Source organism: Arvicola amphibius, chromosome 2 (assembly GCF_903992535.2).
Source record: "Arvicola amphibius chromosome 2, mArvAmp1.2, whole genome shotgun sequence".
Taxonomy (NCBI): domain Eukaryota; kingdom Metazoa; phylum Chordata; class Mammalia; order Rodentia; family Cricetidae; genus Arvicola; species Arvicola amphibius.
This window is the reverse complement of record NC_052048.2, coordinates 90508468-90641379: the sequence shown is the minus strand read 5'-3', so window position 1 is coordinate 90641379 and position 132912 is coordinate 90508468. Positions and strand designations below refer to the sequence as shown.

At 40.2% G+C, this 132912-nt stretch overlaps 1 protein-coding gene across 15 annotated transcripts; it reads right to left on the bottom strand.

Moving 5' to 3' along the window:
* Nucleotides 1–23603: 23603 nt before the first annotated feature.
* On the bottom strand, nucleotides 23604–105520 carry Pum2 (pumilio RNA binding family member 2). Of its 15 annotated transcripts, none has more exons than XM_038317986.1 (21): nucleotides 105393–105520; nucleotides 87978–88046; nucleotides 79356–79464; nucleotides 76143–76333; nucleotides 75207–75373; nucleotides 72187–72457; nucleotides 71882–71975; nucleotides 68278–68403; nucleotides 65196–65338; nucleotides 63369–63507; nucleotides 59051–59194; nucleotides 58645–58935; nucleotides 54042–54278; nucleotides 35297–35564; nucleotides 34819–34948; nucleotides 33597–33731; nucleotides 30747–30884; nucleotides 29707–29832; nucleotides 29436–29557; nucleotides 28826–29018; nucleotides 23604–26533 (listed from the first exon to the last, which is right to left on the bottom strand). In XM_038317986.1, the coding sequence occupies exons 2-21, from the start codon at nucleotides 88026–88028 to the stop codon at nucleotides 26402–26404; spliced, it is 3207 nt and encodes a 1068-aa protein (XP_038173914.1). In that variant the 5' UTR covers nucleotides 88029–88046; nucleotides 105393–105520; the 3' UTR covers nucleotides 23604–26401. The 15 variants fall into 15 exon arrangements, with proteins under 15 accessions (XP_038173914.1, XP_038173918.1, XP_038173916.1 ...); XM_038317990.1 differs by having other exon boundaries at nucleotides 33603–33731; XM_038317988.1 differs by having other exon boundaries at nucleotides 58645–58932.
* Nucleotides 105521–132912: the final 27392 nt, after the last annotated feature.

Below are 132912 nucleotides of genomic sequence, written 5' to 3'. Positions count from 1 at the left end.
ATGAGGCTATATATAAACCGAAGGACAGATGTGTTGTTCCCACCTCCCCACCGGCTGAGGATGGGCCCCTGGTATCTTGGAGCCTTTACCCGCAAAGTGCTGAAAACTCTGGGTCTTTTAAAGCTCTGAGTACTGTCTGGAAGAGCTGGATTTTTTGTTTTGTTTTGTTTACGTTTTTGTTGTCTTTCTATAAGAGACAAAGCGCTCTCTCTTCGTAGCCGAAAACCAAAGGAAAAAAATAAATGGTCTCTTTGTTTCCAGGTGACCTCAGGCATCTGAGGAGCTCCAGTTGAGTTCCTGCTCCTTAACCATTCTCTATAGGGCCTGGACCCCACGGTTTCCAACACCCTTCAAGCACGTCAGTCAAAAAATAAAAATTAAAAAAAAAATAGAACAGAGAGAGCCTGCGGGCGTGGCAAACTGAAGTGAGAGCAAAGGGGAAGAACGGGCCCTGTCTTGCCTTCAATCTGTACATAGTGCCAAAGGACCTTCGTACCTGAAAGGCAGAGGCCAAAGACGGCATCTTCATCCTTGTTCCTTGGACAGGGCTGAAGGCACCTTAAGCTCTTAGAAGTCTCCAGTGTGTAGAGACTACACTATGGAGCCTGCCTTCTGGAAGTTCAGTAACCACCTTTACCCCAACACACACACACACACACACACAGAGAGAGAGAGAGAGAGAGAGAGAGAGAGAGAGAGAGAGAGAGAGAGAGAGAGAGAGGCAGTGGCCCATAGCCCAGCACTCAACAGTGTATGACATCGGAAAACTCTTCCTTAGCAAGCGGGTCTCAGATTGCCCAGGTCTATCTATGGGCTGTAGATCCCTCCGAATTCTTGCTTGGATCCTCGGGGTCTTGGTAAGAAGCACCCTAATAGCAAGGCTCAGGGAAGCCTAAAACCCAAAAAGCAGGTCCCTCCTGGAGGGTGGCTCCAGGGTCTGAAGTCAACTCTTCAATCCTCCCAACCCAATATGGAGAAAAAAATAGGACAACCTGAACCTTCTGGTCCTCTCAAAATAAGGGGGAAAATGGGAACAGGAAGGGATTGGCAGGGGTGTCTTATGTTCTAAACATGACCAGTTTGATATTTCTTTCAAACTGAATAAATTTACCTCCGATCTATGAGTCTGTTTAGGGGCAGACAAGGAAAAGACTCCGATTAAGAGGCTGTAAAAAAGGCATATACACAGAAAAAGGAGGTGATCGCCCAGACACCTCCCCACCCTCCATACACAAGAGCACCTCTGCCTCTACCACCTCTTACATCTAAGGGATCATTCCTGCTGGTACCTCTAACAGCCAATACACACTGCAGTGGTTGATCACCTCTGCCTGTACAGAGAGGGAGCTGGTGACTGAGAACCCCTAAGAGTAGGTCACTCGTTGGGCAGTGGCAGTGCACACCTTTAATCCCAGTATTCAGGAGGCAGCGGCAGGCAGATCTCTGAATTTGAGGCCAGCCTGATCTACAGAACAAGACTACACAGAGAAAGCCTGTTTCGAAAAAAAAAATAAATAAGTAAAACAAAAAGAGTTGGATACTAGGAAATTAATGCCTGGCTTAGAAGAAAACCTCTAGCCTTCCTGAGGCTAGAAGGCCTCAGACTAGGCCATCTTGCTTTGTGTTCTAACCATGGGTTATTAAATATTTTCCTTTTCATCTCTGGTGAATCCCTAAGTCTGCTACTTTCTTTCTTTCCTTCCTTCCTTCCTTCTTTCTTTCTTTCTTTCTTTCCTTCCTTCCTTCCTTCCTTCCTTCTTTCTTTCTTTCTTTCTTTCTTTCTTCCCAAAGTTTCTCCAAGGACAAGCCAATTGTCTATGGGTCACTTTCTTATTCTTCCTACAAACACATATGGCTTCCCACTGGGAGACATGCCCACTCTTGGTTGAGGTAGCAACTGGTGGTGAGTGGGTGGGAAGTTTAGCACCTGACTATAGTGCTGCATGCGAGGGGCACCTGCATGGGAACCGAACGTCTCTCCAGAGGGAGGTTGACAGCATCTGTCAAGCTGAAAATGCACCAGCCCTCACCAAGGAAGACTTACTTCTCTGGGCCCTTCCTCTTCCCACTGTCTCAGAAGGCATCCCTAATGTCCATCACTGAAGAGAAAGTGAAAGTGTGGTCCCACATTTGAATTCTGTGTATTATTTTCTAAAATGAAGATGGTTAACTCCTGGCTTGGAAAGCTTTCCAAAACTTATTTTGAGGCGAAATGTGTGTTTTAGGTAAAAATGTCTAATATATAGAACATCGCTACACATAGTGATATGTGTACATACATCTATTAGTGTCCATAATGTTTTTATGAAAATGTATATAACCAGGCGGTTGTGGTGCACGCCTTTAATCCCAGCACTTGGGAGGCAGAGGCAGGTGGATCTCTGTGAGTTCGAGCCCAGCCTGATCTACAAGAGCTAGTTCCAGGACAGGTTCCAAAGCTACAGAAAACCCTGTCTCGAAAACCCCCAAAAAACAAACAGAAAAAAACATGTATACAATGTATATAGCCTGGTATAATGGTACATGCCTCTAATCCCAGCACTCGGGAGGCAAAGGCAGGTGGATCTCTATGACTTTGAGGCCAGCCTGGTCTACACAGTGAATTCCTAGACAGTCAAAGCTGTGTAGTAAGACCTTGTCTTGAAAAACCAAAACACAAAACAAATAAACAAAAAATTAGATAATAAGAAAGGTCTGGGGGTAAGAACCACAGAAGAGAGCCTCTGTGTTTAGTCGGTTGTTTTGGTTTTTGTTTGTTTGGTTGGTTGGTTGGTTTGGTTTGGTTTGGTTTTCTTTTGTGGGTAGAGTTTCTCTGTGCAATTCTGGCTGTCCTGAAACTTGCTCTGTAGACCAGGCTGGCCTCGAACTTGCCTGTCTCCCAAGTGATGGGATTAAAGGCGTGTACCACCACTGCCCTGCCATACATGACAATCTTATTGTCCACTCTCCCTGTAACTTTAAGCAAGTTCCTTAAGTATTCTGACATAACACATGTAAAACACTAAGCATTGTATCTACACAAAGCAGGGCCCTAGAAATGACGAAGAAGTGTAGGCTGGGCTGGACTCTAAAAAGACTCCTGGGCTCACCAGGAGGTGCATAAATCCCAGGGCTTGGTCGGTACAGCACAGGACAGCACGTACAGGAGTGCCAAGCTCTTCTGTATTCTTAAAGCATTTAAAACAAAAATATGTTTATATTACTGGTTTCATTTTTGTTGCTTCCAGGTAGGGTTTTCCTTTGTTGGCCAGACTGTCTCAAACTCACAGCAGTCCCCCTGACCAGCCTCCCAGGGCTGGGATTAAAGATGTGCTTGATTTTTTTTTTCTTTTTTGAGACCCATGTATCCCAGGCTAGCCTATACCTACTTTGTAGCTGAAGACCTTGAGCCTCTGTCTGTCTTCCTCTGCTTCCCAGTCCTGGATGTTACACAGATGTACACGCAGCGTTAAAGACCACACTTGGGGCTTCACGCTAGGCAAGCCTTTGAGTTACTTTTAACCTCAACAATAAACCTCCCTCAAGCCTGAATAACAGGACCATTTTGTCAGGACTCACCTTACTCACTAGGCCATCTTGCTCACCACCACACCCCCCCAAAATTTTTGGTTTGAAATTTCATGTGTCAACTCCACCGGGTTAAATGGGCCCAGGTTAGGCACGTGTATTGTGAGTGTGCTTCCTGAAGAGATGATGTTTGAATTAGCAGACAGAGTAAAGAATATTTACTTCCATCAGTACAGGTGAACATCACTCAATCTGGTGAGAGACTGAGTATTGGGGGATAACAAGAGGCAATCTGTGTGTGTCTTGTCTCTCTGTCTCTGTCTGCCTCTGTCTGTCTCTCAGTTTCTCTCTCTGTATCTCTGAATGTCTCTGTTTCACTCTCTATCTATGTCTCCCTATCTGTCTCTTTTTCAGTCTCTCAGTCTCTCTCTGTCTCTATCTCTGTCTCTCTGTCTGTCTCTCTACTTCTCTGTATCTCTCTGCCTCTATCTTGGTCTCTCTTTCTCTCTGTGTGTGTCCATCTCCCTCCCTCCCTCCCTCCCTCCCTCCCTCCCTCCTTCCCCCTCCCTCTCTCTCTCTCCTTGAACTAGACTTGCATTCTGCCCCAATGCCTGGCCCTTAAATTCAGACAATGATAACAACACCTTAACCTTGGATCTGTAGCCCACAGGCCAGAGACTGTGTGGTTTGTGCCTAGATAATCTCAAGGGCCAATTCCCATAGTAAACTTATTGCTGATATTTATATCCTGTTAGTTCTGCTTCTCTGGAGGCCCCTGAGTAATACACAGACACATAAATTGCTTTCCCAATTTATGTTCCGTTTTAAGAGTTAACTCATGTTGACACTTGTAGCCCTGATTCATGTATTTTAATTGCTATATTATAATCCTCCTCATTGTTGCATTATAAAAATGCCACAATGTATCTGTGGACACTTTGTTGTTTCTGGTTGTTGCTGTGCTGTTGGTTTTAAGAAGTTATATGCAAGGCTACTGGCAGCCCTTTGCTTTTGTTATTTGTTTTGTTTTTTTCTTGGTACTGAGGACAGAACAGGCTAGGCAAGGATTCTACCACTGTGTCCTTCTGTGAATCCTTATGTCTGTCCCCTTAAGTGTGTACGTGAAACTTACTCTAGAAATGCAATTCCTGGATTACAAAACAAATATCTTCAAATTTCTTATAAATTATTTTAAGCAGTTCCTCTAAACAATTTGGTCTCCAAGAGACCCATAACCATGTTTATTCCCAATGGCAGTTAGGAAAATCAGCATTCTTTCTTTTTAAAAAAAATATTGATTTATTTTATGTGTGTCTGGAGAATAGGAGACACATGTGTTACTGTGCATATGTGGAGATGGAGGACAGCTCTTCACAAGTTGTTTCTTTCCTTCAACCATGTGGGGCCTCGGGATCAAACCCAAGTCCTCAGGCTTGGTGGCAAGCGACTGAGCTGTCCCACTGAGCTCTAGTCCACCTAGCCATTCTTTGACGGTCCTTTCTAGGCCTTGGTATTGGATGGACCTTTTCTGTTTTGTCCGTTGGGTTCAGGTCACCTTACAGTACCTCAGTGTTGTTCGATTTCCCAACGTCCTTCTCATCATAAAGCATCTTGCTGACATCTTTCATTGCTGCCAGGTTGGGAAGACCTTATTACCTGCTTCCCAGTCTGCTCTCCACCCCTTTCTCAACACAAGTTCCCCCAAATTGGGCCAGTGAGGTGGCTTAGCCAGTAAAGTGCTCAGTGAGCAAGCCTGATAACCACAGCTCAATCTCTGGAACCCACCTGAAGGAAGAAGGGGAGTATTGACCCAACAGACTTGTCCTTTGACCACATATCCTGCACATACAATAACAATAAATACTTCTGTTAATCCCCTAGATTTCAGCCATGCTCATAGCCATTGCAATGAAAGAGCACCTCTACCATCATACTTTACAGCTGTGTGCAGCCATGGGATTTGGAGTTTGCCAGTGGTAAATGATCAGAGACTATATATGTATCTGTGTGTGTGTGTGTGTGTGAGAGAGAGATATTCACATATATACCATATATTGGTATATATTCACATATATATCAATATAAGTATATATTCACATATATTGGTATTTATTCATATGTATTTATATATTCATACACACACACACACCTTCAGGAACGCTCCGAAAGAAGGTGACACACCATCTTCCTCCCTTTTACCTTTCCTCCTGGCTAGAATACAGACATGACTGCAGCTGGACTAACCCTCTTGGGCCATGAACTCAAAGCAGAGATCATGCATGGCCCAAGAACAAGAGGGAAGCGGCACGGGCTCCTGGCCCCCACGGAGGAGAGAGCAAACCCTGGGCTGCCCAGCCAGGCAGGCATACTTCTTTTTCAGTTTGAAATGCTAGATCAGGATTTTCTATTTCCTGCCAGCATATCTAACCCTAATACACAGATTAAATTGGCCTTCTATGAATGACTAAGTAGATAATCCCAAAAGTGTGGGGAGAACATCTGGGAGAGGGAGAGAGATGCCCCGGGAGGAGACAGGGAGAAGTGACTTTGAAGGTGTGGCTGAAAGTTTGCTTCTTGGAGGTCAACCAGCCACTTTCCCAGGGTGGATTACGTGCTCAGCTTCGCATCTGATTTAAGTCACCTAACAACTCCTGCACCCAAAGAGGAGTAGACACGAGGGAGCTTTGCTTAGGACACTGGTTCTCAACCTGTGGTGGTTCTCAACCTGTGGGATGTGAACCCCATAAGGTCGCATATCAGATATCCTGTATATCAAATATTTACATTACAATTCATAACAGTAGCAGAATTACAGTTATGAAGTAGCAACGAAAATAATTTTATGGTTGGGCGTCACCACAACATGAGGAGCTGTATGAAAGGGTTGTTGCAGCCTTAAGGAGTTTGAGAATCACTGGCTTAGAAAAAGCCTGTCTGAAGGCTGTGCTCCCCTTCCTCCTCTAAGGCTCTGTGACATTGCTCCAAGAAACGCAAGAACTTGGTCTGACTCCCATGGTGGGACACAGCAGGGAGAGCTGCTTTTCACCACTCCTCTTCATGTTGCTGGGCCCATTAGCTCACAAGAAGCCTCCTAATGGGGGAATGGTGTATTTTGGGTCACAGTTAGAAAGGATGGGAGCTGGCAAGATGGTTTGGTGGTTAAGGCTCTGGCTGCTCTTCCAGAGGACCTGTGTTCCAATTCCAGCACCCATGTGACAGTTCACACAGAGACTATGTGGCGGGGAAGATGCAGAGGCAGGAGCATCCTAGGTGGCTGACACACTGAGTCAGCAGACAGGAGGCAGAGAGCAGATAGGTATAAAGCTGGGCTACAAAACCCTGGGCCGGTTGGTTGTGGATAAAGGCACTGGCCATGCCGTGCCTAACAATCCAAGTTCAATCCCCAGGACCCACATGTGAAAGGGAACTGACTCCCTGTCCTCTCACTTCCACGAGCACCAACAAATGCGATTAATAAGCACACCCTTAAGGCTTGCTGCCAGTGGCCTGCTTCCTCTAGCTGATTCCGCCTCTTACTGGTTACGCAAACTTCCAGAACAGCACCACTGACTGGAGATCACGTGTTCAAACATGCAAGGCTGTGGGGAATGGTGCCCTTTCAGACCACACCAGTCCAAGCCCCAGCTGTTATAGTGCTGGGCCCACGGTGAGACACAAATACTTAACGACTTTGGAAAAGCATTTGTTTCTACCGAGGAGCCCGCTCTGCTTGCATAGATACTGAAAGCTGTGTCTAGTGCGTCTGTTTTTGCTTTTGTGCCCAGGCAGCTCAGAAGCAACAAGCGATTCAGTGGGTAGCAGGTGACCTGTATTTAGATCTTGTGTGTCACCATACTCAGTCATGCATCGTCCCCAATCTCATGTCTATTTCCATCACGGAGTCCCCCTCACCTCCTATGTCATTGCTAATATTTGGTAGACCATAAACAAGGTGGAACGGGAGAAAGAAATGAATACAGTTCTCATAAATATCATTAGGACTATGCCGGCCTATCCATGTCCCCAGTGTGGTCCCCTGAGACCACCGCGCTCCACCACAAGCTGTTCCCAAGAATCCAGAGGCTCCAGAGCCTCCTCATAGGGAAGGTGGCTTGTAGTTCATTCATTTGGTAAGCTTGCCCACAGCAGCTGCGCCAGCCAACCCAGGAAGCATGGTTTAGAGCCACTTCCACAAAAATGGCTTCATGGTCCTCTGGGCTAAGGATTCAGAGGTGTGTGCCTCCCGCTTGACAGTTGCCCCTAGAGTTGAACTACCCAGTCTTACTTCGGACGCAGAGAGTCTATGGATGTAGGGACCGACCGGGACTGTATCCCGGAGATCCACAAGTGAAAACATACGGTTTTCATTTTCTAAGAGTTCACACGGTCCTGGAGGAGAAGGAGATATAAACAATCTTTATAAAACAAAGAAGTGTGTGTAATACTGGCCTGTTTACCAGAAGCTGGAAGGAACAATGGCTTCCAAATGCGGGAACAACTCTCCAAAAGGTCCCACAAATGAGCGAGAGTGGAGGCGAGGGAGCCTTAAAACCGTCTGAGCCTGACCATGGATGGAGAAAGTTTGGGACTGTATATGAGTTTCCTGTAAATGCTGTGACAAATTTCTGCAACTTTGGGGGACTTAAAAATAACAGTCTCTTCCAACTCTGGGAGCCAACGGCACAGGGCTGCTATCGGGAGTCAGCAGGCCTGCACTGCCCCCTGAGGCGGGAGTGAGAATTGGTCCCTCCAGCTGGCCCTGAAGAGGGCGTTTCTCACCACCCGCGGTTCTCCGTCCTTCACAGCTGTAGTCTTCAGTTCCCTCTGTTCCAGCTTCTCCTCTGCGTGGAAAAGTCTTCATTTGGGCTCCCTTTTATAATAATATAAATAATATGAAGGACTGGAGAGATGGTTCAGCAGTTAGGGACCGCTCTTCCAGAAGACCTGAGTTCCATTCCCAGCGTCCATGTGTATGTGGAGGAAGGGGCATAATCACCTGTTAACTCCAGTTCCAGACATCTGACACCATTCTGACCTCCAAGCACACCTGAATCTACATGCATACACCTTCACTCAGACACACAATGAGAAATAAAATAATCAATCCCTTTAACAACAATAAAGGTTATCAAGTTGGACAGGATGGCTCATGCCTGTAATCCCAGCACTTGGAAGGCTGAATCAGGAGGATTGCTGTGAGTTCAAGGCTGTAGTTGTGCTTTCTTGTTGGGACTTCCAGACTCCAGATATCAGCACAGAGACTTACTATTAATTATGAAAGCTCTGCCTATAGCTTAGGCTTGTTCCTGTATAAGAGCTAAACTCTTTTTTTTTTCATTTTGTTCCCCTTTTTCATGATATTTATTGAGCTCTACATTTTTCTCTGCTCCCCTCCCTGACTCTTCCCTCCCCCCTTTTATCCTCCCCCAAGGTCCCCAAAGAACTAAGCTCTTATAACGTAAATTAATTTCTACTAATTTACTACTTTTTTAAACTAATTTTACATTTCTACTAATCTATTAATTTTTATTGGGGGAGACATTATGGGGCTAGCAAGAAACCTGGCACTTGAGAAGTTCCCAGGAATCCACAAGGATGGCCCCCAACTAAGACCCTAAGCAATAGTGGAGAGGGAGCCCAAACTGGCCTTGCCCTATAATAAGATTGATGGATATCTTAAATGTCACCATAGAACCTTCATCCAGCAACTGATGGAAACAGAGGTAGAGACCTGCAGTGGAGCATTGGGCTGAGTTCTCAAAGTCTAGTTGAAGAGTGGGAGGAATGAGAATATGAGCAAAGAGGTCAAAACCATGATGGGGTCACCCACTGAAACAGTTTACCTGAGGTAATTAATGGGAGCTTACCAACTCCAGTCGGACAGGGAAGGAACCAGCATAGGACCAAACTAGGCCCTCTGAATTTGGGTGACAGTTGCACGGCTGGGGCAGACTGCAGGGTCACTGGCAGTGGCACCAGGATTTAGCTCTACTGCGTGTACTGACTTTTTGGAACCCATTCCCTGCATTGATACCTTGCTCAGCGTAGGTATAGTAGGGAGGGCCTTAGTCCTTCCTCAAAGCAATGCGCCTTACCCTCTCTCCAGAGTGGATGGTGGGGGGAGGTGGAGAGAATGGGAGGAGGGAAAGGAGTGGGAACTGGGATTGATATGTAAAATGAAAAAAGATAGTTTGTTTCCTTTAAAAAAAAAAGGAAAAGAAACAAATATCCCACAACATAAGACCACCAGCCTGGGCTACAAAAAGGGGGGGGGAGGGCACTGGAGAGATGGCTCAGAGGTTAAGAGCACAGGCTGCTCTTTCAGCGGTCCTGAGTACAATTCCCAGCAACCACATGGTGGCTCACAACCATCTGTAAAAGGATCTGGTGCCCCCTACTGGAGGCAGGCTTAAGTGCAGACAGAGCACTTGTACCTATATAATTTTTAAAAAGAGAAGAGACAAAGATTTTTTTAAAGTAGAAAGGAAATAAAGCAGGAAAGAGGAGAAAGAAAAGAGAGAAGGAAGGGAAAGAATGAATATATATGACCAAATTGAGGTGAGACTCGGTAGAACAGTTGCCTTGCTTGTACAAAGCCCTGGGTTCAATCCCACCCCTTCAAACTAAAGAAATAAAGTCTATATGATTACCCCTAAGCTTCACCCAAATAATCCAGAATAATTATCCCCTATCTCAAAATGTTCCACCTAATCACAACTATAGGCATTCAGCTGCTCCCCTACCCAGCTCCATCGTTTTGTCCCCTAAGGAAACACACACGGGTTCCAGGGGTTTGAATATAGTTTAATTTTTGTGCTTCAAGATGGCTTTGTCCAGGCAGAAGGAACTCCTGACCCTTCAGAGCGACAGAGACAGGATCAGCAACTCTCTGGCCACTTCATGGAGGACAAGGTGCAGAGGAAGAGACTGCATCCTGCAACACGGGGAAGATTGGAGGAACGCAGCCATCCTGAGGGCAACAGGATGGGGATGAGGGGAGATGCGGAGGTAAGAGGAGATGGGTGGGGTGGGCACACGTGCGAGGCTGAAAATCCGGGCTCTGGTACAGTTCCGGGCAGTGTGGGAAGCGGTTCCTGGGTACTGAGGTTAGGTGATGGACCCCACCCGAGCTGGTGACTCAGTTTAGGCTGTCTCAAGAAGCCGCCTTTGTTAGAGGCTTGGACAGGAAGCCCGCGTGAAGGTAGGTGTGCCAGCACCAGAAACACCCTCCCAGGTGTGCCGAGAAGAGTCACCCTGAGCCACTTCCTGGGATGGGACAGCTCACTCCTGGCCCCCAACAGCTATCCCACATGACAATCATCAGTGACCCAGTGTCTGAGCAGCCCAGGCAGCCCCTGACTCTGCTCCAGCTCCTGTGGAAAGAGAACCAAAGTAAATGATCCTAGCAAGGGGACTAGAACGTGGGTCTCTACAGGGATTCACAAAAGCCCTGCAGATAAGCCATGCCCTTCCACACACTCTTAGAGCCACACACCCTTTACCTGGGTGACTTTGGTCAAGCATAATAACATTTTAATTTGCCCCACTGAATTAAGGAATCCAAGTGTCCACTCAAGGACTGGAGAGGAGGGAGGAGGTAAGCCCGGGTGAGCATGTGCCTGGCACACACATGCATGTGGCACTCCCTACCTTGAGGCAGACTAGAGACGTCCCAGTCAGAGGGGTCAGAAAGAGGTGGCCATACATGACAATCTTATTGTCCACTCTCCCTGTAACTTTAAGCAAGTTCCTTAAGTATTCTGACATAACACATGTGAAACACTAAGCATTGTATCTACACAAAGCAGGGTCCTAGAAATGACGAAGAAGTGTAGGCTGGGCTGGACTCTAAAGAGACTCCTGGGCTCACCAGGAGGTGCATATAAATCCCAGGGCTTGGTCGGTACAGCACAGGACAGCACGTACAGGAGTGCCTCACTTTGAGCTCTGAGAGCCCTATGCAAATTTACATAACACAGCCCCAGCTGAGTTCCTTCACCCTAAAGGGACGGCAGATTCCTTTAATGGGACTGTGCGGGGCAGAGGTTGCAAAGTGATTGCTTTGATAGAATGTTCAAAGCTATTTGACCTGGAGAGAGAGAGAAAGAGGGAGGGAGGGAGAGAGGGAGAGAGAGAGAGAGAGAGAAAGAGAGAGAGAGAGAGAGAGAGAGAGAGAGGGAGGAGAGGAGTGAGAAGAGATGAGAGAGGAGGAGAGAGAGAGAGAGAGAGAGAGGAGCGAGTTGACTATAAGAAACCCAATTTCTGCTGGGAGGTGGTGGCACACACCCTTAATCCCAGCACTTGGGAAGCGGAGACAGGCAGATCTCCGTGAGTTCAAGGCCAGCCTGGTTTACTGAGCAGGCTCGAAAGCTACACAGAGCCTGTCTCAAAAAAAAAAAAAAAAAAAACAAAACAAAACCAAAAACCGAAACAAAACAAACAAACAAACAAAACCCCAATGTCTGGCTCTCCAATCGAGCTGGCAGTGCTACACTGAGCCGTGAGTGATGCCAGGGAGCCGCCAGCTCCTGAGTCCTCAGGGATCTGAGTTCTCCAGCCCAAGCCCAGCAGTGAAGGAAGTGTGAGAACTCTGGCAGCAGACCGGATTCAAACCCCGATTCTGCCATGTTGGACAAGCCACAGAACCTCTCTCTCAGCTCCAGCTACTGCCTTCGTATGATAACACTAACTAGGCTCCTCGTGGAGTTGGGGTGAGGGATATGTTAGTCTGTCTGGTGCTACTAAAACAGAATGCCACAGGTCTGTCTTATGCTGCTACCACAGAAAGCCACAGGCTAGGAAACTTATACTAAATAGAACTGTATTTGCATCACTGTTCTGGAGGCTGGGAAGTCCAAACTTAATGGGTCAGTACTTGGTTAGGGTCTTATTGCTCCTCCACCCTCCCTCGATGGAAGGCAAAAGGAGAGAAACTGTGGGGGTGGGGTGGGGGATGGGTAATGAGCAGGAGCAGAGGAGAGGCTAATTTGTTTTTTTTATAAGGGAATCTTCCTGAGATAACGACAATCACCTATTCAGAGTCCCCATGACCTAATTATGCATCCAGTGTCCCGCCTCCACCATCTCCACCTTGTCCACGGGGCTATCAGAACAACAACTTGTAAGCACAGGCAGGATGAAACGAGGTAGTATAGACAAAACAGTGCCTGGCTCTTAGGAAGTGATCGCGACTGTGCAGTGATTTCCTTTATGATCGTTTATAACATTGGCCTGTGATTTTAGAGCCCGCATCTGTGGAGATCTGAAGAGATTGTCCGTGCTTGGCAAAATTTGCTTTTCTTGGGTCTCATTCCTGCCAGTTGGTGACCCCTGGAGACCACACAGGGCCCGGAAGGCTCTCCTGGGACTCGAGGTCTCTGCTTTTCCTGTCTGCAACGGGGGTGTGTAGGGTGTGTGCGGTGTGTGAGCCCGTGCAGAGGCACGCAGCCTCATACACGGCACAGCCTATGGTACACAGGCCTCCATGAGCCTCTTCAGCAGTATTTACCTTCACATCCTCCTTTGGAAGTTCTGCAGGGTGCGTGTTAAGACAAAAAGAAACGCCTCCCACTGTGGGGTGCTGGACAAGAAGATGGTCATTGCTCTCAGGGCCTCACCTCCCAGAGACAGGACTCACTGAACTGACATTCTGACAAGACGCTGAGCCCAATAGGAGTGGGCAGGTCCGTTGTCCCAGGGTACAGAGTGAAAGAAGGGCCTGCCAGGCAGAGTACAAGAGCGAGCTACCGGGAAGGCTGTCAACAGGCCTGTTCCAAAGAACCCCACCCACTGGGCCTCTGGTGGGAAGGTGGGGTGAGCTGGGAGTCACAGAAGGGCTGTGCACACACTGGTTGGCAGTTGTACCCACAGGTGGTAGAAATACTGAGGTTTTTCCTGATTTAGCCCTGACCAGGAGAGTCTGGAAACGGAGACGAGCCTAGTCCCACCCACTGCTCTCTCCATTGGACACTTCAAGCAGTCACTCAAGCTTTCCTTAGAAAACGCTGCTTCTCTTTTCCCCTACCCCCATCCCTCCGGAGACTGAGATAGAAAGGTCCGCAGTTTAAGGCAGCCTGGGCTGCATATTGAGACCCCGTTTCAAAGGGGAAAAAATGAACAAAACCTAGGTTTTGTGATTATTTTCATGAAATTAACATTTGCTGGTTATAGCAAAGTGAAGTCCTACCAAAGCTCTGCCAACGGCTTATTGTGAAGTTTTCCTGGTGACTTCCTTAGTGGGTTAATACTTATACGACAGCAGTGATGTATGACAGGTGTAGATTCACCTCATTAAAAAGGTGTGGCCCTGGAGAGATGCTCAGTAAGAGCATTTGCTGCTCTTGCAAAGGACCAGAATTTGATTCCCAGTATCCACATGGTGTCACCCCCATCCATGACTGCAGTTCCAGGACTTCCAGCGCCCTCTTCTGGCCTCTTTGGGTACTGGAAATGCACACCACGCAGGCAGATGAAATACAGGCATAAACATAAATAAGAATTTTCAAAACTGTGTGTGTGTGTCTAGTTTCTAGGCCAGAGGTTTAGAAATATGGGCTGTCTTCCTCTACTGCTGTCTATTTTTTATTACTTTTTTTGTTTGCATTGGTATTTTGCCTGCATGTATGTCCGTGTGAGGGTGTCAGATCTTGTCATTAGAGACAGTTGTTAGATGCCAAGTGCGTGCTGGGAGTTGAACCTAGGCTGGTCCTCTGGAAGAACATCAGAGCGCTTATCCACTGAGCCATCTCTCCAGCCCCCATCTTTATTTTTCAGACAAGGTCTCTCACTGAACTTAAAGCTCACCGACTAAGAAAGATTGCCTTTTCAACAAACTCCAGGGATCCTGTTTCTGCCTTCCCCAGAACTGGCATTATAGGCAAATGCTGTGTTTTATTTGTGGGCTCCAAATTTAGGCTTTTATGACTGCATGTATGTATGTATGTATGTATTATGTGTATATTATTTATGTACATGTATGTTTATTTATTTAGGGATGAGACTCATCGTGTTGTCTATTCTGTTGGAAGCTTGGCCTCAAGCTCAGGTTTCAATGATGAGCCAATGCCTCAGTCTCCCTAACTGCTGGGATTTCAAGTTCACTAGTGCACCAGACTTATGGGCCATTTTTTAAAACTACTGCCTGGGAGTGCTGATGTATGCCTGTAAATCTTAGTATTTGGGAGATGGAAGAAGGAGGATCAGGAGGTCAAGACCAGCCTGGGATACATGAGAAAAATCTAAACACAAGACATAAAAATAACACAGACATATTCATTCATAAAGAATTTAACAGAGGGGTGGCCATGGAAGTCGGAATCACCTAAGGAGTGTGTAACAACTCACCTGACAAATCAGGGCAGTGGTGGTGCACGCCTTTAATCCCAGCACTCGGGAGGCAGAAGTAGGTGGATCTCTGAGTTTGAGGCCAGCTTGGTGTACAGAGTGAGTTCCAGGACAGCCAGGACTACGCAAAGCAAAACAACAAAATCAAACAATAGAGGCATAGAGGGACAAAATAAAACCCCCTTCTACCTCTTCCTTGTGCACCCCTCTCCCCAGTTTAGCCGGAATTTATCCGATCTTTGCCCACAAATTTGCATACACAAGCGGTGTATGCACACGCGTGATTGTGTACATGTGCTTTTTAACACCTTCTGTGACTTACCTTTAGGACTTAGCAACGTTTTAGAAAGTCCAGACACAGTTTCGCTGCTAGCAGCTTACAAGGTAGCTCTCCCTTGATTTATTTAACCTTCAAGGGTTTTGCGAGGTGGTTTGTTATTGTTGTTGTTGTTTCTGTGTTTGATTTAAATAAATACTTTGCTGTTAGAATTAGCGCTGCTGGAATTTTCAGGTGAACCGTCGCTAAGGCAAAGACCCTCTCTCGGGACCAAGGTGGGTAAACTGAGATTGGGAGAGATTCTGAGCTGTACAGAATCCCTGGATAACGGTTCTGCTTGTGCGAGCCTTGCCACAGTTTTTAAAATTGCCTGGGGCTCTATTCTGAGCCCAGACTTGGAAGTGCGCAGTGACTCAGGTAGGTAGAGATCTGCTGAGAGAAATAATCAGGTCTTGGCTGGTGGGCGAGTACACCAGGCCCAGTGACGGGTGAGTCAGGCACTTGGGACCCTGCACTGCTTGGGTGGGGAGGTCAGGGAAGAGTTTCCTGTGGAAAATGGTTGCTTAGGTGCAACCTGCAAGCGGAGGCGCAGGTAGAGAAAAAAAAAAAAAAAAAGGCCATCACGAGGCGGACTCGGACAGCTGAAGCTCTTGGAAGGCTTTCCCAAATGCTTAGGGCAGGTGAGGGAACGGGACCAGGTGGGGTTGATGGCGCCTTTGGCATCGGCTGGTGAAGGGCTTTAGCCATCAAGCTAGAGGAATATTGCCTCCGGTGGGCTTCAAAGACCCTGGTGATTCCTTTTACCTGAAGACATCCCAGCCAGACATCTTGGGGAGGGGTCATGTGGGGTGAGGCTAAGAAGGAGCCTACCAGGAACCTGACCCTACCTGAGGAGGTGTCCCTCCCTCCTCCTCCCTTCCTTTTCTCTCGTTCTTCTCTTTCTTCCTCCCCTCTCTCACTCTCCTTTCTTCATCCCTTTCCTTTTCTTGGTATTCCCTGCACCGCCCCACCCTCTTTACCTAGGCTTGCCTTGAACTCCTGAACTCAGCTGACCCCCCCCCCCCCACACACACACACACAGCCTCCTGTGTAACCAGGACTGCAAGCTTAAGATACCCTCCAACTAGTTTCTCCTGTTTGACTGTTGATGTGGTACATCCGCTTTAGCCGCGAAGAAATACCGTTGTATTCTTTGTCACAATCCTTGATTTACTCTATGATCATTCTTGGGGCTATACTTGTTAGCTTTTTTTTTTTTTTTTTTTTTTTTTTTGGTCAACTTGACTCAAGCTAGGCTCATCTGAGAAGAGGGACCCTCAATTGAGATAATGATTTCAATCAGATTGCCAGTAGTTAAGTCTGTGGGGCAAGTTTTGTTGATTAATGATTGATGTGGGAAGACCCAGCCCACTGCGGGTAGGGGCAGCCCCTGGGCAGGTGATCCTGGGATGTTCTGGGTGGTGCTCGCCTTTAATCCCAGCTCGTGGGAGGCAGAGTCAGGTGGATCTCTGTGAGCTGGAGGCCAGCCTGGTCTACAAAGTGAGTTCCAAACAAAAAAGCAAGCTAAACAAACCATGAAGAGCAAGCCAGTAAGCCGTGTTCCTCCGCTGTTCCTGCTGCCATCCTGACTTCCATCTCTGATGAACCATGCTCAGGATGTGACAGTCAGGCAAACCCTTTCCTCCCCAGGTTGCTTTTGGTCATGGTTTATCACAGCATAGAGAGCAAACAAGGGTAATTGCTAAACAGTATTCCACTCGTTGGTTGCTTCTGTTAATTCATTTGTTAGGATACGTTGGTTGCTTTGAATTTTGTGGCACTTGTGAATACAGCTTTCCCTTCCCGTCAACACGTCACTGACAAACAGCTCCTGCGGATGCCAGGGTGACTTGAGTTCAGGTGGGAGTTGGCAGCCATGATCAGCCCGTTGCTTTCAAGTAGTAGATATGCATCCTGTCATGGTGACACTGGGTAACAAAACTGATTGTCTTGTGGTCAGGACACAAAAAGAGGGGAAGGAACTAAGACCCCACAATCCCCTTGGAGGGAGGGCACACTTTTGACAAAGTGAACTCCTGTGGCTCCCTCTCTTCCTCTTCCTTTCACTGCCCAGGGGACCCCGCTGGTGACATGTGGGTCTTCGGAGAACAATGAGGATGCAGTCTGTTACACAGCAACTAGAGGCATCGCATGCAGCCTTTTGAAGTGAACTTAACCTTTTATATTTTGGGAGGAGAGATACTGTGGAGGCCCAGAGGCCAAAGGTCAGAGTTTGGGACTTGTTTTTAGTTCATTCGAGATTATTGTGCTTCTAACTCAAACAAAGGTCCCACCTAGTTGTAAATCAGAGTTCTCTCTCAAGGCTAATTGTCAACAGGTGTGGCTAGTTGCCAGGCCTCTTGCTCCTGAAATGGGGAGGTAGTTGGTTCCTACCTAAAACAAAAAAGTCTATGGATCCAACTAAGTTCCAGTTCCCTCTATGGAAATAACTTGGGATTCTACCCAGGGAGTGGTTTGCCTACAGAGTGTTTGGTCTAGGGCAGGAGTCAAGGGCATGAGCGATGAATGTACCCATGATGTTCAATTTGTATGTTAATGCAGTCCTTTTGTTCTGCTCCTACCTTTTGAAATCAGGGGTATATTGATCTGTTGGAAATTAAACACAGATGAATTTTCAGTACTCATTAAAATTCCTTTTCGATACTATCCTATGTGTTTCTGCATTTTACTATTTTTGTTCGCATCTTTGTATTCTTTATTATATTTCTAAATCCCCGCCTCCACTCTGGAAGAAAGGTAATTGTGTCGAGGCTGGCCCCTGACAAGATACCAAGGAGCAGGGTTGCTGGGCCCTATGGTAAGAGTCTTTGAATTCATCATACATAGCTGCATGTACATTGGCCCTGTCCCCAATTTCATGCTTGCCATACTGACCACCGGTGTGAGACAGGTAAGAAGAAAGTACAAGGAATGAGGTGTCATCAATCTCTAAAAGTAGCTTTGCGTTCTGGAAGTGGCCTCTTTCCTGGAAAACACTGCTACTGGTGAGATGTGGGCTGCGGGTGGGGATGGCTGGGTGGGTTTAAGAGTAGGTGGCTACTTATGATTAGGAGGGAAATGTGATGGCAAAGTCACGAGCTGGGCTAGTGGCCAGAGCAGCCTCCAAGTTCTGGGCGTTGATGGCTGATGGCAAGAAACGAACCTCTCATCTGGAACAGAACCCAAAAGTAGGTGCATTATTGGGAAGAGCAGAGTAGGAGGTAGAGAGGCCTCAGGCTCAGGACTGACTGCAAGCTGGAGATGCTTCTGGGTGGTCCAAAAGAAACTTCTAGAAGATTGCTGCTGATTCCCTCTGGACTCCAGGAGTTGAGTACTGGGAGGAAGGGACAGGCTTGAGGTGAACTTGACATGATAGCAGCTCATGATGTATAGGACACAGGCTGCATACCTGAGGTGTGATAGGGACATGTGGAAGGGTGAAGGGTAGAGAATACAGGGGAGCCAGCTCTGCCTTGGGGAAGAAGGGATATGATACTCCCATGACAGCATCCCTGGAACTGGAAACAGTCACTAACAGCATGTCCTTCAACTAATATTGATAGGCTCTCACAACCACCCTGAGAAGACCCAGGTAAAGGTAATATGGGAACCAGGCTACTGTGCTAACTTCTGTCACATTGTTCAGTGGGCAGAGATGGGGAGGAGACAAGGGTGAGAAGCCACCTTGTTTTTGTTAGAACCAGTTAGGAGCCTGGGCTTAAAACAATGGCAAATTGACTAATGGTCTGGTCCTCCAACCGAAGCCAAAGATGCTGAACCCCCTGGAGACCCTAAGGCAGTGGCTCTCAACCTTCCTAATGCTGTGACCCTTTAATACAGTTCCTCACATTGTGCTGACCTCCAACAAAAATAAATTATTTTTGTTGCTAGTTCATAACTGTAATTTTGCTACTGTTGTGAATTCCAATATCTGTATTTCTCAATAGTCTTAGATGGCCTCTGAGAAAGGATCATTTAGGTTGAGAACCACTGCCCTAAGGGATTTTGATCAGTCTGGAAGATAAACATGTCTGAATCCTATTCTGTAAGCCTGTTAGCCACAGGCCTGGGCCTGGGCCTGGGTTTCTCACAGTAGGTGGGATACGGATGGGTGGGTGGATGGATGGATTGAGAGAGGGAAAGGGAAGGAAGGAGGGAGGGATGGATGAGTAGATGGAGGCATGGATGAAGGGAGGGAGGGATACATGAATTAAGAGAATGAACAGATTGAAAACTGCTGATAACTTACTAGATAGATCATATTTCAATCTGTCATTTAATCAATAACTGGAGGTTAAGAACTTTTTTTTCAAATGTTTTTTTCTCACCTGGACTTTACATTCATTCAACAGATATTTACAACAGACCGGGGAAATTCTGACTTTTTGGAATTTACATTCTTATTGGTGAGACACAGTAACTCCTTAAATTTACTCAGCATTTCAGCCTATCAGAGTGTGAAAAGAAGAGGTGACAAAAGGGGAGTGCCACCAGTCTAAGACTTAAAAAAAGCTGGGGGTGGGACCATCAGGAGGCTGGGGAAGAGGGACCAGCAGAGCAGAGGGGCAGGATGATAAGTGAAGAGCCGAGAAAGGGGAGGTGGGAGAGACAGGACCAGAACACATCCTGTAGGGCAGTGGTTCTCAACCTTCCTGATGCTGTGACCGTTTAATACAGTTCTTCATATTGTGGTGACCCCCAACCATAAGGTTATTTTCGTTGCTACTTCATAACTGTACCTTGCTGTTGTTATGAATCGTAAAGCAAATATTCTTGGAACTAGAGGTTTGTCAAAGGGGTTGTGACCCATGGGTTGAGAATCACTGCTGTGGGGCCTCGTCAGTTCTGGAAGAATTTTGGTTGAGGAAAGGAGCCATTTCTAAGGTTGTGCAGTGCAGTTCTTGTGGCTAGGTGATGGCTGCAGCACTGGGGGACAGCCAGGTCTTTTAGCTCCTGCAGCTTCGGGTTGGTTGTGTTTATTTGGGGTTTACATTTTTGTGTTTTTGTTTAGAGTCTTGCTGTAGAATATTATTGTAATATTTTAATATTCTATGTTGTGGAACATTTGTTTAATGACGTAAAAATGTGTTGCTTTTGTTTATGTTGCATTTGTTTAACTCTGTGAAGGTGTGATTCTTTGCCTGTCTAAAACACCTGATGGTCTAGTAAGGCCTGAATGGCCAACAGCGAGGCAGCAACAAGGCTAGGTGGGACTGCCAGGCAGAGTATACATTTGTAAGAAAGAATAAGACTCCGTTTGTGATTTTTTTGGGGGAGCTGGGTGGCAGGCCCCATCAAAGAAGTCAAAAGAGTAAAACAAACAACAGGGTCTCAACTGTGCAGCTTGGTTTGTTTTTCTCCTTTTTTTCCCCTTTCCTTTTTGTTTTGTTTTTAAAGCTCATGTTCCCCAAACTGGCCTCAAATTCAGGATGCAGCCACCGATGTTAACCTGAACTTCTGATCCATCTGCCTCCACAAAGGCATGAAACATCACACCCAGTTTTATGTGGGCCTGGGGAACAAACCTAGCTAGGGCTTTGGCTTCCTGTATGCTAGACAAACATTCTACTAACAGAGCTACATTCCAGGCTGGTTCCATTGATTTTGACAAGTATTAAAGATATGTTCTATCATCAGAGGGACCATAAAGTCCGTATTTCCACATGAGTAGCCCTTACTTGTACCAGTCTCTATAGCCACAGACTGGATTGTGGAAGCAACATAACTTGATTTTGCAGTTCCAAGGGCTAAAAGTCTGAAAGCACAGTGCAACTAACTTCCTTCCCAAGTCTCTGACGAAGATTCTCTTGTGCTCCTGCTTCTGGAGAGGCAAGGCATCTGAGTTCACATACTAAGCCTTATCTCTGCTTCCATCATGAGGCTATGTTGTTCCCCCACTCCCCACCTCCGCTTTTTTCTCTTTTTTGGAGACAGGGTTTTTCTTTGTAGCCTTAGCTGTCCTGGAACTCACTCTGCAGACCAGGCTGGCCTTGAAATTGGAGATCCACCTGTCTCTGCTTCCCTAGTACTAGTGCTGAGATTAAAGGTGTGCCCAGCTATCCCTCTTGTAAGAACTTTAGCCTACTGGATTTATGACATACTCAGAATGGCCTCTTTATCAAGACTCGTTGCATTTATAGGTTCCAGGCCATAAATTGGTGGGACTCAATATTCAGTCCAGTACACCACTGTTGACCATGACATAGACTTTATTGAAACTGAGACTGTGGAAACTTTGAAAGTTGGACAAATGCATTTTTTGCTTTATATGGCCATGGGACTTTGTGGGTCAGGGAGTAGAATGTGGTGATTTGAATGATATATGTCCCCTGGCTTATAACCTTTGAATGCCTGGGTCCTCAGTTCCTGGCTGTTTAGGCAGGCTTAAGTTTTATTTATGGCCTGCTGTAGGAAGCATGTCACTGGGAGCAGATTTTGAGAACTTAAGACTTGTGGCATATTTGCTGTTTCCTACTTATGGTTCTGAGATGTGAACTCAACTGTTCCTGCCACCATGCCTGGTGCTTGCTGCCATGTTTCCCCACTATGATAGTGACGATCTCATCCCCCTGAGAACTTTAAATCCAAATAAATCCCCAAGTTGCCTTGGTCAGTGTTTTATAACAGCAATAGCAATATAACTACTACAGGATTGTTTACGGTAGGATGTCTACTCCCCATTAGATCAACTACAGGAAGCCACAGCAACACTTCCACAACTCCGGATTCCTAGGGTTGTAGTTGGACTTCTGGAGTATAATAGCCCAGTACTCCAAGGACCCAGTGTAGCCACAATGTGTGCTGAGGAAAACAACCTTGACTTGCCAGGGAAGTCAAAGAATTCCTGGGGAATGTGTTTCAGGGAGCCAAGCAAGACCCTGCTGGCTTTTTTTTTTTTTTTTTCTAAAACAGGCTGATTGGCTGTGATCTCTCTACCTTCCAATCTCAGCCTTTGGGGTGCTGGGATCACACACACTTTGGCCAGCTGTTTGTGGAAGTCCCATCTTTTATTATACAGAAATTCTAGGAGAGTGGTTTATGCCAATAGGCAGACTTTCCTACTTCCATGCTTTGCTTGCTATATGCCAAATAAGTAAGTTTTCTAAGTGTTCCTGTGGTTTCCTTTAGGTAAACTCAAAACGGACGCACTGGGTGGGTGGGTACAGGCTCAGACTTTCCAACTGGCTGAGGTTAGTTCAACCCAGACATCTATGTATGTGTACCTGAGTGTACTTGTGTGCACCATGTGGATGTGGGTGCTCATGGAAGGCAGAGGGGGAATTGAAACTCAAGTTTCAGGAGTTTGTAAGCCACCCAGTATGGATTCTGGAAACAACTCAGGACCTCTGCAAGAGCATCAAACACTCTTATCAATCACTTGGCAAAACTGCCCGGTTCCTACTTTATCAGTCATAATAAAGCCGTCCTCGATGTGTTTCAGTAGTGTTGGGGGATGACTCAAGGCCTGACGTAGTTGGGCAGAGTGGTACCACTAAACTTTCATTCCTAACTTGCCAGGGCCTTTGTAAGCATCTAAGATCCTGGAGAAAGTGCCTGAAGGCCTTGCTTTGCAGTTGGGCTTTTATCTTAAAAGACCAGACAAAGGATAGGCTTCTGCACCACACACCCTCCACACTGCAGTCCATCACCATCCCGACTACAGAGACATTAAACTCAGGCAAGTTGTGGAGGAAGGACACTCCTCCAACCTAAACCTTCCAGAAGTGCACCCTGAGGACACACACACAGTAATCAACCAAACTCGGAGCTAAGCAATTGAGTGTAATGGTGTTCCTGCTTTCTATTAGCATTATAGAAACCTCCACTTTAGATTCCAACAGGTACTGCACCCTACCCCGCAGCTATAGAAGCAAAGCTAAAATCAAACAGCCCATCTCCATTAAGAATTAAGCCCTGGCCGGGCGGTGGTGGCACATGCCTTTAATCCCAGCACTCGGGAGGCAGAGGCAGAGGCAGACGGATCTCTGTGAGTTCGAGAACAGCCTGGTCTAAAAGAGCTAGTTCCCGGACAGGCTCCAAAGCCACAGAGAAACTCTGTCTCGAACCCCCCCCCCCCAAAAAAAAATATCAAGCCCTGGAGCTGGAGAGATGGCTCAATGGTTAAGGTTCTGAATATAATTCCCAGCAACACAACCATCTATAAGGATCTGAGGACCTCGTTTGGTGTTGGAGATCTACACGAAGACACAGCACTTATTTACACAAAATACATAAATCTTTAAACAAAACCCTAAGAACTGGGAATCTTTTAATATATTTCAATTCCTACAACCAATGAGCTAAGAAATTAGCACTAGCCCACCAGGACACCCAGGTTGCTGGCATAGGCAACTTTACAAAATAGCAAGGCTATGTGGAAAGTATCCACATGTTTTAGTGATGTTAAGTGGCTTAATGAGGCAATCTAGACTGTAACTGAGATACAGAGGGATGTTTTATCTAGAGAAAAACACAAGACCAAGTTTATTTCATACAATGTTATTCACACGTTTCATTTCTAATTTATACATAATTTACAAAGAAGTGAAGATAACATTTCATATGAACCAATAAGAGCCAGGACTTAGACAAACTGGTCCAGAAACAATCTATATCAAAAGGAGACACTCAAGAGTAAGCCTAAGCAGTTTCTGCCCAATCAGATTTATTCTGAAAAGTCATTTTTTCTAAAGTTCCATGCCAACATACTAGAAGGTGGAATCAGGGTGGGCACCAAAACTGGCAGATCATAAAATTTCTACACAAACAGGTATTTTTCTAGAATATGCCTAAAAGTATCAGAACTGGGTTGTCAGCACTGGGAAGTATGAATCAGGACTGCTAGAGGAGGATTCAGCTCCAAGTCACTTTTTCTCTAGGATTTGCCACTTTCTGAACTGAGTGACAGCTGCCTAAGCATACAAAAGCAAGGGTGAACGGGAACCAGGAAGGGCTGCTAATCTCGAATACTGGCAGCTTTGACCCTAAAACCACTGGCTGATGTAGGCAAGTTATGTTCAACCCAGAGCCAAGACACTCAGGCTGGCAAAACAAAGTGGAAAAGGAGGGAGAATGCCACTCTACATGGAGAAAATACTGCTGCTGTGACAGGGACATGCTGATGAACCAGTGTGACTGAGAATGGTGACAAGGAATGTTGGGTTAGGAAGCTACAATAACTCAACATCAACATCAAAGACTCCTGGCACCCCAAACTTCATGCCAAATTTTAAGGTTCATGATATGAGTAACAAAAGGATAGAACTTTATACTCAATATTGTGCTCTGATTGCTTTTGTTCTGCAGACCTCTAGAAAAAGAAAATCCCTTCTACAATTTATCTGACAGAAACAGCATGTTCATTTCAGTTTTCAGCACTGAACATAAGAGGGTCAACATAAATGTTTATACAAAATACTGACTTCAACAAAATACAAAGCACTTTCTTTATCTTTCAGAAACTGAATATACAAAGCAATTTTTTCCAAAATATTTTCATAGGCAAAGGATTAAAAACGATTTTAATTATACACATATGGTCACAATTTTGCCTTAAAAAGATTGTTGGGAAATGTACATAAGGCCGCTTGTAAATGTACATCATGTCACTGTTATAATGTCTTATGTCCAGAGGAAAAAATGTTATCATACAGATTTGCTCTTACTTGGGAGTAGGCTATTCAAAAATACAGTACTCTTCTGTACAAAGAAAAAAGTCACATCACATTTAAAGATGGAAAAAGCATTGGCCTCTGTGGTAATCAAATCTCAGTCCAATACTTTCTATTTACTATGCACAATACCCTGACTTCAGTTGAAAGTGATCCAGATCCTAGCATGTCCATTATCAACAGAGTCAACAACTATGTTATAAAACAAAATGTTTTCCACAATAATAAAAAGAAAGTTGATTCATACTTCTGAAACCATATAAAGATAAAAAATTTTTTAAAAATCACTCTCAATTTGGAGAAATAAATTTACATTATACAACACTATATTGCCAGGTTAAAGAGGGCAGGGATGTGAATGTACACTAAAATGCAAATGTTTCCCAAAGAGATAAAACAGATTCCATATACAGCATGAAGGTTTACAAATGTACACCTGTACAACCAAGGAAAGTTACTACGAAATTAGCAAGGCTTTCATAACAAACACTGAAACAAGATCTGCTTTCAAATTGTAAACTTACATCTACCCCTACACACACACAATGTGTTTATTTATAGGAAGAAAAAAAAGCTCTCTGAATATGCAATCATGCTAAATGCTGAGCTATCAGTTCACTTCTCAGTGGCCTCTCTCACCTCTATCAGGTTCCTATTTATGTATCTACTATGAAAACGCAGAATAAACCAACACTTCCTCAACAGTCTTTAATTCTATAATTAGAACAAAATACAAACCTCCATCCATTCTTGTTGCAAACCAAACTGAAAAGTTAGTGTGAAATTTAACTTTTCATTCAGTGCAAACTCAACTGAATGGAAGTGCCACCATGATTTTTTTTCTAACTCATTACAATAAGTATATACAATTCTTCTGTACATTGCCAAGGACATTATAGGGCATTAATTTTATTAAAACCACATCCACTGTAAATAATGTTATCTCAAATCATTTTATTCTTGTCTGTTTTTCTGAGTTTTTCTTTGCATGATAGTTTGTGAATTACCAAAATACAACTTAACTTTCTTTTTAAAATATTAATAATATTTATGCAGTTGATTGTTAATCTGTTATAAAAGGCTTCACATAAAGGAAAAAAATAAGAACTATAATTCTATGTACATCTATATAAACCTGTTGTGCTATGGGGTTGTAGACCTACCAGACTGCAAGCCAGTTTATTAAAATACTGTACTTTTCCCATTAAAAACTATTTTTTGTGACTTTACAAGGTATAAATTTACAAAATATGTGACAACTTTTTTCCTTTTTTTGCTTCTTTTTTTTTGGGGGGGAGGGGGATACAGTTACATCATATACAGGCATTCTGTGCTTCACCAGAAATTCAATCTGATAGGTCTCCACTCAGGGTTGAAGATAATTTATAATTCACCACCCCACCCCCTAAATATACACAAGAACCTTAAAAATTTACAAATGGATGAAGAAAGTCAATAAATAGTTTTGCTTAAAAAAAAAATCAAAGATTCATAGTTGAATTGTGTTTTGATAATTCACAAAGAAAACCCATTCTTTAAACATGGTTGAATCGTCTCCTTTCTCTTAAAGCATTCCATTTGGTGGTCCTCCGATAGGCCCTAGATCTGGGCTGTTTTTCAAATAGTATTTTTCCAACTTGGCCAGTATATGCTTCCCATATGTGTATTTGCGAAGAGTAGTAATATGAGGTCGAATCTGAAAAACAAACAATCTTGTGAAAAAAACAAAAACAAAACCCAAGTTACTGTAGTTTGTTTTTAATTTGTATGTGTGTGGTGTGGACAGGCAAGTTCAGTATACGGAGGTCAGAGGACAACTTAAAAGTGTTCTCTACTTCTACTATGTGTGCCCTGGGGATTGACTTCAATCAGGTCTTCAGGCTTGGTGGCAAGTACCTTTACTTACTGAGTCATCTTGCCTCGTTTATGATTTAAAATAGCCCCTCAAGTCTGGATCATCATGCTGCTAAAAATTACAAAGCTACTTAGGTACAAAACCAATTCTGAAACATAATTTTCTCAAAAATGCTTAAAGAGGCAACATTTTTTTTTTGTTGTTCAATAAATAAACAAGCCACTGCTGTGTCACATGCCGACAAGGAAGCCCCAAATACAAACATATAATTCCCCCTTTCCAGCTAGATGTGCTGTGAATACAGTAACTGTCACAGAACAGACTAGTAAAAGACAACTCACACACAACTTGTAAGATTCCTGAATATAACCGGGCAATATCTAGGAAGTCATTCTACAAAATAATTATGCAAGGACCTTTATAGAACGCATTATTTAAATGGTTAAAAATACTATGTATACTATGGGCTCAGTAAGTACTATAAATTAAAAATAAGGTTAAAACCTTTAGGAGAGTCAAAAGGCAAAACAAAAAACAAAACAAAAAAAAAAAAAAAACACCACTGACACAACAATTTGAAGGATGAATTTTTAAAAACTCAGTGCTGTAAGTATGAGCTGCTAGAGGGCGGTGATGGCGCCTGCCTTTAATCCCAGCACTGGGAGGCAGAGACAGCGGATCTCTGAGTTGCAGGCCAGCCTGCTCTATAGAGCAAGTTCTAGGATAGGCCCCAAAGCTACAGAGAAACCCTGTCTCAATCCCCCTCACCCCCCCAAAAAAACCCCAAAAAACAACAAACAAAAAACCCTTAAGAGTTGGTGTTTGTTAACTGCCACGGACCAGCAATGACTCTGATACAATGCATGGCAAAAGGGGATCTTGAGAATATTTTCTCTTGATAAAGGGAAAAGGTTCAAAAGGGGACAGATGTCCCATGTTTTCTAAAGCAATCAAGCCAGAAAGAGCATTAGCACCTTTCCCTCCCGCAGTTTTGTTTGTTGATGTACTGAAACAAAATCTTGGCAAGTTATGTAGAAAAGCATCAAACTTTCAATCCTCCCACACTGGCCTCCTAACTAGGAAACATAGGCTTGTATCTCTTGAGGCTAGCTTTAGATCTTTTTAATATTCCATGTTTATGGAAATCAATGATTTTTTAAAAAATATTACATTTATGGGCTGGAGAAGTCTTACTGGTTAAGAGCACTTGTTCTTGTAATGAAGTGGGTTTGAATCCCAGCACGTACATGGCAACTCATAAACACCTATAATTCCAGTTCCAAGGGGTCCGATGTCCGCCATGGGCACCAGGTACACATGTAGTGTATGTATATATGTGTATATACACATATACGCACACACACATGTATACACAAACACACACACACACACACACATATACAACACATGTATGCAGGCAACACACATTAAAATAAATGAATCTAAAACACAACAACAAAACTCCAAACAAAAATTACTCCCTGTGTGCAAGCACATGTGCATCATGACATTCAGGCAACACAATCTGCATGTGTCAATTTTCTCCTTCCTTTACGTTTGGAGCCCAGAGATGCAATGCAGCTCAAAAGATGTGGCAGCAAACAACTCTACTGTACAAGCCATTTGCCAGCAGAATTGGTGATTTTAAAGAATCATTAGATTCAAGAGGGGAAATAGCTTGAAGTGTAATAACTAATATAGAGATTTGTTTTAAAAGAATTAATTTAACTGTGCGTATGTATGTATGCATACAGGTATCCACTGAGGGCAGAGGAGGGTACCAGAGACCCTAGAATTAGGTGCTTGTGAGCCACCATGAGGGTGTTGGGAATTGCAAAGATTATCTAAAAGAGCAGCCCCCTTATTGGGAAAATCTAATACCATTAAAGAAAACAACTCAGCATTCAACCAATGAACTACTTACTGCAAATCGAATAAAACTGAACAAGACAGGGGAGGAAGATTAACATTAAACCTAACAGCTGAGAAATGAATGTGATTTTACAGTGTGTTAACTAAGCTGCCCATGTGCTTTAACTGTTGTTTATTGTGGAGAAATAAACCCTACAAAAGTGTGTAAGCAGTCACAAGTCATACAGAGGGTGTGACCTCATGGAGCTGTGCACCAGTTACCTTGTGCATGATTATCTTCCTCTGAGCAGGCTCGGCCATATCAATCATCTTCTGAACCACGTAATTGGCATATTGATCCTTCATCATGGTGTATAAGGCACTGTGAGGACCATCATTCTGACAGCAAACCTCATCAATCAGTAAAGCTCTCTCAGCACGGGAGGCATGAGTAACACACTTTTCTACTACATTGCTAAAAATTAAAAGCACACACACAGAAACTTTGTTATGTCATTTCTTTATAGTCAAATAGTCTTGACTTTTCAATTTCTTCCAATGTACTAGAAAAGAGAAGACAAGATAAAATTTCTTGGTTTGTAATTACTTTTAAAGCAGAAATGGTTGCTGGCGGTGGTGGCGCACGCCTTTAATCCCAGCACTCGGGAGGCAGAGGCAGGTGGATCTCTTTGAGTTCGAGGCCAGCCTGGAGACTACAAGAGCTACTTTACTTTTCCAGGACAGGCTCCAAAGCCACAAAGAAACCCTGTCTCAAAACACCAAAAGAAATGGTATCACAGAATAGCCCACAAATATGACAACCACAAAAATTAACTATAGGCCCACTAAAAAATTGTATAGAAAGAGCTGGAAAAACTGACTATTGTAATACCTGGCAAATTTGTGTTGACTCAGGGCTAACACCTTTCCTCTGATTTCAGAAACAATTTTGCTCTTGTCTTCAGGTCGACCATGTTCCAGTACATGCTGAATAACATAATTGCCATACTGATCCTATAACACATTTAAAAATTACTTTCCATCATTAAGAATTGAGAGAATACAATAAGCTTTGCCTCCTCATTTTTATACTTTAACTACAAATTACATTTCTCAAAAAATATTCAAAATACACAAACATTTCAAATTCTTAGGTGACATACCTGTACCAACTGCTCTGTGTGTTGGTGAAGCTCTTCTAAGACGGGTAAGGTCTGCTCTGCAGTGCAGTGCTCTAGGATACGCTGAATGACTCTGCAGCCATAAGGATGGGTTGAAAGCACAAACACCTTGAAATAAATAAAGGAAGGAAATGCACATATCCTGTTATTTCTGATCTCTGTATCAGACTGACAAGACAGATGCTAGCACCTAGCCAAGCGGTGGGTCCACAGCTGACACAATCACCGCATCAGCATTCTCCAGCATGTATGGAGCTCAGAGGCCAAATTGGAGGAATCTGTTTTCATTCACCATGTGGAATCAGGTGAACCAAACACAGGTCATCAGGCGTGACAGCATTTCCCCTTGATTTGCTGAGCTACCTAGACAGCCTGAAGATAATTTTGATTAAAAAAAAAAAAAATCTAATGGGTAAGACCTGGTACTAGTTGCTAGTTATTTTGCTTGTGTCAATATAGTTTCAAGACTTTTCCCTGCTCTTCCATTTCTCGTCGCGATCATGGAAAATATTTGTTTAACTACTTCTATCTAATGATTTTACTAAGGAGGCAGACATTTTAAAGTACATTCATTTTTCCTGGGAACAGGTCTCACATCCTAGGCTGGATCTCAGACATGAGTTGATACTGAACTTTCAAATGCCCTTGCTTCCACCTCCCAAATGCTGGGATTGATTGCAGGTGTATACAACTGCACCCAACTCACATTCACTACTTACAAATAAACAAAATGTATTTATTTATTCAACGTACAATGGTGTCTTGCCTACAAGTATGTCTGTATGAGGGTGCCATATACCCCTTAACTAGAATTACAGGCAGTTTTGAGCTGCCATGTGGGTGCTATGAACTGAATCCAGGTCCTCTGGAAGAGCAGAGTGCTCTTAACTGCCGAGCCCCTACATTTACTATGTTTAATGAAAGTACCCAGTATAATCTTGTACTTAAAAGAATGCTAAATTCAAATCATAAAATGCTCTGCTAAGGAAACGAATGCAAAAAAAAAAAAAAATCAATCTTACTTGTCCTTTGAACGCATCAATGACGAACTGCAGTGACTGCGGCTGAACACATTCAATACATTTTTGTACAACATGGTTTCCATTCTGATCTTTCACACATTTGAGCACATGACCATCTAGCTCCTTTACCATTTCACTCTGCAAAAGTCATTTAAATAATTATTTTATCCAGAAAACCCAATGGAGCTAAAAATATTCACATGTTAAAAATAACAAAGAACAAAGCACGCTAAATTTTTTTATAATACAAAAATTTAGAAACCACCCAAATAAAAATTATTAAAGCGAATCACAGATAGTAATATTAATGATATATGCTGACATAACTCAGTGACAATGAACCTGCTGTATTTAAATTACAATTTTCACTGTGTACATGTGATGGAGGAGGGTCATCTGTCTATGTGTTACTTTCATTGGTTAATAAAGAAACTGCCTTGGCCCTTTAATAAGACAGAAAATTAGGTAGGCGGAGTAGACAGAACAGATTTGTGGGAGAAAGAAAGCAGAGTCAGGCAGACGCCTCAGGCAGTCGCCATGCCTCTCCTCTCTGAGTCGGATGCAGGTTAAGATCTCTCCTGGTAAGCCACCACCTCGTGGTGCTACACAGATTATTAAATATGGGTTAGTCAAGATGTGAGAGTTAGCCAATAAGAGGCTGAAACTAATGGGCCAGGCAGTGTTGAAATGAATACAATTTGTGTGTTGTTATTTCGGGTGTAAAGCTAGCCATGCAGAATGCGGCCCGCCGCTCCTTCTACATGCATGTTTCTGCATTATCTTATAGAACAGGGTTTCTCTGTATAGCCTTAGCTGTTCCTGAAGCTTACTCTATAGATAAGGCTAGCCTGTAACTCAAGAGATTCACCTGCTTCTGCCTCCAAGTGCTGGAATTAAAGGTGCGTGTCATCAGCACCCAGCCTAATATACATTTTTAAAGCTTTTATTTCTATGACCTACGTAGCATCTGCATCTGTTGGTACTAGGAGTTATTACTGATGTTCACTTGAGTTTATAAAAGTGCATAAAACATAAATCCCTAACATGGGATGCTAAGTTATCTATCTGTATTTCACCTAATATCAATAATTGTCACTAATGATAGACATTTTCTTCTTGTCTAATGCTTATAAAACTAATAAAATTTTACTATGATTTGTATGTATGTCTGATTAGAATAAAAATATTACTGCTCAGAAATGGCCATATATAATCTAAAGGTATTTAAAGATCTCAACTATATTCCAACACAATTATGAAGGAATCCGGTTAAGCCAACCTACAATATGAATTTATGTCTAAACTAAAACAGACTGAATTACAAAATACAATTAACCTAAAAATTCCAAAATTAAAAAATATTCTATTCTTTATTAACTAGTCCTCATTAAAACAGTCCGGGGCTGGAGAAATAGCTCAGTGGTTAAGAACACTGGCTGTTCTTGAGGACCTGAGTTCAATTCCCAGCACCCACACGACAGTTCACTGTGACTCCAGTTCTAGGAGATCTGCCATCATCACACAGACATGCATGGAGGCAAAACAACACATATAGAATAAAGATAAATAGTTTTTTAAAAAAACAGTATTAGTCCTTTTTATTTCCAAATACCCAAGGCACAGCTACTGAAAGACTATGCTACTATCGACACCTATGGCAGAGAAGTTCTTTGAATAATTAAATCTGTTGATTTTCTCTACTGTGCCATATTTTAATGAATTTAAAACTACAAAATTTCTTCCACAGGAATAATGGAATTTTCCAGATTTAAATCCTGTAACTAAAGTACATATATACACATACCCCACACACTTACCCATTTACCCTCCTCCTCCTTACTGGCTAGTTTTATATCAACCTGACACAAATTAGAATCATTTTGGAAGAGGGAACCTCAATTGAGAAAATGCCTCCACCAAACTGACCTGTAGAAAAGTCTGCGGGTCATTTTCTGAATTAGTTAACAATGTGGAAGGGCCCAGATCCCTGTGTTGGTGTCAACCCTGGGCTGGTGGCCCTGGGTTGGTTACTATAAGAAAACAGGCTGAGTAAGCCATGAAGAGCAAGTCAGTAAGAAGCACCCTCTACGGCCTCTCCATCAGCTCCAGCCCTCACTTTCCTTGTGTGAGGTGAAATAAACACTTTTATCCCTGCGTTGATTTTGGTCATACTGTTTTATCACAGACATAGAAACCCTAAGTCATCCTCTTCCTTCTGTTTTCAAACCTATAGAATTTTTTATTGTATAAGTCAAAAATAGCTTTCTAAATTATTAAGATGAAGTTAAGGAAAAAAGCTATTTTGTTCACTGATATTGTCATGTTATATAAACATAAAATTTCACATTGAAAGTCAAATAAATTTTTTTTAAAATTTCTATGTGTATCTGTGTGAGATTATGCCATTTGTGCTTGGTTCTGAACTGAACTTTGGTCCTTTAATAGAGCAGCATGTGTTCTTTCCAGCCTCAAAGAAGTCAATCTTGTTTAAAGGAACATTAAGTTTCTTCACTGAATAGACTTAGGGAAAAAAAGTATATACATGTATGTATATACTAATTAGAATATGAGAATGTTGTTTGTTTAGAATTCTTAAAATAGAAATATTAGGTAGACCCACATAAAAATTGGGAGCAGCGAAATGCTTGCTGAAACTGCAGATAATAACAAGGTAAGTGACCGCAAAGACACATCACTGGGTACTCTATCTGGCAAACTCCATGGAATGGGTAAGATTTTAGGAAAAGATCTTAAGTCTCCTGGTAGAAATCTTTAGGACATTTTTTCCTCAAGATTATAAGATAAAAAGAAATTTAAATTAAGTATTACAAAACGTATATCTCAACTTACAATTACCTGTTGATCAGAAGAAATAGACTCTAATGCTTTCTGTATAACACGGCAGCCATACATCTGCAAGGCTAATGGTAGAACATGACCACGAATACGAGTGGCCAGGGCTAATTTCTGATCCAAACTTCCAAACTGAAAGACAGTAAGAAATGAGCATGAGACTACTTTGGTAAACTTGACCAACATATTATTATCTGCTGCACTGTGTACCTATAGTAAAATCTAAGACTCCAGAAACGCTTGTAGTAAGTACCTTTTGGGGAGTGTTGAGTCATATTAAAATTTCCTTGTTATTATTTTGACACCATCACCCCTACCAGACAAGGCCACACTATGTAGCCCTGTCTGGCCTGAAACATTCACCTGTCTCTGCCTCCTGAGTGCTGGAGGTGTGTGTGCAACCTAAAGTTATATGCAATAATGCCTGGCTTATCTGTACTCTTTTTAAAATTCAAATTATTTTTTAAAATGAGTATGTGTGTGCCCACAAAAGGTGTCAGAGTCCCTGGAACCAAAGTTATAAGTGGTTGTGTGAGCTAGGCGGTGGTGGCACACGCCTTTAATCCCAGCACTTCGGAGGCAGAGGCAGGTGAATCTCTGTGAGTTTGAGGCCAGTCTGGTCTACAAGAACTAGTCCAGGACAGGCTCCAAAGCTAGAAAAACCCTTTCTCAAAAGAGAAATAACAAAACAAACAAACAAAAAACAAAAAGTGGTTTTGAGCTAGGGGAACAACAAGCACTCTCAACTGTTGAGCCATCTGTCTAGTCTCACTATGGCCTTTTGAGACAGTCTGTGTCATTAAATCTGGACACTGGTGATTTAGGCAAACAGCCTCACCAAAAAGCCAAAGATCCTGTCTCTGGTTCCCCAGTGCTGGGATTACAGATTCTTACCGTCATGACTAGCTACTTATATGGGGCATTTGGGGCCCAAATTCAGGTCTTTTTTGTTTGTTTGTGGGAGGAGGGGTTCAAGACAGGGTTTCTTTGTGTACCTTTGACTGTCCTGGAACTCACAGAGATCCACCCGCCTCTGCTTCTGGAGTGGTGGATTAAAGGCATTTGCCACCATGCCCAGCTTCCAAATTCAGGTCTATATGCACATACGACAAGCAGCATTTACTAGCCCTGAACATATGAGCCCAGCTTTAAGATTGAAAATGACCGTTGCCCAACTTTAACAAAACTGAATAATCATACAAGCATAAATCATACTTACCTCAAAAAACTTCTGTATAACATAGTTTCCAAAAACATCTGTCATTAACTGATAGGCTGCCTGTAGAATTTCATTAAATACCATCTGTCGCTCAGCTGGAGTAGCTCTCTCTAGCTTTTGCTGTATGAACCTATACGGGAAAAATTTAAATCCCAAGATGAAAACAATCTTCCTAAAATCACCTGCATACTCTAACTTGTACACATGTGCAAATAGAAAAGGATCTTGTGATATACCCAGAGTGCCCTAAAAGTCACTATGTAGTTTAGTGCAGCCTCAGGCACATGCCACTTCAATTAATATAATTAAAATGCTTCTTTCATGTCCATTGAGGGGAGGGGATTGAAAGGGAGGGGAGAGAGGAAAGGATGGAAGTCTTAGCATGTAGCCCAGGGAGATAAACACAGATTCCTTTCTTATTAAAGGCAGCAGTGTTCAACAGAAACAGTGGGAAGTGTGAGGAACCATAACCACCTACCTGGAGCCATGCTGGTCTTGAGAAAACTCGACTATATGTCCAATCAGGTCTCTGAGCTGAAGGTTGGGGAAGCGGTTGTTCCTGAAATCTTCCAATAACCTACTGCGGCCGGAGGGCATGATATCAGATCTATTATAGCGGAGCCGAGAAGGAGGAAAGAGCTGGCTGCTGGAGCTAAATAGACTGGAAGTGCTTGAAGCACTTCGGTACTTTGCTTCTGCTCCAGGTGCTGCAGAGATATACCGACCACTACCATTTGTCAGTCCTCCTACAACAAAGCAGCTGTGGTCAGCAAATATTTCTGACAAGTTATTTTATAAATAAGTTACAATTTAAATTGAGCCAATAAGCTCTAACAAAGCTTTCAATTATATTAAAAACCACGTTATAATTAGCTAGAAAAACTCAAATCTAGAGCCATGGAAATTTGGAGTCTCAGGATGTAGCTCAGTGGTAGAGAGTTTGCCTAGCATACTCAAAGTCCTGGATTCGATCACCAACACCACAGGAAAAAAGATTTATTTACAGTATAAAGGAATAACATTGAATGTTAAATCTGTACTTTTGGGAAACATATTAAAAATATATTGTCAAATATACTTCCATGTAAAAACAAGTCTTTTTAGTCAATATACTAATGTCTGAAACTTTTAAATAACCCATAGCATAAATACTTTAAAACTTGAAAATGTTTTATTAAAAATATTCTCCATAAAATGCTATTACCTTGTAGATATGGAATAGTATTAATAATCAGCAGTTATTCCTAGAGCCATAACCACAACCCTCCAACTTAGATTTATTCCATACAAGAAAATAAAAGGCAGTAACAGAAACAAACTTAAATGAGGAAAATGTTTCTATTATGCATCACAAGAGCTAAAGTACTTGACAGTGTCCTTTTAAAGTAGAAAAATGTAAAAACAACTATAAAGTGCAGATTTAGTAGTTATAAAAACATATCCACCATCAGCTTTCTCTTATACCAACTGTACATACAGCAATGCTACATAGTCAATCCAGGCCACGGTATAGAGATGACACCAATACCAGTGGAAAGTCAGAGATGTTACAACCCAGAAGGCATAAAAAGGCCTGGAAGCAATAGGTCAACACTGCAGTGTTAAGTGCACTTTTTCCCCCTCTACCATCTATCTACTCTTAACATAATTTTCTTTCTGTGAACTTCCCACTTTACAGTATATTAAACATTTATCTAAAATCATTCACCCTTTGTTAAGTATCATCAAACTATACCAAACTACATACTAGATACCTGATGTCTAGGTATATAGTACATACTTACTAAATGACAACAAGAAATCTTAGGAGAAAACTTTGTTATTTTTAAAGTATATACACGCATGTGGGTGCATGATTGACTCAGAGGACAAACATCACAGCCTCCCCCCTACCCAGCAGCAGTTCACAACTGGTAGACCTTAACCCCTTCAGGGGTCACATATTAGATATTCTGCATATCAGATATTTGCACTATGACTCACAACAGTAGCAAAATTAAAGTTACAAAGTAGCAAAGAAAATAACTTTATGGCTGTGAGTCACCACAACATGAGAAACTGAATTGCAGCATTAGGCATGTCTCACAAGAACCACTGCTGAAGAGCTGGAATTACAGGTAGGCAGGAACATGCTGCTCAAAGCTACCCTGCAAAGAGAATTTGGGTCCTCTACAAGAAGTATGTGTTAATTGCTGAGCCATCTTTCCAGCTTATAAGACATTTTATGTAACATACAGCCCCTAAAGTTTCTTTCTAGAACAATCCTATTTAAAGTGCACAATTTAACCAAATTCTGTTTCAGCTCTATTTAATTATCTCAATAGTCACAATTAAAATACTCAGTGTGTGACAAAGTTCAGTGTTTCAATTCTGTTCAGATTTTATCACTACTGTCAACCCTCTGGTTTTCATTATTTGTTCTTATGAATGACTGATTGCCAGCACATTTATTTATTTTACATTGGGGTGGGATGGGATGCTTGTGTAGAGGTTAGAATCCACTATGTGGATTCTGGGGCTCAAACTCAAGTCAGTCCTCAAACCTGGTAGCAAGCACCTTTACCTACCTAAGCCATCCCATAGACCTACGTCATTTTACTTTTGAGAGAGGGTCACATGCATTCCAGACCTGCCTTGACTTTGCTATATGGTCAAGGAGTACCTTGAAATCCTCCTGAACCTCTTGCTTTCACTTCTTAAGAAAAAAAACCTACCACACCTGTTTATGTGGTAATGGGAGCAAATCCAAGACTTTGTTTGTATATGCCAACTGATCCACACATGTTCCAGGTAGTTTGTTCTTTAATAATGCAGTTAGCGTGACCTTTACAAACACTATACTCACTTACAACTTCTAATTGTTCATACACACACTTTTTGTACCTTATTATTTGTGCCACTGTTTATCTTTATTGTTAGTGGGGTCTAAACTTACCCTTAATGCACTAATAATAACCGCCAACACCAAATTCCTAAGGTGATTTAATGTGGCAATACCTATTTTATGCTACCAACACCGATCAGTAATATCTCTGTATTAGACATTCCTTGATTGTATTCTATTTGCTGCACAAAGCCAATATTACCAATATGAACTTCATTTAGTCAATAATGCTAAATCAATTAGTTTGAAAAGACACTATTTTTAGATGATAAAGGGTGGTAAAATTCTAAAATTTAGAGAATCTAAAACTGTCCAGTAAGCTCTACCCCACTATTTCAAAATTATTTTAGAACATGCAAACAAATCAGTCATTCTTATTTATACTTCTACTGCCACAGATTCTGAACTAGTGTGCTCCACACCTGGTATGTGAGAGGATGACTCACTAGTTTTAAAACAACTGAGTATGTGTGTAGAACAAGCAGGCCAGTACTATCATATCAGTCTGGGGTCTTACAATAAAGTGACAAGCAGCTAGTCAGAGTATGCTGTCTTCCTATTCATTCATATAATGTACTAAAAGAGAAACTTAGAATTTGTTTAGCTTTTTATTAATTTTTCTGGTAAGTCTACAGATTCAGAATTCTTCCATACTAAATATCAGCAAATAAAAACACTAAACTGGGTATGGTACACATGCCTTTAATACCATAACTTGGGAGGCAAAGGCACATGGATCTTTCTGAGTTCCAGACCAGCTAAGGCTACATAGTGAGACACTGTCTCAACAAAACACTAAAATGTCGAAATATAACAATGTAGCAACAAATCAAAACACATCTGAGTTGCTTCAATTACATTTTCACCTCCCACCCAATCTAGAATACTAATTTCTAATCTGCCTTCAGACTTGTCTCTTCTCGTTTTAAAACGCTGTGTGCATGCATGCAATGTGTACAGGTGCAGGTCAGAGGACAACTCTGGGCATTTTCTTTCATCTTTTACAGATCATAGAAACTGAAATCTAGTCACTAGGTTTGTTCCATGTTAAACACCTTTACCTGCTGAGTCACCTCACTGGCCCATCTTTCCTTCCTTTTTTAAGTTTTAAGTAGCTTAGGTGAAGCTCTTACTATGTAGCTGAGGATAACTTTGAAACTCCTGATACTTCTGTTCTATCTCTCAAATACTGGGATTAGAGGTGTGCCTATTCTATATTTGTTACCCTAATGTGCTTAGCAATAACCTGAAAAATATTACAATATTCTATATTAAACTGATATAACATAAAATTTTAAATAAAACATTTCATTATTTTGTGTTACCCCAAAAGTCATTATTAAAATGTTTTAAGGCAATCATTTATTAGAATTCATTTGACCACATTCTATCTCCTATCCATTCTCTGACTGGTTAAGACTGATTCTGCACTGCGAAATCAGGCACCTGTCCTGCAAAACATTTTCAGGTTTTAAGCTCTGACACCTGTTTCTGAGTGTAGAAATAGACCTCTGTGGACTTAAGTAAAAATGAGGTCATACTGGGATACAATGGGTTCTGGTCCAAGTGCTAACATCCTTTAAGGAGACTTTAAGACAGTTTTTTTCCACCTGTGGGTCACGGCCCCTTTCACAAGGGTCACCTGAGATCATCAGAAAACAGATACTCACATTATGATTTCTAACAGTAGCAAAATTACAATTATGAAGTAGAAACGAAAACAATTTTACGGTTTGGTTACCACAACACGAGGAACTGTATTAAAGGGTCACCACATTAGGAAGGTTGAGAACCAATGCCATAAGAGACTCTGATGGAGAAAGCCATGTGCTGACTTGATGGTGGCAGATTGGAGTTCTGCATCTTCAAGCCACAGAAAAGGGAAAACTGACTTCAACTACCAGAACCACAAAGAGGGTAAAGAAAAATTACCTACGGAACCTTCAGAGTATGAACAAATCTACACATTTATTTTAAACTCCAAATCTTCAGAAATACAGAATACATTGCTGCTACTAGGCTGCCCATCCACTGATAAGAATACTGAGTACTAGTATACTTAAACATGGAGTGCGTGTACCTCAGTGAGAATAAGAGGACAATAAAACATAAGAATTATTGGGGGCTGGAGAGATGGTTCAGCGGTTAAGAGCACTGACTGCTCTTCCCGAGGACCCAGGTTCAATTCCCAGCACCCACATGGCAGCTCACAACTGTCTGAAAATCCAGTTCTAGGGGATCTGACACCTTCACACTAATGCACATAAAATAAAAGTTAAATAACCCATAAAAATTTAAAAAAAAAATTATGGTATTTCCCAGATTGATGACTCAAATGTACTGTTTTCACATTTTCCTCATATTTAAAAACCTGTGTGTTTACATACTAAAGTTCACATCTTTTTGTGTTTCTCTTCATTGGCAACATTGTTTTGTTTTATTTTAGCAATGGCATATATAACAGAATGCCATCATTTTAATAACCCTGTGACACAAATGTATTCTCATTTTGTTTAAAATAAGCCTGAGAAGCTAACATCCTAATCAAGAAATCATAACTAATTAGTTATGCTGAATAATCAACTTAAAAGTTTTCAAAAATGCTCTGCTTCAAAGAAAACATTTAATATAATTTATAATATATAAACTTGGAAAATAACTGATATATAGGGTATAAACTATGCAAAAGATTTCTAATTATTATCAATACTTAAACATAAATATATAAGCATTTTGCTGAAAAAGAGAAGGACTACTACTACATGATGAAATTTGCTTTTATTTCATGTGCTTTGGTGTTTTGTGAGGGTGTTAGATTCACCCAGAACTGCACTTATAGCCTGTTGTGAGCTGCCAAGTGGGTCCTGGGAATTGAAACCAGGTACCCTGGAAGAGAGCAGCCAGTGTTCTTAACTGTTGACCCATCTCAAACTCCAAAGAGTTTTTATTATTATTATTTTATGGATTACATGGGTTTTTTTGGCGTGGAAAGGTTATTTATTAGGGAAGGGGGTGTTCCACAGTGGGGTAAAGGGGCCAAAGGGGGGGGGGGGCAAAGAAAGAGAGAGAAGAGAGGGGGGGAGCAGAGAAGTGGGGAGAGAGGCAGAAGCGAAGCTGCCTCTCCGAGAAGAAGACGGAAAAGCTGGATTTCATGTTTAAATGTTGACGTGATCCTAGTAAGAAGTGTTAAGTCCGACACCATATTAATAGGCTAATATAAAAAGCAAAAATGTAACAAGTGTGTCCCATTAAATGTACAATTTTGTGAGAATATGCACACAGACACTGAACAACTATAGACCAGAAAGAAGTACCTGGTATTTCTATTTCTATGATTCTTTACTAAAAGCAGTTTAGAAGTCTTATCTTGTAGACTCTAGAGCTCTAACTCAATGCATGGTGTATGGTGTCATCACAAGGCACATAATAAAGCCCACCACTCATCACAATATTTTAAAACAGACCAGATTTTAACATATGACCTACATAGTCTTCTTATCATTTCCGTCAAAAACGTATGGTTCCACCTCCATTATTCTATCAAAAGGGAGTGGTTCTGTATGGTTTCAAAAAGTGCTTGGATTTCTTTCATGAATCCAATGAAGATCAATCAATGAAGACAAGAATATTTGGAAAATGTACATTCTCATCCTACATCAAAAGATCAGCAAGGTAAATTTTTACTAGTTACACACAGACAAAGGTTACTTCATCCAGAAGTTTCATTTGGCTTTTCTCTAATACTTCTTGCCATAGTAAAATGGCCATTAAGGTGTATCTGTATTTCTTTTTAAAGATTCCTGGTGAGATTTCATGTTTAGCTGCCTCAAAAATGTTTAAGGATTTACTTATTTTCATGAGTGTGTTTTTCCTTCATGTATGTAGGTTGTCGGGGTCCAACCCCAACATAAATTATTTCTCTGGACTGACCTAGAGGCATGGGAATAAATGAGACATAGTTTACATAGCAATATCAGAAAGGAGTCTCAGGGTTCATTTAAATCCTGAAAATTACCTGTGTTTATTTTTAAATCAGCTTTAATCCCCAAAAGTAAACTGAGGGGGAAGTTTATTAGCAGTCTGTTTTGGGGTAGCAGGACTAAAGCAGTATCTGTCACTAGCATGGATTAACACCTCTTCCCAGGTGACCTCCATAATAACAAAGGGAGCAGAACAACATTAGCATATCCTCACCCAGGAGACAGCCAGTCTATTATTGCTTTGTGACCACCTCAGGTGTGGCTGTGGTTTAAGAGTCTAGCTGCCATACAATACAAAAATATATAGCCTGTATAATATTGCTCCACAGTTGGTGCACCATATAGATGCCTGGTTGCCCTCAGAGCTCAGAAGATGGCATTTATCCCCTAGAACCAGAGTGACACACGATAGTGAGATAGAAGCCTTCTCCAAGCACACTTGGTTATGTGCAACTAACCACTGAGAAAACTCTACAACTTGGCAGCTTTTTTTAATTGCTATTTATTGAGCTCTACATTTTTCTCTGCTCCCCTTCATCCCTCCGATGGAGAATTCCCATTGGCTAATAAAGAAACTGCCTGGCCCATTTGATTGGCCAGCCCTTAGGTGGGTGGAGTAGACAGAACAGGAAGAAGGAAGTGAGGTAGATGGCTCAGTCAGATGCTACTACGCCTCTCCTAAGTTAGGCAGACTGCCTTGCCTCTCCTCAGAGAGAGAGAGACGGACGCAATGAAGCTCCAGCCCAAAATGGATGTAAGCTAGAAACTTCCCGGTAAGGCACCACTTCGTGGTGTTACACAGATTATTAGATATGGGTTAGTCAAGATGTGAGTAAGAGGCTGGAAGTAATGGGCCAGGCAGTATTTAAAAGAATACAATTTGTGTGTTGTTATTTCCGGTGTAAAGCTAAGCATGCGGGAGCAGGGCAGCAGGAATCCGGCCCACAGCTCCACACTACAGAATGGCGCCCACGTGGATAACTGAATCCACAGAAAGCTTGAGAAAACTTGGGAAAGACTAGAGTAAAGCATGTTTTCTTGATAGCAGCAATTTCTAGGGTCTGCCTCTGCTTGCAAGAGGCAAGGAAGCGCTCTCATCTAAGAGAGGCTTCCTGACTCAGCTTTAGCTGCAAAACTGTGCAGCTCTTTTAAGAGGTCCTGCCACGAAACACTTAAATGGTGTTGATGAAAAGCTGAACATGTGTTTTTCGGTTTTCAGCCGTAGCAGGAAAAAAGCTGTGCCATTTTAAAATGCCAGCTTTCTGGGCCATCCTACCAGGGCAAACTCTGACTCTTTCAAACAGGCGGTCCTGACTATGGAGCTTTTGATTGTTGTTTAACACTGTTGCAGCTTGCTTGCTGGCAGGGACCTTGAAATGCCACAGAGTTGTGGTAATAAAAATGGCTCTCGCAAGTACCTCTGCCATGAGGCTGGAAAGCCAAGGAATGGGATGGATCTAGCTGGCAAAGCCACGGCTTGAATCCTACCCATATTGCTCAGTAAATTAAAGACTCGTGTGGTCAGAAAAAGAGAGATATACAGTAAAGAGAGATTCAAAGACAAAGAAAACCTCTAAATGGTTTGCAGTGAGTTAAAAATACATGCAGGCTAAAAGTTAAAGTTCTTACAGTTAAAAAAAAAAGAGAAAAAAAGAAAGAAAAAGGAAGTAGTTTGTTGTGGTGGTATACACCTTTAATCCCAACACTTGGGAGGCAGAGGTAGATTGACCTCTGTGACTTCAAGGTGTGGCAGGACACACCTTTAATCCGAATGCTTGGGAGGCAGAGACGGAAAGATCTCTGTGAGTTCAAGGGGTTGTAGCACACGCCTTTAATCCCCAGCACTTGGGAAGCAGAGACAGTGGATCTCTGTGAGTTCAAGGACAGCCTGGTCTAAAGAGTTATTCCAGGACAAAGATATACAGAGAACCTGTCTCAAAAAATAAAAGTAAAAATAAACGAAATAGAGGTTAAAATAAAGCCGCACAAAGATGGAAAATACACAGAGAATCTTGATACTGTATGCTATTATGCTCTTTTTGAATTGTTTGAATGCTGAGGAAGGAGCAACAGCTGCTAAAAGATATTTGTTTACAAATGCTGCTGAACTAATCCAAGAAAGATATCTTGAAAATACCTTGACTTTAGAATTTGGATCTAAGGATATGATACTTTGGAAAAGAGATTCTTCTTTTATTTTTACAGAAAATGAGACCCGTTGGATTGCTTCTATCCCAATATGGTATGATAGACCACGCCCTCCTGAAAGGTTGCTGTGAACACCTTCAGAAAATTACTTCACCCAACTGATGACTGAGATGAACCTGGCACACAGGTTACACCATGAAAGATCTGATTAACAGCGTCCCCATTCAGCAGGAAGCAGTTTGGAGAGAAATAACTACGTCCATATTCCCAAATATTGTTTATAAATGTTCTTTTACATTTAAAGGGGGATATGATATAGATATGAATAATTTGCATTGGTATGGATTTTAAGGTCAATTTTGTTATATGTATATGTATTTCTAATCTTGATTAAGGTAATGTGATTGTGTAGTTCATTTTAAGAATATAATGTATAATTAGGAAATATAGGTTGCTAATGGATAATCATTGATAATAGTAAAGCTTATAGTCATGTTAGTTAGATTTTCTAGATATATAGAGATATATTTAAGTTAAAAAGGCATTCTTCATATCTTTCAAAGACTACAGAATATTGCATTTTAAATGTTTTAATAAGTTAGGACTGTTCATGACAATGAGACACATCAGCTCCTGGCAGCACCAATCTACTTCAAGAGGAAGATGGGCATCAAAGAGGCTCCTTATGGAGTTTGATAGCCATTTGGGCAAGAAACTGCTCTTGCCTGGACTGTTGTAGAAACTGGACACAAAGAACCCAACGAGAGAGGACTGCTGAACTTGCCTAAATGTGAGATGATTCTTTGGGGTTCCTAATTCAAGAAAGAGTCTGCGAGACATTCTGAAGGACACAGCAGATAGTGACTGAACTACCTTTGAAATTTCCTGATCATGGAAATGTCTGCTGGAAACTATGGGCCTGTAGGCTGAAGATGGATGCCCCAAGAGTACAAAAGAACTTTGGGTGACTGTCCAGGCAGTGAGATGTCTCTGTCATTTCTAGAGTTTTGGAAGTAGCTTACTTCTTGTTCACCTAGGTAATATTGTGTCCTTCTGGAGTCTCTGATGGAGTTGAAGAATAGATAGATAGTTATAGTTGTTTTCCTTTGTTATGATAAAAGATAAAGTAGATATAAATATTGTAACTGTAATTCTTACTTGATAACTGTTTTGTTATATGTAATTTTACTATGTTAAAGTTAAAGCCTTTCTTTTTTTAAACAGAAAAAGGGGAAATGATGGAGGATTCCCATTGGCTAATAAAGAAACTGCCTGGCCCATTTGATTGGCCAGTCCTTAGGTGGGTGGAGTAGACAGAACAGGAAGAAGGAAGTGAGGTAGATGGCTCAGTCAGATGCTACGCCTCTCCTAAGTTAGACTGCCATACCTCTCCTAAGGGAGCCAGATGCAATGAAGCTCCAGCCCAAGATGGACATACGCGGTAAGGCACCATTTCGTGGTGCTACACAGATTATTAGATATGGGTTAATCAAGATGTGAGTAAGAGGCAGAAAATAATGGGCCAGGCAGTGTTTAAAAGAATACAATTTGTGTGTTGTTATTTCGTGTAAAGCTAGTCGGGTGCCATGGGAGCAGGGCAGGAATGCAGCCCGCTGCTCCCATCACTACACTCCTCCAAGCTCCCAATTTACTCAAGAGATCTTGTCTTTTTATACTTTCTACTTTTTTCTGCTGTGTAGTACTCCATTGTGTAAATGTGCCACATTTTTCTTTTGGCAGCCTTTCTTAATTATATAATTATATAGGTTATGAATCATATAGGAGTTGGGTTATTTCTCTTAAGCCATGATTACTAGCAGTATCAAAGCTTGTTCCGTAAGTTATGAATATAAATTATATCTTGAATACACAAGCACACTTATTATTAAGTGATAAAGGACTCAAATGGAAAGGTATTGCGAAAGATGTACCAAACCTAGAAAAATCTTTTAAAAACAAGGCACACATACGAAAAGTAAAAATCTCATAACTGTCAAAAAAAAAAAAAACCTTTTAGTGCAACAGTTATATACATACCCAATTAAAAAATATGGTAACCTGAAAGCTACAACTTCTTGGGAGTCAATCTGATACCACAAACTGCTGCCCAGGCTGGCCTTGAACATCCTACTCCAGTCTTCCAAATGCTGGAATCACAAGAGTGTAACAAGCCAGCTTAACTGAATCTCCTAACTCTTTTTGTAAACTAATTTATTTAACTTGTGCATTTTTGGTATGAAGATGTCAGATGCCCTGAAAATGGAGTTACAGACAGTTGTGAGCTGCCATGTGGGTGCTGGGAATTGAACCTGGGTCCTCTGGAAGAGCAGCCAGTGCTCTTAACTGCTGAGCCATCTCCCCAGCCCTCAAGTCTGCCAACTCTTAAAGTTATTGAAAAGTCTGGATTTTAACTTGCAATGCATTGGGAAAAATAAACCTAAAAACAATTCTAAACACAACCCTGCCAACAACAAACTTAGTATGAACTACAAAGGAAAGTTAACTACCTTGCTGCAGACTACATTATTTAATAAAGTAAGGCAACAACACCACAAATGTACAAACCTGATAAGAGAATAAAGACTGTGGTTTTACTTAGCCAGAGCACTCTTGAAATAAACTATAATTTACAGTCAACTAGCAAGTGAAAAATCTAAAGAAAATATACTAACAAATTCACTTTTCTCATCAAGTTATAATAAATTAAGTCAAAGTTTGCTACTTAGTTATTAAAGTTTTTATCATATAAGATTCTAAAATTGTAAAATAAGATCTTTCTAATTTATCCACACAGATATTACAAAGAAATAAAAGAATCCTTTGAGAGTTATCTGAATAAACCATAGAGGCATAACCAAAATTTTTGCTGTCTCTTGACTGAAAATTAACCACTTCATTTAAAAAGACCAGCCTGGTCTACAAGAGCTAGCTCCAGAACAGGCTCTAAAGCTGCAGAGAAACCCTGTCTCGGAAAAAAAAAAAAAAAAAGGTATGTGTGTGTGTGTGTGTATGTATATTTGTGAGTGAAACAAAACTCAAAAGTTCACTGCCCCTTACTCAGACAATTACTTTAGTCCAACTTACTGATAAGACCATCTTTTTCATACATTAGGAGTAACTATGGTCATAAGTTAATTAAATGAGCACATCTTTCTCTGGGTACTCTATTTGTCTGTCTACACCAATGTCAAAATCCTAGTAACTACAATTGTGTAAAGTTTTGGTATCTGGCAGTATGAAGTTCTTTTAAATATACAAGACTACCTTGCATATGCTTGATTATGCTTTTCCAATAATTTTCAAAATCAGTTAATTAATTTCTTTGTAAAAACTTGAAAAGATTGGTACCACTAAATGTATCCATTAAGTTGGTTTACAATATGCTTAAGTCTTTTGAGCTACACAGTATAAAAATGAAATGGTAAGACAATGGGAAATAAAATAGTAAATAAATTATCAACTAAGGTCAGCAGGCTGACTTAATTTTCTATCTCTCATCCCATAAACCCTTTCCTCCATTTAAAAATGTAATGGCATATATAGTTCAATGGAACAGAGAGCAAAAGGAAAAACTACATGAAGACAATGGTCGATAAAATTAAAGGTTTACATGAACACACAAGGGATCCTTGATTTAAAAAAAAATCAAGTGTGCCATTCGAGTCAAACTGTAACCACGAATTTATGTATGTAACCACGAATAGTATGTAACTGCATACTATTTCTTTTAATATAGTAACTACCAGAAAGTTCAGCAAGGATTGTCTGTTTTAGAAGTGCAGCCTCTGCAGCTGGGCATTTATTACCAATCATGGCTGCAAGCCTATTTTCAAACTTTTTGCCTCCTGAGGTCTAGTACAACTGAACATTAACTTAAATGCTCAGGACTACAAGTGTTTGCGTTTTTTCAGATTTTAGAATATTTTTGTAGAATTCAATGCAAAGTATGGTAAGGTTGAAAATTTGAATGTAAATAACAAAAGATTTGAGTGCTCAAAGATTCAAGTTTTGGATAAGATGTCCAAAATGTATGATCAACCAAATATCCTGTATTAAATCTAGAGTCATTTTAACTGAGAAAATACAAACATTACAACCACAAAGTCACAGATATGCTTAAAGGGTTCATGGTTAATTTTCACTGTCAATTTGACTGTTTTTAGAAGGAACAAGGAGACAGACCTCAGGCTCATCCGTGAAAAGTTATGTCCAGGGTGGCTTATCTGAGAAAAACTATTCCTGAATGTGGACCCTATCATCCCATATCCTGGGTTTCCAGAATGAATGAGGGGATACAAACAAGCATGACCAGTCATCTCTCTCTAAATCCCAACTCCAGATATAATGTAACCAACTACAACTGCCCGGCTCTAATGGATTATACCCTCAAACCATGAGTCAAAATAAACTCTTTTGCCTTACTGCTTCTAGTTGGTTATATGGTTACAGCAGTGAGAAAAATAACTAATAATAAAGGTAATGAACAAAATCATAAGAGCAAAAATTAACTTGTGTATAACCTAAGTCCTAGATGTGATACTCTACAGCCTACCCACGAGTTACCCAACTTAGATTAGGAAATATTATTTCAAGGAGTAGGTACATACTTGCACCTTAAAGGTGTTTAGACAACATCTATCATATAAACCTCAAGAATAAATTGATAAAGGAATCTAAAAGTCTGATAATGTTATATAATAAGCCTTCCCAAGGATACAAAATCCTCAGGATAATGTAAACTTTAGTTCCTGAAAGGAGAGTTAAAATACGGTTCTCAAATACTTTTTAAAATCATTCCATTCCTCATGTAACAACATAATATAGAAGGAATAATATCAAAGGTCAGAACTTTAGACTAGCCTCAATTCTTTCAGCTATTAGTCTGAATCTTTTGGGCTCATTTGTTTTTTAATTTCTTCATTTTAAACGGACACCATTGAGCCAGTCTCTGTTGACATTAAGAATGAAATGATGGTGTCTTAAAAAAATGACTGATGCTTTTCAATTAACACTTTGAAATATCTTATACCGGTTTTTACTTTTAACTATCACATATAAGGGCTGGAGAGTTGGCTCAGGGGTTAAGGGGACTGACTGTTCTTCCAGAGGTCCTGAGCTCAATTCCCAGCAACCACATGGTGGCTCACAACCATCTATAATGAGATCTGGCTTCCTCTTCTGGCTTCCAGGCATATACTCAGACAGAACATTGTATACATAATAATAATAAAAAAATTATCACATATAAGGCATGAAAATGGAACATAGCCTAACAATCAACTTGCTACCTATTCATTTTATAAGGAGCAGCTGAATAAATTAAATTTAGCAAATAACTACTAAGCAAGAAAAACAAGGATCTTAACAGTAAATAACCCACCTTTAATATAAAATATTTTATAATATATCACCTGGAAGAAAAGGTGAGTTCTAAAAATTTCTAATCCAGATTGAGTATACTCCTATTTACTTAACATTGATGAATCTTCAGAATTCATAGCCACCTTTCAATCAACTGATTCCACTGAGTTCAAAGCTCACACTATACATTTTTTTTATTTCTTTCCTTGAGGGTGGAAGCACACTTTTTGAGAAGCCATTTATTGTATCAAAACTAAGGAAAGACACACAATGGTGCTTTATTCCTAAATTAGAAGTCCCAAACTAATCTAAATACTAAGAGCATAAGCATTAAAATCATTTAACATTTTAGAAATCATTAACATTTTAGTTTACTAAAAGGGGAGGTACAAGAAGGGATTATTTGTCTAGCTCTAGAAGATTAAAATAATATTGTAAATATGATGAACTATGGAGTACTGATGGTCCTGACTGTCACATTCCAACAATCGCAATGTTAGCTGAAAAATCTACAATGCACAACATGCACATAACTGAGCAAGCACCATAGCCTAGCTTACCTTAGAAGTGTCTACAACACTCACATTACCACACAGTTGGGCAAAATCAACAAGCACCAAGTCTGTTTAATATGATTAACATGACTGTATGATAACACAAGATCCAGAACTAATCCTCAACTAAAATGGTCATTTCCACAAGGGTGTGATTAAACAATTGTAGGTAACAAAACTGTTCTCTCCTCAATATAACATCAGGAAAAAAGGAAAAAAAAAAACAACAAAAAAATCTCGCTTACTCTTCAGTGCTTACACTGAGGCAGAAGTTTAAATAAACTTCAACACACAGGTGGTTTATACCTGTAATTCTAGTACTTTCATGGTAGAAAGATTACAAATTCAAGACCAGTCTAGGCTTGTATAGTGAGTTGGAGGTTAACCTGGGCTATATAACAAGATTCCCTTTTCCTCTCCTAAAAAGTAGTGACACAGAATTGATCTGAGGGAGCCAAACATAGTATAACTTTTGGTGGAAAACTAGACACCAGCTATTATTCTGAGAGTTAGAAACTAACAAAAAAATGAAGCATGATCCTAACTGCTATAGAGATAGCCTTTTAGGGTAACTCAGAAGTTATAAAGGAAAATTCATCATAGTGAAATTTATAGTTATACCATTTTGTAGCCGCATATATATTTCTGTTTTGTTTTGAAAACAGGATTTCTCTGTATTATAAGTCTGGCTGTCCTGGAACTCACTCTGGCTTCAAACTCACTGAGATTTGCCTGCCTCTGCCTCCCAAATGCTTTGATTAAAGACCTGCATTTTGTGTGTGTGTGAAGAAATGTTTTAGGCAATGATCATATGGTTGCTAAAAATATTTACATCAATAGGTTAGCAATCTCACAAAAGAGACAACCAGATGTATCTTGATATAATGCAACAGAACAAAAAGTACCCAGAGTTGCATCTTGCCAAACAATCCCATCAACCCACCTAGAGAGAACTTTTACAGGCCCATGCTTACCACCACCGTAAGGAAGCAATCAGCAAATTAAGAATGTGAGAAATTCAACAGGACAATTTCTTCAACAAATGAATGGAAATAAGGAAAAAGTGGGAAAAACAACTATAAATGAAAAGACAAACTAAACAAAGGCACTGTATTTGGACCATGACTCAAACAAAATTAACTACAGAGATATTTAAGTCAACCAAGAAAATCAGCCAATAAGAAATTAAGTTATGATAACAATGTTGTGGTTATAGTAGTTTAGAAAAATTAACTTGATTTTATATTATATATTAGAAGGCTAAGGCTATTTTTCAATCTTCTAAGTTCAACATATTAAGAAAATACAGGTTCTAAATCTAAGATTTTTATTTTAAAAATATTCAAAACTTATGAAATAAAATAGGTCTCCAATAAAACCGACTCCATCCAGCCGGTGGTGGCGCATGCCTTTAATCCCAGCACTTGGGAGGCAGAGGCAGGTGGAACTCTGTGAGTTCAAGGCCAGCCTGGTCTCTAAGAGCTAGTTCCAGGATAGGTTCCAAAGCTACAGAGAAACTCGAAAAACCAAAATAAATAACTCTAGAAATTCTTATGATATGATTATATATTTACTCTTTGAAAAAAAGAACAACCTTATTTTGGAAACAAAGATTGTTGCTTTTGGGCACTTTCTGTGGAATTTAAACAGCTAGCATAACCAAAAGGAGAGCTGAGTTTTAAAGTTGATGTCTCATCAAAAACTTTGGGAATGCTAAGTCCAAGAACCACTGATAACTTTAACAACTGTATGTTCATTACTTCAACTCTTATTCAAGAATAATCTAGAATTAATGTCAACCAATATTAGTAAGGCAGAAGGATCTGCTCTTTCTTTTTGAAATAGGGTCTCCCTAAGTACCCTGAATAACCTTAAAATTTACTAACATCACCGCCTTAGCCTCCAATGTAGTTGTGACTATACAGCATGTCCTCAGAATTCTATGCATGCCAAGAAAAATGTTATAAAATCAAATATAAAGTCTATATCTAATAAGTATTTTATGTATCAGCAATCTTGATACTGACTCCCACAGAAAACTAATTCAATGATATAGAATTCAAAATCACTTTCTACAGAACTGAGGCAGCAAGGGCTTAGAAAGATAATCATTAATTTGAAGTCAGGTTGGTTTATCCAGCAAATTCTAGGTCAGTCAGGTCTTAATAGCAATACCCTGTTTCAAAATAATAAATACTTTTTATGTCTCGAAGAACAGAAGCTTTTTTGCATCATGATCCAATCGTAAGAAAATAAAGATTACTTTCATGAAAACGGTATAAAGAGCAAATTCACTAATCTGAATTATTTTCAATTTGGCAGAGTATAATCTTGCTAAAAACTCATTGTCAGTAACATGACTAAAACTAGGGGAAATTGGGAGCTTGCAGAAAAAAAGCAAGACTAGTAATTCCTAACTGCCATTAGAAGTGAGCTTGAATATCTGATTTCCAGCTGCAGTTTAGGGGACAATAACACTAGGTTAGGACACAGAAAGCTTGCTTAGATATTGAGTATTTCCCACAACTCAGCAGAAATTTTCTCTTAAGTAATTTGGTCAGATTCATTACTATCTAAAAAGGAGAAACACACAACCAGATTGTAGTATAATTACAAACACCTAAAAAAAAGTCACTTCTATTCACTTAGCAAGTTTTATAGAATGAATCCACTTATACACTCTCTAAGTGAACGAACACAAGCAGTAACAATTAAACAGAACCTGATCTGCAACTTACCTATGAAAAGATGACAGGACACAACAAATATAATTTTAACAAACACAAACCTACTGCCATATATCTGCTCTTATATATGATTTTCTTTTTTTTTTTTTTTTTCTTTTTTCTTTTTGGTTTTGGTTTTTCAAGACAGGATTTCTCTATGTAACTCTGGCTGCTCTGGAACTCACTCTGTAGACCAGGCTGGCCTGGAACTCAAGAGATCTGCCTGCCTCTGTCTGGAGTTAAAGGTGAGCACCAAAACACCTGGCATTTTTATGGTTCTTATGCTCCAAAAGTCTGTACATGTTTCAAATGCCTGTCTTAGAGTGGAGGAGAGTCTGGTAACAATAGAATAAACCCCCACAACTCTGGTGACTGTTACAGGTGATAACTGAGGCTGAGGCTGAACTCCAGGCAAGTTTGCTACCATAGTGCTGCAAGGCAGCCCTCAGGACTCCGTCTGAATAAACTAATTGGCACATATTCAATATATTCAAAAGAGCAAATCTTCCAAAGAGCAAAATTTCAAAATATGGGATGTAGGACAAAAATCTTTTAACAAAGAAACCTAGCTCACCATTTAATAATATAAATTAAAATGACGACTACCAACAAATACCTTTGTTATATGGACATTTACTCTTATCAAATGAGCTTGAGGAAAAAGTTATATATCCATATATTGGGGATGACTGAGAGTATTACTAAATTATAGTCTATTTATAATAATGTTACTTTAAAAAAAACGAGTTATCTTACATCTTTCCTTCCAAGGACACAAACCAACAGAACCCTTTAGTTTTAGTTTTATTGCCCCCCCCCCAAATGAAGCCTAATTTCAATAGCTATTTTTTTGGGGATGAGATAGGGTTTCATATACAGCCCATAATGTCTATAATATTTTAAAACCCTTCAAAGTATACTGTTATCTGTATGGGCAAATGCTTCCTAGAGAGGAATAAATCAATTTAATGATCTGGAGGTGTGGAAATTTTAACTAGAAATAGAAATAAAAGTCTTAAATGTTTCGCCTTTAGAAATACAACACGTTCAAAACATTTTTCCCCTTAACATATTCAAAATAAAGAGAAGTCCATCAACTTCTCTAATGTACAAACATTAACTGATATTCTCTGATAAAACCTTTTGATAAAATGGCCAACACTGTAACTAAACTAAATTACCTAAATTACTTACATCCCATTATTGTGTAATTAATGTTTTCTTATAGTGTGCCAAAACTTGATAGTAAAAATTTCTTTCACTATCATGTATAAATAGTTGACTTTTCAGATGCTCTAAAACACACAAATCAAAAGCACAGACATGAAAAACACACCATTGTATGTCATAAAAAGAACATAAGATACAAAAGAGGGTCTTTACCTTACTGTACATTAGACCCTCACTTTGAATTTCAGGAAAGTAGAACTTTCAAAGTCTAGTATCTAAAAGCAAAAGCAATTTGGCATGTTTTATCCAACATTCAATATTTTACATATATTATAAACACACACACAAACACACATACATGTATACATACAAATAAAAAGGGTTTTGGGTTTTTTTTTACCTAAATGCAAACTGGATGAGGATCCATGTGATGAAAGTGATGGCGGTGGCGTAAGTGAATGTCCTGGAGTTTGGCTTGGCAGAGGCATGCCTATTGGACTTGGAGAGGAGGAAAATCCCAGACTATTGTAAAATGGTTGCCCTATGGGTGCTAGGCTGCTACTAGATCTTTTGTACAAGTCAGAGCTAGTAGATAGAGACTCTCTCCTTGTGGCACTACTACTTGCAGAACTGCCAACTGAAGAAGAAATAAAAAAAACCCTAATTACATACAGTGTTAACTGAATAAAACCTATCCCCAACGCTTGCTGGGCAATAATAGAAGTGATCACAATAATTATTTTTAGAAACCTTATGGAGAATATAATTACTGTGATAACTATATATACCAACGTAGTAATCATAAAAGGGTATAAATGCACCCCAATAAATCAATAAACAAATCCTTAACAGAGCAGTCATATGTTTCATTATTTCACACATATTTACCACTAAACATGATTACTGTGCTTTAATACCCTGGTATGATTTATAAACTCTGAATTGCAAAGCTGTCTGTTTTAGGACATAAAGATAAAATTCAAATAAAATTTACTTTGGTATTATGTAATGTCTGGAATCTGTTTTTTTAAGATTTCAACTCAATGTCAAAAAAGATTATATTAATAAATGTAGTATTCATAAATATCCCTCACCAGTCATGTCTGATTTGAAATTTAACTATGTTCAAAATGAAGCCCTTTAAGTCCATATTGGCCCGAATATTACCAATTGGTTGTGAAATAAAAGTAGAAGCTAACTTCTCAGTATTGTTCATATAATTTGTTAAACAAAAACTTCCTGAACACCAAACTTTCTCTTGGAAAATTAATGTCTTCCTTTATTATACCAAAGACATGTCTTTACTTCTTACCCCCAAGAACCAATCATTCCTTAAGATTCTAGCACTGGCCTCCTGAGCTCCTTATTCAAGTTAAAAGTTTCCAATTGCCAAGCTAGCTAGAAGAGCATGCGCAGATGAATAATCCAAGATCTGTCTGTAAAGCAGCATGCATGTGGATAGTCAAATCCTTTACTGAGAATGTTAAAGGGATGTCCCCAATTCCTATCTTGACTCATTCAGAACAGATGGTTTCAAATAAATTTCTTACTTTGAAACATCAAATCTCTTTTAACCAAATACCTTTAATATAGTAAAGAATTTCAAGTAATATTTCTTAATGTGACAAATAAGGTTTAAGGACAAGCTCTATATTCGGACCAATATGGCAATTCTTTCCAAGGAATTGTAAAGTCTATTTAATCTTGGTTTTATATCCCAAGGAATAAATAAGTCATACATGCATAAGTAGGTCATACATAGTATGGATTAAGGAAAACAATTAGAAAACATAAGTAAACCAAGTTGAGCTTGTAACACAGACAGGAACCATGATTACTCTGGTTTTTGTCAAAATCAAATACCTAAACAGAAAAAAGGGGGGCAGGGACTTATGACACTGCACCACACAAAAGATTAGAATGCAATATTTGACTTTCATAATAGCCAATGCAGTTTCTAAAATCCTGGCAATGTCTTATGGAAAAGTTCACATTTTAAGACGTTACATATGAGAATTAGAATCTGCAAGAAAGTTATGTAAGCTTTAATAGTAAAACTAAATTAAGCCTTAATGTAGTAAATCTTTTTGAGTTGGTGTAGGAAAAATTCTCAATATATGCTATTATCAAACATGCTAATTTAAAAGGACACTGTCAAATGATTGCTTGAAACATTCATTACATACTGTATTTATCTAAGATAACTATTTTAATAATCAATTTATCTGATAAACTGACACCAGCTCTCTACTAATAGCAGCTGCATTATCATTCTTTTGCCAAATGAGCAAAAAAAAAAAAAAAAAACTAGTTATGACACATGCAATAGCCCTCCAAAAAGAAAATATATTTTTTGAACTTTTTTTTTGGGGGCGGGGGGTGTGTTTTCGAGACAGGGTTTCTCTGTAGCTTTGGAGCCTGTCCTGGAACTAGCTCTTGTAGACCAGACTGGCCTCAAACTCATAGAGATCCGCCTGCCTCTGCCTCCCAAGTGCTGGGATTAAAGGCGTGCGCCACCACCGCCCGGCCAATTTTTTAAAGTATTTTTAAAAAGACAAATTTTTTAAAAAAAAAAGTCAGAAATTGCCTCAATACATAAAGCTCTTTTTCCTACAACACTGACAAATGAAACATACCTAAAATAGCTTGACAAATGTTGAAATCATTACTCACTCATCAACTATGCATGAGACATTTCATCAAACTTTCAATTAAAATATCACTCTAGAAATAACAGGTAATGGGAAGGATGATTTAATTGCTACATTACATTGGCTACCACTCCCTGGCCAACTGTATTATAAATTGGGGTGTTTAACACTAGTCAACAATAAAACTGTAATATTTGTAAGAAAAATCTATGTAAAAGCAGACAACTGTATTTTAGCTTCCACTTAAGTGTGCCATTGTGTGATACGGAGGGTAACAGACCTGTTTCAATAATATGTATATAAAGCACTTGAATGGATTCTCACAAAAATGTCCAAAAGAATGGTGAAGATGAAATTTGATTATTTAGAGGCAGTTATAAGTGTCAAGTGTAAGGCCCCTATTTTTAATTTAAAATTTCTATTTCATTTTTACATGGTACTAGGAATTGAACCCAGGGCCTAATGCACACTAGAAAACTGCTCTAATGCTGAGCTATGTGCTAGTCTTATTGTTCCTAAAAGCAAGTTTAAATGACTTATTTACCAGACCAGGCATCAGAATAAAGTGAGAGGCATGAGGTTAGTTCTGAGACCAGTTCCTTAAAATAAGGGAAATTCCTCAACTAAGACAAATGGGAATCTGAAAGAACCAAGTTGAGTGACCTAAAAATCTGCACCAGAGCATCAGCAATATATTAGAGAAAGGAATATGGAGTTTATCAAAGCTGTTCCAAACCCCCACCTCCAAGGATAATAAGGGGACAACATCTATAGTTTAGAAACTATGTTGTGACCAGGATATTTCTATTTTAAGATATATGTTCTTTCACTTTTCCTCAGAATATTTAGGATTCTTTGGGGATAATGTCTCAACTCAGTTAGAATCAAAGAATGAATTTCATGAGTGCATCACTTGGACATTAAAATAATCAACTGCAAAGAAATGAAATCAGAAGAAAATTTAAAGGATTTGGTGGTAAAGTTGGCTCAATCTCTAAGAGCACTGGCTGCTCATTCAGAGGAAACCCAGCATCCACTTGGTGGCTCACAACCAACTGTAACTCCAATTCTAGAGGATCCGACACCCTCTTCTGGCATCTGAGGACACTGCACACATGTGGTGCAAAGACATACATGCAGGCACAACACCCATACACATAAAATAAAATGGAAAAATAAGTGAACACAATCCCCAAATTCACCAGATTTGCCCTAAGTTGTGCTAATTATTCAGGAAATTTTGTTAGGCAAGTATGACATTCCTTTATTATGTTTCATTGGAACCGAAGGTGCCTTTTATTCCCTACAATTTTATAACTGTTCTAGTCATTTCTGCTACAAAGATGAATATTAAAAGTTTAGAAGGCACATCAATAAGATGGCAAGCACCCAATAACTAGCACTGTACTAGTTTTGCCATTTTCTTTCTTTTCTGGGACAGAGACAGGGTCTCATGAAGCTAGGTTGGTCTCAAGTTCACTATATAAGAAAAGATGACCATGAACTTCTGATTCTAAAGTATTGAATTATGAACCTGCACCACCACACCCAGTTTATGCTGTGCATGCTAGACAAGCACTCTACCAACTGAGCTATACCCAAAGACCCAGTTTTTTCATTTTCCACATCAGAAAAGAATATGAAGTGGTAAGAAAATAGATGGAAAACAAGTATTAAGGATTCTAGAGCATTAAATATAAATGTTCAAGATTTTGGATTATAGAAAAATCCCTTGAAGTCCAAATTCATATTTGAGCCCTCTCGAAGGCCAATTATATCAACAGAATTAGGGTAAGCTGTCCTTACCTAATGTGAATGTTTTGAAACTGTAATTTCTTAAAATAAGTAAGAGGCAATCTATTATACTAATTTTAATAAAAAACGCTAAATTATTTAAGTATAGTTTCTTAAAGGACTGTTTAGTGTTTCAATATTTATTTACATGTTATGTCAACTAGAGAAAATCATTATCAGCTACCCAAACCTAGTAAGAATGCAATAATGTACGAAAGAACATAATAATGACTATTTTTGTAGTTATATTATCCGTATTTTAGGTGGCAAGGTATTTACCTCCTCCAACATTATGGAAAATAATGAAGAACTAGTGATTTACAAAATTTAGAGTACTAAATTCTTAAAAGCTGGAGGTATGGGAAGATGGACTGCTGAAATGAGCTCAACATTTACAAATCCTGAAAGATTGACAGGAATTCTGTGAAATTAAACTAAAAGGCCCACACTTTATTCCTATCCCTCCTACACTATGCTGTTACTGCTTATCTTTATATTAAAAACCCAAATACCTCAAGCACTCTTAGAAAAGTATACTCATTTTTAAAACAAACTTACCTGATGAGCCAAATCCACTGAGGGCTGAGCCTATAGCAGCTCCCAAAGAGCTACCACTTCCAAAGCCAAGAGATGCGCTTCCAGGTTGGCCAGGTCCGTGAGAAAACAAAGAGCTGCTCTGGGAGCTGTTAGTCAAAGAGCTGCTCCCATAAAATGAATTAGACTGCAGGTTAGAGCTTGGCTGCTGCTGCTGAGGCTGCTGTGGTGGCTGAGTGCCAATTGGCCGAAACAGGCCATTTGTGCTGCCCGTGAGACTATTTGTAGTTCCTCCAGCTGCTGCTGCTGCTGCTGCAAAACAAATTTCAGATACTTCTTGAAACTACCCAGAAAAGAATAAATATACATATTTAACCAAAAAAATTAAACTGCAGAAAAAAAAATCTCTAAAAATATTGATTATACTAACCAGCTTGTGCTGCTGCTGAACTAATTAAGACAGGTGTCGGAGCCATTAACCGTACTGGAGCTCCAAGGCCAGTTCTTGCTCCAGGGCCAACCACTAAGGCACCAGTCTGATCATAATAGGCAGTTGGAGCTAGTACTTGGTAGCCTAGATAACATCAAAATGAGTACTGATTAATGAAAACACTTTACTACAGAAAACATGAACGGCTACTTATAGGTTATGAAAACTTACTTTCCTTAAAATAGAAGCTATAGGCTACCAACAACTAAATTAGAAAAATATTACCATTTGGTTATGAAGACAGTGGCTTGAAAGACATAAGGAAGTGAGTCTATAAACAAGTTTACCATGTAAATTTTAGAACAAATGCCTCATTATCAATATTCTCTTAGACTTTCACTTGTAAGCACTGCTTTAAAAATCTTGAAATATGGGGTCTAGAAAAATGGCTTAGAGACTAAGAACATTCGCTATCGTAACAAAGGACATGGGTTCAGTTCCTAACCCCTTCATGGCAGTTTGAGCGATTTCAAGGGATCTAGTATATCCATGTAAGCAAAATACTCATATACATTAAATAAAAATAAATATATTTTTTAAAAGTTCTGTAAGTTCAAGATGCCAGCCTGGTCTACACTAACTAAAGTTCTAGGACTGCCAGAGCTACAGCTACATAGTGAAACCCTATTTCAACAACCCCTGCCCCTGAAAAGAAGTTAAGCAATTTTCTTAAATATAATCTGAACAGATAACATATCAGTAAGAGTCTCTTTGTGAAGATTCTCACACAGGCATCTGATTCTCTTTCACTCTAGACATCATGTAAAGAATAGGACAGCTTTACTGTAGGCTTGTGTACGAGGCAGATAACGTTTTCACATAAAAAAAATACAGGAAAGTGAAATTCACCTCTAAGCAGTTTCTCTCACGGGAATTCTTCCTCTGAACCAAAAACACACAAAAATTACTCACGTGACAACTTTGTTAATCTCCCCAAGGATAGTACATAATAAATACTGCTCAAGGCACTGGAGAAAGGTTAACCATGACTAACAGACATTTTGGGGCTATAAGGTTTAATTCTCTCCTAGAACTCAAATTGAGAAAGACTTGTCTTACATAGCTATCTCTGTAAAATGTATTAATAACTTTTATGCTCTCATGCTTCAAAAACATGGAACACACCAATTACACAAACACAGCAATTCTGAACTGTATTTTATCATGACCACGCAGAAACAAAATCATAGTAAAATTACAATAACAAAGAGGCTTCAAAAACAGGCAAATTCAGTTTGTTAATGAACTATATTGGGATAAACATTTTATCATTATAACCAAAATACAAGATTCAAAGACCGCTCCCACTCAGAAGCATTATGTCTAGTTAGCAAGTAAAGATGATCCCTGTCAAGCCCGATGATCTGAGTTCTATCCTATAATCACAATCAGTATACGTCTTCCAACCTCGACAAACTTGCTCCCCGTGCCTCAACTAAATGAATAAATGTTGAAAGAAAGAAAGAAAGAAAGAAAGAAAGAAAGAAAGAAAGAAAGAAAGAAAGAAAGAAAGAAAGAAAGAAAGAAAGCCAGCCAGCCAGCCAGCCAGCCAGCCAGCCAGCCAGGCAGCCAGCCAGCCAGCCAGGCAGCCAGGCAGCCAGGCAGCCAGCCCATTCGGATACTGGGTTGCAGAAATGCTTTAGAAAAAAATACTTAAATGATGCATATAAATTCCCAATAGCAATTTACCTAGTCCTATAAGACCTGTTCATGTGGCTGGAAAGATGGCTCAGTGGTTAAGAGCTTTGGTTGCTCTTCCAGAGATTCTAAGTTCAATTCCCAGCAACCACATGGTGGCTCACAACCATTTGTAATGTGATCTGACGCCCTCTTCTGTCATGCGGGACTACATGGAGGCAGAATGTTGTATACTTAATAAATAAGTAAATAAATCTTAAAAAAAAAAAAAAACCGAAGAAACAAAAATAAGACCTATTCATCTGACACTGTAAATCTCTCTTAATTCATCCATTCTCACTATTCCTGCCCAAATGGATTGATAGGTTATGTCCCTTATCTTACCTTTATTTATTTATATATATATATATTTGGTTTTTCGAGACAGGGTTTCCCTGTAGTTTCTAGAGCCTGTCCTGGAACTAGCTCTTGTAGACCAGGCTGGCCTCGAACTCGCAGAGATCCGCCTGCCTCTGCCTTTATAATTTTAAGCTCCAGTTATCTTTCAATAACCAATTTGCTATCACCTCTCCTCAATACTTTCCAAAAGGTTTAAAATGAAAGCAAAAGCTCTGAATGTAGTCCACAGGGTAATCCACTTGGTCTCCAACCTATACCTTACATGTTCTGGAAATATGGATGTTCAAATTCCCCAAGGGCCACATGTTGCTCATCACTATAGGGTGTACTGTTTCCTTGTATCATGTTTTTCTTCCTATCTCATTCCCAATGAACTGTTCACACACTTACCCACCTGACATATTTATCAAATATTTACCATTATGTCAGGTAGGAGGAACAATTTAAAAAAAAAAAAAAAAAACAACTTTGTTCCAAAGAAATTATTTTCTACCACAAACACAGCAAAATAAACAATAAGTAAAAGATAGGCTGGAGAGATGGCTCAGCAGTTAGGAGTACACACTGCTCTATTAGAGGACCAAAGTTCAGATCTCAGAACCCAGGTTGGGTGACTCACAGGTGTTTTTAACTCTTGTTCCTACTTCTGGCTTCTATAGGCACCTACACACACACATGTAATAAATAATGATAGGTAACAAATAAATCTTTTTAAAAAGTAAAAGAATATGCCAAGAGTTTTAAGTACTGAAAAGGAAGAAACTAAAAACAGACTATATTAGTAGCACTAGCTACTAACAGCAGGGTCAACAATTTTAAGTTATAGGTGAAACAAAATTCTCTGTAACACAATATTATGTAAAAATGCCAAAGAAATTAGAGGACAAGCCAAAAAGATTTGTATAAGAGGTGTTCTCCTAATAGTGGAACAGAGAGTAAGCCCCTAATAAGGCTGAAACCAGGTAAGAGATGGAGAGTTAGCCAAATGGGCAAGAAGACAGTTCCTAAGAGCCCACTGTAAGGACTTAAGACTTTTATTTAGAAAAGGAGGAAACCATTAGAGGATCAATCATGAGAAGAACAACAGGGGGCTGGAGAGATGGCTCAGTGGTTAAGAGCACTGACTGCTTGTCCAGAGGTCCTGAGTTCAATTCCCAGCAACCTGGAGCCCTCTTCTGGTCTACAGGCAGGACACTGTATAAATAAATAAATGAATCTTAAAAAAAAAAAAAAAAAAAGAACAGATCATCTCTTTCATGCTAGACATGCTGTAAAGAATAGGCTCTAAGGACAGAATCTCTCTGTAAGGGCAGAAAAGATGAACTACTGAAGCCTGGATGGAAAGCTAATCCAGGTAATATATAGCCTGTATAGGCCAAGTGACGGAAACAAAAAGGAGACTGGATTCTTAAAAATACCTATTGAGAACACATGTAGATTATAAGGGGAAAAAAAGGAGCTGCATTATTTACATTTATAATAGACCTATTTATAACACATATATGGACATAAAAATGCAAATTTACTCAGTCCACAATTCCCAGTTTATTAACATGAAATTCTACAGTTCTCTTTCTCTCTTGAAATGTGGATAGGTACTGGCTTGTATGTATATCTGTGCAACATGTGCCTGCCTGGTGCCAGCAGATGCCAGGAAAGGGTGTTGGATGCCCTAGACCACAAATTAGATGGTCATGAGATACCATATGGGTTCTGAGAATCAAATCACTCTAAAGGTGACAACCTGATCTCTTAATCACTAAGCCATCTTCCCAGCTCCTATTTCTGGCTCTTTGTGATAGGTAAAATTTCCCTGATGTTGCATAACAACATGTGATATTGTCAATTTTAGTTATCAACTTGACAATCTAGAATTGGCTGGAAGAAGACTCTTAGAATGTGAGAAGTTATCTTACTTAAAGGGGAAAGTCACTGTGGTTGACATCAGAAACAACAAAAAAAGATAGCTATGTGAGAATTCTGATATATTCTTGTCATTCCCACAACTAGGTTTCACAAAACAAAAACATTTGATTTCAAAGTATCTGGATCTGGGTTGTAAATAATGTATTACCAAGTAGGCAAAGCGTCAAAGATTTTGAGTTACTCACTCCTCATTTAACATTTTAAATCTCTTGTGCTCTGCCCGCCACCTCCAATCACCCAATCAAGCAAAGACAATCTCCCCAAACTACAGTTATATACCAAACTACTTATATACCTGGCATGCCTGCAGCAAGACCCTGACCAAAAGCCAAAGTTGGGTTTGCAGCTGCAGCTGCTGCAAGTGATTCTGCTTGCTGCCCTTGTTGGCCCTGACTGGGAGTAATAGGACGCTGACCTGCTCCAGCACGAAGAACCTAGAAAGGACAAATGACTCTCTTAAAGCAATATAATAACGAATTCATCTCAGACAACTATGTACATATCACAAGTAGATTTTTGGATCTTCTTTGAAGAATGAAATGTAAATTTACCATGAAAGGTTATAAATGATTTTTATCATTAAAAGATATTTAGTTCTTAACTATAATGATCTATAAAGAAACATGGAGGTCCTAGGTCTTTGGGTAACAGTCATTTCTAATATTTATGCCCTTCTTTTTTCTCACAAAAAAAAAACCCTTCTGATTAAAGAAATAGATAATCTTAAAATTTTATTACAATTATTTTCCAAGGCTGAAAAATGAAACATGACATGAAAAGCCAAAAGGAAGAAACTATGATTTGTCTTTGAGATTGTGACACAGCAAGAAATAAAACACACACAAAAAAAACAAGGAAACAACAGAAACAAACAAACAAAAAACCAAACTGAACCAAAACAAACAAGCAAACCCTCAAAACAAAATTTTGGAATCCAGGGAACTTTAGCTCATTTCAGCATGAACTCTTCATACGAAAAATATAAAGCACACAACCACGATGAAATTAATAATACATTTTACAAATATTCAAATAATTCAGGGAAGAGTGGAATCAACCTAAGTACACACATTCGTCAGCAACATATATCTGGTTAAAGATATAGGCTAAAAGAAATTATTAAATGACATATGATAAATAATGGCTGAGCTAAACAATAGCTTCTACAGAGCATCTATATCATTAAAAAATATTTTAAAAAAGTCAAAGCAAAAATTAGCAACCAAGCAAACAGCAAAGTATTTACTATTAAGTTGCTTTTGTAGAAATAAGATGAATATGGAGAATTTCCATACTTACCAACAATGTATTTACATTTATCATAATTTTTGAAAAGGCCAGGAATAAGATAATCTTCTCTGGAGGAAGAGACAGGAGGATCTCTGTGGGTTTGAGGCCCTCCTACGCTATACAGCAAAACCCTGTCAAAAAAGCTCTACCTAATTAATAATTTAAGAAATCAAAGGTAACTTAGAGTGAAAATGTTTTACTTTTTCTTGATTAAAAATGTAAAGCACTTGAATATTTTCCACCTTTTACTTAATATATAAGACAAGCAAGCTCTTTGATATGGACATCAATAATGTAGATTTTTGTTGTTTCTTGAAGCAAGGTCTCACTATTCATAATGGACTGGCCTCAGATTCATGACCTTCATTCCTCCGTGATGGGGATTAGAGACACCAGTTCAGATGTATTAGCAGTATTTTTTTCTCTTTTCTTTTCTTTTCTTTTTTTTCCCTCGTTTGGTTTTTGAGACAGTGTTTCTATATGTAATAGCCCTGGCTGTCCTGGAACTCACTCTGTAGACCACCGTAGCCTTGAACTCACAGAGATCTGTCTGCCTCTGCCTCAGGAACGATGGAATTAAAGGTGTGTGCAACCAGCGCCCACCAACAACTTTTTAAGAAGTAATGAAATTAAGTTTTAAAATGGCTAGACATCCGAAGAAAGTAAAATAACAATGATGATCAGAATATAAAAACAAAAGTCAGCAACTAATTGTGCATCAACTATATATACTAAGTACCATGCTACCTACTGAGGAAACAGAAATTTTTTAAATACCAGAAACTCATAGAATTTAGAGAATTCTCAGTTTATTTCATGAAGAGAGGCCTACCTGCTGCTGTCCAGGCTGAGCTTGTGATGCTGCTTGCTGATTGGCTGTGTTGTTTGCCGCAGCTGCAGCTTGCTGCTGAAATAAATTGGCTGGATACACCCCCCACGGAACACCGTAATACTGAGGTGGAACCACTGCTGGACCTAAACCCCACATGCCCCACCAAAAGAAAAAAAAGTCACTAGATTTTATATGAGATCAGTTACTATTAAATTATAAAGGGATACAAGCATAAGCTGACCATATCCTTGTAATTTTTTTTCTGCTCACCCACACTGGCTACATCACATTTTTTTGAATCTTTTAAGATATAGTATCATAGTATATCACAGTGGGTTTTTATTTTTTTGTTAAACCGAATAGAGTCTCAGTCCATAGCCAACTGGTCTCAAAACTCTTAATGCCCTGCCTCAGCTTCCAAAGTACTGACAAGTATGTATCTCCATATCCAGCTTAGTACTGATTGTCAAAGACTAGAGCATTAATGACAGCAGTGGCCTTACTAAATTGACTTGAAACAAAACTCAAGGCTATTAATGAAATGACAGACACTATCATTCACAAGTACTGACTGTCAATGTATGGGTCTAGTATAGACACAGATAATATGGTACTACATTAGATAACATAAAACTGTAATGCTTCTTAAAGATAATACATTAATTGAAAAAATATTTTTTGCTGATTAAAAAATTTAAAATTTTTACTTTGTAAAAAATTAGTGAACAAACTTGGTGAGAAACAACATTTGCACTGTAAGCCTTCAGTTTTCCTATTTGAAACAGACACCATCCTTACAAGCAATTGAGAATCATAAGAAAACAAATGAGACATTAGTTTATGTGGTCAAGAAAATGAAAGTAGTAGTTAGGACAAGAACTGGATGATTCAAGCAAAGAAAACGAGAGTAAAGAAAGCAAACTAGGCTGGGTAGCAGTGGCACACATCTTTAACCTCACACTTGGGAGGCAGAAGCAGGCAGATCTCTCTGAGTTTAAGGACAGCCTGGTCTACAGAGTGAGTTCTAGTACAGTTAAGAAAACACAGAGAGATCCTGTCTTGAAAAACCAGAAAAAGAAAAAGAGCAAACTAGGAAAACAAAATAAAATGCTTCTGTTCTACTTGGTATCTAATAGATATATAGAATAAAAGATAAGCCTACCAAAAGGAATGAGTAAATGTCCTGATTTCCGACAGATAATAACAGATGTCCTGATAACCATGTCAAATCAAATTAGGATATCTAACTTGTTTACTTTAAAAATCCAGTCACCTTGTTTAGAAAAAAATAAAGCCCAGCACAAATAAACAAATCACTAAAATTAAAAGCTCTTCTAAACTTAAAGGCAAAATATATTTCTAAATAAAGATAGCAATGTAAACACAACCTATATGGTGAAGATGTTTGAACACAATCATGAGACTAGAGAGGTGGCTTTGTGGTTAAAAGCACTGACTATTTTTTCAGAGGACCCAGGTTCAATTCCCAGCACCGACATGGCAGCTCATAACTGTCTGTAACTCCAGTTCTGGGGTATCTAAAACCTTTACACCAATGCACATTAAAAAAATAAAAATAAAATCATAAAGAAATTAAACAGTGTAAACCAGGCAGTGTTGGTACATGCCTTTAATCCCAGCACTAGGGAGGCAGAGGCAGGCGGAGCTCTGTGAGTTCAAGGCCAACATAGTCTACTAAAACTAATTCCAGGACAGGCTCCAAAGCTACAGTCAAACGCTGTCTCAAAAAACAAAACAAAACAAAAAAAAAAAAAACCAAAAAAACCAAAAAACAAAAAAACCAAAAAAACACACCTCAAACTAACAAGAGCCTCTATATTCAGTATAGACAGAAACAAACAAGTGGGAGTCTGAGCAAGAGTCCTAATTGAGATGTGCTCTACAAGTATAGTAGGATTTTCAAGATTTAGCATGAAAACAGTGCAAAATCTATTAATAGTTTTAAAATACTGATTAGATATTAAAACTAAAGTACTTTCATCTGTTCCTTTACTTCTGTATTATGGCTATCCGAAAAATTGGTAAGCTGTACTTTATGTCTTATAATAAGTACATTCTACTGGACACTCATGGTGCTAAAGGGCCCAAGATAAATGACCACTTGAAGTTGCTTTTTTCAGTCCTATAGGTCATGCACACATATGTCTACTAACATTAACATATTAATATTCAGTTAAATGGTACCAGAAAATGCACATTCTTATGGAATTACATGGTACAGATTTCTTTCAGTCTAGTCTAAATCAGACAGCAAATAGGAATTTGAGATCAGTTTTTCTTTCATTTTTTAAAAGCAATGTCTTAAGTTTGAAAATTCACAAAAAGATGGACTGTCCAACAGTCATAAATAGTAACTGGTGACAATTACTTCATTGAAGGTATCTCTGAAAGGCAGAAGTACCAGTGACATTTTCAGAGTTACTCCACCAGCAGACTCATGCCAGTCAATCCATGAAGGACAACACAGTCTTGCTTTTATAATCAATATAAATACTTAAGGACTAAATATATTTCTGTATCTGTAGTCAATTCAACCTAAATCAACTTTCCCCCAATGACTTTATAAAACCAGAAAATTATTCTATCACCAAAAGCAGTTAATACAGCTTTGGCTTACAGGAATAACTTTCGGTAAAGTTCCTTCCATACTTTTTGCACCTCAGCTTGCTTGTAATGCTTAAGAAACTTCTAGATATGCATTCTTTTCAAGAAGAGTTTCACCTACCACCAGATTATGTTCTGAAAAATAATGTCACTTTGTTTTGTGAGTACTGGGATCAGTTTTCAAATGAAGATGTATGGTCCACATTGTAGGACTTCTAAGTTACAAACCAGAAGTAAAAACCAACTAACTAGACACAGGGATGAAAAAGAGTTACTGCTGCCTTGTTGCTGCTCTGTAATAGTTGAAAAATGAACTAACTCCCTGCAAATTTCAGTTAACTACTAACAATATATTAGTTTCTCAGAGGAACGCCAAATTGCTCATAGACAAAAATAAAACTTACATCAAGGTTAAAACTAAATTCATAACAAGTAACAATGATGAACAACAAGTTACCTGCTAATGTTGCTGCTGCAGCCAATCCTGCTGCAGTATACGGGTCGGTCCCTGGAGGAGCAGCACTAATAATATATGGATTTGGCACAAATGCAGCTGGAGCAAGGCCTGCTGAGAATACACCAGCTATATTTAAAAGGGTGAGAAATAATAAATAAAAATGTAAAGTATTTCTTCACTAGGTAAAAACATTTCTATTCTAAATTTGTAGTGGGACCATGTATGATTAAGGGTTCAATTTTTTTTTTTTACTGAATAACCCCTTTTACATAACAGATAACACCACTGTTTTATAGGGCTTTACAGATATTAAATATATGAAATGAAGGTATAGTGTTAATTAATAAATATACAGTAGTCAGGCATTGGTAGTGTATGCCTTTAATCCCAGCACTCAGGTGGAAGAGAGGCAGATCTCAAGTTTGAGGCCAGTCTGTTCTACATAGTAAATTTCAGAACAGCCAGGGCTTCACAAAGGAACCCTGCCTCAAAAACCAAAAAAAAAAAAAAAAAAAAAAAAAAAACACCACCAAGTAAGTGTTTGGATCTAGATCTATTATTATTCAGTAGTTGTTTCTCATTCAAGCTTTTAGCATAATTGAGCTAAGAATTTAGTGAAGAATTGACAGAAAAATAATTACCAATGAAAATATAACCCGATGTGTTTTTTTAGCATAGAGAAAAGTAATATCTAACAAACTTTGTAAGTGGTTGGTAAGGTAAAAAAACTTACAGAGTAAAATTAAGTAGTGCTGGAACTATATCTACAAGATTCATCAAGAGCTACCAGGTTCATCCTAAGTGGTCCTTAAGGTAATAGGGAAACAAGAAGGAATTTAAAAGAGAGAGACTTTAAATCTATTTCTGACTTTTAAGATTATTTCTGAATTTAATAGAAGTCCATACAGATTAAGTAAAAAAACGAAAAGGATTAAACAAACAAAAAAACCCTATGTATTTGCAGCATTGTTAATAGAGAAGGAACTTCTAGGCACTGACAACTACCATACACAAAACAAGATATGCACCATATCAATGTAAAACACTGGAACTAAGATTAAAATGTGGAACCGAGTAAAGCATGGCAGTGGTGGCCCATGTCTTTAATCCTAGCACTCCGGAGGCGGAGACAGGCAGATCTTTGTGAATTTGAAACCAGCCTGGTCTACAAATCCAGGGCACCCAGAACTGTTACACAGAAAAACCCTGTCTCACAAAACAAAACAAATACATGTAATCAAGTTTGATAGCTTATAATTCCTTAGAAATATTTTCAAATTATTCAGGTTTCCTAAATTTTCATCAAGCTGTCAAGATGGTTTCAGATCAACTAAATTCAACAAGTACCAACTACTGAATAAACTCTGACACATAAAAATCAAATTTTCTTAAATTCATTTCATTAAAGCAAGTATTATGTTAACAAAACTTGACAACTCCAAACCACAAGAGACTGATATCACTTATGAATTGAGGATTAAGAGCTGTATAGATTAGTTCAGCAGTTAAATGTTTGCTGCTCTTACAGAGGATACAATTCTTTTCCAGTATCATAGCTATAATACACAGACTCTGCTACCCTTTTATGAGCTCAAAGGGCACTAACATGCACATGCTCACACTAACTGAACCCACATACACACGAATAAAAATAAATATTAAATTTTTAAAAGAAAAGAAATTGAGGGAAATCAAACCCAGGGTTTCACGTGTGCTAGGCAAGCACGTTACCAATTGTGCTACACCACATGACCTCTGGATCTGAACACAAGAATGACAGTTTGCATTCATTAATAAGGGTAATTTATGTCATGTTCATATTTCCTAAGTATGTTTTAAAAATCCAATTTGATCTTCTGAAAGTAGATTAGATGATTCTGAAGTTCATACCAACAAAACAAAACAAAAAAAATCCCTCCAAAATCTTTACAAAATCCAAAGATTTTGTGAAATTTTAAAAGATACCATAAAGTGCCAATACAACACCTGTTATGTTTCACGAGCAGGTAAGAACCACTACATTTTCAACAGTAAAGAGAAGGACTGAATTAATAAAGACATGAATAAAGAAGGTCCAAGAAGAAATGAGGCCAGAATAGATTCTGCAATTAGGGAGAAATTATAAATGCATCTATCCTTGTAAAGATCCAAAGTAAAATTCCTACAAAGTCTTAGCAGCACTAATACAACAATACACATCTGAAGGAAGAGAAACAAGTTGGTCCTTACAGAGCACTTGTGGGCTGGGAATACAGCTCAGGGGGAGACACCCAGGGACTACACAGAAGGTCATAAATTCAATCCCCAGCACCAAACAAACAAACAAACAAAAACAACAACAAAAATCACCACAAAAAAATACCTGAAACTTTTTCAACTAAATAATAAATCAAAATCAGACAGACAAATCTAGAGTAACGGGATTATACAAAGTAATTTATATACTATATCAATGTTATATTGCCTATTTTAATGTACAATAATAATTACTTTTCTCTATTTTCTTGAGACAGGGTTTCTCTGAGTAAACTGACTGTCCTGGAACTCACTCTGTAGACCAGGCTGGCCTCGAACTCACAGAAATCCACCTGCCTCTGCCTCCTGAGTGCTGGGATTAAAGGCATGCCACACTACCACCCAGCTAATGTACTATAACTATTTAAGAAGGAAGATTAGAAGAAGCTAAATAGAAGGGTATAAGGGAATTCTCCATATTGGTTGAATTTCACAAAACTATAATTACCCTTTAAAAAGCCCACAACTATATTGCATTTAAACATTTTATCTCACTCTATATTCTAATTAGAAAGAGAGTGAGAATCAGAGCTGACAGAAGAAAAACAAAACAGCTATTAGCAGGATTTATCAATGTTGAGAAACAGTAAAGATGTGTACTTGATAGGTAAAAACAAAGATAAAACTAACCCTAATATAAACAACAAAACATGTACAAGGCTTGAATTTTATCAGTAATAAATATATAATTGAGTTAGTTCACATTAGTTAAAACGAGATATCAAAAAAACCAAATATTTTAAAGAAAATCTGTTAGGATTATTGTTTTTGAATAATTCTATTCTGACAGGATAGTAGATATAAATAACATTTTGTTTCTGGGCATTGATTCTTAACTATTCACTGGAAAAAATCTTAGGAACTAAGAATGTTTATTAAGTATATATTTTCAAATTTTAAAATGTTGTGTGTATATATGTATGTGTGTGTGTTTTCTTGCCACAGAACACATGTTGAGGTCAGAGGACAACCTAGAGAGGGCCTGGTGCTGCTCTCCTACCATAGATCCTGGAGATTAATATTAAATTTGGGTCAGGCTTTGTGACAAACACCTTCACCCAACAATTTTGCAGGCCTAAATTACAGATATTTAACCAAATACAAAAAAAAAAAAAAAAAAAAAGGAAAATCAAAAAAACAACTCCCTCCCTTAATCAATCTGGAGTACGCAATCTTTTACTACTTACCTCAAAGATATTTTTAAAATAAACAAAATGTCACCAAATCAAGAAATGAAAATAGAAACATTTCATATACGTTAACGTAAGATTTTTCTGACAATGAAAAAGGAAAATTCATAAATACTTACCTATATGTGGCTGCTGAGCTGCTGCTAATGCATATTGCTGCTGTTGAGCTGCAGTTAACTGCTGAACTGTTAGTGCATTAGTCCTCTGAAAGAGCTAGCAGGAAAAATATTTAATACAAAGATTAATACCAAGACACTGCAATTCTTATTAGAAAGTTGTGAATATTTTAAACACTTATTTGAAGAACTTTCTTAACCATAATCATATTTTAATGAAACATTGTTAAAATCCCTATCATTCATGTTAATGATTCACAGCACTTTGGCTACACGAGTAAAAAGATTGCTATAAAAAGCATGCTTACCTGCTGCTGGGAATTGTAGTCAAAAAGGCCTACAGTAGCTCCCGAAGAGTCCATGGGTACCTGATTACCAGGATAGTCAAACTGTAAGGAATCCAGACCAACTTGGTCCATGGCATCCAGATTCTGAGTTTCAGGATTTGAAAATTCTTCAACAAGTGGTTTGTTAGCTGTAGGATTAGGAAGAGGACCCAATCCTTCTGGGGGATTAGTACTGGGGCCAAGACGCTCAACTACTTCAGTTGGAGAGGCTTGACGACTTCCAGGAGTACGACTAAATAAAGAAAATAGAAAAGCACTATGGGTAAAAGTAGCAAGTCAAAGGGTAAATTGGTAAAGTTAAAAAAAAAAAAACGATCCCCAAAATATAAAGGTTTTCTGAGCCATCAACTATTACATTTCTCACACTTTTTTCTATTTAATAACTGATTAAGAGTTGACATAGTTTCAGTATTTTTATTACATCAATTTGAATACCATATCATATAATTCAATTATACAAGTTAATACCAATACACAGGTAAGAAAAGTTGTCCATTATTACATCTTAGGACTATACCATCTAAAACTTTTGTCTAAAATCATAGACAAAAATTAAGTAAGAAAAACAAGCTACTAGACAAATATGGAAAGGTTAAAAATAAAAATCCACTCAACAACAAAACAAAAAACAACCAGACATCATGGTTATGGTTTTAATTACCGAAAGAAGTCTTAACTAAAACAAAAGGCTGCCTTGTGACTCTGGGGTTTTCTAAGCAATTTCTTTTTTATCATTTGGGCCTGTTTCCTTAATCAGAATGAATGTATGACTGGGTAGCTCGTTATAACTAAAAGAATGAGAGAAAGAATGAGCAAAAAAGCAAACAGCAGCCAATCAACCAGCCTGCCTTCTCGAAAGCCCCATATAATAGTTACCTAAAAATCATCGTTATTTCTGTTGAAACAATCAAGATATATAAATGTAGAAAATTTTCAAAACTTAAAGTACATAAAAAACACACAAAAAAATTCTATATAAACAAAATAAAATGTAACATTTCTCTATCATACTATGGCTTCTCCCCTGGTATCCCCAAGAAATCCATTAATATTGAATTAAAATTTCAGCACTGGTTTCCCTTTGCATCAACATCCCTTCATGTTTCTAACATTCTTTTTACATTATGTTTAATCCTCAATTACAGTCTATCTCTTCTACATATATACTTCCTCCAAGTGTACTGCTTTGAGGAACTAACTATGCATTCACTCAAAGTATAAGCAAAGCATAAGTATGTAAGCTTAGTGGCAATATGGCACTTTACTTAATGCCAGCTATTCCATCGAACCTAACAAACCCTAATCTGAGGTATTCTACATCAGCCTAAATTTGCTAGCATATACAGAGCAGTTTACAAAGTAACTATTAATTATAAGATCAGTTCATTAAGCATTTAAACATTCATGCTACTTTCTAGTCACTGTCTTTGCAATACTACAAATGTTTTTCGCTTTTAGCAATGCATGGGAACAATGGCTCAAGTTTTTTTTTTTAAACCGCCCACTCGAAACATAAGGGAAAACAGGATATCTTTCAAATCAGCCAATTAGAAAAGGTGGAGTAGTTTTATTTCGGTAATATATAATATGCATTATATATTTATATATGCATTACTCAAATTTTAAGTAATAGTTGAAAAAGACCAATTAGTAACAGCTATTCTTCTGAAGCCTTTTCACATGTCAAGTAGTAATGGATACTTTTTATTTAATTAGTAAATCAAACACATATAAAAACTTAATGGAACAAAAATACTAATACAGTAGTTCATATTTTTGGTGGCCTTTTTCTTTTTCCTCGAGACAGGGTTTCTTTTGTATAGCCCTGGCTAATCTCGAACTCATAGAGATCGCCTGCTTTTATTTCCTGAGTGCTGGGATCAAAGGAGTGCGCTACCACTACCCGGCTCATGTTAATGTTTCTAGGGAGAAATAACCTTTTACATAAAATGAATCAATATAACAAAAGCAGAAAACAACAAAAAAACCATATGCTTTCAGTGGTGCTATTTTCTTGCTATAGTTAATGGTATATTAACACTTCAATTATAAATATATAATCAACTGAGTTTTAAATGCCTGACCTTCACTAAAACATAATAGCAGCAAAGTAAAATCAGGAAAAGGTTCTTTCTTTCTTGTCAAAAGAGGTTTACTGGTTTTGGATGCTTTTTTGCATATGGAACAGAAGAAAATGGAACTTTAATAGTTACTGAAGCAGAAAATGCAGGACTATAAAATGCACCAAATAACTATGCTGTTACTGAACTCGCATGGTCCATGAGGTAAAGAAAGCTCAACTACTACCAGAGGCTGCAGAGGTCAGCCCGAAGCATTAAGTTTCTAACGTACAGTAAGCGTGCAATGCTTATTCTAAAAAACAACAGATAAACAAAAATATGTTATTTAACTGCTAGCAGAAAATAAAAACCTTCAAGAATTCCAAGTTTAAAAGCCAATCATTTCCTATTTGAAGCAACAACTATGTATTAGCACAATTCACAAACTCTATGAAAAACCACTGGTTCCTAAACGAATTTTGCCTCACATATCTAAGATAGGAAAAAAAAAAAAATCAAATGGCCTGGGATGGCGAAGCATTTAATAGAACAATACAAGAGAAAAATCCCACTGGAAGATACTCAAGCACAACTTGAAAGGAGGGGGAAAAATCATATTAAGCCTCTAGTTCATTACTTAGCAAAGAACAAATCTCTAATTTAATTCATAGTTGACAAAAAGTAATCACAGCCTCTAACATTATTCTTCCAACACAACACCCTGTTTTAGATACTGTTTTGAAAATTTTTAATGATTTTTGAACATTAATTCTATAAAAAAATTTCATCCAGATTAACACAAGATACTAAGGAAATAAAGCAACCCTAAATTGGAAAACCATCAAGATAAATTACAACAACTAACTGCAATAACTCCTAAAAGAGATACGTTTTTCTTCTTGAAAAAGTTAAAAATCTTACTTAAAATCTTTGCAATCGGCATCCATTCCATTTGGCAAACCTCTGCCATTTATTTTAGAGTCCTCATCATCTTGTTTAAGATCTCTGTTTTGGTCCTCCTCAAATGGAGAAGCCTTTCCTTTTTGATCTCCTTTCTCAGGTCCATCTGTTTCAGCATCTCTAGTACCCTGAGGAAAAAGAATCTGTTTGATTCTCAATACTTATTATTAACACAAAAAATGGCACCAAAAGGTGACCTAAAACTACCCTATAGGGCATGTAACAATAAAATCAGTAATTTATTTTTTTTAAGTGAACTAATTTAGCAAAGGCCAAAAAAATTAGTAAAACCTAGGCATTTATAACAGAAGGGCTAAATCAACCTTAACTATAGCGATACAGGAAAAGTAGTAACACCACAAATTAGATTACAATATTTAATTCATACATAATTTGATTTAGTTTCAGATTAAATACTATCAGGATTAAGAATTTTAATTTTGTAAAGTTTTACAATATGATTTGGTTTGTTAACACAGTTAAAATATACTTACAATTATTCTACAATTTCATGTATTTTGTGAACTAAGTGAAGAAAACAAATGGCAAATACCTTTAAAGTTTCTTTCAGTTCTATGAACAGAAAAATACACTAATTAAGCTGGACGCAGCGGTCCATATTTGTAATGCCAGGACATGAGAGGTTGAAGCATGACAACTGCCATGAGTTCAAGGCCAGCCTGGTCTACACAGTGAGTTCTAGGCTAGCCAAAGTTATACAGTAAGATCTTATACCAAAAGGAAGAAATAAAAGAGCAAAAAACCATAAAGCAAACAAAATCACTGAAAATACTAAATTTTACCAAATACTATTTGCAATAAATACCTGCAAGTAAAAATAAATGGATAAAACCAAAAACGGAAAAAAAATATTAAACTTTTGCTCAAAATACTTACAAAAGTTCCCTTCCTAAATCGAGAATCCAATTTATCAGCAGGAGAGGAACTTAAGACATATTCTACCATGCTCACACCAAGGCCTCCACTTTCTGAGCGCGGAGAAAGAATTGCATTTACTTCACTGTTTCCATGAAAACTCTGTCCAGATCTTCTCTGTACCATAATAGGCTGGGACATTGAATGATCTGCTTGAAAGAAAAACACAACAGACTTTTACTTTTAAACCAAGTAAAATACAGTCATACAAATTAAAATACCAACCTAAAAATAAATAAATCAGTATTTCCTTTTAGTGTAATATTTGTTATGCACAAACAGCTTTTCATTCTGCATAGCTGGGACATCTTTTTTGAAATGATACATTATATTATTTGTGTGTGTATGTGCATATATGCGTGCACATGCGTAAGTTGGAGGACAATCATTTACAGTTTCCTTCTTCCGCTTTGATATGGGTACCAGGGATCAAACTCAGGTTGTCAAGCTTGTAGAAGGTGCCTTTACCAGGTGAACCGCCTCACTGGCCTTAGAGCATGTTTCTTAAAAAAACAGGTAAGACACCAGAAGAAGACAACTTTGTGGGGTTGTTTCTCCCACAGTTATGTGAGTTTTAGTGATAAAAGCTTATGCAAAGAAGAGTCAAACAAACAAAAATCAATGAGGCAGAAAAATGACTGAAGGCTGAGTTGTTTTTAAGTATAAAGCCTAGAAGAGCAAAACAAGAGATCACAGTTCTCAAGCTCAATTATACAGACCCACAACACAGTCATTAACAACTAATACCAATTGGGCTTAGAAAAATCAAATCCTAGAATTTTATGTTCATGGTGGAAAAACCAAAGTATCAGATAAAGACTTTTTAAATACTTTCTAGTTTCTTTCATTTTAGAAAATTGTGCCTCCAACATAAACACTTCTGCTGCAAAAAAAAAAAAAAAAAAAAAAAAAAAAAAAAAGGCTATTTTTAACACCTGAGAGCTAGCATAACTTTATGGAGACAGCATTCAAATAGCCCTTCTACTTCCCATTTGTACTCATTAAGAGATTTCCCCTTATATCTCTTCCTTTAATCAATCACCCTCATAGTTTAAATACAAGTATACTATGAATTATAATAGGCATTATCATATAATGGAGAGTCCAAGAACAAACAAGACAACCTGATTTAGTTAGAATTCCTATTACTGTGATGAAAAATCATGATCAAAGGCAACTTGGAGAGAAAATTGCTTACCTCACTCACAGTTCCATGTAACAGTACATCATCAAAAGCAACTCTTCTCCTACTAAGTAAAGGATGTGCTTCTTTTTTTAAAAAAATATATTTATTTATTTATTATGTATACAATATTCTCTCTGTATGTATGCCTGCAGGCCAGAAGAGGGCACCAGACCCCATTATAGATGGTTGTGAGCCACCATGTGGTTGCTGGGAATTGAACTCAGGACCTTTGGAAGAGCAGGCAATGCTCTTAACCTCTGAGCCATTTCTCCAGCCCCCAGGATGTGCTTCTTATAGGGAATGTGAACCCCAACACAAACTTTGTATTTTAAATTAATAACTTATTCTAATATAGCTCAATTAGACTACAAGAAAAACATTCTTGTTTGTTTTTCAAGACAGGGTTTCACTGTAGTTTTAGAGCCTGTCCTGGAACTAGCTCTTGGAGGCCAGGCTGGCCTCAAACTCACAGAGATCCACCTGTCTCTGCCTCCTGAGTGCTGGGATTAAAGGCGTGTGCCACCACCGTCCAGCCTAGAAAAACATTCTTAAGGGTTTGAATATTCTCTTTCTAGTCTCCAGGTGGCATAATTTGGCTGAACAACAAAGAAAATTTCTATTATTGTAAGGAAATATAAGCCAAAATTAGCTGCTAACAAAATTTTCAATCTATGAATTTTCTACAACTCCCTTACCTTCAGGGTTTTAACTTTGTAGCATTTACTTTATATAGGGTAACAAAAAGATTTTTTTAAAAGTTTTAAGTCTCTTTATATTAATTAATAATTATATTATTGATCTGGATAATAAAAACACTTATTTAACAAATTTTTAATTAAAAAGGGATCTATCCAGGCAGTGGTGGTACACACCAATCCCAGCACTTGGAAGGCAGAAGCAGGCAGATCTCTGTGAGTTCAAGGCCAGCCTGGTGTACAAAATGAGTCCAAGAACAGCCAGCTGATAAACAGAGAAACAGTCTCATTCATAATTATCTATCTATCTATCTATCTATCTATCTATCTATCTATCTATCTATCTATCTATGTTGGCCTGGCACAATGGCTCAGTGGTTAAGAGCACTTGTTCTTGCTAAGTTCCCAGGTTCAGTTAATGAATCCACAGGCAGCTCACAACCACTCAAATTTCTAGTTCCAGGGAGCCAGATGCCTTCTTCTGATATCCTGGTATACACATACACCTGTAGGCAAAAACACTCAAATACAATCTTTTAGGAAAAAAAAAACAACAAACAAACAAACAAACAAAAAAAAAAAACCAACCTGTTAATTTATTCACAAAAAATGTTAAGGTCAGGAAAGCAGGATCTGTTTGCCTGTGTCGCCCAAGTATGCCACCACTGCCTGATCCCTAGTGGCTTAACTCTGCACCCTAATCTTCAGGGGAGTTTTATTTGCTAAAACACAAAATATCACTACATTTCTTACTCTGTTTATTTTGTTTATCTACTTTACACTCAGCAATAAAGAGAGAAAGCATCTATAAAACATATTTACCTATCTAATCCTTAAATTTGATTCATGGGGTCTCTTTGAGTTCAAGACCAGCCTGGTCTATGAACTGAGTTTCAGGTCAGCCAGAACTGTTACACAGAGAAACCCTGTCTCAAAAAACTAATAATAAGTCCAAATGTTTTAAAATTTACAAATAAGGCCAGGTGGTGGTGGCACACATCTTTAATCCCAACACTTGGGAGGCAGAGGCAAACACATGCCTGAATTACAGAGCTAGCTAGGGCTGTTACACAGAGAAACCCTCTCTTGAAAAAAACCAAAAATGAAACAAGGCCTGCCTGGTCTACGAGAGCCATGGCTATACTGAGAAAACACAAAAAAAGAAAAAGAAAAATCTTAACTATAAGTTTCAACAAAGGTATCAAAAATTTTTCCTCAAATTGTTTAAGGATAGGCAGGGTTTTAAAAACACTGAATTTGTTCAACATTCTCACCCAAACATCAATAACTTACGAGAAGTTCCCCACGCAGTCTCTCTCCATTCATCATCCGCAAGAAATATGCCTTTTTGTCCATCTTTTGTTGAATCATCAGGTTCCCAAAACTTTTTGGTAGGTAAAAGCTATTTGAAAGAAAAACAACAGAAAACTTTTATAAAATATTATACAATTTACAGAGAAAGTATATAAGGAACTGCAAACATATCACTCATATACATTAATCTTCAAGCAATCTTTTTTCCAAGCTCTCTCACTGAACAAAGTAACTCCTCGCTTATGCACTGGCTCTAATAATTCTAGGCCTTCAACTATACTGCAAACATTTTTTATATCCTGATTGGCTTTCTTTTAAAATTTTCATTAGATTTATTGCATTTATGTAAAAGTTTTGCCTGCATATATGCATGCATACCACATGAGTGCTTAGTGCCCAAGGAGGTCAGAAGGGTATCGGATCCCCTTAGACTGGAGTTATTGATGGCTGTGAGCCACCATGTGAATACTAAGAACTGAACCCAGGTCCTCTGAAAGAGCAACAAGTGCTTTTAACCACCAAGCCATCTCTCCAGCCCCCTCATGATTTTCTTTCTATATTAATTCTCTTTAAAAGACTTACTAAATTTCCTGTTAATGACAACAAAAAATGCCCAGAAGTTACTAAATTTTCTTTCACTTCAATAAGCTGCATTTGAACTATCTCATCAAATATCCAGAATATAAAGTTTTCTTTTTCTTTTTTAGTTCTTAGTTATTCACCAGAAATAAACGTCACAACTCTTACTAGCTCTTAAATAGTAGCAGTATCTCAAGCCCAAATCAGAAGCTGTGAATTAACACAGTACACACAAAGAAAAACACTAATGGTATTTTTGAGGTAATAACCTCAAGGCCTTATGCTCTATGTTATATGGTAACGTGAAAATGACAGTCAGCAGGACCATTCAGTAACTCTCTCTATTCCTGACATGTGGAAGCAGAATTGCATTTGTTTGAACAGATTTGTTTTCTTAGATATACATTTGGCATTTTAAGTAAGCATTCATAAGACATTATTTCATCCTATTAAAGGCCAAGTCATTGAGAGCTCATAATCAGACCTGTATATACTTCTAGTACTACATTGACCACACTAGTTACCTGTGTTTGCCTCTTTAAAGGCACGGTGACCTTATCTTCAGAGAACTTACAAACAAGAAGGAAAGAAAACATGTCTCAGACCTGATTTAGGGTCTGAGAGATAATGCAGTAATATATAAAAATATATATTAGTATATTTTCAGGAGGAGGGATAAGTTGCAAGGTGAGAAATACAATAAGCATAAATGAAACATGAAACCATGAACAAAAATTAAAACTTGAGATAATGCAGTGTTATACATATAAAGATGTAAGACGACCCAAATTTGACACTGGTAAGCTAACCAGGTTGATCATGAGTAACCTTTAAAAGCATGTTAAGGAAACTCAGTTTTACTAAAGCAACAGGAAATCAAGATAGGTTAGCAAGAGCAACAGTATGCTTTGGAAAACCAGTTCAGCAAAATCACAACAGAGCCAAGACAGTAAGAAATGAAAGAGGGTACTGGCAGAAAAGAGCTGAGAAATAAATGGATCTAGGAAGACATTTGAAAGATCAAAAGGAGTTGATTACAAATGGTAGGAAAATGCATAAAACCTTAAATAATAAATGATAGTGTTACTAACCAAACTGAGAAGCAGTGTTGAATGGAAAAAAAAAAAAAAAAAACATGTTCCTAATTTTTACAGATTTTTTTTTCTTTTCTTTTTTTTAAGTCAGTGTTTCCTGGCTGTCCTGAAACTCGCTTTGTAGACTAGGTTGGCTCTGGCCTTAAACTCACAGAGATCCACCTGCCTCTGCCTCCCAGTGCTGAGATTTTAAAGGCATGCACCACTACCACCTGGCCTACAGATCTTTTATAAAATAAAAATTTATAATTTTTAAGAAATCAACTTTAAAAAAAAAGTCCAGTGTTTACAGGTTAGGATCTTTCTAAATGTCATGTCTCGGTTAAAGTACAGAAATTTTAAAGAATAATCTCCTCTGACAAAGACTCTAGTGAGTATAAAACATTTTATATTTAAATAATATAAGATAAGGTTTTAACTAACAGGAGCACTAATCATAGGCATAGAAGTCGCTAAAGCATTCATCTTCTGAGAGAAATAGAAATAACAGTATTCTGGTGTGGGAGGTCCTTCTGTCTATGTGTTGCTTTTATTGGTTAATGAATAAAGAACTGCTTTGAGCCTATGGCAGAGAAGAACAGAACTAGGTGAGGAAAGCTAGGCTGTATGCTGAGAGAAAGAAGGGCAGAGTCGGGGAGCCACCATGGAGCTGCCGCCAGAGTCAGACATGTGGAAAACTTTGCTGGTAGGTCACAACCTTGTAGTGGTATACAGATTAATAGAAATGGGTTGAATTAATATGCAAGAGTTATTCAATAAGAAGCTAGAGCTAATGGGCCAAGCAGTGGTTTAATTAATACAGTTTCTGTATGACTATTTCGAGTCTTAGCTAGCCGGGCGTCCAGGAACTAACAAGCAGCTCTCTCCTCCAACAGTATTCCACTGAGAAAACTATTCCATTTTTTGAGATAATATTCCCAGAGTGTCTTTACAGACCACTGCCTTAAACAGCAAAATGCAGAACTAGGAATTAGCATAGTAGTAAAGTACCTGCCTAGCATACACAAGGTCCTGTGCTCCATTCTCAGCACCACAAAAAATAAAATGCATATTGCTTAAGTAGGGGAGAAAAACCCATGTCAAACATTCAATATGCCAGTTTTGCCGAAAAACTCTATTTCTTACTTCGCAAACATGTATAAGTTATTGGATACACAGGAAATAATTTAGTTAAAATTAACACTTCTACTAAAGACCTCCAGTACACTCTAGAAATGCTTTGTTAATTTTTTAAAAAGTACTTTTAGTTAAGTGTGTATATGTTGCATGTAGTGCATGCACATCAGTGTGTTTGGAGGCCAGAGTCAAGATGTGCCTTTGTCTATGGCTCTCTGACTTTTCGCCCTAAGACAAGGCCTTAGTGAAACCTCACCTTTTTTGGGGGGGGAGGGGGTGAGGTGGGAGCTAGGTTGGCTGGCCAGTTAGCTATTGATTTCTGCCCATGGCTAGGGTTATAGGCAGTCATGGCTACCTACTCATGCTTACCTATTCAGCCATCTGCCTAGCTCCTTAGAAAATATCTTCTGTGACAATTTAAGCACTAATTTAAGCATTATTCCTAGCTTGTGACCCTAGTTTAAAACAGACTGAACATAGGTGAAGGGAACTACTCAAGAAACAAAGAGTTAAAACAAAAATTGAGAAAATGGAGGTTAAATAAATTGAGAGATCTGTCTTCAAGAATTCTTTGATTAGCCGGGCGGTGGTGGCGCACGCCTTTAATACCAGCACTTGGGAGGCAGATCTCTGTGAATTTGAAGCCAGCTTGGTCTAAAAGAGCTAGTTCCAGGACTGGCTCCAAAGTTACAGAAAAACCCTGTCTCAAAAAGCCAAAAACAAAACAAAACACACACACAAACAAACAAAAACAAAAAACCCCACACTTTTGATTATATATAATGCAGTGTAAACAAGAATTCATAGTATAGAAAACAAGGCTAAGAAAGCTTAAAAATCTAAAATAAGATTCTACCTAACCACTCCCTAACTCACAAAGCTCTAAGTCTAAACCATGGTTGGGAAATTCAATGTTTCTTGTCTTCAACCTCAAAACTCTGATATGACTGACACAGAATTTTTTCCTCCAGAAAGAATTTATGACTGAGCAGTGGTGGCGCACACCTTTAATCCCAGCACACAGGAGGCAGAGGCAGGTGGATCTCTGCGAGCTCGAGACCAGCCTAGTCTACAAGAGCTAGTTCCAGGACAGGCTCCAAAGCTACAGGGAAACCCTGTCTCAAAACCAAAGGGGAAAAAAATTTATGGCTTGCCTTGCCCTCTCACTGTAAAGAAACAAATAAGGATCCTATCTATACTGCCCCATAAACAAATCTACCAAATTTCTATTCCAGTATGAGGCACACTTATAATCTATAAACTGTTGAACAAAAAGCTCAAGCTAATTTAAACATAATTAACATTATGTTTAAAACTAAGCAAGTATTGCTTATCTCTGAACTCAGACACTTTCAAGAAAAGGAATGTTGTGACAACAGATCAAAAAAAAACTGAAGTATAAGATCACTCTAGTTATAAGTTCTCTCTCTCTCTCTCTCTCTCTCTCTCTCTCTCTCTCTCTCTCTCTCACACACACACACACACACACACACGAAGTTGTGGAGAACAGCAACAATAAAAAAAAACATGACTGAATTATTTAATTCTCTTTCTCTCCACACACACACACACACACACACACACACACACACACACACACACACACACAAAGTTATGGAGAACAGCAACAATAAAGAAACTATGACATAATTTTCTGAATTCCTATAATGGTGTTCTTATAGCCTTTTAATCCTTTCTGTAAATAAAAGATAGTAACAGTTCTTAGCTTTTCAATTTATTTCTAAAGAAAATAATAAATCTGCTATTGAGACTACAATGAAAGACCATCAAGAGACGGTTTAATACATCATCTAGCGCACAGTAGCCATACTAGGAACCTTTCATAGCCAAAGTATAAATCATTTAATTACCTGGTTATTTCAAAGAATTGCATCTCATTATCAAGATTTTGTCTCTAGCTATTTAATTTTATTTTTTCTTGTGTTAGTTTAAGTATTTCAGAGAGATGAAACCCTATTTATTACTTAAGAATAGTTGTCTTGGGGGCTGGAGGGATGGCTCAGAGGTTAAGAGCACTGACTGCTCTTCCAGAGGTCCTGAGTTCAATTCCCAGCAACCACATGGTGGCTCACAACCATTTATAATGAGATCTGGTGCCCTCTTCTGGCCCACAGGCAGACATGGAAGGAATGTTGTATACATAATAAATAAATAAATCTTAAAAAAAAAAAGAATAGTTGTCTAATAAAGTCTTTCTCCATTAGGAAACACAGCCAGAAGGTTAAATACTAGAAGGTTTACATACAGCTGATAAAGAGCACTACTGGGATTTAAATCCTTAGTCGTTTCATTGTAGGGCTTTTCTCTTTGCATTTATTATTACAGAAGTCTCTTTTTTAATCTTAGTGTAATTCATAACTATTCCTAAGAATTTCCAGTATTAAGATTATCACTCGATAAATAAAAAGCTTAAGATTACTAATAGTCTTAACTCTAAGAATGGTTAAAACAGTGATTTTATAAATATACTGCAACCCTCTAAACACTATCTGAAATAGCTGTAGGTTTTGTTTTTTCAGACACTTCTCTCTGTGTAACCCTGGCTGTCTTGGTATCATGTAGCCCACAATGGCTTTGAACTTAGAGATCCCCTAGCCTCTGCCTCCTGAATGCTGGAATTTAAGACATGACCCAACATGTCTATATAATAAAGCTGTTTGATTCCATTTATCCCTAACAACTCAGATCAGTAAGAGCATTTGAGTTAAGTCTTATTTCTCTTTTCAAAGAACTCAGCATTAATTGCACAGCTTAGTAAGATTTCTGTAAGAACAGAGCTACTCTACCATTCTATATAAGATTTTGTTTTTAAGACAGGACCTTATTTTGTACTTTTATCTAGCCTGAAAGTCACTAGGTAGAGCAGGCAGGCCTTGAATTGACAAAGACCCACCTGCCTCCCTAGAGCTGGAATTAAAGGTGTTAACTGCCAAGCCAGGCTCTACTTGAGATTTTAAAACACCAATTTTCTTTAATATTTTCCTAAAATACTGTGTCAAAATAGGACAATTTATTTATTACACTAAGCTATGAAACTGCCTCCTCCAATAAAACTCATTAGCTCGGTGATCTTAAGTTAAATTTTGGTTTCCTCAAAAATTTTTGGGCAAGGTCCTTTTATTCTGTTATTTCAAGATTCAACAAGAGTTACCTATATGTACCCTAGTCAACTGGTGACAGTTAATAGGCATGAGCTTCGCAGTATACTTGATTAAAATACTGCATCTCTATATAAACCAATAAAAAAATAACGCTTCCTATGTATCATATTTGTTGTAAGCCACATGCTATAATAAAAATCAGTAGGTCTTTGACAAAAGCATGCTACTGGAGGAAAAGAGTGACTTTATGAATACATAAATACAGACTTGTTTCTGTCTTTGAGTGAACAACTTAGAGACTGATCTATGGATTAGATAGCTCAATAAACCCATCAAGAAATACAAAAATGGTACATTTAAAATGAGTCCTTGAAGTAAACACGATTCTCCATATTAGAGATTTATAACAGGTAAGACCCGATAAGCAAAACCTTGCCTTTAAAAGGAAAGAACGGGGCAATCTATTAAAAAGGGGATTTTTTTTTACATTACAAAAACAACTCTGATAAGCAATTTTAGAAAATTCAAGAGCCAGAGAGTACAGGCTGCTTTAATTTATTCCAATGAGTGAATTCTGGAATGAAACAAACAAGCACCTCACCTGTCAGTAAAGGAGGAGAAGACTGGTGAGAGAGAGACAGGCAAAGAAGGAAATCCCAGAAGGTTCCCTGCTGCCTGTGAGATGAGGAAAGATAGAAAGGCTTGTGGGAGAGAACCCAGAGACAGAGATTTGATAGGCTTCTTAGCTATCTCTTAGAAGTAACAATAATACTGGAAAATTGTTTTAAATTTTTTTTAAAAAAAAGCAAAACCTGCTTATTTAAAAATATTTTTTACTGGATGAAGGTCACTGATGAAAACTGGCCTGCAGCCATCCAGACAGCAGGAAATTAAGGCCCTACAGCACTATGGGTGTACACATCTAATGTGTCTACTAATAAAGAGTGGATTTTAGCTTATTTAACTATGCTGCTCAACTCCTCGACTTAAAACCTTTGTCTACCCATAGACAACTAATTCAACCACTGCTTCTGACCATAATTTTTAACCACAAAGGTATATTTAGCTTTCTCAAATTTTATTTTCAAATAGAAAAAGAGTCAATGTGTATATAAATCTATAATACACATAGAAGTAAAGAATCATGCCTAGAATTAATGTAGGATTCTCACTCACTCTTACAAAAACCAAGTCTGTCAAAGACTAGAAACAGAAACACTTCAGGAATGCTTTATTATTATTTTAGTATTTTAGGATAGGGCTTTCCTACATAATCTAAACTGACCTCGAGCTCAAGACTATTGCCTTGGCCCACAAAATGCTGGAATTGCAGGCATATTCTACAGCATTCCCAGACCTGCTGTTAAGATATGCTATTCTACTTTCTAAAAACCAAAGAAAATAAGTGGCAGGTAAAAAACAAAAACCCTTCCAACTGTCTCTGTTTAGTCTACTCAAGTGTGAATAATGCCTAAAGAGCCATTTTGCTACAAGATATAGGCTTTCTTTTAGGAGCAAAAAAGGATTCCCTCTCTCAAATTTTTCTTAGGGCCCAGATTAGATTTGACCTTATGTACTGTATGTACTGAACTAACAAGTTTATTTTGGCAATACTTAGCTTAAGCACCTTAACTCACCCTTAAATCAGTCCTCTGAAAATGACAAACTCTTTGGAAAACGCTGTTCTGAAGAAAGGGAGGGTTAGCTAGCTGCAGGGTGCCCTCTTGTGGCCCAAAGGAGTGACTGGACTCTCTCTCTGCATCTGAAGAGCACAGCATTGGATGGAGTGAGTCTCATGAAGGTCTCTAATCTACTAAAGTAAAATAATCTCCAGGAGCAAGCAATTAATTACACATCTTAGGTCTGTTTACTGTTATTTTCTACTATCAAAGTCCACACTTGAGTGTGTAATATAGAATACAACAAAGCTATGTCCACGAGAGTTTTTATCAAAGTTTTCTAAAGTTCATTAGGAATATGGAAAAATAAGTATTTTAGATGCCTTAAAATCTGTAATGGTATGGTTAAGTGGGTACCCAAAGAAAACTATAGATTAATAGAAAAGATAACATCCTTTCAATATTGTAGAGTACCTATCATACTAAGCATTCAAAGCTAGCAATTTATAGGAAACAAATACAAAACTGTAATCAGTAACATAATGAAAGTATTTATAGAGAACTAAATGAGAAGTCAGATGAGGAAGTTAATTAATTCTAATGCAGATAGCAATGGGATACTAGGCAAGTCTTACAGAGGATTAGAAGTTTATTAAATATCTTTGGTGAACAAGAGAGATGTTTTTGGGAAAGAATAGTAACAATCAAGCATAGCTAAAGCAAACAGCATACATATATAAAATGGCAGAATAGGATGTATTCTTTTGAGCAGAGCTAATTCTAATTACATGACTCATTACCAAATACTAAGACATTATCTAACCAAGTCAATCAAAATCACCTAGATACAGATAAGCACACTAATAACAACTTACTGAATTTAAGTTACAAAATGAGCAACCCCCCAAAATCACAACTGCACAAATACATAATTTCAAGGGCTTTAAAAAAAAAAAAACCTATATATCTGAAAGCTGCAACTATTTCCAAGAGTTATGGCTTAGAAAAATGAACTTCAATGACTCAAAAATTAATGTGAATTACAAATTTTTAGTATTGGTAAGGTCTTACCTCTCCCATTCCCCGAGATTCTAATGCAAGAGCTTGAAAATCATGATTCATTTCATCCACAGATCAAACCTAGTAAATAACAAAAATTGAAAGTTAGCAGGAATTTAATAAAGTATTAGCTATATGGTATGGGTATTAACTAATACTACCACATTCTAAAATAGAGAAGAATAGATGTTTCTATGAAGACAGGTTTTCCCAAATAAATTACTTGAGAGCAAGCTATATTGAAATGGACAGGTTTTTAAAAAATAACTGTATGCCAGCAGACTATACATTCTTGTGCAAAAAAATGAAGTAAAAAACAAGAAAAGTGAGTCCAATCATTAAAGCATTTCTTTTTAGTGTTATAATTACTACTACAAAATAATTTTATGCTAGTTAAGATTGTTAGGATTTCTGAAAAATTAGCATCATTTGTGAATCTAATTTATGTAATGTTTCCCTGTAAATATTTAGCAAATAATCAATTAAATGGTGCTTTACTTTTTAAGTGAAAACATTTAATCTACAGTGAATTAACTACAGTTTTGTTGTGGTTTCCTCAAGAAAGCATTTCTCAGCCCTTCCTCAAGAGCTGACCACTCCCTCTTATGTGACAATGTGTTGTTATTGGTCCCCTGCCTCCTCCAACTAAGAGACTAAAGAAAAAAAAATATGCAAGCTTGAAGGTTCTCCAAACTTATAGCTTTGAAATTCAACTAGAAAAAATTCCTATTATTCCCCCTCCCCCGCACGCACACACACACCCTTCACAGTTTGACAAACTGAAAGAACTAACTATACTCCTTCCTGCAATACTCTGTCCTACTCTGTGCCTATAGTTAATTTTGCTTTCCTAGACTTCTAGTTACTACTCCACGGATTCCTGTTTTCCCCCTCATCTCTTAAATCTTAGCATTCCTTGTGTAAGACAATCTCTATTCTCCATGCTTTGGGAGCTATCCAGATGACAGCTCTCAAATTTGTATTTACAAACTAAACCGCTTATTCTCCACAGCTCCAGTTATTTCCTTTTTATTTCCTTGATGTACCACAGAACGTTTCCTTTACTTCCTTTCTTACAACCATTTTCATCATTTATCAAGTCCTGTTAAACCAATCTTACCCAATTCAATCTGTTTTCCAGCCCTTTAGTTGAGAATATCATTTTTTAAAGATCCAAACACTGCAATCTTCTCACCCTTTCATTCTGCAACCTGATCTCCAAATTATCTTTCTGAAACTACTCTGATCATGTGATTCCTGTAGTCTCATCCCTAAAGATAAAGCTCAAACTCTTTTATGTGGCTTACAAAGAAATATTTTAGCTAGTGAAGATGCCTGCCACCAAGCCTAACAACTTGAGTTTATTTAAGCCACTGGACCCACAGGGTGGAAGGAAAGGATGCCCTCGGATGTCCTCTGATCTCCACTAAATAGTTGTGAGGAGCTGATGAAGTCCTGAGTCAATGTGTATTGCTGGCATGGGCACAGCAATGTCAATCAAGGTATCCTCAGACCATGACAACAGCTAAGCTTCTTCAAGTCAAGTTGTTGTGTTTATGAACATTAACCAGTATGTATACAAACTAGCCAAAGCTTTCTCCTCTCAGATGACTGCTTCCCTACAAAGACCTCCTATGAGGCTAGCTAGCTTTAATTCTTCCTCATGCTGTGCATTAATACACAGGCTGAATTTTCAGGGATCTAGTACATGGCTTCCATTAGAATGAACAGAACCCACATGATCCCAGGTGGGCTGTATGTGTAGTTTTTTCATTTCCACATTGTCCTAGTCAGGTTTCCAGGAACAAAAAGCAAATGCTAATTAATAAAACAAATTATAGTTCAGACATCTGGTAGTTCTAGAACTCTGAACTGACGTTTCTTCTCTATGTTCTGATATAAAGAATTACTACATAGATTTGCTGTGAACACTAAGTCAGACAGGAGTGGTTGATAGGTAAACATTCAAGTCAGCTAGTAAAAGAGTTTCGGGTGGGGTGTTTAGAGAGATGGCTCAACAGTTAAAGAGAACTGGCTGCTCTTCAAGAGGACCCAGGTTCAATTCCCAGAACCTGCAGTTACAGTCGTCTGTAACTCCTGTTCCAGAGGATGAATGCCCTCATACAGACGTACCTGTAGGCAGAACACCTACGTACATAAAATAAAAATAAGTAAAAGTTTCAGAGGCCGAAAGATGGCCCAAAAGTTTAAGTCAGAGGACCAGAGTTCAGTTCCCAGAACCTGCATCAGGCAGCTCACAACTCTAGCTCTTCTGACCTCCTGATAGTTCCCTACATGCAATGCGTGCACACACATAAAATAGACAAATTACAAAAATAAAATGACAGCTTATGGATCTAGAGAGCAAATAAGTTTTTTGACTTGGCAGAAACACTGGATTAACAGCTCTTACTAAGCTCTCAATAAGCTTTTACTAGACTTACTGAAAAAAACTTATAAAGAAAAAGAAACTCAAATATAGTCATACTTGTTATTTTAGTGGATCTCATATTTCCTAGTAATAAAGAAGTTCAATTAGACCCAAACCTTTCTACTATGAACTCTAAACTAAAAACAACAACAACAAAAAAAAAAAAAAAAAACCACCCAAAAACTATTTGCAGGTAATAGAAAAAAAAAAAAAAACTGAACAAAGAAACTGAGAGCCTACACTCTAAAGAAAGATCCTGCGGAATAGAATTTTGTTTTTTCTTTCAATGGTTTTGTCCAAGGGACAAGCAAGATGGGCTTTGAAACTCCTATAGCAAACCCATTCTCATAAGCCCTAAACTAAACCACAACAGTTTGGAGCAACCAGAGCTGTTGTAAAACAAGGGGAGGAATCCCAGAAAGAACGAATACAAATTCTACATTTAAATTAAAATACACATAGATGTAGATGACCCTGGGACTACAGGTGTAGAACCGATGCCAAGAAAGCCAATTAAGAATATAAGAATTAAGCAAATTTCTGCTGCTGACCACAAAAATCATAGAAATTTAGATTTTGAGTTACATAAAAATAAAATACAACATTCTCTACAAGAGAATCTAATCCTCAAGCATAAAGTCTGAAATTCATACTAAAGACCTATGAAAAAACTAGAAAACGATGCAAAGAGAAAAATTAACAAAAACGAATACTGAAATCAGGCTGTGCCCTGACCTATGTTGCTCTGTATTGTTTTTTTTTTTAAAAAAAAAATCAGTTTTTGCACTGTGCCTTGCCTTAAGAGACTCTATATCACAAATAGCTTTTGGTTTGTAGAGACAGGATTTGACTGTACAGCCCTGGCTAGGCTGAAACTCAAGAGATCTGCCTGCCTCCCAAGTGCTGAGACCATGCCTAGCTACACAAGTAGCTTTTTACTCCATGTTGACGTATTGTGTGCCTAGGTAGACACATAAAAGGCACCATTTGTCCAGCACCACCCACACGGCAAACTAATAAATGACGGTCCAGCAGAGAGTGCCACCCTATACATTTATCTGGGTAAATCCAACTTTAACGGCACATGGGCTTATTAAAACCACATCAGGAAAAACAAAGCCAAATATTTATCAGATACATCTGATAAATACACATGATATCCAGGGCAAGAATCTGTTTCACTTGAATGCAATAAAGAGACAAACACTTAACACCATGATGGCAATCTCCTGGTGATGTGTGCGTGCGTGTGTTAGAGAGAGACAAAGAGAGACAGGCAGGCAGGCAGGCAGGCAGAAAACTCTCTACTTGCCTGGGAGGAGAGAGATAAACAGAATTCTCCACTTTCCTAGGGGTTTCAGCACGGTTCGGTCCCTTCTGTTGACAAAGTCTGCTGTCTGTTCACCAGTCTGACCTGCCACCCACCTCACTGTTCATTTATCTAGATTCAATCTTGCCCTTAGCTTTGTTTATCTTACTTCAGCAACTCTGCTCTGACCGTGCAGCCTGATTGCAAACAACTAGCAGCCAGCAATTTCACCAACTGAGGTTATTTAACTTAACAGATCCCGGCTTTTCTATCAGGTTCCCAGCTTTAGCCACTCAGGCCCTTTCTTTGAAACTCTTTGCCTCTTTAACCTTTGCAGCTATTTTGTAATCTTCATATATACATATAGATGTATAGATAAACTATGTCACCTGAGAGTTAATGCTAATAAATAAGATTGTAATAAAAAAGAATATGTTCACCTTAGCCAGAACTATCAAGGAAAGCAGGAATACCTGGCAAACTGCTGCCATTAAAAGCCTCATTCTCTGTAAATTTACTGTTAAGTAATGCCTGACACTGTGGAAAGACAAATGTGTTTGTCTATGTTTCTGACATAACGTGTTCATAACAATCAACCAACATCAAGCTAACTCATGACAGACGAGGAGATAATTTAAAGTAACTATCAACTGTACAAGATGAAAAAAATGCTTCTAGCAGGTGAATCTGATGATTAGTGTCAACTTGACAGACTCTAAAATGGACCTCTGAGAATGCCTATGGGGGATTATCATGACTGCATAATTGCAGTGGGACTGACTTTGATCCTGAGCTACAGAAAATGGAGGAAAAGAGTACTAGAATCTCTTTATCCCTGTTTCCTGATTGTGGATATCATGTGAACAGCTACTTTATGCTGATGCTTTGACTCCCCTACTACGATGGACTGTACTTTACACTGAGTTAAATATAAACCCTTTCTCAAGCCAAGCATGGTGTCAAATGCCTTTGATCCCAGCATGATCTCTGTGAGGTCACGGTCAGCCTGGTCTATACAGTGAGTTCCAGGATAACCAGGGTTACACAGAGAAACCCTGTCTTGAAGACCAAACAAAAAACAAACACACACAAAAAAACAAAACCCTTCCTCCTTGAAGTTGCTTTTGTCAGAGTATTTTTTAACCAAAGAACAGATTGAAAAAGAAACAAAGATAGTAAACTAATACAAAATTTCATCACTTGAGAGAAATTAGATCTAAGAACCAAATGGAAACACTAAAATGGAGAAATATCTCTTTCAATGTCACTTAATAGCAAACAAGATAATAGAAGGGTCAGTAAAACTTGAAAGTAGATAAAAAAGATTTCCAATCTAAAGGATGGGGGCGGGGAAGGAGGAAGAAAAATAAAGGTCACAAAAGGTGGTCAACACCTGTAATCCCAACACTTGAGGGGCTTTAAAGCAGGAGGACTTCTGGGACAAGAACTACTGGTGAAGCCCAGGCTAACACGGATACATGGTGAAACCTTTCTTTTTTCAAATATTTTATGTATATGACTGCCCTGTCTTCATGTACACCAGAAGAAGAAATAAGATCCTATTTCAAATGGTTGTGAACCATCATGTAGTTGCTGGGAACTGAACTCCAGACCTATAAATGCAGTCCAAGTGACCTTAACTGCTGAGCAGCCTCTCCAGCCCCCAGTGACCTTGTCTAAAAAAACAAAAAAGAAAAAAAGCAGAGCTTCCTTTGTGAGGCCAAGCTAGTTAGTAGGGTACAGGCTTCTTATCCCAGCACTTAAGCAGAAGCATCAGGAATCCAAGGTCATCATTCTTGACTATACTATCAGTTCAAGGACTGTTGTAATTGACCACAAAAAACAGGAGCCAGGAAAATGGCTTAGTGGGCAAAGATGCTTTGCTGCCAAGGCTCCCCAGAACCCAAACGGTGGAAGAATAAATGACTCCCAAATTGTCTGACTTCAACAAGCATGTAACATGGATTCCTATCCACACAAATACAAGTTTTTGTAAGTTCCTTTAAAAATAAAACATAAAAGCCAGGCGGTGGTGGTGCACGCCTTTAATCCCAGCACTCGAGGCAGAGGCAGGCGGATCTCTGTGAGTTCGAGACCAGACTGGTCTACAAGAGCTAGTTCCAGGACAGGCTCCAAAGCCAAGAGAAACCCTGTCTTGGGGAGGGAGGGAAGACAAGCCATAAAAACGGAGGAAGACTGTGATAACTCTGCACCACTCTGAGAGAGATCCCACCAGGGCCTAACCTACTGAAATGTGTACTGCAAACCTAAGATAGTTTCCTAGTCTAAATGACTACTAACTCTGAACCTGTACACTGTGCAACAGGACTGAACAAGTGTAACACTGCCTAAGTTTTAGTGCATCTAAATATACTGAAATAGAGCAACATAAAAAGTGTGCTGCATCCACTTATGAGAGTTAAAGAATGCTGGATTAACAAGAGTAGATGTGAAGACCTGGGACACTACTTACATTTTACTGACCCAGAAATCACAAATCTCCTTCAAAGATGATATTAGCACCAATCATATAATTAAACGTTTTTATTCCAGCCCACTAGAGTCACTAGATAAAAACCTATCAAATGTTTCTACATAAAAATGTTTTACCTCAGCCGGGCGGTGGTGGCGCACGCCTTTAATCCCAGCACTCGGGAGGCAGAGGCAGGCGGATCTCTGTGAGTTCGAGACCAGCCTGGTCTACAAGAGCTAGTTCCAGGACAGGCTCCAAAGCCACAGAGAAACCCTGTCTCAAAAAAAACCAAAAAAAAAAAAAAAAAACATAAAAATGTTTTACCTCTTTGAAAATTAAATCTCAGAGACCAAATCCTCAAGAAGGCAAAATATACATGTCCATAAATGCAAATAAGGCCTCCCGTTAAAACTCCCTTCAAAAAAAAAAAAAGGGGCTGGAGAGATGGCTCAGAGGTTAAGAGCACTGACTGCTCTTCCAGAGGTCCTGAGTTCAATTCCCAGCAACCACATGGTGGCTCACAGCCATCTATAATGAGATCTAGTGCCCTCTTCTGGTATGCAAGCATACATGGAAGGAATGTTGTATACATAATAAATAAATCTTTAAAGAAAAAAAAATCAAGAATTTTATCTCTCATTAGTTTTCATACTACAAGGCACTCAGTCTTTCAATAACTTTGAGAAAAAAACTGTTTGTGAAACTGATTTATTTTGGAAAAAATACTAGAGATCAAAATATTTTAACTAATGATAGCTTCTAATTTGACAATAACCTGAAGTCAGATAATTTAGAAGGCAATGAAGATGACTCGCTTTAGACAACTATTAAGATAGCACAAAAGTGATTGAAATCATGTCAAAGGCACAAGTGAAAAAGATATGTTACTCTACCAAGAAAAAAAAATAGCAACCAGTATTTCTAAGTTTATGTTCTTTTCTAATTTAACATCTCAGCATTGGGCTGGCATAATGGCTCAGAAAAGGAATCTACTACCAAGCCTGATGACCTGAGTTCAAGACTCCAAGACCGATATGGTGGAAGGAGGGCACCAACTTCTATAAGTTGTCCCTCAACCTCTACATGCTCTCTATGGCAGGTATGCATGCACACCAAAACAAATATTTAAAAATTAAAACTTCACCACCCCAAAAGCAGAAGACACACGCCTCATAGTATTATTAATGTAGTATGAAATAGTGCCACTCCTTATAAAGTATCGTGCCTAAAACAGCCCCAAATCCAAACTTAATAAAGTAACAAATCCAGAATATAGGGGTAAGGGAGAAATTAACAGAGGTCACTAATAAACCCACAAAACGAAAAATTCCAAACTGGGGGAGAGAAACCAACTATTATGTAGACCTAAGGCTTTACCATCACATTTTATTTTAAGGTGTGTTACATCTGTTTATGCAGTGGAACATTTGTTTAATGATGTAAAGATGTGTTGCATCTCTTTATGTTGCATTTGTTTGGCTCTGTGAGGCTGTGTTACTCTGACTGGTCTAATAAAGAGCTGAACGACCAATAGCAAGACAGGAGGAGGAAGGATAGATGGGGCTGGTAAGTAGAGAGAAAAATGGAAGGACAAAAAGAGCAGGAGCAGGAGGAAAATAAGATGGAAAGGATGGGGGAGGAGGGATTTGCCTCGTGCAAACAGCTGCATTAATAGAATTATTTACCCACCAATGCTTAACTGAACAATCCAAGCTTAACAGAAAAAAAATGGTTTAATGGTAACAAAAGCCCATGGACTTTTTAAAAACATTATATGTTCCAATACAACATCCACTATATCAAGAAAAATACCAAATGTCAGTTCTTTGATGCAGTTTAAAAGATTTTTCTTTCAAAAATTTCAATGTGCATATTTGGGGGTCAGGGCAAATTAACTATGTAGGCAAGAAGGATCATGAACTCCTGATCTTCCTGACTCCACTTTCAAAGCACTGGGTTTACAGGCAAATGTCACACCACCAGGCTCAGTAATATTATTTAATCACTCTTCTTTCAAATAAGCTCCTGTTCAGTACATGTTCAGAGACATGTTGTTCTCTGACACCCAGCAGCTCTTTTGTAAGCTCTGAGAACATGCTTAATCAGTCAACGTGGATCACCCATTATAGACTTTAACACAGACCACCACAGCCTTTTCTGTCTATGTGCTGTGTTGTGTGGGAGCTGTCTGTACTTGCTAGTATATATGTGTAGGCCAGAGGCAGATATGAGTTATCTTGCCACTCCAGCTTTATATACTGAGACAAGGCAAGAGCTGAACTTGAAGTCTTAATGTTTATCAATTGAGTCAAGCTGTCTGGACAATGAATTTCAGTAATAGGCTTGTTTCCACCCATGCCTGAACTGGGGTTAAAGATATGTATGACCATGCCTGGCTTGTTATGTGGGGTGTCCAGGAATCCAAAGTCAGATCTTCATACCTACATGCCAGGCACTTTACTGAGCCAGTTCTCCAGCTCTCATTGTAACTTTTACATAAATGCTAACACAGAAATCCCAATAAGAGCAATTTTCAAGACAACTTAAAAGAAAAAAAAGAATGTCTTTATATGCATACTAGCTCTTCCAAATAGGCTAAATATTGATTTAATATTCTAATAGTTTTTAAGTTTATAACAACTCTGTTAACAGTTAAAAGCTTTAAATATTCTAATTCATGAAATAGTATAAAATATATGGTCTGTACAAATCTTTGAATTAAATAAAAGGAGTCTTTCAGGTAATAATAAATTTCAATTTCTCAAACATTCAAGTAAACTATGAATTGTTGATTATTTACTTCTCACCAACTAAATTTCAGTGAGATGAAACAATCAAATATCCTCAACTCTGGAGGCTGCAGAGATGGCTCAGCAATTAACAGCACTGACTGCTTTTCCAGAGGATCTGGATTCAATTCTCAGCAACAATATGGCAGTTCACAATCGTCTGTTACTCTAGTTCTGGGAGATCCAATAACTTCTGGCTTCTTCGGGCACCAGTGCACAGACATACACACAGGCAAAACACCCATACACAAAAAAACCTTAAATTTTACATTGTAGTTTTTAAAAAAAACTTTAATAAAAACTTTTTAAAAGGAGGCAGATCTGTGATAAAAGATTCTTCAATACAACTTAAATATAATTCTATGTTCTTTAAATAGAAAATTCTAGTACTATCAGAGGAAACACAAAAACAAAAACCAAACTGGGCATAGTGGTACATGTCTTTAATCCCAGACAATAGGAAGGCAGAGGCAGGCAGATCTCTGTGAGTTCAGTCACCCTGGTCTACAGAGCTGAGTTACAGGACAACCAGGGCTACACAAAGAAACCCTGTCCCGAAAATCAAAACAAATTAGTGATATTTTGTTTATGTTTTAACAAATAAAGCTTGGCCCGGTAGTGGTGGCGCACGCCTTTAATCCCAGCACTTGGGAGGCAGAGGTAGGCGGATCTCTGAGTTCGAGGCCAGCCTGGTCTACAAGAGCTAGTTCCAGGACAGGCTCTAGAAACTACAGGGAAACCCTGTCTCGAAAAAAACCAAAAATAGATAGATAGATAGATAGATAGATAGATAGATAGATAGATAGATAGATAGATAGATAGATAGATAGAGCTTGCCTGAAGATCAGAGTGCAGAGCTAAGCCACTAGAGGCCAGGGAGTGGTCGCACTCACCTTTATTCCCAGGACTTAGGAAGATGGGCTGAGGGATCTCTGTTAATTCAAGGCCACCCTGAGCTACACAGATTGAATCTGTCTAAAAGAGAAACAGAGTTCACACAAAGGTGATCACCAGCACTTGGGATTCCATGCCTTTAATCCCAGCACTAGGGAGGTGGAGACAGGTGCTCAGTGCAGTTTGAGGTTTGGTGGAGGAGAAAGATGCAGTCTGAGGACAGGATCGCTCCTTCGATCTAAGCATTGGTAGAGGTAAAAGAACTCTCTAGTGGCTGGCCTTTCTGCTTCTCCGATCTGCAGGCAAGCTTTATTTGTTAATACATAAACAAAATATCACAACAACAACAAAAACCAGCAAAGTAGATATTGAATAAGACTAGTAATAAAACCAGCAAATAAATTCTAAATTGACTAACTTTTAACCATTTAAGATTTTTTAAATGGCCTAATGTAAAGCCTAATGACCAGAATTCCACACCCAGAGCCCATATTGTAGAAAGAGAAAACTCAAAGTTAAATGAACGATCGCACACATACACGCACGAGACACACACACACAGAGTGAAATTTTTAAAAAATTTATAGAAAAATATATCAGGTATACCCTTCAATATCCAAGATATAACTCTGCTTCCTGAAAACACATGCAATGGGACAAGGCAGCAGTCTGCTACTGCAGACATGCCTTCCCTCACAATAATTAATGATCCCCTCAAACTTTGGCTATAGTTTTGATAATGGTCCAGGGGCCTGTGATTGTCACAAAGATCTCTACATGATGATTTTGAATGGGTTTGTAACATGTTAGGAGCTCCATTACCTGCTATCTGAAATGCCTCAAGATTCCTACAAATTCTTCAGGTCATGACCTTGGAAGAGAAAGCCCCATTTCCAACTGCCTACCATGAAAGACAATGACAGTTTGAAACACTAGTTGGAGCAAGTAAAGGACTGCTTTTCTAAGTCAAATTTGGAATGGAAAGGGATTCACTGGTAGATCTTGGCTTTGAGCTAACAGTGTGAGCACCTTTCTGTTTACCCAAAGAATATCACATAATCATCCAATAGACTGTTTATGCTTTGATGTACTGCATTCACCATATGTAGAACCTTAGCTGTAAATACTGGCCCCACAGTAAAAATTTCTCTTTGCCTCTCCATCTTCATTCTTGAGGAAGAGTTCAAATGTGCTAGCACAAAACCCAAGGAAAGAAAGTATTTCCACATATAGAAAAAGTTTTTGTTCAAAATTTGTTTTTTAGAAATGAATTACTTATTTCTCATTCTAGTACATAAACTTCTGGAACTTTGTTCAGGAATAGTCATTTTTGACTTGACTCTTAATATTCAGACTAGACTGGTTTACTGATTTCCTGAAATTACCATTTGGAAAATTAACATGAAATAATATTTCACAGGGGAAAAAGAAGAAAGTATTATCTCCTAAGCATTACCATTTAAAGGACTATTTCTTAGAGAAGGGATAGAACTGTTAACAGGTAGTGTCTTCAATGAAATTCCAGTAATATTTTTCCCCAATCAATCTCAAGGACGGGTTACATGCCAAAATCCAAATACAACAGAGAAAGCAATTACGTAACAATTTTAGGCTGGCTCCAAGATGGCACTTTGTTTAAATCTTCCTGAACCATAATCCTGGGTGTCCAAAGTCTAAACAAGTATTAAATTAGATGACTTCATTATGGTGAGCTCAAGGTGTCCCATTCATATCTACTGTCAGTTCTCTCCCAGCAGAGTCATTATATGTAAATCCCTCTAATTGAAAAACAGTTCATCTATCTCTTGATAATATTAGTGTCTCTAAATCTTTATTCGTATCACCATGACAAGAATGTGTGGATGCCTCTATCACACCACTCATGTGGAGGTCAGAGGACAACTTGACAGTCAGTTCTCTCCTTCAACCTTTTTATTGGTTTAGGGGAACAACTTAGATTTGTCAGGCTTGCAAGAAAAATATCTTTACTAAGTCATCTCACTGACCCTAACTTCTTTATTCTTTTCAGATCCAACTATACCTATGCAAAGCTTTTCCTGATCACTGTATTCTTTACCTAAGAGGCCACAGCCACTTTTGTAATATCACTTCTATGACAGTTAACATACTGCACTAAAATCCCAAGTTAACCCTTTCTCTACAGTATAAATTCCTTAAGACTATGAATCACTGATAACCAACATCTAAAGACCAACTTAGAATCCTCAAACAATGTGCTTCTGATAATATACCTTAATGAAAAGAGAACATTCAGAAACAAATATACTTATTTTTAACTTTCCTTGAATACTTCCTCAACAAGAATTCTGATTTAAAAGTGGCAATTTTTAGCAAGAGCTTAAGAGTACTCCTCTTCTGCTGGTGTAGAAGCCACAGAATTTAAAATTAAAGCATTTGTCTCTATTCTTTGAAAATCAATTGTAACTGTGCTTCAGTCAAAAGGTCCAAGCCAGGTACAGTTTACCTATAATCCCAGCAACTGGTTAAGAGTCTCAGGGGGTTCCAGACTAACCTAGGCTACATAAGATCCTACTCTTACCCTCTACCATACTCTACCCCATCCACACACCCAAAATACAAGAAAACATCTGTAGTAAAAAACTAAACCCATTGTCTAACTTCAGAACTTCGTGCAATACTATGACTAAAGATTCAGATTTTAACCTGGAGGGATGGCTCAGCCATTAAAGGCTAGGCTCACAACCAAAAATATAAGAGTTCGGTTCCCAGCGCCCACACACAGCTGTCCTTCCAGGTACCATTAAAAAAAAAATTCAGATTTTACTACAGAAATGTCTTGCATTTAATCACAAAAGTACAGATAAAATAGTTCAAGGAACGCATACCTGTATCTAATTTTTAGAGACATGGTTTCTCTGTGTAGCCCTAGCTATCCTGGAACTTGCTCTGTAGACCAGACTAGCCTGGAAAGCCGAGATACATCTGCCTCTGCCTCCCTAGTGTTTGGATTGAAGGCGTGCACCATCACTACATACAGTATCTAATTTTTCTGATAGTTAACAAGTCATATAATTCAGCCTATTGTTTCTTTATTTACAATTTTGACTGCCTATTACAGGGCTATAGATCCATTCTGTCTCTATATTTAACTTAGTTGTACTGTCTGAATAAAACCACTGTACCTTAATTAAGGCTTAGTTAAAACCAATTGTTTAATCTTAACTAAGGTATCTCTAGTTAGTCTTTTGGAAATTGTGCCAAAGGGATACGGAGATGTCAGTAAAGTACTTAAGAGTGAGAACCTGAGTTCAGATCCCCCAAAACCTACATAAAACCAGTTCCCTAATGGTGGATGGAAAATGGAAACAAGAGAAACCACTAAAGCTCAGCAAACCTGTTGTGCAATGGCAAACAAGAGACCCCCCCCCCAATTGCAACATGGTTGAGAGTAAGAACCATACCCAATGTTATCCTCTGATCGCCACACATATACTGTGCCCATTCATTTCTGTGCTCAACACTTGAACATACAAAGAAAAGAACTTGCTACTTTTGGTAAGTCAACTACAACAGAAATCAGGCTTTTTGGTTTTTTGTTTGTTTTTCGACACAGGGTTTCTCTGAAGCTTTGGAGCCTTTTCCTGGAACTAGATCTTGTAGACCAGGCTGGCCTCTAACTCACAAAGATCCACCTGCCTCTGCCTTCTGAGTGCTGGGATTAAAGGCGGGCACCACCACTGCCCGGCTTTTTTTTTTTTTTTTAAGGACTATAAATACAGAAATAATACTCTCCTACTTTCCCAATCCCATCACATTATGTATTTGTTGGCCATCAGTTACATCTTTTATTACGTCTAAGGGTATCCAAAGACACTGTGACACCACATTACCATCTATGAACTTCATACTTGAGAATCACACAAAGTATTTTATAATGTTTTTAAGTGAGTTTAGGGTTTTATGTTTAAATGCATCCATAGGTATTCTTAATGGCATGCAGCAGAGGGGCCAAGAGTTGGACATGCCTAACAGCCAGTGCTGAGTAGATAGATATCTTGGTCTTGTAGTATATCAGAACAGCCTAGCACACTAAATCCTTTCCAGGAAACAAATTTGGGGGTAGGGAAGATCAGTGTAGAGCCCAAGCACATCCTTTGCCAGAAAGTAGGTGATAATGATTTTGTTTCTTCCTGTCCCATTTGCAGTCAATTAAAAGATAATGGCACCCTTTTGCATTTGATATTGCTTTTCTGTAGTTGGTTGCTAGTATGACAGGCACATCAGATGGACACATCTGGATGTTTTTCAGTACTCTAAAGTCTTTTATCCTTCCACAAAAGAACATAAGAAAAGTCAAAGTAAGTGACATGGATTAAGACTACAGTATCTAAACTTGGCAGAATGGGGCTAACTAAAGAAACCATCCTTTTGTTTAAACAGTCAAATCACTTTAAATTTTTTAAGCCATTTTAGACCCCAAAAAGAAGTCAGACAAGCCTCAAACAAAACTACTCATTTAAAAAGTCAATGAAAGACAAGTGTCCATAATTCAGTTAAAACTTAAAGGGACTCTCTGTAAGGTGATACTTGTTAACTAGACAAATCCTAAATTTGCATTTGTAAATAAGTTAAATCTCTTGGAATATATTGGAAGAAAAAAAAATCACCTCATCTCTAAATATACTATTTCCTAAAAAATTAAGAAAAACCCTGCCACCCATCTATATAATTCTAGTGTTCCACACACTAGAAAGGTCTGAAAATACTTTTAAGTTCACATTTCAACCACAAAGCAGTAACTCGTAAAAAACTGACTTGTCGATAAAATAGCACTATCAGACCATTATAGTTTGAACATTTTTCTACTGCACCAAAATTCAGAACCTACTGAATTGAGAGGCAAGGTTAAGACTGATGGTAGTTCAACAATCTCCATTACTGATAGAGCTATGATAACCTAGCACAGTCACAGGTAGTATTAGACAACTACTGTCCTCTCCTGTAGAAACAAATGTCTGTTCTGGTTGGTCTCCTGAGGTTGAACACATTTTCTGCAGGGGCACACTTACAGGAAAAAGAAGGAAAGGGTTCAGCATAGCTTTTAATTTCCTATTACAATTCACCTAATAGACAAACAAGAAGAAAAGACAGTAAGTGTAAGCCAGTTTTCATGCCTTCTTAAAAATATGAAATAAGGTATCTATTTAATGTCACAAGCTATTAAACACCTACAAATGCAATCTTTTTATTAACTTGTTAGTAAAATGGTCTCAAGCTGTGAATGACTGCTAAGTCAGACAAAGTCATGTAAGATTTGAGTATTTAAATACTGTAGTTCAGATAAATATAGGTTTTACAAATATGAAAATTACAAAATATTTTCTTGTTATAGAAACTCAATGAAACTCCAAATTAGGAGCCATGAAGATGTTGAGAACAAGAAACAAACTAACTTCCATTTCAAATTGCTATGATGAGCATATATAAAAAGGCTGGGTATGTACCTGGGTGGTCGAGCACTCACTCTAGTATGCACAAGGTCCCAAATTCCAACAACACTATTGTCTACACAGACACACACAAAGAGGCAGTCTTTGTTGAGAGAAGATTGGTTCTGGTTGTCATACCTGGCCTAAACTGCTTACTATTTCTGATAACTTGGACAAACACAAACTTAAAAGACAAATTATCTCAACACTAGAAAGATTAATTAGCAAATATAAAAGTTACAAAAGAAAGAAAAAAATTCATGTTTTTTGTACCCTTATTGATAAGTTACTTTAAAATCTTGGACAGACAAGGCAGTAAGTAGAAGCCTGCTTAAAGCAAAACATCCTGCGTTCCCCGGAACCACATGGTGGGAGGAAAGAACTGACACCCACACTTTCTCTGACCTCCATATGCATGCCACAAACACACGGACAAAAAGTTACATAAAAATGTAGTATGATTTCTAAGAAAAAGTTACTTTAAAATCTCAGTAAATGATGAATCACCTAAAAGAACTTTGAACTCAAGACAAAGAAAATTTCATTAAAAACTTAACAACTTAGATTGCCTGAAAAATGCTTAAAAGTGCACATGGCAAACCCACTTAAGGTAAATCAGCTAGATTGGGACACAAAATAAGAAAAATAAAACAAAAATCCTGGATATTGTAGCAAGTTTCTGAAATACAAAAAGTTATTGTAACTTTTTTGTGTGGAAGAGCTGTGCTACAACAAAATTTCCCTGGAAATTAGTTTTAAAGACATTCTTGCAAAAAAAAAAAAGCATGCCGTCAATTATTTGACTGTTCACACGACGTAAATCATTTATAAAAAGCAAGATCTTAGACTAGCAAGAGGCTTATTATTAACCAATTAAAAATATCCATCTTTGTATTTTTAAACAGGATTCCTGGCTAGAATTTCCTATATCCTCCAATTCACCCTGTCACATGGTGAAGAGTCACGAATCTAAGCCATGAACAAGCTTTTAACATGCCAAGGTAACTTCTTAAAATTGCTTTCGTGACACACTGTATCCTTTCCAGGCATTAGAGCCTGTCAAGCATTTAAAAGCAGTTCCCCTAAAACCCTTACAGAAAAACCTCGGCCTCCAGATTTCTTAAAATCTTAAGCGCCGTCAAGGCATTTTGTCTTCTTGCACATAAAATGTCCGCAATCCATTCCTTTCCCCAAAAGTTCCAAGGTGTTACAGAATAAAGGCTAAAGCTAAGAAAAAAAGAGGGTTTCTAGAGCTGTGTTTCTTGGAAAGAGACACCAACTTTACACGTGTTTGGGCATCAACGCGGCAGTTTATTCCCTTCCAAATCTGCCCGGATTCACACGCAGAACTACGGCTAAGACTTTCAAGTCGCCCCTGTGGCCTTCGGTTTTGGAGTTGCACACTCTTCGGGGTAGCAAGAGATGTTCCCCTAACAAAAACACCACGCTCCTTACTAAGGAACCTGAACCGGTCGAACCCCAGTCTCTGTTTTCTTTCACATCTGTAGCCGTCTGCCGAGGTTTTCCTGGACACTGGCAGGCCTCGGAGACCCCCCCCTCCCTCTCCCCCGACCCTCGCCACCCACCCCCTCCACCGCCCCCCCCATACACTCGTTTTTCATAAAACCACTCCTTTCCGCTTCACCCACTTCCAAGGCGCACGTTTCCCTGGCTCCACCGTGCTGCTTCCAGACTGCGGGACCCCACGGGCTGAGGCTGGAAAGCAGACGGCTTCGGTCACTAGAGGCCACCGAAGCGGCTCCGGCCGGGCCAGCCGGGGCGCGGGGCGCAGGGCGCGGGAAGGAAGCGGGGGTGAAAAAAAAAAAAAAAGCAGCGAGCTGCACCCCCCTCCCCCGCCGGCGCACACCCCCTTCCGGCTCCCCTCCCCCGGCATTGTGCGAGCGGGGCCCAGGCCGCAGCCCGCCGTCGACACCCGCCCAGGCCCGGCCTCTTCCCGCCCAGAGGCCTGCTCCCGTAGAGGCCGCCACACAAAGCCCCGGAGCCGGCCCCCCGCCCCGCAGCGCCCACGGACGAGACGGAGCGAGCGCGGGCTGACTTACAGGGCTGCTGCGGCCGCGCTGCCTCAGCCGGGGGACACCGACCGTTGGGCACCGGCGGCGACGCTCTCGGCCGGCCGTCCTCCCCCTCCGCCTCCGGTGGCGGCGACGTCTTCTTTCTCCTCCTACCTCCCTCCCCCCCACCCCACCTCCTTCTTCTCCTCCCCCTCCTCCTCCGAACCACCGAAGTACCGAGGGTGAGGCACAGAGACTCACAACAACATGGCTGCCACCGCCGCCTCCCCTCCCCTCCCTCCCCCGCCCACCGGCCGCGCGCAAAGCACGGCGGGAGAAAAGGGAGGGGGACGAGCGCTCACCCAGACGCGGCGCCTCTCTGTGCTGTGCGTAGCTTCTCCCGCGCGGCGGGCGCGGGGGAACCGGCCGAGGCTCTGCGCGTGCGCACTGGGGCGGCGCTCTTCTCGCGCGTGCGGCCGCCATCAGGCGTGCATTTCCCTGGCCTTTTCCCTGGTGGGTTCAGAGCTAGGCTTCGTGATCGGCCGCTGGACCTCTGCTCCCGGGGCGGATCAACGCCACGGATGATGCTGCAGACCCCTGCCTTTCTATTTGAGGCTTAATGTGTTCATCCTCCTCTTCCTCCCGGATATCTCATTGTTCTCCCCAGCCTGCCTGTGCAGGCACCGCTGCCCACGCCCCCAAACTTGGGGTGTCTGACGCTTCACTTCCGCGATGCTGGCGCCTACAGGAGACCTTAATACAGGCCCCTACCGTTCACCGTCTAGCTCCCCTTTTATCCAGATGTTGGTGGTTTAGGAGTGAGAAATTGCACCCCGCCGATGTCTGTCTCCTGGCTAGTCTCCTAGTGACTTCTCAGTAGGCAAGTGTTGCCAACTACTGGGTAAGCACAAAGGAAACGGACCTGCTCCAAGTATCGGACTAGATGTTTTCTTGTCCCCAGTTTACTGACGGCAGACCTGCCCTTGTGAGGCTGGCTTCCTTGAAATCTGCAGAGAATAACAATGACTCCAAAGATTTAGTCGCAGTCGTAGGGACCACTCCCTTCCCTATCACAGCTCTCTTGGAGAGCAAGGGCGGGCACGTATGGGACGAGTTCTTGGCGTATCACTGATTTATTTTGATAATTTCCATGTCAAAGATTTACTAAAAAGTCAAGTGATTGGACATTTCTGTACTTAACAAATATTCAGGGCCTTGTAACTGCTTTGTTCTGATACGCCTTTTCTAAGCAGCTTGAGTGCTACCAGGCCAGGGACTTTGTGTGTTTTGTTCATGTAATGTCTCCTAGTGCCTGTTAAACACAGGAGCTCTTTGGGTTTTTATCCTTATAAAAACAGACTGGCGTTAAAATGTATCTTGTGTTGTGTTGCTTTGACGGAATACCAAATCGGTAGTAATTTATAAAGAAAAGAAAGTTACTTCTCAAGCTTCTGCAGAGTAGGAAGTTCAGGGCTATATTGCCATGCTCTGGCAAGATGCTTGGTGCTGTGTAATCCCATGGCGAAATGCCAAAGGACAATAGACCAGAAGAGGAGGGGCAGAGCTTGCTTTTATACTAACCCACTCTCAAGATAACATACTCCTTTAATAGTGATACTAATTTGTGAGAGTCCTTTGAACTAATCTCACCTATTTTTAAAAATGTATATTTATGGTTTTGTTGTGGGGGGAGAGCTGCACATATTTGTGCCTGGCACTTGGAGACCAGGAGTTGATTCACATTTAATATCTTCCCAAATCGGTCTCCATCTTGTCTCTCCCTGAGCTTGGAGTTCACAAATCTGACAAGGCTGACTAGCCTGAGAGTCGCAGGAATCCTGTCTCTACCTGCCTGGCTCAATGATTACAGATCGTTACCACAATGTCCTTCTTTTGAACAGGTTCTGAAACTCAAACTCACATCCTTATACTTGTGTAACAAGCATTTCCCCACCAGAGCCATCTCCCCAGGTCCCTAATTCCACCTCTTATTAGGCTCCCGCTTCTCAACACCGTTGTACTGTGCTTTAAGATTCCACCCATAAACGTTTAGACACACATCCAGGAGGCCTCAGCCCCATGTAAGTTTTCACCTCCTGCCCAAGTTCCAGGCTTCCACCTGAGTATCATTCTTGTCTCCAAACAGGCTAAGAACTGAAGTCATGCCAGGCGGTGGTGGCGCACGCCTTTAATTCCAGCACTCGGGAGGCAGAGGAAGGCAGAGCTCTGTGAGTTTGAGGCCAGCCTGGTCTACAAGAGCTAGTTCCAGGACAGGCTTCAAAGCTATAGAGAAACCCTGTCTCGAAAAAAAAAATGAAAAATCAAAAAAAGAACTGAAGCCATATCTTTGCCCTATCCTGGACCCTTGCTTTGTCTCCACAGTTAGCAATTTCATCTCCAATCCATTGCCAAATGACTTCTCTGAACCATTTTTATCTTTTCCTTCTTTCCCCCACTCCTTACATAGATTAAATTGCCAGGCCTTGCAGATTTTTAACTTCCCAAATATTTTTGCAGACAATTCCTTCCCCCATCTTTCCACCAATACCAGCCCCACATTATAGGTAGCTGGCTCATAATCAGCCTTCCCATCATTGGTCCCACAACTTTCAATGAGTTCTCGCGGCCATCCAACGTACAAATTCAGTTCAGCTCATGATACTCAGAGCTCTGCTTCAAGCATCCATGTCCATGTCTGTTCCAGCAGCATCTCCAGAATGCTCTCTTTCTGTTCTGTGGAAGTAGTTGTTCTGTTAAGAAATGTCCCCAGGTTTGTTGGCCACATCTGTAATCTCAGCATGCAAGAGGCTAAGGCAGGCAGGTCTCATACTTGAGGCCAGCTGGGACTACATGTAATAATGTGATATCCTGTCAAAAAAAATTGTCTCCCCCCAAAATTAAGCTATTATGGAATATATATGTTTTGCCCTTTCTGTGTAAAATCACATCCTTGTGCATTCCAAATCACCAACTGTAAAAGATACTGAGACAGAGAGTTAGATTGTTGGCCCCCCTCCCCCACCATACACTAGCTATCCTGGAACTTACTCTTAGACCAGGCTGGCCTCAAACTCAGAGATCTGCCTGCCTCTGCCTCCTGAGTGCTGGGATTAAAGGTATGCGCCACCACCATCCAGCTCAACAACAACAACAACAACAACAGCAACAAAATGTGTGTGTGTGTGTGTGTGTGTGTGTGTGTGTGTAAAAATAGATGGAACCATCATAGTATCTTCCTTAGAAAACAGAATTGGGGCTGGGCGGTGATGGTGCACGCTTTTAATTCCAGCACTCGGGAGGCAGAGACAGGCAGATCTCTGTGAGTTCAAGGCCAGCCTGGTCTACAAGAGCTAGTTCCAGGACAGGCTCTAAAGCTACCGAGAAACCCTGTCTCGGGAGAAGAGAGAGAGAGAGAGAGAGAGAGAGAGAGAGAGAGAGAGAGAGAGAGAGAGAGAGAGAGAGAGAGAGAGAGAGAGAGAATAGAATTAGATAAAGAGACACTCCCCCCACTAGAAAGTCTCTTTGAGACTGGCTTAAGGGAGGATGGCGATGGAGAAGCTCTGGAGTAGAGTTAGGAGAGTTGTAACAGTGTTTCTCTGCAGTGTGGATGTTCCCACTTGTTTAGGTACCTAGCTGACTGCATAAGTACTTGGAATCTCAGAAACTTGCCAGAAGAAACCTCTAGAATGAATTATTGTTACTACTTCTCCTCCTTGTCCTTCTTGCTGAAGTTGGATCCACAGGACAGGGTCTAAAACTACAACGAAACCCTGTTTAGAAAAACAAAAACAAAAACAAAAAGAACAGTAAAGGCCAACCCTTCACCCTTCAGTTATCTGACCCTGCCTTACTCCATTTCTCGGTGCCCGGTGAGCAGGTTCTAGCTTCTGTGCCTTCACATATGCTTTGCAGTCTGCCCTGCTCATTAAGCACTTGTGATTATAATTGGCTTCTCTTTAGAGTTACCTACCAGGAAAGAATGTATTCCTCAGCTAATATAAACATCTCGTGTGCTTGGCAGTTAAGATGGACATTGTAATTGACACCTCGGCCAGCCTCTCTAATCACCTGGGAGCTTGTTAGACACGCCAGAATTGGCCCGTGGCCAGACCGTCTGAATCAGAATCTGCATTTTAAAAGGAATCTCAAGTAATACCTGTACACAGCAATGTTTGAGAAGCATTAGTAAGCTAATCACAATAGTTCCATCATGCTCACTAAAGACTGCTTCTGTAAATGGGCATGCCTTATCCATTCGGAATCAGCAATATAAAGTGAGGTGCCAACACATAGCATGGGGGGGAGTACCCTCCCCCCACACACTCTGGATGTAAACAAGAACACATGTTGCATTCTTGGTTCCTGCTGTCAGCATTTTCTGGCAGCAAGGGAAGCCAGACTGGGGGCCAGGCTACTGTAGCCCATCTAGCGTTTGTTCTTCCTTCTTCCCTAGCTCGGGTTATGACTGCTTCCTGTAGCTAGATCAGAACAAAGTGTCCTGACTTTCCAGCCTCATGCCTTGCATCTTGGGAAGCATCTGTGTGACCTGTTGACTGAAGTGGTTCTTGACCAGAGTTGCTCAGCGCAATCACTTCGGGAACATTTAGCACATATCAATTCCCAAGTCCCACTTCTGAGATTTTGGCTTAATGGGTCTGGGCTGGAGCCTAGACATTGGTATATTTTAAAAGCTCCTTAGTGGTTATAATGTGCAGTTATAATTGAGAAGCAGCAGTTTAGGCAGATTATATCTTAAAGCATAATTTCATCTTAATATTCCCTATGCAAATAGACCTTTCTCCTGGGACAGTTTGTGAAGCCTTTTGTAACTTCATTTTATGACTTTGTTATCATTACAAAAATAATACAATTTAGGAGCCAGGCAGTGGTGGCACACGCCTTTAATCCCAGCACTCGGGAGGCAGAGGCAGGTGGATCTCTGTGAGTTCAAGGCCAGCCTGGTCTACAAGAGCTAGTTCCAGGACAGGCTCCAAAAGCTACAGAGAAACCCGTCTCGAAAAACCAAATAATAATAATAATAATAATAATAATAATAATAATAATACAACTTAGGAAAGGAGACATGACTCCGCAGTTAAGAACACTTGCTTCTTTTTCAGAGAGGACCTGAGTTTGAGTCCCATCACCCAAACTCTGTAACTCACTGGTTGATAATGACGCACGCCTTTAATCCCAGCATTTGGGAGGCAAAGGCAGGCAGATCTCTGAGTTCAGGGCCAGCCTGGCCTACAGAGTGAGTTCTAAGCAACTGTGGCTACACAGAAAAACCTTAAACTCCCGATCCTCCTGCCTCCACCTCTTAAATTCTGGGGTCACAGACAAGCACCAGCACACAGGGCAGGAGTTAGTGATGGAAACACCTTTATCCTCTGTGTAGACCATTTTCTTGCTAATAGCATCATCCTTCTGATTCGACCATGATTAAATCAAGCCTTTCTCCACATCATTAGTTCACCTTGTGAATTCCTAAGTGTTCATTGCAGTGGTGCACGGTTGCACTTGCAGTGATGTTTTGATATTCAGACTTCCTTAGCTATGCAGTTCTTCCTTTTCATCTCATTCTGAGGTGTGATCAAGGCCGTTCTGATGGTTAGTCCGTCGTTTCTCAGCTCCAGGCTTGCACTGTTGAAGCTGTGGTTATGCGGTCTTTACCAACAAGCTTGCTACCTGTCCGATTCTGAGGACGGCAGGTAGCTGAAGAGATGCTGGAAGCCGGGAGAAAAGAGAAGCCTCTTGCTGTTTCGTGTTAGCATGTAACTTCTGCCAGAATGACCCCCAACAACACAGCAGCCCAGCTGCAGCAGTGGCTTCCTGTTTTCAACTTCTTTGCACACTCCTAAAGCTAGCTCAGAGTACTTCCCTTAGAAGGCTAGGCAGAGACTGGGCGTACCTCAGACCCAATACTAAGTCTGCAAGGTCCTGAGCTACAGCAGTAACCAGGCCACCCCTTCCTTAGGAATCCAGGTGCCTACCACATGGAATTCATCCTCCTAATTTCTCAATTCAGAGAGTGTCCACCTCCTTATGCTTCCCCTTTCCGTCCCCAGGAGAGTCAGTATTCACCTCAGTTGTCAGCTCAGCATTTCTTCACTGACCCATTCTGTTTGATCATTTCTTGGATGCCTGTGTAACTAATTCCTGTGTTAAAGTCTCTCTGTTAAAATAATTTGTGTGTAGCTGGTCCAGATATCAAGCTCAATGACAATACTAACCCAGCATGCATGAAGCGCTGGGTTCCATCACCAGCAGCAAAGTGAACAAAACAGTAAAATAATCAATGTGACTATCAATAATCAATAACCATACAATAATCAACAACTCTTTTGAAACATTTATTGAAATCATAGTATTAAATTTTTTCTTAGTGTAGGCATTTGCAGAAAATGTAATTTAAGAAGAGATCTCAGCCCTGGAAAGTGAGATTTTTTTCCCTTCAGTAATTTATGTTTTCTCATGCCTTTATTAACAGTTTTTCTGCATATTATTTGGTATCTAAATCTATAGACAATCTTGTTAGTTTTTTTTCTTTCTTTTTTTTTTTTTTTTTTTTTTTTTTTTTTTTTTTTTTTTTTGGTTTTTTGGTTTTTTGAGACAGGGTTTCTCTGAAGCTTTTGGAACCTTTCCTGGAACTAGCTCTTATAGAGCAGGCTGGCCTCGATCTCACAGAGATCCGCCTACCTCTGCCTCCCAAGTGCTGGGATTAAAGGCATGTGCCGCTGCCACCTGGCTTCTTTGATTTCTTTTTCTTTTTTTCTTTTTCTTTTTATGTTTTTTTCGAGACAGGGTTTCCCTGTGTAACAGTCCTAGCTGTCCTGGAACTAGCTCTGGTAGACCAGGCCTCAAACTTACAGGGATTCACCTGCCTCTGCCTCCCAAGTGCTGGGGTTAAAGGCGTGCGCCACCACCACCTGGCTTCTTTGATTTCTTTAAACAAGCGTTTTGTGTATTTATTCATCTAGAGAGATCATCTCATGTGTCCCAGGCTGCCCTGGAACTCACTCAGTATCTAAGGATGACATTAAACTCCTGATCTTCCTGCCCTCATCTGCCTGGTATTAGAATTACAGATCGGCACCATCGCTCCCAGTTAACAATGTGCTGGGGATTGAACCCAGGATTTGTGCATGCTAGTCGAGCACTCTAGTACATCAGCAGCCTGGCTGTACTTCTTTTAGGTCAGGATCTTTGTCATCCTGTAATCTGTTCCTCCTACCCTTCCTCCTATCAGTCAAACAGAAGGGCCACTCTTTTCTGGATTTTATATTCCTGCCAGTCAATTTCCCCATGGGCAGATCTAACATACCTACTTTTTTGTTTGTTTGTTTGTCTGTCTGTTTGTTTGTTTGTTTTGAGACAGAGTTTCTCTTAACTTTGGAGCCTGTCCTGGAACTCACCCTGTAGACCAGGCTCACCTCAAACTCACAGAGATCCGCCCGCCTCTGCCTCCCAAGTGCTGGGATTAAAGGCGTGTGCCACCACTGCCCGGCTAACATACTTTTTGCTGTTAAAAAATATTGCAATTAAATTTTTTTAAACTACATTTATTCCTATATTTGAGGGATAGGATGTGACTGAGAATTTATGGGAGTCAGTTTTCTTATTCAACCCTGTGGGTTCTGGGGATCAAAATTAGGTCTGTGTCTTGGTCTTGGTGACAAGTACCTTTACCTGCTGAGTCATCTAATCAGCCCCAAGTAAAATATTTTTGAAAGCTGTGTTGCTCATCTGGAACCAATATATCTTCCCTTGAGATCTGCAGTTGGAGTCCTAGGTACAATCCTAAGTAAAGCTGTAACCATCTTGGCAGGAGGGAGCACATTCTAGAGACTCCTCTCTCTCTCTCTCTCTCTCTCTCTCTCTCTCTCTCTCTCTCTCTCTGCTCCTCTCTCTCTCTCCTCTCTCTCTCTCTCTGTCTGTCTCTGGCTCTCTCTCTCTGTCTGTCTCTGGCTCTCTCTCTCTCTGGCTCTCTCTCTCTCTGGCTCTCTCTGTCTCTCTGTCTCTCTCTGCCTCTCTCTCTCTTTCTCTCTCTCTCTCTCTCTCTCTCTCTCTCTCTCTCTCAGATTATTGACAGAGTGGTTCCCAAGAAACTGAAATTTCTCCAATAATTTCATGCTGGGGAAAAGGAAAGGCTGGAACCTTGGTACCAGCCAGAGAGGGAACTTGTCTCCCAGGAAGGGATTTCATGGTCTGGCATCTTGTCCAACTACCTTCAGGTTAGACCAGGAGCTGAGACAATCCCTTTACTGGAACTGTTGATGTAAGAATACCATTTTTCCTCTATAAACCCTAACCTCCCATCAGTACCTAGAGGATAGACTTAAGGGTCACTGTTTCTCCTCTTCCAGATATGATGGCATTGAATGAATTTACTTTCTATGCTTCTCACTAGAACTTGTCTCTTAAATTGGCGAATTGAGGGTGAGTGGTTGAACCTAGCTTGTTAGGGTTGCCAGGGCCCAGGCTCATATCCTACAAATTCCAGTAATAGAGCCACCTCTCTTCAGCTTGAGGAAACCATGGCTGTGGGGAATAAGAGTTTAGTCAGTATTAAGTTGAATTCTTGGGGAACAGTTTAGATTCTGATCACTCAATAGAAATTCTCTGAACACTCTGCCAGTGCCTAGGCCACCCAGACACGTGTCTGTTCCACTCCCATGGGCTTTGGTGTGTTCTGCCAACTAAGAGTTGCCTGGTAGATGTCAGGTTAGGGTGACATCTGCAGTGTTTCCCACAGCATTCCTCATAGCATCTTGGTATGTTTGAACCCAATTCTGATTCTAAAATAAAGCAAGAGCTTGCAGCCTGCCAAAGTATCGCTACCATAAGCTCCCCTCTCTTCCAAGACAGCCTCACTTTGTCAGGATTTGTATGTTAGAGACTTGATTTATATCAAATTTACATTTCTCCATTGAAGAAATGCCTCAGTGCTTGTCATCGAATGGGCTGAGGAGATACTGAATATGGCACTCTTTGAGTTGAAACAGCCAGTGTCAAGTACAGGAGTTCTCCAACCTTCTGTTTCCAATCCTGAAGTCGCTCTACCGCTTCTTCCTATCCATGGCTGGTGTGGACCAAAGGGAGTTCCACTTTTTATAAAAAAAAAAAAAAAAAAAAAAAAAGATTTATTTATTTATTTATTTATTTATTTATTATGTATAGTGTTCGGCCTGCATGTGTACCTGTACCCCAGAAGAGGGCACCAGATCTCATTATAGATGGTAGTGAGCCACCATGTAGTTGCTGGAAATTGAGCTCAGGACCTCTGGAAGAACAATCAGTGCTCTTAATGGCTGAGCCATCTCTCCAGCCCCAACCAGTACGGTTATAATCATGTGTGTCCTAGTACCCCTTGAAGAAGAGGTCACATGATTAAAGGAAAAGCCAGAGGGAACATCCTGGGTATTAACATACAGGGATAGAGTGAGTCAGTCAGTTACTCTGGTTGCTGTGATGAAACACCATGACTAGAAGCTACTTGTAGAAGGAAGAGTTTATTTTGGCTTCCCAGAGGAAGAGTCCATAATGGAGGGAGCAACGAGTAGGAGGAGCAGGAAGCTGAGAAATCACATCTCCATCACACACAGAAAGCAAAGAGCCAGCAGGAAGCAAGGTGAGGCTATAAACCCTCAAAGTTCATCCCCCACCCAGTGATTAACCTCCTCCAACAAGACTGTACCTCCTAAAGGTTCTATAGTTTCTCCCAACAGAACTGCCAACTGGGGACCAAGTGTTCAAATACATGGGAGACATTTTTCAGTGGTTTTCCTAACTTTTATTGTTTCATGGGGCAGATCCTATCTCCTCCTCACATATGAGTGTTGTGAAACAATCGTTTTGTCCACTGTGAAGATATGTTGATCTCATTGGTTTAGTAAAGAGCTAAATGGCCAATAACTAGGCAGGAAGAGGTTAGGCAGGATTTGCGGACAGGGGGAGAACTCTCTGGGATGAAGAAGGGCAGAGTAGCCAGCCAAACACAGGAAAGCAGAATGTGTACAAGATAAGGAGAAACAAAACATGCAGAATGTAAATTAATAGAAATAGATGGATTAATTTAAATTATAAGAGCTAGTTAAAAGCTGGGTGGTGGTGGCACAAGCCTTTATTCTCAGCATTCAGGAAGAAGAGGCAGGCAGATCTCTGTGACCAGTCTGGTCTACAAGAGTTAGTTACAGGATAGGCTCCAAAGCTACAGAGAAACCCTGTCTTGAAAAACCAAAAATAGAAAAAAGAAGAAGACGAAGACGAAGACGAAGACGAAGACGAAGACGAAGAAGAAGAAGAAGAAGAAGAAGAAGAAGAAGAAGAAGAAGAAGAAGAAGAAGAGGACGTTAAAAACAAGCCTAAGTTACCGGCCAAGAATTTATAATTAATCATAGTCTCTGTGTGGTTATTTGGGAGCTGACTGGAGAGACAGAATATTCCACCTACATTTGAGCATAGCTTTCTTCATCTTAAAACATAAATGATAGATCTTAGACACAGGAAATCTATGACCTTATTTAATATCTGACTAGGGCAGGAGCAAAAATTGACCAAAAGTCCCCATACTGTGTCAGATGTGCCACGCTTCTGTGACTTCTCAAGTCTAATTGCATACCATTAGGGTGATTCTCAGCTTGTGAGGAGGTGAGTCAGGGAGTCATATGCTGAGGCACTAGGTGGTTGATGATTTCAAGGAAAAGCTACTGCTGCCATCTACGTTCTGAACTATCAGGAATGGACATTTTCAAGCCGGGCGGTGGTGGTGCACGCCTTTAATCCCAGCACTCGGGAGGCAGAGGCAGGCGGATCTCTGTGAGTTCGAGGCCAACCTGGTCTACAAGAGCTAGTTCCAGGACAGGCTCCAAAAAAAGCTGCAGAGAAACCCTGTCTCGAAAAACCAAAAAAAAAAGAAAAAAAAAAAAAGAAAAAAAAAGGAATGGACATTTTCAAACTTGTGTCTCTTTACTTTGTCTTTAAACTAGAGATGCATTCCTACTAGAAAAACATGTATGTAATATTGAAAATTTTTCTGGTTAAACAACAAGTTTAGATTCAGTATTCATGGCTTCCTGGGCATTGGGTGTGAAAATAGTTCTTCCTAGAAAGTGCTATCCATCCGTTTTCTCTCACTGGAATAAAACATCCAAGCTGGGTAATCTGTAAAGGAAGAAGCTTGTTTAGTTGTTTAGCTCAAGGTGGGTGGCTTCACAATGGGAGAACGTGGAAGAAGATGTCACATGGTATGAGAGATGGGTAGCAGGCAGTGAGGAGAAGCATGCCTTACTCTTTTATAGTTTTTGAGACAGGGTCTTATGTAGCCCAAACTGGTTCCCAACTCCTTATGTAGCTTCAAATGACCTTGAACCCCCAATCCTCCTACCTCTAATTCTAATAGTTAGGATTATAAACTATTATACTGTGATCTATCCACCATACCCAGTTTATTTTTCCCTTTAATTGATTATTCAACTTAATTTTTTTTTTGAGACAGGGTTTCTCTGTAGCTTTAGAGCCTGTCCTGGAACTAGCTCTTGTAGACAAGGCTGGCCTCGAACTCACAGAGCTCCACCTGCCTCTGCCTCCCAAGTGTTGGGATTAAAGGAGTGTGCCACCACCATCCGGCTTCAACTTAATTTTTTTTTTTACTTTATAAAATATTTATTCCTTTTACAGTTTTGGGGGGTTATTTTATTTCATTTTCTGTTTTTTTTGCTTTTATTTTTTTCTTTTGAGACAGCATCTTCTACGTAGCTCTGGTTGTCCTGGAAATTATATGTAGACCATGCTGGCCTCAAACTCATAAGATATCTGCCTGCCTCTGCTGTTATTATGGTAGCAACTGCCTTTAATCCCGGCACTCAGGAGGCAGAGGAAGGTTTATCTCGGTGAGTTCAAGACAGATCTGTACGACTTAGTGAGTTTCAAGCCAGTCAAGACTACACAGTGAGACCCTATGTGGTTGTTTGAAAGAAAATTGCCCCCATAAGGAGTGGCATTATTAGAAAGTTGTGGCCTTGTTGGAGTAGGTGTGGCCTTATTGGAGGAAGTGTGTGTCCCTGTAGGGTTGGACTTTGAGGTCTCCTATGCTTAAGCTATGCCCAGTGACTCAATTGCTTCTGCTGCCTGTAGATCAAGATGTAGAACTCTCAGCTCCTTTTCCAGGACCATGTCTGCCTGCACCCCAAAAAGTCCAGTCATGAGGATAATGAACTAAACCTCTGAAACTGTAAGCCACCCCCAACCAAGTGTTTTCCTTTATAAGAGTTGCCAAGAGCATGGCGTCTCTTCACAGCAATAAAAACCCTAAGACACCCTATCTCTAAAGAATTTTTAAATTATATTTATGTGTGGGGGGGGCACATGAATGTCATCATGTGCATGCAGAGGTCAGAGGACAACTGTAGGAGTTGGTTCTCACCTTCTACCCTGTAGGTTTCAGGGCTAGGACTTAGGCTGATAGGCTTGGAGCAGGCACCTTGACCTGCTGAGTCATCTCGCTGGCCATTACCATGTTTTCAAACAGCTCTTTTTTTTTTTTTTTTTAGACCAATTTTTCTTTAGGTTTCTTCTAATGACTTTTTTCATTTTGGAGATAAAATTTATTTTCTTTTTAATATAACACAATAATTATATATATATTTGTGGGATACAATGTGATATGTTGAAACAGTCATGCACCATCTAAAAATCAAACTAAGGTTATTATCATATCTGTCACCTTAGATATGCCAGTTCTTTGTGATAATATTCAAATTCCTTCTGGTTGTTTTGAAATATGCAATAGGTATTGTAACTACAGTCACCCCACTGCACTATAGAACAATAGAACTTATCGTTCTAACTATAGTTTTCTTTTAAAAAGAGATTTGTTTCTTTTTTCTGCGTATTAATGTTTGCCTACAATGTATATATGTGTGCCACATGCATGCCTGGTGCCCACAGAGGTCAAAAGAAGGGTTCAGATCCCCTAAAACTGGAGTTACAGATGATTGTGGGCCACCATGTAGGTAGGTTCTAGGAACTGAACTTTGGGTCCTCTGGAAGAACAAGCGCTGTTAACCTCTGAACTGTCTATCCAGCCCCTTCATTTTCTAACTATAAGGCAACCTCTTCCTACAGTGTTCTCTCCTAGCTTCTGGCAACCACTATTCTACTCTGCTTCTGAGAGATCACTTGTTATTTTGGGTTTCCACATACGAGTGAGACCATGCAGTCCTGCCTTTATCTGGCTTGCTTTCAGTGTGCTTCTTTTATATAAGAAGTTCACTTCGGCTCTTAGAACCCTTTAATTGCTCTGGGTGTTGCTCCCAAGAAGTCCAGAATCTCTACCATAGCCTTTATGATCCTTTATGATCTAGCTCCCTGATCTCTCTCCAATACCTTACCTCTCTCACCCTGACTTAAGCCACACTGGGTGTGCACTACTCGTCAAACACAGCAGAAACTCTTGCTTCAGAATAACCGTGGGGTATTTCCTTGGCTGGGGCTCTGTTCTCCCTAGAGATTCCTTAGAATTCTGCTCAGATGTACTGTGTCTAAAATACCTTCACCAAATGTTCCTCCTTGGATTTCACATCCATATTGACCTCTTCCTCTGACATTCCATACCTGTTCATCTAATGGGTTCGACGTTTTCGTGCTTATCACTGCCTGAAGTACTGTTTGTGTTTACTGTTTTCTGCTGACACAGCGGAACGTACTTCTTCCTTTGTGACTCTCCATCTCCCGGACAGTACTGAACGCAGGATACGGGGAATGAATGAATGAATGACAAGTGAGTGCATCCTAACTATTTGGGCAAATAGCTTTGGTGGCATAGCGCATGCTGCAGGCCTCTGCCCCTTCGAGGCTGCCCCTTGCCTTGGCTTCTGTCTCACCACATAGTCACAGAGGTGAGCTGATCTGGGAAACAGGGGCTGAGCTGGGGAGAGACAAAGCCACAAACTGTTCTGGATGCTGCTTGAGGAGCACAGGTACTGAGAGTAAGTCACCAAAATCAGTGTGACAGGAGTAAGGCCAGGAGTCTTGCTGGATGAGAGACTCATGGCAACTCCCCAACTCTGTTTCCTGCAGAAGTCTGCAGCGGGGGTACAAGGACAGGCTGAGACGTCTTGCTCAGGCGGTGAAGTCAACCTTTTGACACACACAGACCTTCCTTTTCCAGTCCTCCGTCATACAGATGTTTACTGAGTTGGTGCTGTGTGCCAAGCTCCACGTAAGGTTTGTTTCAGGAGATGAAACTTCCTGAGACAACAGCCCGGGGAACCCCAGGAAGGGTACCTGTCAGCTCAGGGGCATTTCCAGTCTTCCCCTCTCCTCCTTGGCAAAAACAGCCGCAGCAAAAAGTTCTTCTCTCTGTGCCCACAAGGCTGTTGGTGAGCCAAGGAGGCTTGTGCCGCTCCAGTACGTTCCCATGGCTTTTATCACCGTGGGAATTCCTCATACCCACCCCCCAACTACTTCTAACTCCCTGACAGACTGACCAATGTATCCAGCATCGACTGCCCTAGGCTCTGGACCCAGACCTCTGTATACTGACCCTGAAAGTCTTCCCCTAACACTGGTTTGTGGCTTGCTACAGCTAAGAAAGCCCTCTCCAGTGGAAATGCAGAAAATGATGCAAGATATATATCTATAGGGTAGGGTATTTCGGGGTTGCCAGCCAGGATTGTGCTTGAAGAGGCCTTCATCAGAGATGAACAAGGGTCAGATTATAAATGAGCCATGTTGACGTTTGAAATGGAGCTCAGCCACTGACACTGGAGGTCACTGTTGCTCAGGGCCAGCATAGGTAGTGGCAGGGCTGCCATTGATGCCAAGTCTGGAGGGCACAAGAGAATCCACCGAGTCTTCCTGGAAGCACAGCAGCTCGGTCCACTCACCTTAGGCATCGGGCCAGCTGGGATTAGCTGGAATTGTGGGACGGCTCCCTGGGGACTAGAAGGAGTGACATCACCTGCAAACATTTGCGTGTACATTTGAAGCAACTGGGTGAGGCCAACAGCACTCAAAGGCTAATGAGATCTTACTTCCAGAATTTGGCCACTCCCTTGCCTGGTCCATTCAACCCATCCAGAGTTCGGGTTATGACAGCGCCAGCAGGGCTGCCATTGTCTCCAGAGGAGGAAATAAGCAGAGACAGTATGACTTTAGGTCACCTCTAATGGTCCACGCTGGCTAGTTTTATATCAGCTTGGCACAAGCTAGAGTCATTTTCGAAGAGGGAACCTCAAATGAAAAAACACCCTCACCAGACTGGCCTATGGGCAAGCCTGTAGTGCATTTTCTTGATTGGTGATTGATGTGGAGGGCTCAGCTCACTACAGTGCCACCTCTGGACTGGTGGTCCTGGGTTCATGAGAAGGCAGACTGAGCAAGTCATGGGGAGCAAGCCAACAAGAACCACGGCCTCTACATCCGTCCCTGCCTCCAGGTTCCTGCCCTGCTTGAGTTCCTGTCCTGACTTCCTTCAGTGATGGGTTATCATATGGAAGTGTAAGCCAAATAAATCCTTTCCTCTCCAACTTGCTTTTGGTCATGGTGTTTCATCACAAGAGAAGCCCTGAGTCATGGTGCCTTTGCCCTCAGACTCAGAGGAAGACTTTATCTTGCAGGCTTTCTGAGACCTTGTTTGTGTAAGGACATTGGAGCTCCAAGAACGAGATTTGAACTTTTCTGTCCACATTCCTTCAGGTACTTTGGAGGGAATGCAAGGGAGGAATAAGGCTGGCCAAAGGTCTGTAGTCTGGCTCTATGGTTGTGACTGAGCTTCAGAGTCCCCAACAGGGAAACTGGATGAGTGAGGAAGTGGAAATCCTGGACTTCAAAATCCCTGATGGAGGAGCTATTGATCTGAATCCTCAGCTCAGAAAGACAGGGGTGGGGGACAGTGAGGGCTTTGTCACTGCTGTCTAAAGGAAGGCTTTCTGTTTGCTTTACATTTGAGACTTGACTTGGCAGTCACAGGATGTTACAAACTGGAGGGCTTCAGCACCGAGGTAGTAAAATAATGCACAAAATCAGAGGCATTTCTAAAGGGAAGCCGGCTCCTCTGGCGCCTCCAGTCAGCAGCTCTGCAAACACCGGAGACAGCATTCTTGGTATAGACATTGCCATTTTCCTGAGCGGCTCTGACCCAGGAAGAAGACATGAGATACCCTCTCTGCAGAGCCATGAGCCAGGCCAGCAGCAAAGAGGAGCAGGGCAGAGGAGCATGGGGTGAAAGTGGTTAGCACAGCTGACAGACTGGTGTGTGACCATCCGGATGACGCCCCTGAAAACTCCCCACAGTACCAGAAACCTTCAGGGTCCCTGACTCCTGGATGAGCAATGAGGAAGAACAACAGTGAACCTGACCCATGAGTGCAGATGCAGTCTGTCACGAATGGGTGTGACAAGTGGAGGAAGGGCAAGAGAGCAGCCACAGCCAGCGTGCCTCAGCCTACCTTGTACCCCACAGCAAGAACACTGAGTAGAAACTGGTAAGTTGGCTCAATGGGTAAAGGCGCTTGCCGCTAACCCTGATGACCTGAGCTTGATTGGTGGAACCCGCTGTTGGACCCTAGCGTCCAATCACCGAGGAGGAGGAGTCACCCCAAGAGACCATCTCTCATATCACAGCTGATGTAAAAGCATAAGGATTTTATTAATTCTGTCATGACAGGGTCTTCCAGCAGTCGGGAGGCTAGAAGACCCTGAATGTCTGGTACAGGCTCTTTTTAAAGGGAAAAACCACAGAAGGAAGGGGTGTCTGGGGGTTGTTCTTTAACTATTATGATTGGCTTATTCAAAAAGGCTATTACCAATAATTGGCTGGAGAGTGGTTGCTAGATCAGATGAGGTAAGGGAAACTTCTGAGGGTCACTTTGCCCCTTCCCAGGGACTAAGTCAAAACATCAGTAACTGAGTCAACACCTAAGGATTATCATGCCCCTATTCAGGGAGATGGAAAGTTCCCAACATCTCAGTACATGCATGCATAGTTGTTATGTCCTTGGTTCCCAGGAGAGGAGGGGAAGTATTGAGAGTTGTCAGAAATGGCTTCAGAATTGTCTTAAAGTTTTACACCCCATGCTGAAAAGAACGAACCAACTCCTGAGGGTTGTCCTCTCTTCTCTACACATTCATGATCACACACAGAAAAGCCAGCAAAACAAATGTCTTAAAAAACACCTGGTCTGGGGCTGGAGAGATGGCTCAGAGGTTAAGAGCACTGCCTGCTCTTCTAAAGGTCATAAGTTCAATTCCCAGCAACCACATGGTGGTTTACAACCATCTGTAATGAGATCTAGGCCCTCCTCTGGCCTGCAAGCATGCATGCAGGTAGTATACTATATACACAATAAATAAATCTTAAAAAAAAAAACACCTGGTCAGGAACAGAGATCCACCCGCCTCTGCCTCCTGAGTTCTGGGACTAAAGGTGTGCACCACCACTACCCATTGAGAATCTCTGTCTTCAAAAACTAAAACTAAAACAAACAAACAAACAACAACAACATTTGAAAGAAAACTGAGTAGCCAGCTCCCTCTCCTTTCCCAAAATTTTTCTGGCTGTTCTCATCTCTCCTAGCTTATCATCCGGCTTTCTTTTTGTGGGCTAGGCTTTCCTGTCCAGTAGGACCCACCTACTTCATTTCCCATCTTCCTGTGGGTTTATGGCTCTCAGAAGACTTCCCGGCCCTCTGTCTTTCATGTTTGTGGGTTGTTTATGCATTAACAAGCCCTCATCAGGGTAGGGCTAGAAACTGCTGTTTTCTTGACTCAAGAGGTTTCCTTTCCCGCTGGCTCCCTTCTCTGCCCTCATTTCCTGTCTGGGTGTTGCTTTCCTCGCACTTATTTCTTTCTTTCTTTTACCCCTAGGCCCTGGGAAACCTCATAGCTGCTGATCTGAACTGAACGAGGCCACATTTTTCTAGTATCAATCCATGAGGCCTTTGTGGAAGGCCTTTGTAGAAGGGTTTAGATTGGGGCTGATCCTGGGAAGTGTATGACACATTCTTTCTTCTGTCACAACATGAGCAACAGGTGACCAGAGGGCAGCTGGTCATCACTGCGCTCTAATGATGTCTGTCTGGGCTCAATTTCACATGTCCTTGCCCATTCCAGACGCCGTCAGATGAACGGCACTTAGCAGATGAATTCATTTAACTTGCCTGTCTCGGACTCAAGAACCATGCAAATTTGATTTGTGCAAATAATTTCTTTTATATTGCTTGAAAATATTTTTAGAATTATCAGAGAGATTTGAAGATTATAGGAAACCCTACACAGCATACAATAGACAAACAATAACCATGAATCCTATTTAGCTGCACTGTCCAGTGTGGTAGCCTTCCTAATGCTGTGACCCTTTAATAATTATTTGTGTTGCTACTTCATAACTGTCATTTTGCTACTGTTATGAATCATAATGTAAATAGCTGCATTTTCTAATGGCCTTGGGGTCACGACCCACACAGGTTGAGAACCACTGCACTAGACATTTGTGCCTAGTTTAATATTTTAATTAAAATTAAAAATGAAAAGAAATAATAAACAATGGCCACCATTGTTGATTGTCTCTCAAAACTGGCTTGTGAGACCCTATTGCTGAAGATACCACATGCCATCGGTCGCAGGACATAAAACAATCAGGCTGGAACTGGAACGGGAGTGTCTGTCCTCCTTGTAACCTAGCCCTCGTAGAGCTAGAAGATGCTATGCAGGATGCTGGAGAAGAATTGTTTTCAACAATCTTACTCAACTTCAGACCCTGCATGGAACAACACCAATCTGACAGAAAAAATGCATGGACCGGTGCTGTAAGGGCAAGTCTGTTATGGGGTAACCAATCTGCTCCACAGGAGGGAATTCACATCTTGTACTGCAAAACTTGCCAGGCGGTGGTGGCGCACACCTTTAATCCCAGCACTCAGGAGGCAGAGGCAGGTGGATCTCTGTGAGTTCGAGGCCAGCCTGGTCTACAAGAGCTAGTTCCAGGACTGGCTCCAAAGCTACAGAGAAACCTTATCTTGAAAAAAAAAAAAAAACTGGTAAAAGCCCATGGCTGGGAAGCCATAGACCCTAATAAGGAAGCTGGTGCTGTATTTATTTTGCTAAATGGATATGTGTTCATCAGATTGCCTTCTAAAAAGCTAGGCAAAGCTTCATCCTGCAGTGGACATCAGTAACTGCAGGGACCCATCACAGGTCAGAACGCTGAGTGCAAATCACTCAAGGGTCATCTACATCAGCCGTAAAAGGATCATCGACTCAATCTCCTCCAAGGCTCAAGGAACCTGGGAAGGAAAAGGCAGGAGATGTAGAAGAAAGAAAGCAGAGCGGTGTGAAATGCTGACTTCCAAGCATGACACGGTTGTTGTAACTCTTGCACTCACGACAGTTGTGATCATCTGCACAAGTTCTGTACAAAACTGGGCCCAGCCGGTTGTGGTGGCGCACGCCAGTAGGATTTGCTGAAGGAGGCAGAGGCAGGAGGATCACGAGTTCGAGGCCAGCCTGGGCTACACATTTTTCAATAAAAATCAATTTTAAAAAATTGGGCCTATCAGCATCCTGTCATGGAGCAGAGAGAGCATCATGGGATCCCACTCTTTCTTGTGCATTGATACAAAGGTAATGGTTATTAGGGGTAGGGAGAGACACTTCTTTAGTAGTGCAGCATCTGGTAAGATGGCTCAGGCACCTGTAAACAAACCCTCACTAGCACTTCTGTGAGCAGCCATAATGAAGCTCACTTGGTCATTTAAAAAAAAAAAAAAGGCGGCCGGGCAGTGGTGGCGCACGCCTTTAATCCCAGCACTCAGGAGGCAGAGACAGGCGGATCTTTGTGAGTTTGAGGCCAGCCTGGTCTACAAGAGCTAGTTCCAGGACAGGCTCCAAAGCTACAAAGAAACACTGTTTCGAAACCCCCCCCCCCCCCAAAAAAGGCTTGAAACTAAAAAGTGGGCTAGTTGGAACAGGAAAGGGAGTTCGTGGGAATGGGAAGGACAGGAGATGGCAGCAAAGATGAATACGGATGAAACATCATAATTATAAAATATGAAACTGAAATAATGAAACCCATTATTATGTATAATTAATATATGTTGACAAAAAATGCTTGAAAAAATACAATTTCTCAGTTGTGTGAACCACCTTTCAAGTGCTCTTCAGCCTTGTGAAGCTCCTGCTCCTGCAATAGGACGTTTTGACATTATGGGCTCTGTACTGGAGCGACGTTCTCATAGTAAGTCCTTCCTCTTTGCACTGTGGACTTTGTCCCGCTCCTGTCTCCACCGACCTCACCCTTCATCTACTGTGCCATTCTCCCTGAGTTCTGCTTTCCCTGTTCTGGTTCCTCAGCCTGTGATGCCTGGCTTGGAATGTGCAGCACTTTTGATGGCTGTTTGTTTTGAGGCAGAATCTGTCTGTGCAGTGCCAGCTAGCCTGGAACTCACCGTGTAGCCCAGGTTGAACTTTGTCAGCCCTCTTGTTTCAGTCTCCAAAGTGTTGGGATTAGGGGCTGGAGAGATGGCTCAGCGGTTAAGAGCATTGCCTGCTCTTCCAAAGGTCCTGAGTTCAATTCCCAGCAACCACATGATGGCTCACAACCATCTGTAATGGGGTATGGTGCCCTCTTCTGGCCAGCAGGCATACACACAGACAGAATATTGTATACATAATAAAAAGAAAACAAAGTGTTGGGATTAAAGGTCTGGGCCACCACTCCCAGAGGAAGCCTTTCTCCTTGTACTGATATGCAGGAGTTAGCTTTCTTTCCATCACATCAATTCCAGGTCATCAGAGCCCACACCAAACACCTCCACCCATTGAGCCATCCCAGCACCCCGCGTACTTGATATATCTGTGCACATGCTCATTTTGAAGAATGCTGGCTTCCTATCTTTCTAGTGGCTTCAGGTTTATATTTTTAGCCTAGAATCCTCTTCTATTAGTTCAACACCAACAGTTGTAGAAAGTAAATACGAGGAGGTTGTACTAAATCCTCCATTTCTGGAAACTTGCCCTTTCATTGACACAGGTCTAGGATGGTGCCAGACAGACAGACAGAGAGAGATTCGAGGTTCTGAGATGAGTGTCTTTACTGTTCATCTTTTGGTTCTGACTCCTTTTGGCTGTGGCAGTCACCAGCTCTTGAAGGGTGCTCAGAAACCTGCCTCTGCTCAGCTTAGAGTTCAGAGATGACAGGCGGAAAGCATAGTGTGTGTGTGTGTGTGTGTGTGTGTGTGTGTGTGTGTGTGTGTGTGCGTGCACACGTGCGTTGGGGGGGCAGGACACTCTGGAGGAGGGAAATTGATCTGCCAGGCATCCTTCATGCCACATTGATGGAGGACTCTCATTGGTTAATAAAGATACTGCCTTGGCTTTTGATAGGGCAGGATTTAGATAGGTGGAGTAGTCAGAACAGAATGCTGGGAAGAAGGGAAGTTAGTCTGACACCATGCCGCTCCTCTCTGAGACAGATGCCATGGAGCCAGCCACCAGGTCAGACATGCTGAATCTTTCCTGGTAAGCCACCACCTCATGGTGCTACACAGATTACTAAATATGGGTTAATCAAGATGTGAGAATTATCCAGTAAGAGGCTAGAGCTAATGGGCCAAGCAGCATTTAAATGAATACAGTTTGTGTGTTGTTATTTCGGGTGTAAAGCTAACCATGCGGGAGCCGGGTGGGACAAAAAGCAGGCCTGCTTGCCTCTTCACCACATCACATGTCACATCTGGCACTGCGGTCCTCACAGGTGTGGAGTCATCCTCAGGGTCTGTGTAGCCTTGAGCTTCCTGTCTGTGCTGAACCCTGTGTGCTATGCTGAGCTAGGCAGTTTGTTTCACATTGGGATGAAGACACAGCCTACATTTACATCGTTTCTTGTTACCGCCTTCACGTTGGTCCTGATAACCAGCCAGCCTCCACCACTGCAGTATCTGAACTGTGCTGACTACACACTGTCTCTCTTTCATCCTGGCTGTATCCTGTTGCCCCAGGCTGTGGTCAGGCTCCATGATTTCATGCTGGATTGCCTCCCACACTACGCTGAGACCATTTGCACACTGTTTGGACTCTCACTCTGTGCTGAGCTGTCCCAACAAACAGAAGCCTTCCTCACTCACTCTGACTCCCACACCCCAGGCCAGATTGGCCTCCAGCAGGGGCGCACCCCCATTTTTACCTGGGCTTGGACATCTTAGGGCCAGTTACTGTTCTATTCAGGTATCTATCTTCCATCCAAGTACCAACACTCTTTTGGAGATTTTCACAGCTCCCTACTCATTTATTTATTTGTTTGGTTGGTTTTGGTTTTTCAAGACAAAGTTTCATTGTAGCTTTGAGCTGTCCTGGCACTTGCTGTTGTAGATCAGGCTGGCCTCGAACTCACAGAGATCCACCTGCCTCTGCCTCCCAGGTACTGGGATTAAAGGAATGAGCCACCACTGTCCAATCAGCTCCCTACTCTTATATGCCTGTCTTTTTTGTGTACCTCTGGGTAATCTGAAATTGTTGTGTAGGTTGGGGTGGCCTTGAACTCACAGAGATCCACCTTCTGCCTCCTAGGTACTGGGATTATAGAAATGCGCCAACAAACCTGACACATGTCCAGTTGTGTGTATGTGTGTCACCAAACAGCTTTTAGACTGCACTGAGTCGAGAAAAAGGGAGAAAGGGCTGTGTGCATTCCTAGCATGTATGAAGCCCTGTGTTTATCCCCAGGACTGCATAAACATGGCATGAAGGCATGTGCCTGTCATCTCTGCACTCCAGAGCTGAAGGTGGGAGAATCCAAAGTTCAAGGTCAGTCTCAGCTATGTAGCAAGTTCTCCTGATATGGCCTGAGCTACACATGGCCCTGTCTGAAAAAGAAAGGAGGATAGAGCCATGGATCAGGGATTAAGAATGCTTGCTGCTCTTCTAGAGGACACCAAGTAACTTGAGCAGCTCACAAGTGCTTATAACTTTAGCTCCAGGGGATCCAACACCCTCTTCTGGCCTCTGTGGGTCTCTCTCTCTCTCTCTCTCTCTCTCTCTCTCTCTCTCTCTCTCTCACACACACACACACACACACACACACACACACACACACACACACAAATGTCTTTGAAAAAGAGAGAAAGGGAGATAAAGCTATAAAGTTACTATCTAGGGGTATTGATAAGGTGAAAAGGCAGGACAAATCTTGAGTATAACAGGTAGCAGCAGGGAAAATCTCAGACACAGCAGGCAGAACCAGATGATAAAGAAAGGCTTTCATTAGGGATGAGGAAGCACACACATGCATACATGCATGCAGGTACACACGCACGCACACACACACACACACACACACACACACACACACACACACAGAACAAGGCATGCACAGAGAAAACCCTTCTGCAGAGCAGAGGGTGTGGCATGTGAATCCAAACCATGGTCTGTCCTTGAGGGCTGGGAGTTTTAAGAGTCCCTAATATAGGAATGGCCAGTTTGAACAAAGAAAGGGAGGGTGATGGGCCCACAACTTTGGGGTTAACATGTCCTGATCTGATCTTGAACTTACTGGGCTAGCCCACTGGTGGGAAGCCCTAGAGAGAAAGCCTGCCAAGCCTTTAGGCCTTTGTATTGGGTCAGGAGTATGAGCAAAAATGGAAGTTTGCCATTTTAGCTCCTTTCCCTACCTGTCTGCCTCTCAGAAACCTGTCAAGCCCCTCGTCCCTCAAAAGAGGGGAGCTTATTTCTTTATTTAGCACCCAATATTTTGACTTTCTCTTTGAAATATTTTTCACATTTATTTATTTTGTGTAGGGAAGCTTGTGTGGGCACATACACTGCAGACTGCCCAGGAAGGTCAGAGGGCAACTCTGTGGAGCCGGTTCTCTTCTTCTACCATGGGGACTCTGGGAATCCAACTCAGGTGGTCTGACTGTCTCTGTGTCCCCGGTGCTGGTATTAAAGGCATGCACCATGCATATTCCTTAATAGTGTTTTGGTTTTGTATTTATTTATTCATATGTGTATGTCTGTGTGTGAGAGTGTATGTACATGTGTGTGTAGTGTATGTACTGGTGAGCATGCCTGTATGTACTTAGAAGGCAGAAATGGGTATCTTCTATCTCCCCTTACCTGTTCCTTTGAGGCAGGGTCTCTCCCTAAACCTCGAACTCATGCCTTCTTGGCTAGGCTGAAAGCCTACAGGCTCTAGTGATCCTCCTGTCTCAGTCCTAGATGTCTAGATGGTCACATAGGTACTGGGATTTGAACTCCAGTTCAAATGCACAGTTGTTGCTCTTAACTGCTGTACTGAATCATCATCCCAGCCCCTATTCTGCTTTATCTTTTCTTTCTTTCTTTCTTTCTTTTTGTTTTTTTTTGGGAACACTCTCTCATAGCTGACCTAGAACTAATAAATAGCTAAAGATCTTGAATTTCAGATCTGTTTGCCTATATTTCTCAAGTGCTATAATTACAGGTATTTGTGCCCAGTGGCTCTTATCTCATTCTTGACTCTAATATTTATCATTATTATTTGTGTTTTTTAAATTATTTTTAAAAATTATTGATTTAAAAATTTATTTATTATTATGTATATTTTTGTGTGTGTGTGATGAATGTGTGTGTGGGTCAGAAGACAACTTTGTAATGTAGAACTTTAAGACAATTCTGAAGCCATTTCTGACAACTCTCAGTACTTCCCCTCCTCTCCTGGGAACCAAGGACCTAACAGCTACACATGCACATACTGAGATGTTGGGAACTTTCTATCTCCCTGAATAGGGGCAAGATAACCCTTAGGTGTTGACTCAGTTACTGATGTTTTGACTTAGTCCCTGGGAAGGGGCAAAGTGACCCTCAGAAGTTTCCCTTACCTCATCTTATCTGGCAACCACTCTCTAGCCAATTATTGGTAATAGCCTTTTTGAATAAGCCAATCATAATAGTTAAAGAACAACCCCCAGACACCCCTTCCTTCTGTGGTTTTTCCCTTTAAAAAGAGCCTGTACCAGACATTCAGGGTCTTCTAGCCTCCCGACTGCTGGAAGACCCTGTCATGACAGAATTAATAAAATCCTTATGCTTTTACATCAGCTGTGATATGAGAGATGGTCTCTTGGGGTGACTCCTCCTCCTCAGTGATTGGACGCTAGGGTCCAACAGTAAAGTCCGTTCTCTTTTGTACCTGGGCTCTAGGGATCAAATTCAGATCACCAGGCTTGTGGAGCAGGCACTTAACCTGCTGAGCCATCTCTCTGGCTCTAACATTCATTCTTATGAAAAATAATTTAAATATTATATGGATGGGGTCACAAAATTATTTAGCCTAGAGAAAATAGAAATGGTCAGATCAAAGTCACTAAATCCTTCTGACCTAGCACAGTCAGTTTGTGGGGACTCTCTGATACGAAAAGGAAAATAAAAGCCCCACCCCCCACCCCTCCCCCCCACCCCCGCTTACCGAAATTCTTACCTGGGATAGAATATAGGTGACTGGTACCCAACCAATGTACTGTTCTTACAGCCCCATGTAACTATAGTAACTGGTTTCTCTAACATCTTTCTTGTTCTTTATTTTATTTTATTTCCTTCTTTGGCTAAGTTTGCTTTACTTATTTGTTTATTTATATTTTACATACAAGTGCTTCGCATATATACCTACATGCCAGAAGAGGGCATCAGCTCTCATGATAGATCTGATGTCAGCCACCATGTGATTGCTGGGAATTGATCAGGACCCTCTGGAAGAGCAACCAGCGCCCATAACCCTTGAGCCATCTCTCCAGGCCTCTTTGTTGGTGTTTGTTGTTGCTATTGAACTCTGGCTGGGCTACCACTCAGCCTCTAAGGTACACTCCCAACTTCCTGCCCCTCCTTTTCCTCCTCCTTCTAATCTATAAATCCCAGATCCCATGAACAAATTTATAGAAGAGCACTTACTCTGAGTATCTTGGGTTCACGTTTTCTTCTCAGGTTACCAGTCGCATTTTGGCTTCGGCATACTCTCCCTTCATGTATGTAGTGTGCCTGCACTCGGGTTTTAGGGTGATACTTCTGGTGACTATCAAGAACGAGATCTTCTTTTACCTGGAGACCTGTGTTATCTCTGTGAAAAGAATTCAGATGAGATAAGCAACCTGCAGTGCCGTGCAAAAGGCGAGTTTGTTACAGAGCAGAATCAGTACTTGGGGGAGGGCCGAGTGCAGACAGGGGCCACAGAGACCACTATGTTGAAAACAGTCCAGGCAGGCCTTTGCGTGTTTTCTAAGTGGTGTCCAATGCAAGCAGCCTTTGTTCTGTCCACACGATTGGCTGGCCGATTGCGATTTGAGTTTTAAGAAGCAAGCAATGGTAGGACTTTGATCTTTATCGATCAGAAAGATCTGCCACGTAGTCATCTCGTAAGATTTGTGGCTCCTGGAGTCAGGTTTAGAAAGTTATCCATTAATAACCTTCTGAGAAGTTCAGGATGTCAGGTTTTCCTCCAGGGCCAGAGATGTGACTCAGGCCCAGTTCTTTTAAACCAGATACTAAATCCTGTTCCTCCAGTCCTTTGTTTTTTAAGCTGCTGACTGTTAGGGAGGGGCCCAGCCTTAATGTTTTCCAAGGATAATGTCAAACTAGTTACCTAACCAGGGGTTCCCAAAGCGTCTCTCTGAAGTTCCCTGATGACTCTCTTCGACTCGGCTGGGATGTTGATGGGACTCCGTGGACCCATTTGTGCTGTCCCTCTCAGGGGCCATCGGGACATCAGGACTGAATCCCCTCAGGGTCTCAAGTCTTCCAGGTCTTTGAGTCAGACTGTTTTTTCTTTTTCGTTTGTTTTTTCATTTGTCATGTCAGGGTTTCTCTGTGCAACAACCCTGGCTGTCCTGGAACTTGCTCTGTGAACCAGACTAGCCTCAAACTCACAGAGATCCACCTGTCTCTCCCTCCCAAGTGTGGGGAATAAACGTGTGTGCCACCACTGCCCGAACTTGTTTTTTGATTTTTCAAGACAGGATTTTTCTCTGTAGCTTTGGAGCCTGTCCTGGAACTCACACCATCTACCAGCCTGGCCTTGAACTCACAGAGATCCGCCTGCCTCTCCAGGTGCTGGGATTAAAGGTGCTTGCCAGCACAGCCTAGTAAGACTGTTTATTTTTGTTTTGTTTTGTTTTTGTTAGTGGAGACAGGTTTTCTCTGTGTAGCCTTGGCTGTCCTGGAACTCATTCTGAGGTTGGCTTCAAAACTCACAGAGATCCACCTGCTTCTGCCTCCCGCAATTAAAGGCGTGCATCGCCACCGCCTGGCCCCATTAGAATGTTTTTCAGTGGAACTTTCAGCTCACCTTGAAGAAGCACAGTAAGTCTGTTCACCTGGACCTTAACCACAACACTTAACTGGAAACTGGCTTCTGAGACACGGAAAAGAATAAAATCAACTCTTAAAGCGAAGCGGCATGGAAGAGCAAGGATCGCGAACCACGCACTCAGCCAGGCAATTGGCTTGAGTGTGGGAACTCTCAAAGAACCACCACCTGAGCCATCCCTTTAAGAGATAACCTTCCAGAGGGGAGGGGAGAAAATCATATAGCTCAATAAAAACA

Bases quoted from the DNA above. Each gene is read 5' to 3' on its own strand.
- Pum2 (XM_038317986.1), bottom strand. From the start codon at position 88,028: ATGAATCATGATTTTCAAGCTCTTGCATTAGAATCTCGGGGAATGGGA. The intron at 76,334-79,355 runs GTAAGTTATTGA...TTTTCTTTCAAG, and splicing joins GACTGCGTGGGGAACTTCTC to CAGATCATTCAATGTCCCAG. The intron at 71,976-72,186 runs GTAAGCATGCTT...TTTTCCTGCTAG, and splicing joins ACTACAATTCCCAGCAGCAG to CTCTTTCAGAGGACTAATGC.